The 144,179-nt window shown below is 40.7% G+C and overlaps 6 protein-coding genes, 1 long non-coding RNA gene and 1 pseudogene across 12 annotated transcripts in view; 2 read left to right on the forward strand and 6 right to left on the reverse strand.

Annotated features, from left to right (window-relative positions):
• The window catches only part of LOC103719648 (TPX2 (targeting protein for Xklp2) protein family), a 3,632-nt gene extending 2,432 nt beyond the window's left edge, over nt 1–1,200 (reverse strand). Inside the window, exons 1-3 of one of the 2 annotated variants that reach the window (XM_008808989.6) lie at nt 990–1,200; nt 125–709; nt 1–40 (exon numbers count right to left, since the gene is read on the reverse strand). The exon at nt 1–40 is cut by the window's left edge and continues 341 nt beyond it. In XM_008808989.6, coding sequence (XP_008807211.4) covers nt 1–40; nt 125–709; nt 990–1,058 — 694 coding nt within the window. In that variant the 5' untranslated portion in view covers nt 1,059–1,200. Of the gene's footprint in view, nt 41–124; nt 729–989 lie in introns of both variants that reach the window. The other variant, XM_039133773.3, reaches the window with a different exon arrangement.
• Nucleotides 1,201–25,412: 24,212 nt separating this feature from the next.
• Nucleotides 25,413–79,824, reverse strand: LOC103719647 (Galactose oxidase/kelch repeat superfamily protein). 3 transcript variants are annotated; one of them, XM_039133776.3, is made up of 20 exons: nt 79,578–79,824; nt 79,396–79,482; nt 78,607–78,675; nt 78,063–78,195; nt 77,918–77,964; nt 73,114–73,200; nt 58,764–58,825; nt 55,328–55,370; nt 55,064–55,144; nt 47,750–47,866; nt 46,545–46,650; nt 45,852–45,915; nt 38,586–38,628; nt 37,472–37,738; nt 37,234–37,395; nt 36,608–36,742; nt 33,508–33,660; nt 29,940–30,026; nt 25,822–25,890; nt 25,413–25,726 (listed from the first exon to the last, which is right to left on the reverse strand). In XM_039133776.3, the coding sequence occupies exons 1-20, from the start codon at nt 79,707–79,709 to the stop codon at nt 25,619–25,621; spliced, it is 2,052 nt and encodes a 683-aa protein (XP_038989704.2). In that variant the 5' UTR covers nt 79,710–79,824; the 3' UTR covers nt 25,413–25,618. The 3 variants fall into 3 exon arrangements, with proteins under 3 accessions (XP_038989704.2, XP_088576144.1, XP_088576143.1); XM_088720018.1 differs by having other exon boundaries at nt 79,396–79,477; nt 79,578–79,721; XM_088720017.2 differs by lacking the exon at nt 73,114–73,200 and having other exon boundaries at nt 79,578–79,822.
• LOC148714085 (uncharacterized) lies at nt 42,065–44,960 on the reverse strand. The gene is made up of 2 exons (XR_015977202.1): nt 43,063–44,960; nt 42,065–42,746 (listed from the first exon to the last, which is right to left on the reverse strand). It is a non-coding gene; the product is annotated as an uncharacterized LOC148714085 (long non-coding RNA).
• A 3,874-nt stretch (nt 79,825–83,698) lies between the features above and the next one.
• LOC103719646 (C2H2-like zinc finger protein) lies at nt 83,699–95,083 on the forward strand. 2 transcript variants are annotated; one of them, XR_015977203.1, is made up of 10 exons: nt 83,699–83,899; nt 87,707–87,732; nt 88,154–88,238; nt 88,341–88,550; nt 90,301–90,423; nt 92,413–92,470; nt 92,543–92,616; nt 92,978–93,066; nt 93,139–93,266; nt 94,652–95,083. XR_015977203.1 is itself a non-coding variant. In XM_008808985.5 (10 exons), exons 1-9 carry the CDS (start codon nt 83,819–83,821, stop codon nt 93,206–93,208), a joined length of 816 nt encoding a protein of 271 aa, XP_008807207.3. In that variant the 5' UTR covers nt 83,699–83,818; the 3' UTR covers nt 93,209–93,211; nt 94,652–95,083. The 2 variants fall into 2 exon arrangements, 1 of the variants encoding a protein (XP_008807207.3); XM_008808985.5 differs by having other exon boundaries at nt 93,139–93,211.
• Nucleotides 95,084–95,802: 719 nt separating this feature from the next.
• On the reverse strand, nt 95,803–98,570 carry LOC103719645 (Radical SAM superfamily protein). Of its 2 annotated transcripts, XM_039133777.3 has the most exons (3): nt 98,489–98,570; nt 97,603–98,409; nt 95,803–96,489 (listed from the first exon to the last, which is right to left on the reverse strand). In XM_039133777.3, exons 2-3 carry the CDS (start codon nt 98,388–98,390, stop codon nt 95,865–95,867), a joined length of 1,413 nt encoding a protein of 470 aa, XP_038989705.3. In that variant the 5' UTR covers nt 98,391–98,409; nt 98,489–98,570; the 3' UTR covers nt 95,803–95,864. The 2 variants fall into 2 exon arrangements, with proteins under 2 accessions (XP_038989705.3, XP_008807206.4); XM_008808984.6 differs by having other exon boundaries at nt 97,603–98,551.
• Nucleotides 98,571–102,940: 4,370 nt separating this feature from the next.
• Nucleotides 102,941–116,156, reverse strand: ELO3 (radical SAM domain-containing protein / GCN5-related N-acetyltransferase (GNAT) family protein). The gene is made up of 9 exons (XM_008808983.5): nt 115,569–116,156; nt 114,336–114,405; nt 114,046–114,218; nt 113,648–113,822; nt 111,068–111,234; nt 110,336–110,555; nt 110,135–110,239; nt 103,885–104,037; nt 102,941–103,265 (listed from the first exon to the last, which is right to left on the reverse strand). The coding sequence occupies exons 1-9, from the start codon at nt 116,030–116,032 to the stop codon at nt 103,107–103,109; spliced, it is 1,686 nt and encodes a 561-aa protein (XP_008807205.3). The 5' UTR covers nt 116,033–116,156; the 3' UTR covers nt 102,941–103,106.
• Nucleotides 116,157–128,310: 12,154 nt separating this feature from the next.
• On the forward strand, nt 128,311–133,864 carry LOC103719652 (26S proteasome non-ATPase regulatory subunit 6-like; annotated as a pseudogene).
• A 4,280-nt stretch (nt 133,865–138,144) lies between these two features.
• Nucleotides 138,145–140,851, reverse strand: LOC103719651 (MYB-like transcription factor ODO1). The gene is made up of 3 exons (XM_008808992.6): nt 139,403–140,851; nt 138,947–139,076; nt 138,145–138,802 (listed from the first exon to the last, which is right to left on the reverse strand). Exons 1-3 carry the CDS (start codon nt 139,533–139,535, stop codon nt 138,253–138,255), a joined length of 813 nt encoding a protein of 270 aa, XP_008807214.2. The 5' UTR covers nt 139,536–140,851; the 3' UTR covers nt 138,145–138,252.
• Nucleotides 140,852–144,179: the final 3,328 nt, after the last annotated feature.

Consider the following 144,179-nt stretch of genomic DNA (forward strand, 5'->3'; position numbering starts at 1 on the left):
CAACTGAATCTACACTGTCCTTATTGGTGACAAAACTTTCCTGGAAGAACCAAACTTGTCATGATAGATTTGAAAACCACATCTTTCAAATACAAAATTTTGCATGGCAACAAAAACAAATTACCTTTAGTGGTTGATTCTCAGAAGGACTGCATGTATCAGGCTCGATCACCGAGACCTTGTTCTGGTTTTCAACATCTTCAACAACATCTGAGGATTCAATTTGCGAACAGGATCCCTCAAGGATCTCATCTTCTAATATTGGACCAGCTTTGTCCACCTGTCCTGTTCCTGAAACATGGTTTTCTCCACCTGGGCTAGAACTAGCAGCATCGGCGGCCACCGTCGCAACTCCCGGTGCTTCAATGGTAGTCATGATGTCGCTAACTTCTTTAGATTCGACTTCTGGATCGGAAGAGTCGATGTGGCTGTCATCGTTGCCGAATCTGTCATTGGCTTCTCTTTCAGGAAAAATAGTTGCGATGGCATTGCCATGCTCCAGAACAGAGGCTGGTTTCCGAGCAGCCATGTTCCTGTAATGAGCTTCAAAGTAAGCCTTCTTCTGAGCAACCGAGCCCGGTTTCGAGTACTTCCCAACCTCTTCCAAGTATCTGTTGTGAGGGAAGGATGACCACTTTCCCCAGTCCAACGACTCCGACAAGTACCTCCCGAAAGAGATCGATCCCCCTAGTGCCGAAGCTAAATTCACCTGCGGCACCAGAATTTTCCTACATTATAATCTAATATCAGAAACTCATCATGAAAAACAGCCATTATAAGATGTTCCAAAAATGTAGAAAAGGAGGAAGATCTTTCAAATTTTAAAGCATTCCTCACAGTGGTACTCATGAAAGAAGTGCATCAAGAAACAGTGAGATCATGCATTGAGGTGTGTATCAAATCTCAAACCCATCGACGGAAGTATGAAGAGCCCAAAAAAGAATGATTGGTGAGTTCATGCATTGAACTTGTATTCTTTCTTTCTCTACCTCTCTGTCCTGATTGGAGGCTTCAGGAGCATGACAATAGTCCTGCAAAAGACAAGAAGAGTCTCCCATTTCCTCTCAAAACTTCTCTCCTCTCCTCTGAAATGGCTCCAAGAGATCAGTGGGAGTGGGGAGACTAAAGAAGATTGGAGACTGTATCAAAAGCTTCTTTTTGTGGCCTCCGTTACATCCTTGACTTCGGGTGGGCGTGGCAGTGCCTCTTTTTCCTTTGAAATTTGAATATTTTTAGTATATATTTAGTGCGGGCTCCATGGTTTTAAACGTTCAAATCGCAACGGCTATTTTTCGGGGGGGGGGGGGCCGGTGAGCTTTTTAATTCGGCGTTTGATATAATATGCACTCTTTTTCAATAGATGCACTCCGTTGTGCGGATCCTTTTCCTTTCCACTCCCCCCATCTATGTGAAAAAAGGGAAGCAAGGGGATTGAATTTATCAGCCACAAAAGGAGAGCCTTTGATGACAGAATCCTGTTTCTTTCAGAGACCTGATGGAAAAGTTGGGGAGTGGCAGCATCCCCTTTTCTAACTTTCCAGATGGAGGAGGATTTAAATTTGAAACTGGGAGTGCAGGTGTTGTGATGGTTGCATAGGAAATAGATAGCTGTGGTGATGACTATTAAGTATTTTTTGATAATATATTTCCCATTTAGTTATGTTTCTTTCTTAATCATTGGTTAAGGGTGAGTATGGAAGAGTGTTTTGTTAAAAAAGGAGTATTTGTGCAAGTTTGGCAAGATATTTCCTATCCATCAAATGCTCCAATGGCAGGGTAGTTCGAAGCTTGAAATTTAAATTTTGTTTAATGTTTCTATAGAGGTGCAATTTGAATTTTAATGTTTTAAAGTTTGAGGAATTATGTTGGATGGACCTTCCGACCGTCTCGCAAAAAAAAAAAAAAAAAAAAAAAAAAACATGTTCTCTCCACCTATAAAGAAATAAGACTATATAAGATGAAAGACAGAATTAGTTGAATATTTAGTTTCAAGTAGAAAAATGGTGGGCCAAATTTGAATAAAAAATATTTGCCAAAATTTGTATAGATCCATCAAAATAACTTGGTTCTGAAAATAATACAAAAGTAGGCTAGTGGATCTTTTGGTTCACACTCCTAGCCTTACATGGATAAAAGGCTAGGAATGTATGTAGTATGCTCCGATTCATGCACATTAAACCACTACTACATATATTAAGCTACTATTTTCTGGCCATAGTTATTATATATACTAATGTTTAGCATATGCAATGCATATGCCTTTCTTGGAAAGGAGACTAGGGATGTCTCTATTGTGCACAGATTCATAGATATGCTAAGCTACTATCTTCTAGGCATAGTTGTGATATATGCCATCTTTAGCATCTATAATGCACTTGCTTTTCTCGAAAAGGAGAGAGAAAGACGGGGCGTGGGGTGGGGAAGGAGAGTTGAGGAATCAATCTCCTATTTTTAAAAAGAGAGTATCACACCCCTAGCCTCAGAATTATAATTCGAGAGCATGATAACTGTCGTATACTCATAAGAGTTGGCTCTATAAGCATGCAAGGTATACCACCTGTCAATTAATCCAACATAATTTAGAAATCATATAATTCATATATAGGCAATAATGATTATCAGGATGACCAAACTATCAAACAATATCACATATACTTATGCACACCACCATAAATCATAAATAAGGATCTTCTTCCAAAATTACAACTTAAAATTTTTAGTATTTAAGTTGTTTATACATGATCCCTAAATAACACTTCTAGTTTATACAGACTAACCAAGATTAGATTTACATTAACTACGAAGACACTCTACCTCTAAATACTTTACCTAAAAGTCGGTACAGGCCTAGTCTTTGGTCCTTGAATCTGAAGCCAAAGTGGACCCAAGGGACAAGGGTGGACCTATAAACCCCTCAACCCCTAAGTTCTAATTGTCTATTACATGCTTGAGAGGGAGATCAATGGCCACAAGTAAAACCAAATTAAATGAAGATTTCTAGTGATGGAAAGAAAAACAATTGTCAACAAGCCAAAGGGAAGAGGAATAACTTGTAGATGTTTCAATGGATTTTGTCTTATAATTTAGAGCATAATCCCTATATAGCCCAAAGAATCATTATATGATTATTAACCATAAATAGTTAAAGGTCTACGCTTTAATTATGGTGCAAGTTTGCGATTATCAAGGACAAGACACACAGAGAGAGAGAGAGAACTAATTCATGCATGAGATTATTAGATATGGGGGTTTAGTATTAGTAGAAAATATAGTAAGAATTCCATGAGACTAAAACATCAAGATGTAATGATTAAGTCAAACTTGGGACCTGGCCCTAAATGTCAAATACCCAATAAGGAGTTAAGGATGCTAAATTTCACAACAACACTATTTGATAGTTCTTATTAGACCAAGAGATTGATAAAATAGTGCTTAAGCTCTAGCCTCTAAAATGTTATTATTAACTAATTTTGATTTATTCATCAAGGTTAGACATCTCAAGAGAAAACATCTTGTGGGATAAAAGACAATCACAAGATGTGGAACCATCTAGGGTTATATATTTCTTGCAAAATTCATGTTATAATTGCAATTAAAAATAAAATTATTTCTAGCCTTGAAGGCTTGCTATTTCTGGCCTTTCAAGCTATCTTGAAGTGGCAAGCAAGGGTTAGTATAGGTTGAACACTTTTTTTGAAGAAAATATAAAGAACTTATGGACATTAGATTTGGAAGAAATTCTGTCCTTCTCAAGAAAATTTTATCTTCTACACATATGGTTCCATGAAGCACATTCTGAGATTTTTATTATATCAAATATGATAAGCTTGTGAGAGACTAGCCTAAACAACATGGAGCAAAGAGGCTAAGAAGTGCATAGGGTTACTGATTTAAAGATTTATATTGTTGACTATGCTGTATATCACTAAAAATATTCAAAGATCAAAAATTATGTATTTTGATAGTCTCTAATGTATGCACTATGCAGATGCAAAAATTGATGATTTTCATTATAATAGTTAATAAAATACATGATTGAATATTTAAATATAAAATCAACTTATTGATCATGATCTACACACATGGATATATTAAAATTCATTGATCCTTAGATCATAGTTAACCTGTTTTCATATTTTTGAACCATCCTTTTTTTTAATCCACGTGATACATATGTCAAAGACCACGAAATTACATGAGTTTAGATTTATAAGTATTTTTAGTGATACAGAACATGATCAACAGTGTAAATCTTCAATTAGATGTCCTATCATTTATTTGGAGTTGAGAGAAGTACAAACATTTTTTTAATAGTATTGTCCAATCCTTTTGATTGAGTAAGCCCAATAATAGAGCGGAATTTGGAGATATATAAATTAAATAACTAAAAATTATTGTAATCTATATGAAACTAACAAATCTTTTCAAACTCACAACTTTTCATAGAAATCAAATTTTAATGACCTTAGACTTGTATAAGATGTTTTTTGATATCACACGCTTAACGAAATTCGAATATTTTTTAGAAAAAAAACTAACCAAAAGCTATAGTTATAATTTATTATCCATTTTTTCTGATTTTTAGATTCTTCTAAAATTTAGTTTAGATGGTTAAAATTTTCTAAATTGTATTCAAAATTAATAACTTCTTTTGGAAAAAAACTTTGTTTACACTGTATATAGCCTAAATTTAAAATTTTTAGATATTTTTGTCCTTGTCCTGCATAGATACACTCAAGGGATGCGGTTAAGTCAAGTTGAATGCACCTAAATTTATAACTTGTGCACACAATCCCTATACAAATTAACATATTTTAATACCGAAAGCACATAATATTTGGGTGATGAATGCAAATACTAAATTTGCAATACCAAGGTGGCGAGGCTAATGGCACCAAAATTTCAGATTTGGGCTATTCTTGCTATTTAAAGAAATCTAGATAGGCAAAAATATAGATATGGCAAGATATTCTTATGGAAATCCTAAAATTGATTAAAATAATAAAATAAATAGCCAGTGACAAGTAACCATGAGTCGCGACCCACATAATGCCTCTGCTCGCCCAATAGCTTGATGCTCAGCAAGATGGTGGGACCGCCCATACACAACTAAATGTAAAAGCCCATCCATCCAACAAAATCGAACCAATACTTAGGGCCCCAGTTCTCCAGAGGGAAAAAATTTACATGAGAATTTGTATTTTTTTTGAATAAATATTTCTCAACATTTAGACAGAAAGATAATTTATTCATATTTTTTTATATATCGAAAATTATCCATGCACTTTTGAATTACGATTTTTCCGGATAAGTTGCTAAAATTATCCATATTTCCCACAATACCTTTTATTATATAAATATTATTATATATAATAATATATTACATTGTATATAATATAATATAGATAACATAATATAATAATATAGTATGTTGTGGTAATAATAATATGATATATCATATTGGAATATAATAAATTATTATAAGTTATATTGTAATAATAACATATTATTATATGATAATAATATTATATTGTATTATATTATGTCAGATTATATTAGATTTGATATTATAACTGTTACGGGGGAAATAAGCCGCCATGCCCCACGTGACCGGCACGCGCGCCCAGGAAGACTACGGCTGCCCTTTGATCCAGCAATCCGACCCCGAGTCGGACATCCTCGGCTCCGCAGCCCGACCCCGAGTCGGCTGCCCTTTGATCCAGCAATCCGACCCCGAGTCGGATATCCTCGGCTCCGCAGCCCGACCCCGAGTCGGCTGCCCTTTGATCCAGCAATCCGACCCCGAGTCGGATATCCTCGGCTCCGCAGCCCGACCCCGAGTCGGCTGCCCCTTGATCCAGCGCTCCGACCCCGAGTCGGAGATCTCTTGATAACGACAGGCTATTCCCCAGAGGCACGCCGCGGCCTCCTGCTCCACTACTCCCTGCAACGGCTGTATCCGATGCTGCTCCACGATCTCCTGCATCAGCCGTACAAAGCGGAGCCCCACTATGCCCTGACGTGGCCGTACCCGGTGCTGCTCCACAACGCCCTGTAACGGCCATGTCAGTGGCCACACCATCGTGCCCCACGATAACGAACCCCCCTGAGAGACCCCCCAGCCAGGTATATATGCGGCTGGGGGGAGAAAGGGGGGGGTGAGCAATATCTCCCAGAGCACTCTCTTACTTGCGATTATCACCTCTCCTCCTCCTCCAATCTCCTCTGACTTGACCGTCGGAGGGCCATCACCACCCTGGTGGTGGTGCAAGGCTTGTTTGCAGGTTTCTTGGCGGAAGGTGGAGCGCAACCAACACCAACCAAGACAACTCAGACGGAACCCCGTTCACACCGCAGTGCCAATCGTTCTCGGTTTGGACCACCAGCAACAGTTGGCGCTAGAGGAAGGGACGAATCTTAGAACGATCGTAATGGCACGGCGAGGTGGTCGTGGAGCTTCCAATGCTTCCGGTCGCGGAGCCTCTCGCGCCTCCGGCCGAGAGGCTGCTGCGTCCCCAACGCACTCTCAGCAGCACTCCACCGCCCCTTCTCCCATTCAGACGGTCGAAGCTGCTCAGTTCGACCAGCTAGCCCAGCAGGTTCGCACCCTCGCGGAGGCAGTGCAGAATCTGCAGGGTGTGATCTCTCGGGTGCCGCAACGGGCTCAGGAGCCGCTGCCCCCCGAGCACTCGCCTCTTCCTCACAACCCGCGCTCCTTCCTCTCCCATGGAGAGGAGCGCCGGCGCGAGGAGGATTCTCGAGTGCGGTCCATTCTGCCAGGACCTTCTCATCGGAGCTGTGCGGGGTACGAGAGGCGGACCCGGGCGCGTTCTCAGACACCCCAGTCCTCGAGGGGCCCGCACTCCAGTCGGTCCCCCTCGCGCCGCTCCTTGTCCCCCACCCACCGGTCGCGCTCCCTGGACCGGCGGGTGGACGATCTCCACAGACAACTCCAGGTCCTGAAGGGCCACTCCAAAGATCCCTTCGCTGACTTGGAGATCTCCTCCCAGCCGGCGCTTGCCTCGAGGATCCTGCGGACCCCGAACCCGCCGGGGTTCAAAATGCCGGCGATCGAACCCTACGACGGGGCGGCGGACCCGCGGGACCACGTGGAGAGTTTCAGGACTCTTATGCTCCTCCATGGAGCATCGGATCCGCTCCTCTGCAAGGCCTTCCCGGCGACCCTCCGTGGCCCGGCAAGGGCATGGTTCGCCGGCCTGGAGGCTAACTCCATCCAGTCCTTCGACCAGTTCACCCGCTTCTTCATCAGCCATTTCGCCGTCAGTAGCAGGCGGCGACTGGTCTCCGACTCCCTCTTTGATGTCCGGCAAAACGAGAGAGAAAGCCTGCGGGATTATCTCACCCGCTTCAACAAGGCTACACTGGAGGTCCGGAACCTGAGCCAGGAAGTGGCTCTCTCAGCCCTGAAGCGTGGCTTCCGGAAGGGCAGACTCACCTTCTCCCTGGACAAACGCCTGCCGCGGAGCTTTCCGGAGCTGTTATCTCGGGCAAACCAGTATGCAGACGCCGAGGAGGCAGCCTCCCACCGGAACAAGGAGGCCGCCGAGGCCCCTCTAAAGCCCGGGAAGAAAAGGCGAAAAGAGGCACCCCAGAGGAGGAGCCCGACGCCTCAACGCCGGCGCAGAAGCCCGTCACCAGCAAGGAACCACGGCGCCACACGCCTTCGTTCTCCGCACCGACGCTTCAACCGGTACACCCCACTCCTGGCCCCCCGGGCCCAGATCCTCATGGAGGTCAAGGGGCGGGAGGACCTCCCGGTCCCGAGGCAGATGAAGAAGATCCCTGGGAGGAGGCCTTCTCGGGCGTACTGTGAGTACCACCGAGACCACGGCCACGATACCGAAGACTGCTTCCAGCTTCGGGACGAGATCGAGGCTCTCATTCGCCGAGGGCGTCTCGGTCGATATGTAAACGACCGACGTCCCCCGGCAGACCCGCGTCCGGCCGACCCGGCCCCTCAGGAGCCTCGGGAGCAGAATCGACCCGTTGCGGGAGTGATCCACACCATCACTGGGGGCTGCTCTCGGCCCGTGAGGAACGCAGGGGGCTCGGCGGAAGCATCAGGAGTGGCCGTCGCGAAGAGGCAGCGGGTCGGAAATGTAATCGCTTTTTGTGATGAAAATGTAAAGGGGGTTCAGACTCCCCACGATGACGCCATGGTGATCTCTCTCACTATGGCGAACTATGATGTAAGGCGTGTTCTCGTGGATAGTGGAAGCTCAGCTGATATTTTGTATTACGAGGCCTTCCAAAAGATGAGCTTGTCCCGACAATTGTTGCACAAAACATCCACCCCCCTCATAGGATTCACTGGAGACGCTATCTCGGCCGAAGGTGTCATTGAGCTGCCTGTGACTGCGGGCGTTGCACCCGCAGAAGCCACGGTGCGACTCGGGTTCTTGGTCGTCCGTGTCCCCTCGGCCTACAACGCTATCCTCGGACGACCCGGACTGAACGCCCTTCGCGCGGTGGTTTCTACCTACCATTTGCTCATGCGGTTCCCCACGGCGGCCGGGATTGGAGAGGTCCGAGGTGACCAACCAACCGCACGGCAGTGTTTCCTAGCAACTCTCAAAGGGAAGAAGCCCATGGAGGCCCTAAGCGTCGAGTCCCTTGACGCCAGAGACGAAGTGGCCTTGCGGCACGGGGAGCCGGCCGAGGGCGTAATCGAAGTTCCCCTCGAAGAAGGCCGCCCGGACCGCACGGTCCGGGTCGGTGCCAACCTCGACTTGGAAGCTCGGCTCCGGTTAGTGGAATTCCTCCGAGCCAATGCTGATGTGTTTGCCTGGTCGGCGGCCGATGTACCTGGGATCGACCCGGAGGTCATTTCTCACGCCCTCAACGTCGACCCGACCCACCGACCAGTAAAGCAAAAGAAGAGACACTGTGCCCCGGATCGGATCCGGGTGGTCGACCAGGAGGTAGACAAACTCTTGGAGGCAGGTTTCATAAGGGAAGTGAGCTACCCCGAGTGGCTGGCAAACGTCGTACTTGTCCGGAAGGCGAGCGGGAAGTGGAGGATGTGCGTCGACTACACCGACCTGAACAAGGCGTGCCCCAAGGATAGCTTTCCGCTTCCGCGAATAGACCAACTGGTCGACGCGACTTCCGGATATCAGCTGCTGTCTTTCATGGACGCCTTCTCCGGCTACAACCAAATAATGATGGCTCCACAGGACGAGGAGAAAACGGCCTTCATAACAGACAGGGGGCTGTACTGTTACAAGGTAATGCCCTTCGGTCTGAAGAACGCTGGCGCTACTTACCAGCGCCTCGTCAATAAAATCTTCAAGGAGCAGATCGGCCGGAACATGGAGGTGTACGTGGACGATATGCTGGTAAAGAGCCGCCATGCGGATCAGCACATTGCGGATCTGGAGGAGACCTTCGCCACCTTGCGGAAGTTTCGTATGAAGCTAAACCCAGCGAAGTGCGCCTTTGGTGCTTCGGCCGGGAGGTTCCTCGGCTTCATTGTCAACCAGCGGGGGATCGAGGCCAACCCGGACAAAATCAAGGCCATCCAAGATATGTCCCCTCCGACCAAAGTGAAGGAGGTTCAGGAGCTCGCTGGGAGGGTCGCCGCGCTCGGACGATTTGTGGCAAAATCGGCCGAACGCTGCCAACCGTTCTTCAAGGTGTTGAAGCGCCCGAAAGACTTCCTCTGGACGGCTGAATGTCAAGTGGCGTTCGACCAGCTCAAGGAGTACATGGCGTCTCCTCCCCTGCTGTCCAAGCCGCAAGAGGGGGAGATGCTCTACCTTTACCTGGCGGTCTCCCCAACCGCAGTCAGCGCAGTACTGGTTCGGGAAGAGGCAAAACTTCAGAAGCCCGTGTACTACACCAGCCGAGTCCTCCGGGATGCCGAGACGCGGTACACGAAGGCTGAAAAGATCGCCTTCGCGCTGCTGACTGCGACCAGGAGGCTTCGCCCCTATTTCCAGGCTCATTCTGTCACCCTTTTGACCGATCAACCACTGCGGCAGATCCTCAGCAATCCTGAGAATGCGGGACGGCTGGTGAAGTGGGCAGTAGAACTTGGTGAGTTCGACATCCGCTACCAGCCCCGGCCCTCCATCAAGGCCCAGGTGCTCGCGGACTTTCTCGCAGAGTGCACTGTGCAGGAGGCGGAACCTAGGCCGCCGGAAACACCCAGCCTCGATCTCCCGATCTGGACGCTCCACATTGACGGGTCGTCGAACCCTGAAGGTGGAGGGGCTGGGCTGGTCCTTACCAATCCCGATGGAGTGATAGCCGAGTATGCCTTGAGGTTCGGATTTCCAGTGACCAACAATGAGGCGGAGTACGAGGCCCTAGTCACGGGACTCAAACTCGCCAAGGAGCTCGGCATCCGGCGTCTGAAGGTCTTCACCGACTCCCAGCTGGTGGTCGGGCAGGTTCGAGGGGAGTTCGAGGCACGGAGCCCGACCATGCAGAGCTACGTCCGGAAGGTGCAAGCACTCATTCCCGACCTCGGCAGTATTGACATTCAGCAGGTCCCAAGGAGCGAAAATGCTAGGGCCGACAGGTTGTCCCGCTTGGTGGGCGCTGAGGCACACAACTTGTCAAGGGCGATATACCTGGAGACCCTAGATGCCCCGAGCATCGGCGAGGCTGAAGCGGTAATGGCAATTGATCCGGAACCATCTTGGATGGACCCGCTTGTAGCTTACCTCGCCGAAGGGATCCTCCCCGAAGATGAAGATCAAGCTCGGCGACTTGTTATGAAGTCCGCCCACTACGTACTCTACGAAGGGAGGCTGTATCGGACCTCGTTCACCGCCCCCCTCTTAAGGTGCCTCCGCCCTTCGGAAGCGGCTTACGCCCTCAGCGAAGTCCACGAAGGCATCTGCGGATCGCACCTGGGGGCTAGGTCCCTGGCACATAAGATCATGAGGCAAGGCTACTATTGGCCGACCTTATTGGAAGACTCAAAGGATCACGTACGGAAATGCGACGCCTGCCAGCGCCACGCCAACATCCAGAGAGTCCCCTCTGTTCCCTTGGCGCCAATCACCGCCCCCTGGCCCTTTGCACAGTGGGGAATGGATATCCTCGGACCATTCCCCATCGCTTCGGCCCAGCGGAAATTTTTGATTGTCGCCATCGACTACTTCACCAAGTGGGTGGAGGCAGAGCCACTGGCCACCATCACGGAGGCGCAAGTCCGGAAGTTCGTAAAGAAGAACATCATTGTCCGATTTGGGGTACCTCGGGTCCTCATCTCGGATAACGGTCGACAGTTTGATAACAAGCATTTCCGAGACTTCTGCGAGGAGTTCGGGATCAAACATCGGTTCACGTCCGTGTCGCATCCCCAAACCAACGGCGAGGCCGAGGTCACAAATCGGACAATCCTCCAAGGTATCAAAGCGCGGATCGGACGGACGGGGCAAGCTTGGGTCGAGGAACTCGAGAATGTCCTTTGGCCGTATCGGACCACGCATCGGACTCCTACCGGGGAGACGCCTTTCAGCCTAACCTATGGCACGGAAGCCGTTGTCCCCGTAGAGCTCGGACTTCCCTCACCTCGGGTAGCCGCACACCGACCCGAGGCCAACTCGGAGCAACTCCGAGGGAACCTGGATCTCTTGGAAGAAGCAAGGGAAATGGCGCAGGTTCGGATGGCAATGTATCAGCGGAGGGTGGCCCGATATTACAACTCCAAAGTCCGACCGAAGCTTTTCAGAATTGGAGATCTGGTGCTGAGGCGAGCTAAGGCATCTCAACCTACGGAAGGTGGGAAGCTAGCGCCGAATTGGGAAGGCCCGTATAAAGTTCGTTGGGTAAACCGACCTGGCTCCTACCAGTTGGAAGCCCTAGATGGCCGAGAAATTCCAAGGGGCTGGAATTCCGCTAACCTGCGGATGTATTACCAGTAGAACAACAAGGCCAGAAAGACAATTTGAAAAGGTGCAACACTTTTCATTTCAATAATTTTTGGTTACAATGGCGTGCTCGTGTGAATACAAGGAATTTCCAGAGGGAAATTAGGGAGTAAAGAAAGCAAAGAAGAGGTGGAGAATCCGTGGAGCTGAGGACCGAGGATCCCAAACCCTCAACCCAAAGCAGCTGCAATCCCACCGGAAGTGGGTGCTTCTAACCGGAGGCGCCATCCAGCACCTCACCAAAAAGACGAGGAGCCGCCGCAGAAGAAGCTCCCGCTGCCCCCAGGGGAACGCCGCCTCCAAAGGATATTCTCATCCTCCCCAGTGGTAGGAAAGAGAAGGAATTCGAGGGGGAAGAGCATATGGAGGCGCGGTCCCGAACTGAGCGTCTGGTGCAGAGCTCAATCGGGAGGCTGAACTTCAAGGAGGGGAGATGTGATCCCGGATGAAACGCCTAGAGCGGAGTTCCGCCGGGAAGACCCTCCTTGTTGATCCCAGATGAAACGGCTAGTTGGCTGAAGTCGCAAGGGGAGCGCCTCCCCTTTCCTTCAACAGGAGTCTCTCAGTCATATGCCAAGGAGGAGGTCCGCGATCCATGGCAACCTGAACAGCTCCGGCTTGGCAAACTCCATCGTACCTGCACCTGTATTTATAGCCAAACTGCGGCCCCCTGGTCGTTCCGATGCGGGTGGCTCCAATAAATGCAGGCGCATTGAAACCGGAGCCGTTCCGGCTCCCGAGGCGTATCTCCCCGCGATTTCCTAAGCGTCATTCTCCTTAAACCGCATTCTTTGTGCAGGACAATCCGGGTGTCATGTACCCCTAGGTCCACATATCTCCGCTCGCGCCCAGGCCGTATCCTCCTCGAAGAACCCGCGTATCGCGGCCGCTCAACTAACACTCCTCGCAAGCAGCAGCTGGCGATCCGATTTTCCAGGTAACGCATTAATTAGCGTTTAATGCCCTTCTCGTGTTCCCCCAGGCAACGCTTAGAGAAAAGGAGAAACATGATCGCGGCTGGCCACGGAGAAACCCCGTCGGGCAGCGAGCGACAAGCGCACGACCAGCGAGCGGAATTTCCCGAGGCTCGGCCCTCGGATGCCTGGCTAGCCCGATGATCATCCCGGGAGCAGACTAGCCGGAAGCCCCGACCGGTCGCCTCGGCTTGCGCCAGCCTTGGCCGACCAACGAGTGGAATGTCCCGAGGCTCGGCCCTCGGATGCCAGGCTAACCCGACGATCATCCCGGGAGCAGACTAGCCTGAAGCCCCGACCGGTCGCCTCGGCTTGCGCCAGCCTTGGCCGACCAACGAGCGGAATGTCCCGAGGCTCGGCCCTCGGATGCCAGGCTAACCCGACGATCATCCCGGGAGCAGACTAGCCTGAAGCCCCGACCGGTCGCCTCGGCTTGCGCCAGCCTTGGCCGACCAACGAGCGGAATTTCCTGAGGCTTGACGGCCCTCGGATGCCTGGCTAGCCCGATGATCATCCCGGGAGCAGACTAGCCGGAAGCCCCGACCGGTCGCCTCGGCTTGCGCCAGCCTTGGCCGACCAACGAGTGGAATGTCCCGAGGCTCGACCCTCGGATGCCAGGCTAACCCGACGATCATCCCGGGAGCAGACTAGCCGGAAGCTCCGACCGGTCGCCTCGGCTTGCGCCAGCCTTGGCCGACCAACGAGTGGAAGGTCCCGAGGCTCGGCCCTCGGATGCCAGGCTAACCCGATGACCATCCCGGGAGCAGACTAGCCTGAAGCCCCGACCAGTTGCCTCAGCATGCGCCAGCCTTGGTCGACCAACGAGTGGAATTTCTTGAGGCCTAACCCTCGGATGCCCGGCTTAGCGCCGGAAGAATTTCCTGAGGACTAACCCTCGGATGCCTGGCTTAGCGCCGGAAGAATTTCCTGAGGACTAACCTTCGGATGCCTGGCTTAGCGCCGGAAGAATTTCCTGAGGCCTAACCCTCGGATGCCTGGCTTAGCGCCGGAAGAATTTCCTGAGGCCTAACCCTCGGATGCCTGGCTTAGCGCCGGAAGAGTTTCCTGAGGCCTAACCCTCGGATGCCTGGCTTAGCGCCGGAAGAATTTTCTGAGGCCTAACCCTCGGACGCCTGGCTTAGCGCCGGAAGAATTTCCTGGGGCCTAACCCTCGGATGCCTGGCTTAGCGCCGGAAGAATTTCCTGGGGCCTAACCCTCGGATGCCTGGCTTAGCGCCGGAAGAATTTTCTGAGGCCTAACCCTCGGATGCCTGGCTTAGCGCCGGAAGAATTTCCTGAGGCCTAACCCTCGGATGCCTGGCTTAGCGCCGGAAGAGTTTCCTGAGGCCTAACCCTCGGATGCCTGGCTTAGCGCCGGAAGAATTTCCTGAGGCCTAACCCTCGGACGCCTGGCTTAGCGCCGGAAGAATTTCCTGGGGCCTAACCCTCGGATGCCTGGCTTAGCGCCGGAAGAATTTCCTGAGGCCTAACCCTCGGATGCCTGGCTTAGCGCCGGAAGAATTTCCTGAGGCCTAACCCTCGGATGCCTGGCTTAGCGCCGGAAGAATTTCCTGAGGCCTAACCCTCGGATGCCTGGCTTAGCGCCGGAAGAGTTTCCTGAGGCCTAACCCTCGGATGCCTGGCTTAGCGCCGGAAGAATTTCCTGAGGCCTAACCCTCGGATGCCTGGCTTAGCGCCGGAAGAATTTCCTGGGGCCTAACCCTCGGATGCCTGGCTTAGCGCCGGAAGAATTTCCTGAGGCCTAACCCTCGGATGCCTGGCTTAGCGCCGGAAGAATTTCCTGAGGCCTAACCCTCGGATGCCTGGCTTAGCGCCGGAAGAATTTCTCGAGGCCTAACCCTCGGATGCCTGGCTTAGCGCCGGAAGAATTTCCTGAGGCCCAACCCTCGGATGCCTGGCTTAGCGCCGGAAGAGTTTCCTGAGGCCTAACCCTCGGATGCCTGGCCTAGCGCCGGAAGAATTTCGGGAGCCAGGAGTCAGCAAGACGCTACCGAGAGTTAAAAGAAAAAGAAGGACGAAGGCGAGATGAAGAAACATTCAACTTGCATTAATTTTCATTGTTTCAGGGCCGAGGCCCATACAATTTGGCAAAACGCCGGTATACAAAAAAAAAGAAGACAACGAAAGGTACAAGAGGTCAGCTTGGAGGAACTCCCGGGTCGGGAACGTCGGGCTCGTCCGCAGGAGGTAGGGAAGCAGCAGGAGAACTAACAGGCAATGGCGCCGGAGAGGAGTCGAGAAGGGAGATCTCGCTCAGGTCAACTTCGGGGTACTTAGCCGACACCCTTGCCAGGCCCTCCTCGAAGCCTAAGACAAAGGCTTCGGCCCCCGCGTCCGACGCGTCACGGACAAACTCGTCGGACTGACGATAGGTCTGTACTGCCTCCGACATATCATGAGCGAACTCGGCGGACTGGCGATAAGCCTCTACCGCCTAACGCCCGATTTCCGCACTCCTCTCGGCCAGCGCCGCCTCTGCCCGCTCCATAATCTGGGCTTTCGCCTCCAAGACCTTCGCCACAATCCGGCCTTCCGCCTCGGTGGAGACCCTCAGCAGCTCAGCCCGAGCCTCCTTGTGCTTCGCTTCGGCAGCAATGCGAGCAGCCTCAGCCTCCGTCAGGCGCGAATGAAGCTCCTGATCGCTCGCACGGGACTTCTCCAAGGCCGACTCCAATTCGCCCAGCTTAGCTTCAAGAGACCGGGTTCGGTTGCGGGCGTTGTCGGCTGACCGCTGGGCCTTCTCCCACCTCTCCCGGTAGTCGGCAGCCTTCCGGGACTGCTTCTCGGCCCGCTCATCCGCCTTCTTGACCTCGCCCTCGAGACCCGAGGCAACCTTGAGCTGCTCCTGAGCCTCCAACAGTTGCTTCTCGAGGGCAGCAAAGCCGAGTGCCCGCTCTTCGGCCTCCCGGAGCCTCGCCTCGAAGTCCCCGGTCGTCCTGCCTGCCACAGCCTGGCCTCCCTTTTCCACTGCTTTCAGCCGGTCCTCGGCCTTCGCCAGAAGCCCCGCCTGTTCCTTGTAGCACTCCTCCAGACGGATCATGTACTGGGCGAGCTAAGAAATAGGAAAAATAAGGGAGTCGGGCGGAGAACAACAGAGCCAATAAATGGTGAAAAGCGGCCAGAAGAACACTCACCGACATGAGACAGACACAGCTGGCAGCCCCAACGTCAGAGACCTCCAACTCCCGGACCCGCCGACGGTCCTTCTCCAGCAGCACTGTTTCGATGAGATTTCGGGCGCCATCGGTAGTGAAGGCAGACCCCGATTTCTCCCCAGAGCCGGACGGTGGTTCTGCAGCCTTACCCCTATCCATCGCCTGGGGAAGAGTCCGGCCGATCGCGCTCGGGGCGGGGGTCACCCCAGGAATTGATAGGGTCCCGCTCGGTCGGGGCCTCGGCGCGTCCCTCCTCGAGTCATCAGGAGCCGACCGAGTCGAAGGCCGGGTCGGGGACCGATCACGTCCGACCCGTCCGTCTCGGGCAGGCTCGGATGATACCTCCGGAGTAGCGGCAATCTTACCACCGGAGGGCTGATACAGCGTCAGCTGCCGGTCCGTGCCCACGACGTCTCCCTGATCGGTGGGCCCGGACTCGTCGGTCGGCGTCGGAGGCACCTCCTTACGGGACTTCTTCGCCGGTGGGGCCCCGCTCGGAAGAGCTCGTTTCCTCCTCTGGGCTGCTTCCAGCAGGGACGCCCTACCAACAGCCTTTGTCTTCACCGACCGCATGACGTCGTCGATCTCTGCAAAAAGGACGGGATAGTCGGAGACGGAGAAACCAAAGGAAAGAACGGGACGAAAGAAGGGAAAAAGTCAAGAAAGAATCGGTGGCGGACTCAAGGTCGGTGGGGACCGAGCTCAGACCGACATTCACCAAAGTATCCTCGGAAATAAGGCGGGCCACCGGGGGGAGCTGGCCCTCGGCAACCAACCCCTTCAAGGCGGCCAAGCCATCGGACTCCTCCCTTGACAGTCTCGATAGGCCGATCGGAGACTTCATCGGGGTCTCCCAGGTCGCCCTGATTTCCCAAGAGGGATCTGCATCAACAAAAAAGAAGCGCTCCTTCCATTTGTGAATGGAGGTAGGAGCCTCCTTGACAAGGCCGCATCCTCGCCGCGCTGCGAAGCACCACCACCCTTTGTCCTGGGGGTGGCCGCTCAGGCTGTAGAACTCCCAAAAAACATTCAGGGTGGCGGGGATCTCGTGCATACGGCAGAGAACCTGGAAGACCGTCAGGGCCCGCCACGAGTTCGGCACCAGTTGCGTCGGTGCCACTCTTAAACCCCGTAGCACCTGCATGACCAAGTCCGAAGGGGGAAAGCGGAACCCGGCCTGGAGAATGCCCTCATTGATGGCGATCTTCCCTGGAGGAGGATGGGACATCCTCTCCTCAGGCCCCGGGAGCGTGGCGTTGCAGGCCTCGGGAAGGTGGTACCGAGCCACGAGTCTGTCTAAGTCTGTGGCGACCAGCTCCGACTTAATTTGGTCTGCTCTCACTTCGCCCATTCCTAATGGCCAATAAACCTACGGTCAGGACGGGGACAGGAAGGGGGGAAAGACCGGAGCGACTGGAGTACACTAGTATAAGAGGGGAAAGTATGGAGAGCCCTAAGTAGAAGAATGGGGAAAACTCACCGGAAAAGAGGTAAGAACGGCTCCGAGAGCGCCAAAGGAGAAACAAGTGAACAGTCCGACGGCAGCAACAGCTGCGCAAAAGGGAAACTTGAAAATATCTATAAAGAAGAAGACGGACGGGGAAAGGCCCCCGATTAAATAGGCGGAAAGGCAAGTGACGCCTCGATGACGCCAGAGGACGCCTGGCTGCCGAAGGGTCGCTCGCGCCCCAAAGGCGAATCGACACCATTAAGGAAGGATGTCCGCCGAAATCCTCAGACTGCCAGGTCAGCAATAACCGCCATACGCCATAAAAAGGGCGGGGAGCTCGAAGCGCGCGCGCCTCTCCGAGGAACGGCGGCAATCCCGAAACATCACTCCCTTCACCTGTTCCCCTTCTGGTTCCAGGCTCGAAAGTGGGGGGCTACTGTTACGGGGAAAATAAGCCGCCATGCCCCACGTGACCGGCACGCGCGCCCAGGAAGACTACGGCTGCCCTTTGATCCAGCAATCCGACCCCGAGTCGGACATCCTCGGCTCCGCAGCCCGACCCCGAGTCGGCTGCCCTTTGATCCAGCAATCCGACCCCGAGTCGGATATCCTCGGCTCCGCAGCCCGACCCCGAGTCGGCTGCCCTTTGATCCAGCAATCCGACCCCGAGTCGGATATCCTCGGCTCTGCAGCCCGACCCCGAGTCGGCTGCCCCTTGATCCAGCGCTCCGACCCCGAGTCGGAGATCTCTTGATAACGACAGGCTATTCCCCAGAGGCACGCCGCGGCCTCCTGCTCCACTACTCCCTGCAACGGCTGTATCCGATGCTGCTCCACGATCTCCTGCATCAGCCGTACAAAGCGGAGCCCCACTATGCCCTGACGTGGCCGTACCCGGTGCTGCTCCACAACGCCCTGTAACGGCCATGTCAGTGGCCACACCATCGTGCCCCACGATAACGAACCCCCCTGAGAGACCCCCCAGCCAGGTATATATGCGGCTGGGGGGAGAAAGGGGGGGTGAGCAATATCTCCCAGAGCACTCTCTTACTTGCGATTATCACCTCTCCTCCTCCTCCAATCTCCTCTGACTTGACCGTCGGAGGGCCATCACCACCCTGGTGGTGGTGCAAGGCTTGTTTGCAGGTTTCTTGGCGGAAGGTGGAGCGCAACCAACACCAACCAAGACAACTCAGACGGAACCCCGTTCACACCGCAGTGCCAATCGTTCTCGGTTTGGACCACCAGCAACAATAACATATATATATAGTATAATATATAATGATATATAATATAATCTAGATAATATATATTATATATGATATAATATAGAGGATATTATATATTATATTATATTGTTCTATAATAATAATAATAATAATAATAATATTATTATTATTATAAGGTTAGAGATATTTTAGGAATAAAATAAAAAAATATTTTTTTTGGCTGATGGAAAAATAGCTTACCCACCTCCTCCATGGGAAATCCTTTTTACCATTAGTGCATGGATAAATGTATCCATATAAAAATAATTTATCTATCTAGAAAAGTATGGATAAGTTAATCAATAAAAAAGTTGTTCTGTTATAAAATCTTGACTTTTCATCTTCATCTCTAGATGGATATTCATCTGAATTCATCCATGACTATTCAACTTCTCATAACCCTCCAATTTCATCATTAATGATGAATTAATATATGTATGGCCTTTAATCTTATGGCCTTTGATCTTTCTCCTTTGGCCTATAAATGGGTGATATATAGTCTTGTATCGTGAGGTGAAAAGTAAGAAAGAATAAAAGAGCCATTTATATCTCATGCTTTCTTGTGTTTTTTTCTCTTTATTTTCTATTGCTTTATTACTTTTACTTTTAGTTTCATACCACGTTATCAGCACGAGACTCTAACCAACTAAGGGTCTTCACTTATTTGTGGTAATATATTTTTCTTTCCTTTTATTTCATAATGTCAAATCTCACCAAGCTTGAATTTGTAGCTCTTGACATATCCGGCAAAAATTATTTGTCATGGACTCTTGATGCCGAGATCCATTTGGATGCAATGAATCTTGGAGAAACTATAAAAGAAGGAAATGACGCATCCCTGCAGGATCGCGCCAAAGCAGTGATCTTCCTTCACCACCATCTCCATGAAAGCTTGAAAGCCGAATATCTTATAGTGAAAGATCCATATGTCCTTTGGACAAATTTGAAAGAGAGATATGATCATCAGAAATATACGATCCTTCCAAAAGCCCACTACGAATGGATTCACCTACGACTGCAGGATTTTAAAACTGTAAGCGAGTATAATTCCGCAGTATTCAGAATTACCTCTCAGTTAAAATTATGCGGAGAAAAAATTACTGAACAGGATATGTTAGAAAAAACATATTCCACTTTTCATGCCTCGAATGTGCTCCTGCAGTAGCAGTATCGAGAGCGGGGTTTTAAAAGATATTCTGAGCTGATATCATGCCTACTTGTTGCTGAGCAAAATAATAAACTTTTGATGAAAAATCATCAATCACGACCAACTGGTTCAAATCCATTCCCTAAAGTGAATGCTGCATCATCTGTTCATCATAAACATGACTGTGGTCATAGTCATGGATGTGGCCATGGACGCAGTCGTGGCCGTGGTCGTAATAAGCATTGGTATCGTGGAGGCTACCACGGCATAAACTTTAAGAAATCAGCAAACGAGGAGAAACCACAAAACTCCTCTAAAAATAAAGAAAGTGATTGCTATCGATGTGGCATAAAAGGATATTGGTCACGTACCTGCCGTACGGTCAAACACCTTGTTGACCTTTACCAAGCTTCACTGAAAGGAAAAGGGAATGATGTAGCAACAAATTTTGTTGAAGATCAAGATCCACTGAACATCACCAATTTAGATGTTTCCGATTTTTTTGAGAATGCTGACGGAAGTTTGAACATCTGAGTGCTGATGGAAATGTTCAATATGATTAAATCTTGTTTTACCTTTTAGAAATCTACTTTACTTTGAAACATGTTATATCTTTTGTAATAAAATATATATGGTGCTCCATTTTCTTAATTACTAACTTCTATGTTTTATGCATCTTTAATGCTTATACATACTTTATTTTTATTTTTTGAAGAATATGGATTCATTTGGAATCAATAATAGAGATTTGTGTCTGGCAGACAGTGCAACAATACACACCATTCTCAAAAGTAAAGCATATTTTTTCCAGCTAAAACTAGCTGAAGCAAATATTAATACAATATCTGGTATTTCAAATCTAATTGAAGGCTCCGGAAGAGCCTGTATGGTGTTGCCTGGAGCAACAGTATTATCAATAAGCGATGCCTTGTTTTGTAGTAGATCCCAAAGGAACCTACTAAGTTTTAGAGATATACGTCAAAATGGTTATCATATTGAGACCATAAATGAGAATGATAAAGAATATCTCTATATTACATCGCTTATTTCTGGCAAGAAACATATGGCGGAAAAATTGCCATCATTCTCCTCTGGATTATATTATACTTATATCAATCCAATAGAATCCAATGTTGTGATTAATCAGAAGTTAAGCAATCCAAAAACTTTTGTTCTTTGGCATGATCGCTTAGGTCATCCAGGTGCAATAATGATGAGAAGAATTATTGAAAATTCATATGAACACCCATTAAAGAACCAGAAGATTCTTTTATCAAATGAATTATCATGTGCTACTTGTGCTCAAGAAAAATTGATTGCTAGGCCATCCCCAACTAAAATTGAGATTGAATCTCCTACGTTTTTAGAACGGATTCAAGGGAATATATGTGGGCCTATTATTCCATCATGTGGACCATTTTGATATTTTATGGTATTGATAGATGCCTCAACACGTTGGTCACATGTTAGTCTATTATCCACCTGTAACGTGGCATTTGCGAGACTCCTTGCATAAATAATCCGGTTAAGAGCTCAATTTCCGGATTATACAATCAAGAAAATTCATCTTGATAATGCAGGAGAATTTACATCCCAAGCTTTTAATGATTATTGCATGTCAATTGGGATTAATATTGAGCATCGTGTGGCCCACACGCATACATAAAATGGTCTGGCAGAATCTCTGATTAAACGCCTGCAGCTAATTGCTAGGCCAACTGCTCATCATAAATACTCCCCATTACAGCTTGTTTCTGGCAAAGAACCAGATATATCCCATCTAAGAATCTTTGGTTGTGTAGTATACGTTCCAATTGCTCCACCACATCGCACAAAGATGGGTCCACAAAGGAGAATGAAAATTTATATAGGATTTGAATCTCCGTCAATTATTAAATATCTTGAACCATTGACTGGAGATCTTTTTACAGCACATTTTGCTGATTGTCAATTTGATGAAACAATATTCCCCGGATTAGGGGGAGAAAAACAAAAGCTAGAAAAACAAGTTCTCTCATGGAATGCATCATCAATATCTCATTTTGATCCTCGTACAAATCAGTCTGAACTAGAAGTTCAGAAAATTAGTCATTTGCAAAAGGTTGCAAAACAATTACCAGATGCATTCACTGATGCTAAGAAAGTGACCAAGTCACATATACCAGCTGTAAATGCTCCTGCTCGAATTGAAGTTCCAAAGGAACAAACTACTAACACATTGGCAAATGAGTCTCTTGCACGCCAGAAGCGTGGTAGACCTCTTTGTTCCAAAGATAAAAATCCAAGAAAGAGACGGGAGCAAAATAAACAAGTTAGCACTACTTTAGTTTTTGATCCTTCTAAAGAGGCTATGGCACAAAAGCCAGTAGTAGACATAACTAAAGAAGTAACTTCAGAAGAGTGTCAGGCACCTAAAATGCAGTAGCTACTGATTTAATAAAAGAAAGCAAGGATCTTGAACCGAAGTCCCTTCAAGAATGTCGACATAGAAATGATTGGCCAAAATGGAAAGACGTAATCCAAGCTGAACTAAATTCGCTTGCAAAGCGAAAGGTATTTGGACCTGTAGTCCAAACGCCTGAAAATGTACAACCTGTTGGCTACAAGTGGGTGTTTGTACAGAAAAGGAATAAGAATAATGAGATTGTCAGATACAAAGCACAACTTGTAGCATAAGGTTTCTCACAGAAACTTGGAATTGATTATGAGGAGACATATTCTCATATAATGGATGCAACTATATTTAGGTTTTTAATTAGTCTGGCAATTTCTGAAGGACTTCAAATGCATCTTATGGATATAGTCACAGCTTATTTATATGGATCACTTGATAATGATATTTATATGAAAGTCCCTGAAGGACTAAAAATACCTGAAGCATGTAGTTCAAAACCCCGAAAAATGTATTCAATCAAGATACAAAAATCTTTGTATGGATTAAAGCAATCTGGACGAATGTGGTATAATCGTCTTAGTACATACCTCCTGAAGGAAGGATATGTTAACAAAGCTATTAGCCCATGTGTTTTTATAAAAAAATCAAAATCTGGGTTTGTTATTATTGCAGTGTATGTTGATGATCTCAACATCATCGGGACTCCTAAAGAGCTTGCAGAAGCAGTCATGTACTTAAATAGAGAATTTGAGATGAAAGATCTTGGAAAGACAAAATTTTGTCTCGGCCTGCAGATCGAGCATTTATTAGATGGAATATTTGTTCATCAATCTAATTACATAGAAAAGGTGTTAAAACGTTTTTATATGGATAAAGCTCATCCATTGAGTGCCCCAATGGTTGTTCGATCCTATGATATAAAGAAGGACCCTTTTCGTCCTCGAGAAGATAACGAAGAGATTCTTGGCCCTGAAGTGTCGTATCTCTGTGCAATTGGTGCACTAATATATCTTGCTAACTATACGCGACCGGACATAGCTTTTTCTATTAATTTATTATTAAGATATAGTTCAGCACCAACACGGAGACATTGGAATGGTGTTAAACACATATTTCGTTATCTTCGAGGAATAACTGATTTGGGATTATTATATTCAAAGCAACCAAAACCGGAACTGGTTGGATATGCAGATGCTGGATATTTGTCTGACCCACATAAAGGGCGATCACAAACAGGATATTTATTCACATATGGTGGTACTGCTATATCTTGGCGATCTATAAAGCAAACTATCACTGCCACTTCTTCCAACCATGCCAAAATACTTGCGCTTCATGAAGCAAGTCGAGAATGTGTATGGTTGAGATCTTTGCTTCAACATATCTATGAAGAATGTAATCTTCCAACAATCAGCGAGAAGTCAACTATAATATACGAGGATAATACTGCATGTATTGCTCAAATAGAAAGATGATATATTAAAGGTGATAGAACCAAGCACATCTCACCAAAATTCTTTTTCACACATGAACTCTAGAAGAAAGGTGAAATAGATGTTCGGCAGATTCGCTCAAGTGAAAATCTAGCAGACTTATTCACCAAAGCATTCCTGCAACAACATTTAAGAAACCAGTACAGAAGATTGGTATGTGTCAACTCAGAGCCATTTGTTGACATGCTCATATGAGGAGGAGGCTTATACGCACTGTACTTTTTTTTCCTTCGCCTAGGTTTTGTCCCATTGGGTTTTCCTAGCAAGGTTTTTAATGAGACAGTTTGAGAAGCGTATAATGAGAATATTGTACTCTTTTTTCTTCACTAAGATTTTTGTCCCACAGGGTTTTTTTTCTAATAAGGTTTTAATGAGGCATATTTTTAAGAGATGAATATTCAAGGGGGAGTGTTATAAAATCTTGACTTTTCATCTTCATCTCTAGATGGATATTCGTCTGAATTCATCTATGACTATTCAACTTCTCATAACCCTTCAATTTCATCATTAATGATGAATTAATATATTTATGGCCTTTGATCTTTCTCCTTTGGCCTATAAATGGATGATATGTAGTCTTGTATCGTGAGGTGAAAAGTAAAAAAGAATAAAAGAGCCATTTATATCTCATGCTCTCTTGTGTTTTCTTTCTCTTTATTTTCTACTGCTTTATTACTTTTACTTTTAGTTTCATACCAGTTCAACTTTTATCTGATACTTACCCACCGGGTCTTAGAGAAGACGTGAGTGAGAGAGAGCACCCACCAAACGATGTGATTTTGAATAGTCGGCCAATAGCAAATGCCTTTTGGGCAAAAGTTCGCAATGTTCTTATTGTCTAAGACGATGTGTCAATGCTCTTTTTGAGTTAGCCTACGTTGTTTTATTCAATCTAAAAATTCAGTATCACATTACTCAGAATTTTATTACCAAATATTAACCTCAATTCTAACATTTATGCTTAATTAAGATGAACTTTTGATATTTTAAGTGTTCAGAAACCTTTTCAATAGAGTACGTTTTACAAAAAAAAAATACTCAAATTTGGAAAGATCATTTAACGATTAAATCATTTTCCCCTCATTTAAACATCTGGAAAACTCTTTCTTCCCCCCAATCTTTAGCTTTCTAAGACGTTTTTCAAGCAACCAAATTGCAAGGAGATACGTAGAAATAGGCGAATAAAGAGTGAACTTTTCCATGAAAAAGATTTTTCTCCGCAAAGGATGTAGTTGCGAGTCTTCCAAATTTATCAACCTTCTGTTAAGAGGACACCTAAAAGCTTGTATTTTTTAAGAAAACAAGTTTCTCTACCAATTCCTCTTTGTAATCAGACACCCTTAATTACTCATAGTAGGACAAGAAACGAATCAATGCAACAAACAAGCAGCCTATTATGACGAGTAGGGATCTGGAGAAGTTACCGCCTATAATTGGAGATTGGATCTTCCTGAGCTAGAGAGGACCCAAACTCTATCGACACAGAAATTTTAGATAATTTTACTTAAATATATTAAGATAATAGACAACAACAACTAATTTTTATCTTCAGTTAATTAACCAAAAAACATGGCACTAAATGCCGTAAATGGGGACAATCATCTTAACAAGTGCAAAAATTCATGGATTGTTGTATAAAGAGGGTGTAGAACCTGGCCGGCAAATATAAGAGGTTCGGAGATAAATATGGACATAATGGTTTTTCCATTACCAACAAACTGGCATTCTACTTCTTTCCCTTCTTTCAATACAAAATCACTTGCAACACCAACAAGGTATCTAGATGAAATCAGAGTTCTCAAATGGTGGCTATTTCTGTGGAATTTTCTGCTTGTTTTTCTTGTTGCCCCTCGTCCTCGAACTAGTTTCTGCCCCTTGCTCCTCTTCAGCCTTTTGCTCTGCCTCTAGAATGGCCAACTACAGAAAATAATAAGATATCAGTGAACCAACACTCCTCAAAGCAATGACATTATAAAAGACTGGTGGTTTGCAGAATGGAAACCAAGATGAACCTCATCAAGTATAGGCTTGAGCTCCTTGTACCGAGACTCGGCAAGATCGAAGCCATCTTTGCGAAGCTCCTAAAGTTCAAAAACAAACATGCAAGTTTAGAATAAAGCTTTAAGAGTAAACATGCAAATTTAATGAGAACAAAAAAATATTCAAGAAAATAAGGATATATGCAAATTCCCACTCAATTGGGAATCTGGAATAAAGTAGTCACATGGGAAAGGAACTGGAGAGCACTGTGGGTTACCAAAATGCTCCCAAAACCTAATATTTTTGGATTACTCATTTGGTTAAAAATATGATTTATCCTATCCAAAGTTCGCCATCTCGATACCGGACCCTGTACCGGTGCCATACTAGTACAGTGTCCGTACAGTACAGTACGAAATTTTTTTGGACGTATCAAATGTCGGCACGCCATCTGTACCAGATACCGATACTGAACCGGTATGGTGCAGTACAGTACATCACGTACCGTCCGGATTGGGCCTTTATGGCATACCTTGATCCTATCCCAAAATTTTAGGGATAATAGAGTTCATAACCCTTCCACGTTGCTGAAACTTCTTTAGCTTGCTTCCCCAATATTCTCCAGGAAAACATATCTTATTGCAGGATAAGCTATCCCAGCATCTAATCATGCAGTTGATAGACATGCTGCAGCAACATGCAGCTTACGTACTTTCTTACTTGCATGATGCTATGTCAAAGAACAAAACAATGTTATCAAAAACATTCTAGCTAATCTGAAATCATGTTTAAAAAATCAAAAATAAGAAAAGACCCAAAAGAAAGCCCAAGCCCATTCATCCTCATTTCTGCATCTCACAGGACCTGTCGTCGTGCTAGTAGAGCAAGCAGCGGGCCATGCTGCTTGATAACTGATATCTACCGACACCAATAATTAGAATTTGGTGAAGAGAGATGATAGTAGGTTTATTTTTTAACTGAGAATGGGTAGATTTAAGAAAGAACAAGGTCATTTCCAAAAGTATGTGAATGAAGTCGAACAAAGAAGAACAGAATTAAGTAATTGCAGAATCATGCAATGTAAAAAATTAAAACTTCAAGTTCTGAAAGGGATCTCAAAGAATTAGATATCAGAGTTGCCACAATCTAGTTGGTGTTTGAAAAATTACGTTGAAATAATGATAACTTGGCTAACTAGTGTATATGACAAGAATTTGACTAGCTTGAGAAGAATTAAAAAATAAAATGATGACTGACTGGAGAAGCATGCTGATACACAGTGATAAGAATTCTAGTGATATAATTTAAGAATCCTGCATCAACCGTAATGAAGTAGAAAAATGTGTCATCTTTTAATTTTGTGGGAAAACTTCGTTCAATGTTTTGAAAACGAATACAGAAGAACATGCAACAGCACGGAGTAGCATTCTGAAACCACTGACCCACACCAACCTGAATGATAGATGATTCATGGTTCAATGGTTTGACCACAGGTTAATTACAAGAAGGAGAGCCTTTGATAGTGGACCAAATTATTTTAACCTAATAGCCTTTCCCCAATTGCAAGTCCCACTCTGGGCAGTGCCCTCTTCCCAGCAAATCCTTTTCCATGATGACCATCGGCAAGGTCTGTCTCACATCTTTCCTGATAAGGCATAATACTTTGAGAAACCCTAGGACTAACCTGTTCATGGCTGATAGAGATCCAAACTAGTAGCTGGGTATTGCAAAGAGAGGAAGAATTGGTTTTGGGGCTTTTAAAGATTCCCAGCAACAAATGACCGATGATCCATGATGAATTGTGCCTTAAGCTTCTTCCTCCCCAGCATGGACACTAATGAGGGGCTTTTGTTGCGATAATGCTCGAGACTGAGAGGTAGAGAGAGAGAGAGAGAGAGAGAGAGAGAGAGAGAGGAGTGGAGGTGACGGCATGGTCATGGAGGACTAGAGAGTGAAAGAAATAAACAAGGCAAGAGAACGAAGCAATCAGTTTAAGATTCAGGGGATTGTTTTTCTCTTCTCTGATAATATATACTTGGCCTAGCAATCTTTCAACAAGGGTAATTTGGTTCAAACGGTTAAACCATCTGGCTCAACAGTTCAAAGTGCTTCCTTAAAAAATCAAAGTCCAAGCTGGATATATTCTACTCTTTTGATTTGTTCCATCTACCTAGCTTGCAAGGAGTGAAGGAGTGAGAGAGCTTGTATATACCTCACACTACATATGAAAGAGAGTATTTGGTCCCAAGTCTCAACCTTATCATTTGAAAATTACAACTTTTGCATTTTATAATCAACTAGTGAATTTGCACATGGAGCTAGTAACTAATAGAATGAGAGAACTTAATGGTATGATTTTGTCAAATTTATATATTAAAAAAATAACATTTTGTGATAGAAGACATCTAGTTTAAATTGCATGTGCTGTCAATGTAAGAAAACAAGTTAACTATTTAATATTTTCATTATTTATTGAAAGAGCAAGCCTATCTCATCAAACTCCTAATATGCAAGATCTTTAAAGAGGTCTGGTATCAAGTCCGATAACATGAACACTTGATTGTTCTTGATTTAGCTATAACTCACTCATCAAACTCTTTCCTGTTTAAAGTTAAACTTAATCCAAGAGATCAAACTCTTTCATGCTAAAAAGATTGTAAACTCTTCCCCTTCTGGCTAACGTAAATCAACCAAAAAGTGATTCCTGGAGAGTGTTTTTGTGATATAATGTCTCCATGGTACACCTTGGCTCCCACCAATACATCTAGATGGTTTGGGATGCTATTGTAAGTCCTCTCTTTAGTTTATTAGGATCAGCAAATAATGGGAAAATACTAGGAGGAGAAGAGAGCTGATCTAAGCAAAGGTTTGGGGTGGTGAACAAAGATGGTAGTGTGGTTTAAAATACTTATGTGTAACTGATGGCTAGGGCTCTAAGTAGCTATCTCCTTTGTCCGCTAATCACTATTTACCAGTGATGGTGTCACAAGCATATTTCGAAGCTTAAGTGAGATCATGGAAGTTCATGTGGGTAAAAGGATTAAAGTCCTCTTGGACATGACATATTAGAAAGAGAGATCCTGCCAGTTGAGCTCGAGTGGAATAGTTTAACATGAATAAGTCCTAGATATTCACCTCTTTAAGGGATAAGCTAGTTCAAGTCAAGGAGTTTGGACGTCTAATGGTCACATCCAGTGGTTAAAAGATATATGTTCATACTTCTATATGGTTTAAGGCAAGAGGTCCCTCAAGGTGCAGGTCAAGTTCTCATAAGCAAATGATACATTGATGGTTAATAAGGCTTCAACAAGAAAGTTAAAAGTTTCAATTTTAGTCAGAATAGCATATTGCATAAGGCACAACTTCAATGAGACACATAGAAGTTAGACCTAAGGTAAAAAGATTGTCAATATTGTACAGATAGTGGGATGATTGGGGATGCATCAAATTTGATAGAAATAGGGTGGATTAAGTGGATGTGCACCCTTAGAAAGTCAAAATCAACAAAAAAACAGAACTGGAAAGTAAAACATATTAAAATAAATTAAACACAGCATTTAGAGTATGTAATATGTATTAGAATGTTGGACAACATCAATAGACAAATGTTAAGCTGGATATCTGGAAAAATAATGACAGACATGGTAACAGATAAGACAAAGGCAGCACAGGATAAGCATTGAGGATAAAAGTAAACAATCTGAAAAATCCTGGGCATCCATAATACAGCATGCGAACAAAACGATATGGAGGGTCTAAAATTTCATTATTAGAATTGTACAGAGGAGACTAGATAATATTAATATGGAATTGTGAAAGAAGACTTTATAATGGTTTCCAATGTGGACTTGGACCTGCACAGAAACAAATATTGAAGCAGTCTTTTCCTATACACTGTTCACCTTGTTATTACTCTAAACTATATTCTCTGTAACTAGAAAAAGATTTTTGTCTTTTCTGATATCATGTAAACATTAAGTTGCCTTTCAGTTGTACAACTTTTGATTTTTCTATTAAAATCCCAAAGTGCAGCATTCTTCCAAAAATGTCTAGTGTGAGATTCTGTATCAAGAAGCAAAGGAAAGTTTTTTTACGAGCATCCATGATTACGTGACAATCTGAAGATAGAATACAATAATTTAAAACCGACCTTTCCAGTATGTTGGGTGTGCTCATATGCCGCCATTTGCCAATACATATTTGTCCTTCGGTAAAAATCCTTCAAAGATTCTCCAGGCTTCGTAAAAGTGTGAGAGAAAAAAGGTTAGAGAGCAAGTCCAGGGGGAAAAAAGCATGAACACCAGATACAAAACAGACGGTCTGTGTTGCAGTATCAAGCAAGCAAAGTATAAACATTAAGAATTGTTATCCCACTTGATTGACTAAGAAAAGAAAATAAGAGGATGTTTGCATGCTTAAATTGCCATGATCTGTAGTAAGAAGAATTAAGTGATTTTTGTTCAAAATCAGAATATTGTTTCAACAGAATTGCAGCTCTTTTCCAAACAAGTCAATCTTTACATGCTTCAATGAACTTCCAACAAATTAAGTTGAGAAAACCCAGCAGAAAGAATAGATTCAAACAGAAGGCTACATAACGTCCCTTTTATCCTACAGATGATTGGATGACCCTGCCTTTTAAATAGCTAATTGGACAGCAAAAAGAACTCGGCCGAGCAACAATTCAACTTCTAGAAAGATCTTATATCAATGTCACAAGGCTCCACAATACAATTAAGCGCAAGGTACGCCGTACCAGTCCGAACTAGATAGTACGGGACATACCGTACCATATCGGTTTGGTACCGGTACCACCAGTACCTGGTAAGGGTGGCGTACCGAGTCGGTACACCAAAAAAACTCTGTATCGTACTGTACTAGTATTGCACCGGTACGGGTTCTAGTACCGAGATGACGAGCCTTGATTAAGTGTATCATTAAAGTTATGATTCTTTTCCCTTTCTAATATAATTAAAAAGTTCAAAATAGAAAAAGAAAAAAAAATCAAACTTCATAGATTATATATAGCCAGAAGACCTCAAGAATATCGCTGATGTTTCTCATTCAACACTCAAAAAAATGACTAAATAGCAAACTTCTAAAGTTCTCAAAATCTTTTGAGTCCTGGCACTTGTTTTGTGGAACATTTCATGCAAAAAATTCTAGAATCCACCAAAACAATACAACAAATGTTTCAACTCTATGTTCGTACCTTAGGGCTAATATTACAACTATTCTTCATCTAGAATGTATTCCAAACAACAACAGCCACCATCATATAGTAAGCTAATTTTGCATTAAATTTTGCATAATATACATCCAACAGGGACATCTTACATATTAGAAATGGATTCCAGAATGAATTACCACCAATGAAAATGAAGGTGCAAGTAACAACCCAGGCTCTGTTTGGATGCTGGTTGTGTGATGGTTCGAGGTGGGTTAGCAGTTTAACCAGACAAACAAGATCCCAAAATGGCATGTTAAACTTATTCGGTAAATGACCCAAAAAGCAACCTAACCCGGTTAACTTTATTTCATTGTGGAGGGTGAAATAAGGCTAACTACACATGAAGCATAACATAGAGACAAACACACACACAAATTCCCCATACATATTTACCTTGACAAAATAAATCAGACTCATGGGGACAGGAACACCCAATTATTCCACATTGCTATGGGTAGGTGCTTCCTAGGGCATCTCATTCACTAGATCAGACTAGAAGGAATGCCCTAATCTTTACCAACAAATGCACCAGAACTTGGCATCCATGGGCAGACCATGGCCTCTTCGCTCCTAGTTATCTCTTTCTTCCTTTGTTCCTTCTGTACTCTATTACTCAATATCTCTTCCTTCATTACTTCTTCCATATATAAAATTATCTATTAGACCATACTTCTATACTAATTACTATTAAAAAAGATTTTCAAATTTTCATTCTCATATTTAAGGCTGATTATATGGATCTATTCCAAGGCAAAGGTTCTCAGACTGTTAAATCTAACCATGCAAAGTTCTTCTGGAAACTTACAGATGCCGGCCAACAGTGATTGCAATTTCTATTTGAAGGATGTTTCTTTTTCTAATGCTCCAGAACATTGTTTTTCATTTTTTTTCTTTTTTTTTTTGGTGTTGGGGGGGGGGGGGGTGGGGGGCGGACCTTTTCAGATGGCCCACCTTAGACTTTTCAGGACAATTATGGAGGAACAATTAGAGAACATAATGGGTAAAGCTAGGATTTAATTCCAAAAATTTAGAAAACTAGCCCATCCATTTAAGGGATTACCAATCCATATCAGAGTTTGTACATCAGCTAGGTCAGGGCATGAGGCAAGACTGGTTGGAGATGGATCTTAGAGTCCTTAGTTGGACAACTAAATGTATGGATCCAACTCAGGAAGCCATCCTTCATGGTCCTATATAAGAATTAAATTCAAATTCTTGTTTATATATTGGAGGAGGTTGAGCTGCTGATCTTCTGGCTCAGGCACCTGCAAATCCTATACAAGTTAACACCTGCAACAGGGATTTCTCTTCTTTCCTATTAGCCGAACATCAGTATAATGGAGGGTAAGGGAGACGAACTGTTTTCTATAATCAACCAGCAGACTCTGTTTTATTTCTGCAATATATAATAGTTAACTAAATATTTAAACCTGTTGTCAACTCCTTGGGAAAGAAAAAAAAATCTAATAACCTAAAATGGGAGCTGATGTAGGAGCGAGTTTGATCATGGAAGACTGGAGGCAAGAAAGCGACACTTAAAATTTAGGAACTAGAGATCCTATAGGGCATCTAAAGTGACTAAGTAATGGATATTAACAGAAAATAGCCGTATAATGATTGACTCTCTTAACAAGTGTTTTATAAAGCCATATTTAAAAAAAAAACAAATGGATTTAGAGAACCACCAAATAGTTTAAACCATAAAGAATTACATCAATTGAACTAGCATAGTTCTTTATATAGTTTAGAGCACTATGGGGTGCATGCCTAAAAATTGGACTGGGAGTCAAGAGGTACATGTCAATGCACAGTAAGGCTAAAAGCAATTATTATTCTGCAAGTACAAAAAGAGTACAGAAACCAAGAAATGCATAAAGGCATATAAGGAGACTGCGAGTCAAACATGTCATCAGTTAACATATCGACATCATAGCTAATATAAATTATTTTGACAGCTAATTATCCTCTGGCAAAATGATTTCCATATACTTCTATAGAATTGTTACTCAAACACTTCAAAGTTGCCCTAATCAAAGACTTCAAACCAAGTAACCCAAGCTTGGTAGCCGCTTAAATTTTCACATAGCCAAATGACAATGCCATCATCTTCCTATGCAGATGCTTGAGACTTGAGACTACTAGCAAAAGCTGCTACTTCTAGAAATCTTTCAAGTAATGTTCTTGATAATAGTAGTTTGTTTTGAGGCAGTTGGCACATGCGTTAGGAGCTTATGTCCTTACATAGCCCACCACAGATTTATTGTGCTGAATATTTTAAAAGTTTGTCATGTCTGCTTCATAACATGTTGACAATTGGCTCGTGTAATGTGTCTGACAAATATTCCTTTTCAATAACATAATTTGCTGAAGAATTTTTTTTGAAATGAACATATAATGAAAATCTCTGTGCCTGGAGTATGTGCGTTATGTATACGATTAATGAAGTTAAAGAAATTTCAATCAGTATACAGAAAGAAAAAGAAATTACCATTGGAGTTCTTTGAGAATCTGAAAGGCCAAGACTAACTCTGATCTGCTCTATCCTTGCGCGTTTCTCCTTTCTACGCATATTCTTTTTCTCTCCCCTTAACAGAGAAACAGCATTTCCCATGTCTAGAGTCCTTTCACCACCACCGCCAGACTATCCATCCATTCACACAAACAAATAAATAATAAATGAATGAAATTGATTCTAAAAAGAAGATAAAAAATAACAAAGATTAAATAAATCCACAAAGTGTGATAGAGTAAAACAACTTGAACTGATTAAAATATGTGCATTTTAAGGAGCAAATTGCATACAACAGTTGGTTGAATGTGCCCGAATAAGAGAAAATTAGGTGGTGCTTATCCTTGTGGTTACTGCTGGGATTATATACACAATGATACTATGTGCTAAATTAGTACACATGCATGCTTGCATGTACGTAAGTTATATGTATAATAGCGTGCCCACATTTCTGCATACATTGGTTATTTTGTTCTTCCATCCCTAGGTTCTCCATTTTTTATTAGTTTCACTGTCATAACAAAGAATCATGCGTAGGACATTCACAGAAGAGATTCATGCTTCCTTGGTGGAGATCCACAAGGGTCTTGATATTGTGACCCACATCAGTCATAAACCAAATTGGTATGGTATGGTACTGTATTGTCTTGACACACAATACACATGTCAGTGCCAGTCAAATGCCAGGTTCTCCCCATCTAGGATTTCACAGTGAAAACCTGAATCTGGAGGGGGGAGGCATGAGGGTTTGGGTTCTGCCAGTGGTTGTCATTGGAGACGATGGTGGATGTGGTGGAGATCGTGGCTACCACAATTGTAGATCTAAGCTGCCAGATGGCATCAAGGGCCACGAGGCAATGGTCACCAATCGAGCAGGTACCAAAGCTGGAGGAGATGGTGGAGAGTCCAGAGAGTCTCGGAAGCGAAGCTTGACAAGTCATCCAGCACGGTTGTCCAATTGGGGGGGTGGAGTCTTAATAGGCAGGTCAGTTAGGGCTGAGTGAACTGGTCAGCGCCGCTCAAAGCCAGGTTGAACTAAGGGGTTCTGACCTATAGGAACCATCCCAATTCTGGCTCAATTCAGTTAGAGATGGTTTGGCGAACACTAGTGCTAATAGTCTGACTATTGGATATGACTGGTGCTAACGATGGGATACTAACATGCAAGCACAACATAGCCACAATTCCAAAAGAAGAGATCTATCACACCATTAGAATTAGGCCTAGTCATCCATAAATATTATGTCAAAGGTTTCAGACTAGCAAGTTGTTGGATTCTGTGCCTTGCCCATAAATATATACTAAATGTGTCTTAATACCCTTTTTTTAGGGGAGATGCATTTAGAAACTTGATAAATAACTGTGATAATTTTATGTTGAAAACATGGCACTTCATTTAAAGGATCCATCACTTGAAACAACACTTCCAACTGATATTCCGTGCCATGCAATGTCCGAATGTCCAAAACTGCTGACACTTTCAAAAAAAAAAGTGTCTAACTAATACAGATGTAAAGACATATAAGACTTGTTTTATCAGAACTCTGTTAGTTAATCTAAAAGAAATGGAGTTTCCCAAACAAAATTAAAAACAAACATGTATCAAACGTTGTTAGGTGTTACCTTGTCATGCTAGCTCAAATTTCATCATAAGATGAATACTCAAGCTTGATTCATTGCCAAAATCAGAAACTAGCTCAAATGGTCAATTTTGGCTAGTGGAAAATGTTTTCTCGTGTTGAAACCAAACAAGACACCAGAAGGTTCTCCTGCAAGACTTTTAATCCCTAAATAACCAAAAACTCTTTGAACAACATGCACAGATATACTTAGATATGAACATGCATGGCCAACATGGTGTCTCATACATCTCTATATTGTGCCCATCTATACTTAGATATACTTAGATACGAACCTGCATTAAGGATGGCTGAACCATACCGAACTAGACCAGTCGGGGACCGGCATGGTTCAACCAGTAAATTCAAGACAGTTCAGCCTCTAACATCCGGTTCACACTTATTAAAACCCCTGGTTCAGCCTCTAACAGCACAGTTCACACTTATTAAATCCCATAGTTCATGCTTATTAAACCCCCTCCCCTCCTCCCCGCCCACTCATGATGAGCTCACCCCCTCCGCTCGCGATTTCGAGAGAGCGCCCCCTCCCCACCAATTGCGAACACCACCCCCCCCCCCCCCACCCCCTCCCACCCACGATGGTTCGAGAGCGCCTCTGGTAGGTTCCTTCTCTCTTGTTCCAAGGGCTTGGGTTAGGGTTTGCGTTGGCCCACCCCCTTTGTCCCCCCACCTCAGGGTTAGGGTTTCTCTCGACCCTCCCCCTTCCTCCCTCTCTCTCTCTCTCTTCCTCTCTCCTTCTCTCCCTCTCCCCCTCCCTGTCCCTATTTTCGGTACGCCTCGGAACGGTACGATACAAGCCCATACCGTACCAAACTGGTCGCTAACTGGTACGACCTCTGATACCGGTTTGGCAAACCTACTCCCGCATCATGCACGACATGCAGCCAGAATCGACACAAAGCACAAATCAGCACTTTACAATTTAAACTATAATTCTTACATACTTCTACATAGGTCTTGCAATGCTTTAATATGATGAAGTTAAAATGTCCAGACTCATTAACAACATTTTTAAAGTGCTGTCGAATATATCAGATGAATGTCTTTTTCCATTTTTTCCCTCATTGTTCTGAAGAAATATGGTCAGGGTATCTGCAGAAGTACCATCAGTTTCATTTCAATCCAGACCAAGCCAAGGCTAGGGTGAATCCTCTAACTGTTAAAAGGTCCAGTTGGACAGTTCAAGAAGGACGCTGATGCACCTAGGTGGGTGATGTGTTCTTCAGATAAGCAAATTCTGCTTGATCTATGTGGAATGACCTATAATTAGTTATTGCCTCCTGTCGCCTACTCAAATATTCCGGACTTGAGGAGGTCGTGTGCTAATTGATTTCTTCTCTATTCAGCCATGTATTTACCTTTCAAGAGAAAGACAATGAAGTTGAACAGGAAAACAATATCGTTATCTGCATGGTAAGTGATGAGTGTAGGAAATTTACCCTCATATCATCGTCATCGTCGTCGTCGTCATCTGTACCATCACTATCTCCACTATTGCTTTCTTCATCTTCACTATCATCATTCTCATCATCATCATCCTCCTCAGAAACTTCCAGCCATTCTGATTCAGATGCCTGGACATTTAAAATAGCTAAATCAATTAACAAAAGCTATACTCAAAACAAGAGCTACTTGGCTGACTTAAGTGCATCTATGACGAAGTTTTTTGGAATACTGTCACTCATCAAGAAGTTTATTGTCTAATCTAAAATTTAACAAAAGGAAATGAAGGAACATGATGCTTAAAGGATAAATCAACTATCATTATAGCAGTTCAATATCTGCTCGTAACTATAGGGAATAACTAAGCGTGCATTCTGATATGCCCTAGTTTCTGATGATTTCACTAGCTCTTCACAGAATATGCTGTCTTTTAAAAATGACATAAAAAGGATAAATTGATTATAGACCATGATGCAAAAATAATAGTATTATACACATGACTCGATTTTGTACTCTTTTGACATAAAATGTTTTGATCAACATAAAGAAAAATATAATAAAAAAAGATGGAGTTAATGAAAATCAGACACATCTAAGAATCATGGATTTAAATGGAACTAACCGGTATTATACACTTCCACTCATCTAGTTTGCTGAGGTTAAGTGAATATAGATCATCAAGTGTAATTTCTTGATCTTTCACTTCCATCATTCCTCCATATAAGTAAAGCATATCTTTTCCCACAACCATGCAAGAATTAATACGTCCACAAGGCTTTACTGTCTACAACTCAAAACATGGTCAGTGAACACAAAAATCCAAATGGTACAGGTTTAACTTCAAAGTGTATGCAACCGACCTCTGATAAGCTGCAAGCTTGCAAACCAGAATTACAGCCCAGTCCTTGTACCTTTACATCCGATACCCTGGTTGAGGCAACATCATCCAGGGAAAGAGTTCTGGTCATATGAGAAACATCCTGGGTGCCATATTGCACATCAGATGTCTCCTCATAATACTCCTCCTCGTCCCCATCATTTGCTTCAGACATCTCTATATCATCTCGACTGTCCTTGCTGGAAGAAGCAGAATCTTTTATGGGTTCATTTCTTTTGCACCCTTTTACCTACATGAAAATTACCCAACATACAATAATCAAGTTTAGTATAATATTAACAAAAGAATACCCATTCTTCATAGCGAATGGAAATCAGAAACTACTGAAAATAATAGCCACTATTGACCACTATAGCAGAAAATAAGTCATGGTGTTAAAGAACAATTCTTAAGACTGTTATAATATTTGCAATGTGAGGAAAATGACCAGATCGAAGAAAATAACAAAAGGAATATAAGATAACAGCCTTTATTATCATTATAGTAATCAAAACAAGAAATAATTGCTCTTACAGATTTTTACATGTTTGGCACAAGGATTGGTGTTTTAATAGTCGAACCATGAAATATAACTAATACTTACAGATTCTCACATGTAATTTTAGCATAATGAGAGCCCTGAAACAGTTATAACACCATCATGGCTTTCATCCAGGTAAAAGCATGAAATCATATCAGCCATGACAGTGGTCTAACAAATAGTCATCTCCCTTAAAACTTCAACATTTTTTAACAATTATTGTTGCATCATAGTCATAATTGTAAGCCAATATAATGGCTCATCACAGAAAATAACATAGTGACATATAATAGATATAATATAAAAGTTATAATCAACATTATCATGGCCCAGCTTTCTGCCATGTTATGGAACAAGCAAGCTTCGTGTTATTTTCTTTTGTATTAAAAAAAAAGATTATAACAAAAATCATAACATTCACTGACTTGTGTGTGCTTTTCAAATAAGGATTAAAGTAGTGTTGCAGATCAAAGGCATCAACAAGAGAACTCTAAGACAAACCAATTGCACATACTTTTATTTCGTTATGAACTTTTAGGAGTGATGCTAATTATACCTTGTCTTTAGCAGACTTATCCTTCCGTAGCTCCAGAGGATACCTACAGAATAATGCAAGAAAATGAGCTGAAGCAAAGGAACAAAAAGAAAATTATTGACGAATGCAACCTTATGAACTGTTCTTTACGCTATAGTATTGATGTTAGAAAGCTTCTAGACCATCCACAGAGATATTATTTGGAAACAGATCAACCCATGGAAGTTCTACATTACAGATAACTAAAATGGCAATTTTACTTCTTCAGCCCCATCAAATTCCTCTAGTCATCATACTTCATGTTTGAGTTATTTATGTGTATCACATATTATACTGAGTACACACTTCATAGTTTATAGCCTATGCATGGTATTCATGTAACACACATCAAAGGGAATTAGAACACCTGGGTGTTCACCACGGTTTTGTGGATTACGACACATTGTAACTTTGTCAAATACTTGTTGCTCAAGTTCCATGGTCCAAGGATCCGCCTGAACTTACTGAGGGCGTAAAGAACCTAATGTGGACCAAGCCTGAAAAGAAACTAGTTAGTTTGGTATGGTACATACCAACCTTATACCATCACCAGATGATCTCGATTCCGGGAAATACCGCCTAAACTGCACCCAAACTGGTCAAATTTATCCAGGATCAAGTGGTTAATGGCAGCTTACCCCGCCACTCAGGATGATTAGAGAACCTGTTTTCCTCTTCTTTTCCACCATTTGAAGGTGGGACTGAAGAAAGGGAGAGAGGACTGCAGCCTAAGGAGATTGGCACAAGGGATAGAAACTCATATTTGGATTTTTGATGTTAAAAGATTGTTCTAGCTATTGAACTGATATGCCTCTTTTTTTTCAATTTCATCAAGAAAACAAGTGGAAGTTTACGTTTATTGGACAAATAATAGGGAAATTTTGTCAAATTAGAACTAAATATTGCTTGATCATTTGCTTCATGCCCTCACGTATGAATCCAAGAACAAAGTCAATAATTTTTGGTGTTCTAGTTGAACCCTAAAACATACACCCAGAAATCAAGTAAATCTGAAAATAACCTGCGCAAATAGCATTTATCAAGTGATATTTCAACTATGTCGTCAAGAAGAGGGGTCAATCTGTTTTCTAGAAACTGTTTTCTAGCCATTTAACTATTTAAATTTTAAAATCAATATCCATGTTAATCTTTGAAAATAGTATACAGTTAATTTTGGGGGAAAATGGCAGCATGTTTGCACTAGTGATGTACATATTCTATCAAACTGTGAAAGTTAGAAGGTTGCAATTTCAGCACGCTAAGGGAGTCATCTATTTTAATTTGTTTAATTTGTGACATATATATTTTAAAATAAGGTTCACCATCATGGTACCGGATCCATACCGGTACCATCCTATTACAATATCGATACACCTAGTATAGTACCCGACTCAGTATACCGAGAGTCGATACGCCTCCTGTACAGAAATACCAGTTCGGTATCGATACGATATGGTATGGTCACCAGCACCAACACCGACCAGTACAACAAACCTTGTTTTAAATATAATTTAAAATCCAAATTATGAAATTTTTTGAGAAAAATAGGCATGTTAATGACATCAGCATACAGAAAACCATGACTAGGACACTTAAATCAACACTCTAACGTTAGATCTTGTAAAAACAAAGCATTAACAAAAAAATAATAAAGAGGCAAAACTCAGATTTCAGAGGCCACAACTTTTTTGATTTTTAGTTTAACTTTGAGTCAAGGTTCACCAAACTGCTACCATGACCCCCGTACAGGTTGGCTACCGATACAACACAACTTCGTACCATGTCGTACCAGAGCATACCTGAACAAGGAGATGGAGGGCAGGAAAGAGGTGTAGGACGAAAAGAGAGAGGGAAGGAGGGAGAGAGGGGGGGAGAGGAAGGAGAGGGATGGAGAGGGAGAGAGAAGGAGAGAGGGAAGCCAAGATCTTTGGACTCGCTTGAGAGAGAGAGAGACCAATGCCATCAAGGAGCACGGTGGAGGCAAGGGCGGCAATGCCGTCAACAAGGACAAGGTCGGAGTCGAGGATTGGGGTAGGAGTTGTGCTCGAGCACAAAGATGATTGCAGCCATGGGGTTGAGGAAATAGGCCGACGATGAGCAAGACGTGACAGAGTCACAGAGGAGGGATTGCGAGGTAGATAGAGCGGAGAGAGCCGGAGAGAGCTCTCGAAAACTCTCGAAGAGGCGAGTGATCGGTTTATAAGAGTTTATAAGCCAAATCGACCCACATGGCTGAACCGACCAGCATGGCCAAACTAACGTGCACAGCCAAACCATCCCGTGTCAAAATCAGTTAGGTTTGGTACAGGTCACACTATCCAGTTCGGATCAGTTCGGCATTCCTTGCTTTGGGGCATGGAATCAATTCTTCAATTCAGACTTATTGTCCATTTAGTTGACTGTTGAAAATCCAGCCAAACTGCCCTATTTTCTCTTCGAATGGAATTTGCTCCTCTTTACTTATGATTCAGATTTAAGATTTTGTCTCTTCAGGAGTTTTCCTTACATTGATCGGCTTGCCACTACAGCCCTTCATATTCTCCTGAATTTTCTCTATCAGTTGCCAGTGATTGTGTGCTCTATTACCATTCATTCACCCTCTTTGACTTAAATGACTTTTTTTGGCATCATATCTGCTTTGAAGTCCTTTTATTATTTGACACAGTTATTTTGTGGTCTGCTATCATTCATGTCATATAATGCTTTTTCTTCTTAAAGTAAACCATGTTTTACTTCTATCTTGGGTCTTTAGGTGTAACAGGCCATCATATACTTAAACAAATTTGTATGTATGAATACATGCAAAATTGAAATTTTGGAATATGAACCATTTTATAAAAGTTGAATAGGACTGCAACAGATGAAATACTCAGAGAATAATTTATACGACTTTCTAACTAGACTTTTGGGTTTTAGCAATGTTTGGATATAACAAAGCTTATGAGATTTTAAGATTTAAGAAATAGCTTAGATTTAATGCTTGAAATTGTGACCCAAAGCTGAAATTTGGAATTTGAACAAAACTTGTGTGATCACCTTTTTATTCTTGACGAATTTAAATTTTTAAAATTGTTATTGAATTCAAGTCGGGGGTACTTTCTAGTTTACATATAATATCTCAAGCAAACAGATATACAAATTAAAATAAAAGAAAGAAGAGGATTACATGTACACAAGTCTCTGTCTACCCTTGTCATAGCTTGCCTGAAAACTAAACCAACTTACCAGACCACCTTAACCAACTGAGCTACTTAACCTAAAGGAACCAGCCTACTTAGGCAACTGACCTAGGTAGGTGAATTTACCTAGTGGGCCCACTTGGTTGACCGATCTACCTTGCCTATAAATGGAGGAGGATCAGTCAAAGGAGAAGAAGGGAAAGGGAAACAGCGAAGAAGGGCAAGGAGAAGGAGAACTTGGACAGGGGGCTTAAGAGTCCGTTAGCTTTATCCTGTTTGTAATTTTTCCAAATTCTTTTGAATCTAAGAGATGCTTTGTGAGCCTTGAAGTTCTTTCCAAATTCAGCTGTGTTCCAATGTCAAGCCAAATTTCAGATTTGAGAGTTTTGGTCAATGCAAATCCATCCATCACATAATATATTCAAGTTAGATTTTATTCTTTGGGAACCTTGTTATTAAATTTTTGAGCGTAGATATCCTTTTGAAACCCTAAAATTCAGCAAGCTTTTGAAGCTCTTTGAAACCATAGAAACCAGGTTTTCTTTTGCCTATGAATTTTGGAATGAAATTTGTGCTCCGGACATTTCCAAGATGCAAGATTTTGAAAACACATGAGACTAGTTAGTTCACAAAACTTAGGGCTTCCTTGTTTGTGGAACCTATTGTTCCCAGATTTCAAAGTCGGCTTGCATTTTAAAATTTATAATTCATCAAAAATCCTATTTATTTGCTCTTCGGAAATTGATACTTTAAAACAATGTTCTGGTTTCTAGATAGATATACTGAAGTCAAATCAGTCTCCTCAATGATGATTTTGAACTTACATATATATGCGTATCAACTTGAGAATATCTTTTCAAGAATCTCGTATACATATCTGGCTTTCCTTCGGAGCTTTCTGATAAATCTTCTATATTGCATTCATGAAATTCTTTCAGAATTAAATATAATATGATACTTGCAACTATGGTCTGCCATACCGATCGGTACGGGCCAGTACGTACCGGTACCGGACGGAACCGGTACGGTACAGCTATATTTTTCGGTTCCGACTATTTGCAACCCATACTGGTCGGTACCGGCCCGTACCGACCCGCCCGTACCGACCAGTCCGTACCAATCTCAAATTTTTTTTTGGCTTTTGGTCCGAACCAGCCGATACGGTACCGGTTCGGTATCGTACCGGTACGGTACCGGTTCGGTACCGATACTGGTACCGTACCGATACCGGTGCCCACCGGTACGTCAATACGGTCGATACAGCGGACCTTGCTTGCAACACATACATACATACATACACTTGGACCTCTAGCCAGGTAGTTTTACTTTTGGCCTCATTCAACTTATTAAAGAGAATTTCCGTGGACCTCGAGAATTCATATGGCCTCATCCACTTTACTAATGATAATTTTATCTAGCCACATCTGCAATAGCAAAGAGGATTTACGTCGCCTCTAGGATCAAAACCTTCTATAAATTATACAAATCAACTAAGAACCTTCTATGAATTTTGATCTTTCCATATTACTTAAATCTTTAATTAGAAAGTTTTAGTTTCAATAATTCAATTTATTATGGCCTCACTGAATGTTTGCTTGAACAGTTTCTACAAAACTTTGTATGCGATTAAACACTATTTATTTTTAATCAAGGCTAAAATTCCTTAATACTATTATAAAGATGCTTATTGAGCTATGTAGCTCAATCCCATCTTCGTTATCAAACTTTTCTGAGTAACTAGTGGGAGTTGGACTAGGTTTCAGAATAAAGATGAATAAATTTCTTAGACTATGATAAAGTCGCTTATTTAGCTATGTAGCCTAAGCCCATCATTATTATCAAACTTTTTGGAGTAATTAGTGAGAGTTGGACTAGATTTCAGAAGTAAAGATGAATCAGCAAGGTCTAGCTTTTGGATGTGCATTTTGGGATCTGGGGATTGTTGAGGCAGCACCAATCATATGGTAGATTAGACTAGTGTTGTTTGTGACCTTAAAGGTATAGCGTCATGTGCAATGGATTTTGTTCAAATGTTGTACCTGGATTTCATCTAAGACTTATGGTTTGTATTACAGTTCTTAGTTATGTTCTCTTTTGATCATATGGTTTGCTAAGAAATGCTAAATGTTATTGCAACCTTGCATCCATTTTATTCATTATGATAGTCACAGTTTGGGATTCAAACAAGCTCAAATTTGGGTTGTGACCTTAAGAGTTTGTATCTTTCCAAATTTCAACTTCTTCATACTTAATGTTAGCATATTACTTTAATCAGCCCATGGATGCTCATAGGATACCATACGTCTTGCCATGGAAATAAAGTGTAGCAAGCATAGGCTTTAAAAACTAACATCAGTATTTATGTAAAATATCTTGAATTTGTCATCTATATGCCAGTCACCCTGACTGGTGGTGATATGCATAGTCATACAAGATGAAGAGCCAACTAAATTAATCTACAATTGATCTTTGCTTTAGTGCATCTATTCTCTCCCATTAATGTATTTCAGAAATTGCATCTATTGGCTTATCAATGTCTATTGCAAACTCACTATCTGATTATGGGCATCAACATGCTTACCGTGTGTTTCAAAAGCCAGAATCTTCTGACTAAAGGGTGCTGCACCAACATTGGACTTGAGAATCTGACTCCTACATAAACTTCTTTTATGTAGTTTCTTTCTTTGAGAGCTCGGAATCCCCACTTCTACGCCTGCACTTGCTCCAACACTCATTGCCTCTTTCAGATGACTAAGTAGTTTACCTAGCACATGCTTTTATCACTTCCCTAGTATGCTTCTTATGTTTACAATCAATTTCTTGCTGAAGATTAATGTCAATGACGACTAGGATATGCTTAGAATCAGTCAGTAATAAGAGGAGAATTATTGGAAAGCAGGAAGCTTATGTACCTATGCACGAATGCATGTATCTACAAACTATAAACTCAAAGATGACTATAAATAAATTATTATATGTGAATACATAATTGGAAGGCTTAAAAATTGGTTAACAGCCTTTTATCAACTTTGTCAAAACTCAAGGACATCGGTGAGGCCTGAACTTCCAAGTTAAAGAATGCCTATGGCTTCTACACCAGTGTTGGCTGACATCAAGAAAGAGACTAAAGAAATATGCCAAGGCTGTATGTAGTTGGTTACCAGCTTGATGCATGGTCATTTAAAAGATTTTTTGGATTTTTTTTGTATTTCTGTTCTAGGAACCACAATAATTGCCAAAATTTCTCAAATTTTGCAAACTCCTTACAATATAGATCTCTATATAAGAAAATTACCAATGTGTGCAAACTGTATAATAAAATCAATTACATTCACCTAATGCTTACTTTTTTAGTATTCAATTGCTCATCATGAAGGATACCAAGAAATAGCCTCACAGAAGTAAATGTATACAGTTATATCTCACCAAAAGAATCAAAAAAGAAAGTGATAACAAACTTAATAGTTATACCCAAGGTTTTAAATCCCGTGGGATAGGGGCATCCCGGTTTCTCCATAGAACGGGAAGCCCCACTATCCGGCCGCATCTCGACACCAATCCCAGTCGAGAGTCCTATAGGTACCCTCTGTCTCTCTCCCCTTCTTCTTTCCTTTCCTTTCTTTTTCTTTCACTTTCTTTCTTTCTTTCTTTTTCTCCTTTCCTCTCTTTTTCCTTGCCTTCCTTCCTTTCATTTTTCTTCTTCTTTCTTTTTCTTATCCCTTCCTCTTCTTCTTTCTCTTTCCTTTCTCTTCTTCTTTCTCTTTCCTTTCTTCCTTCTTTCCTTCCTTTCATTCTTTTTCTCTTCTCTTCCTGTCTTTCTTTTCTTTTTCTTCTTGTTTCTTTTCTATTTTCCTTTTCTTCATCTTTCCTTCCTTTCTTTCCTTTTTTTTCTTCTCTTCCCCCGCATGGATGAGTTTCGGAGTCCCTACCCCATCCGGGTCCTGTTTTCTCATAGGAACAGGACGAGACAGCCAGGACGCCCTTCATCCCGTCGGGACTTCAAACCTTGGTTATACCTCAATATCTAAAGGCCAATCACTAAATCAGTAAATATATAAGATGAACATACCACCGATGGCTGTCTAACTGAAAGCCATATAGCTCATTCATAAATAAGCTCATGAGTACATCGCCTACATCAGCAAAGCACAAGGGCAATATCAGTGAAAATTAACAAATTTTCATGAAAAATCAAATGTCCAACACTGAGAAGATGTTAAAGAAGAATAGCGTAGGAATGGAGCAAGCAGCAGCAACAATAGCAAATTTCTATCATACACATACAAAAGACTTGCTTGAGATAAGAAAGAGCGCATTTAATTAAAATAAACATACAATTGAAGAGCTTAATTAAGTAACAGGATAAAGGGGAGGTTCACACCCTGTGGTTTGCTCCTGAAACAACCTACTACTTGGAATGGAAACATTTTAACATTTTCACTTGTAAACAAATATTCTCAAGACAATTTGATTTTGACATAGTCAAACTGCAATTAATTGCCAATAAGCATAATGATAGATGACCAATAGTTGGCTACCACAACATCCAGTGAAACAGCACATTTAAATTTAAGGAAAATCAAATAAACAGATTGACGGCATCATTATTTGCTTTACCTGCTGAAAAACATAAATACTTCTAGCTTAATACTGAACATGTTATCTAAAGTCTAAAGCAAAAAGGATGGACAGTCCAACATTATATAAAAGAAAAATCCATAATAAAAAAAGAAGAGTATATGCAGCATAAAATAAGACTAACCTTTAGCTTCCATATCTACAACACCTCCAAATAGGACAGCCCGCTTCTTGTGGACACACATAGAAAACCCAGCACGGGGCCCAGGAGGCATCCCACTCTTTTTAACCTATAAATACATTAAAATAAGAATCTACCTTTTGGGGAAACAAAGAATAAAGGAAATGACACTAAAAAAAGAAACCTAAATAAATTTTAGGAAAAGAAAATGAGGAAATAACAGGCATGAGGTTAAGTTTCAAACCTTAAGGGTTCAAGATGCAATTTGGATCCATATATTGAAAATATGCATAAAGGCAGTCATTTTATATTATTTTCACATTGTCTACATATGACAGCCAAACTCACCGCTTGATGTCCCTCAGGAATGAAGTAAACATTTGAACTCCAGAGCTCAGCATGATCAAAAAAAAAAGGCAGTCCAGCACCATTTTACTTCTAATGAATCTAGTGCTCTGCAGACAGCCAAAAGTTTCTTACTTTGGAACCTAGCTGGAGTTATAGTCCTTGCTCACCCTCTTGCATAAGTGGAGCCTTTCCTAATTTCAATCCTGTCTCCTATTTCATTTTATTTTCTACCAAAGCTCTTTTACTGTAGGTAAAATCAATCATTTATGGAGATTCAAGCCATTGTTTACAAATTTATTTTACTTCTCAGACAGGGTGTCTTATTAATTATGTCAACTAAGTTATACGACTGAAATATTTGTTGGAAAAAAGAATAAAAAATGCTACATCTCAATTTCAATTATATTTTCTAAAATATGCCTTTTCCAATAAAAACATCTGCTTTATGCTAAAGTTTGCACATATACTTATTCTCACATATACTTCTACGGTTCTACCCATCATCAGCCAGTGGATAGTGCTAACCAACCAAAGGCAGTCATCTCATCATAGCAATATCTAGTAGCAGTTCAAGAGTGCTACCATAGTAAAGCATTATATGGCAAGCAACCAGAGATTAACACCAGTAGGGAAAAGAGTGAAAATTTTCCCTTAGAGGAGTAAAAAGCTACAGAATGATTTTATATCATGGACCAACAAGAGTAGAAATAAGCCACAAATTCCCAAATAAATCATCGATTCAGATTTAATAATATGTAACTATAAAGTAAATGCCCACTTTAAAATTTTGATATCTAGACAATTATAGTGCAAGTGTATGATTAAAATATAATTGGTAAAACCACTAGGCAACGAAGGACCTTGTTCCATTCCCATGTCCGAGGATCAAGAGACCACATGTCTGAATGAACAATCCCTTTCTCTGAGCTATTTTTATCAGATACAACTTCTTTTGAATAGCCACCATACAGAAATATCTGTCAATAGAAACTAATTTCAGTAAGACAGAAGACAATTGATGCTAGAACTGCAACAAAGAAACAAGTGCAAATACAAACTAGAACAAACTTATGCATATCTGGAAAGTAAAACCATAAAAGTCAGATGGAAGAAGAAAATTTGATCTTAAATTTAGGAAAAAAGATTTGGCATATGGTTTTCATAGATAGGTCAAACTAACAACCAAGAATGCTTACTTGATATACCTATTAGGTAGCTTACTGATCACAGTTAACTGAAAAGACAGTTAAAAATTTAAGATAAAAATGCATAGAACAAACACAAGTACTCAAGAATTACTTGATACAAATCAAACTACAAGACATAAGCAAGCAACAATATCACATGAATGTGGCCAAGGTAAATAGATCACAGTAACACTCTTATGCTTGCTAGCCAAGGCTTGCTCTTCTACAAATTACTTCTTGCTACTTCCATCCATGTCTTTTGTGATTTATTTCCTGACATTTTATAACTCCTAAAACCTCCTCCACACCAATTTCATCCTTGGCATAAATTGCACACAACCAAAAATATCCCTGATGGTTTTCCTCACAAAATACCATAACAGTATTCTAGTTCAATTTCCTCTACTTGATTGATTTCCACTCGAGAAAAATGAATATAAAATAATTTTTCAAACAACCACAGATATTTTAATTATATATTGTATGCCTGAAAGTTGAGCGGACGGGAACTCCTCATTGACTTAAACATGGTCAAGAGTGCCCAAAAGGTTTTTTTTTTTGACAAAATATTACATAGTAATGTTAGACAAATAAACCCGGGAAATTGCATCAGTGACATAGTCTCACAATCCAATACCCTTAAAAAAAGTTTGACCACTAATTCAATTTTTTTTCTCAGCATTTCTCATCTTCAAAAGGCAAAAAAAATGAAGATGATATCTAATTTCAATTTCATCATAATTTGATGGCTCATACGCCAAATATCATATAAGTTCATTGACTCCTCTAATATGAATTTCATACAGAGGTGGATGACACAAATTATACTTCATTGTCACTTTGAATAACACCTCTCTCATTATGGCCCATACTATTGTGCCGAAGACGATGCTGATGGGGATAGAGCGGCTTATGCGTAGTTTCTTGTGGAGCTCCTCTGAGAGGGGCCACAGGGTACATTTGGTGGCCTTAGAAAGAGTTTGCCTGCCTCTGAGTGAGGGTGGTTTGGGGGTGCAGTCACTACTGGCGAGGCGTGAGGCACTCCTGGCGCGATGAGCAGTGCAGATTGTTTTGGAACTGCATGGATTTTGGAGTCAGGTCATGATAGTGAGATATGGTCGGGCAGGCTCAGCTGGCCAGGTGGTGGGCGGTCGGAGGATATCTTTCATGTGGCGAGAGGTTGGGAGGTATATGCCTATGGCTCTGGCACATACTAGGTGGTTGATTGGCGACGGACGGAGCATTGATGTGATGGAGGACCCTTGGATGGATGCACTTCCGCTGAGGCTGTGGCCGACGATGATCAGCCGTGAGGGGACTACTGGGCTCCGAGTGCACGACCTCCTCATGCCTGGGGAGGCAGAGTGGGATGACGACAGGCTGGGTCAGTTATTCGAGGAGCACTTAGCAGAGCGGGTACAGGCTCTTTCCGTCCCGGGATCAGCAAATCCAGATGTTAGGGTATGGAGCACCACTTGTAGGGCCAGAGTCAGGGTTGGTGATGTTTCTCGGGTTATTCAGCAGGAGTCGGAGCTGGGTAGGGACTGTGGCTGGGTATGGAGGTTTGGGCTACACCAGAGGGTTGCATTATTCCTCTAGAAGGTAGCCTGGGACCGTCTGCCGATGAGTTTGGCGCTGAGCTGACGTGGAGTTAGCATTCCTCCTTTGTGCCAGTATTGTGAGGTAGACGAGTCAGTGGACCATGCACTATTCTAGTGTATCTGGGCGAGGGGGGCTTGGAGGCTGTCCGGAATTCCGGGGGTAGCTTGGAGCCGGAGGGATTATTTTCTGGAGGAGGTCCGGCGTTGGTCCAGTTCCCCCAGATGAGTTCTGTGGCTATTAGGGCGTCCTGCATAGCTTACTAGGTATGGATGGCCAGGAACGCCCGAGTTTTCGGCAAGCCTAGCTTGTCCCCACGGTTCATGATGGAGCGAGCTCGGGCACAAGCAGCAGAGTTCCTTCATGCAGATCCGGATCATAGACCTTTGACAACTCGGGACACCTGGGGCCCCCATACTGCTTCGGCAGCCTCTCATATGGTGTTTTTCACCTGGGAGCCCCCACCCCCAAGCTTCCTCAAGGTCAATTTTGATGGTTCAGTCTTGGACAGAAGCATGAGGGGAAGAGCAGGTTTTGTTATCAGGGGTCCGAGCTCCAGCATGGTGGCAGCAAGGGTTGTCAGATCTTTGACACCTCGATCCCAGGGGCAGAGCTGTGGGCGGCTTGGAGGGGATTACGGTATGCACGACATGTACTTCAGGCGAGCTCCATCCTCCTGGAGGGTGACTCGGCCACGGTGATCAGCTGGGTCCGGAGGGGCCCTCACAGCAACGGAGGGGTTCATTCTTTGCTCCATGATATATGGTTGATGGTGAGGGAGGGGTTTACTTTTCAGGCTATGCATGTATATCATGAGGCAAACGGGGCAGTGAACTGGGTAGCGGCGTATGTTGCGAGCCACTCATGAGGCATCCTATAGGTTGGTGAGGATGACTTGCCCGGTGCATTCCGGGACCTTTTGTTTGCAGATTCCGCTCGGTGTATTCGTACCCGTGTAGTATGAAATGCCCGTTTTTAGCCAAAAAAAAAAATAACACCTCTCTCCTATAATTCCACTGATCCCTTAATCAAGTCAAAGAAACAATTCATAAACATCAAAACAATACAATCAATTACATAAGACTGATGAGGCAATGAGTTTATGTACGTATGTAGCTATGTATGAGTATGGAAAGAGTTGAACAAGAATCATAATAATACGGCATAAATCCTATCAGTGCAAAAATTACATGATAAACCATACAAATATAATATCACTCTAACGACCATGATAAAATAATCAATATGCCTATAAAGTAACAAATAAAAAAATCAAAGATTTTACAGTTCTCTTACATGTGCATCAAGTATTGATAATACCGAAAGGCCTTGAATGAGATAAAATTATTTAACCATTGTTCGTCAATATTCGAACTTGTTGAAATCTGATTAGAATGTGTGTACTGAGATGTGCAGCTCATCACAAATGGTTTCAATAAAAGTGGCACGTCTCATAATTTTCAGTAATAGAATTTGCATTCCAGTTCTCTATGAAGGATTTATTAAAGTTCTTTCTCTCGTGCATGTATGCACATTCTCTTTACCCACATAGACATGTTTATATTTGAATGACAAGTATGTCCAAATCCAATGAAAGTAATACAGGATGGCAGTTTTGATTGTGGATACAGACTATGAATCAGTACCTCCAAGCTCATAGCATCTAAAATTATTGCAATCAGAGAGAGAGAGAGAGAGAGATGTATTGAGGGTTTCATACCAATAGATTTAACACTCCCACCTAACAATATCAAATAACAAGATATTTGATTAACTTAATCCATTGTTTGGATGTGTGACAACACAAATGTTAGTCCAGATGTGTTTCGGAATGTGCTAACCCTAACCAAAGTGGTGGAAGCTATGTATCTGGGCAGCCTAGCTCTACCAATATCCTCTTTGCTGTCTCCACTTATTTTAATTTCTCATAATGGGATGTTCAAATTGAAGATCTACACCATTGATCACAATCTTCACCATTGAAAATGCTAGAAACCAAAAATCATGTGTTTTGGTTGTCTCTAACCTATGCATCACATGGATAGAAAATGAATTGTTAAAATGATATGACATCATGTTTTGTTATAATCTTAGCATCACTTAGATCTATTGATTTTTGAATCTATATATACTTTAACATGTGTAGATCATGATTAATAAGGTGGATTCTCAATTTAAATGCTTCATCATGTATTTTAGCATACTAGCAAAATAGAAATCTTCCATATTTGTGTCCACATGATATATATGTTAGAGACCACTAAAATATGTGATTTTTGACTTCTAATATTTTTAGTGATATAGATCATAATCTTGGTCTGCCGTACCGGTCCGTACAGGCCGGTACGTACCGGTCCGTACAGGCCGGTACCGGATCAGCGTGGAATCCGGTACCGGTAGTTTATTGTCGAAAAATCGGTACGGAATCAGTACGGAATGGTACGTACCGGGCCGGGCCGCCACCAGTACGCCGGCCGGTACGTACTGGTACGGCGGATCTTGCAGGCCGGTACGTACCGGTCCGGCTTAAGACCGGTACCGGATCAGCGTGGAATCCAATACCGGTAGCTTATCGTTGAAGAACCGGTACGGGACCAGTACGGGCTGCCACCGGTACGCCGACCGGTACCGGTACGACGGACCTATTCATGATCAATGGTATAGAACTTCAATTTGGATGCCTCATTATTAATTTTGGAATTGAGAAGTGTAGTCCATCCCATTTATACTTACATGTATACACACATTACCTTATCTAATTATAAGAGCCAAAAATAAATTCACAAGGTAAATTATATACATCAATTATAAAAAAGGCTTCAAAAATCTATAATAAAAATAATTTATATTTCTTATAAATCTTTATTTATCTTCATATTAAACTTGATAAGGTCATTTATCATTATATGCCAATATGTTGGAAGACAATAAGGTAAAAGTATTTTTGTCAAATGTAACTATTGCAAGAAAAGTCTGCCGAACCGACCCAAACCGAGTAGTTTGGCCCGTAACGAGTTGGACCAACACCAACCTGTAATGGTTCAACTTGTTGGGTCGGTTCGGCCTATTTAATCTCCCAATTGCCCCCTCTTAAAGAGCTTGATACCTCTCTCGAAGGTTCTCCCCAACGAAACCCTAGGCCCTCTCAATCTTTGCCTCTTTAGAACGCTATTGACACCGAAGAAGGTAAGTTCCTCTCTCCCCCTCTCTTGACCGCGTCCGAAAAGTCTCCACCAGAGGTGCTCCGGCATCCCCCTCTCCCGCATCCCCATTCTCTCTCTCGATGGGCTTCAGACTAAGGTGCTCTGGCATCCCTTCTCTCTCCTCCCCCTCCCTCCCTCTCTCTCCTTCTCCCTCTCTGTGTCCCCTTCTCCCTCTCCCTCTTTTTCTATTTTTGAGTTTTGAAATAAAGTCGGCAAACCATATGCCGACTTCAGTTCAAAATTTGAAAATAAAAAAAGATCTGAAACAGACCGAAACGACACGATATCTATACCGTACCGTACCACCGATCAACCAGTATGGGTCCCACTAGTATAACCAACCTTCATTGCAGGCACTATACACAACACTTCAAATATCCTAATAGAAATAGAATATTTGTGCATAAAGTTTTATGGCTAATATCATGTTCATAACTAAGATTGCATTATTTTTGTTCTATACTAGTAGAAGCATAATATAAGAAAGCACCCACTTATTAAGCTCTGTAAAATAGTAAATTTAGCTTGAACACCAAGCAAAATCCAAAAGATTGGGATACTGACATGTAGCAATGAAATTAATCTACAAATTCAAGTACCATGAGAAAAAAGAGAGATGAATTACATTATGAAATTAAAGGTGATGCCAATCAAATAAATTCAAGAAAAAAGGAAAATTATCTTATTCATATTGTAGGATTTATGCCAAGAGGACCTCTCATGAAATGTATCTTCTTGCTTAAGCAATTAATTGAAAGATTCGTAAAAACAATTTGGCTAATTGATGTGAGTATCACGATAGGTAAATGAGTAACCAAATAGACATTGAAAGGAAAAAGGCACAGATAAAGGGTACACTAAACTGGTTCAATATATGTATAATGAGACAATAACAAGCACAAGAATTGGTGGTGAGCCAAGTGAGTTTCTTGTCCCGTCAAGCCTAAACCAAAAAATCAAAACTAAGCCCATATCTCTTTGTACTTGTATAGATGAACTTATAGCCAATATTCAAGATAATATATCATGATGCATGCCATTTGACGATGGTATATGTTGATTAATGAGAAAACGATAGGATTGAAGGCGGAAACGGAAATGCCGCAAAAAGAATATCCTTGGAGAATATGGGTCTAAAATTACTATAACAAAGGTAGTATATGTAGTGTAACTCAAACTTTAAAGGAGATGTACCAAAAAAAAAGGAGATGAAAGTGAAACTTCAATTGATATGTTTAAGAGGTAATACAATGTGATCGGTTTCATGTCCTGCATGTGTTAGTATCAAATAATGAATGCTGGGCAATAAACAAAGTGAGAATCCAAGCATGGATGACCAGTCAAACTTGGAAGGACAAGCTGAGGAATAAGAAAATTAGAGAAGACATAACAGTGCAACACATGATCACAAAGCTAAGGAGAACCAATTAAGATAGGAAAGGCGTGTAGAAAAGATCTGAAGGGCACTATTATATAGAGGTACTTGGACAAGCGATAAATGGGGAGGAAAGAGAAGGGGAAGACCAACGGTAACACAAACAAAAGTTATAAAATGAGATATGAAAAGTTGCAGGGACACTAAATGCAGTCCTAATAAGAATGATATATGAAAGACCTGAGGTCATATGTCCAACGGCTATGGTCGATAAATCATAATTATGGAAAATTCCAAACCACAATAATATTTCCTTACTAGATTTGCAAAAACAACAATTAAAGCCCCAGTCTATCCTGGCAATATTGTACCGAACCAAAGAGAGATCAGGTCCTAGAATGCATCTTCGGACCCCAGGTCTCTATAGACCAGGCCATCCTAGTCCGTCCTGGCTAGGATGGACCATGGCAGTTGCATCACAGTTGCATCACAAGGGTCTTGGTACCTTTGTGACTTAGCAAAGCGACACAATATAAGGGGAAGTTATAGGGTCTTGCCTCACTAATTACCAAATGCCAGAAGCAGTATGAAGCCAGCAATACATACCAGATGAAGACAAGATTAATTTTTTTCAAAAACAAAATTTATGAAGATTAATTAGACAGTATAAACATGAAACACAGCATGATTGCCAAATACAGATGCTCAATATGAATAGATCAGCTAAGCAAGAGGAATGATTGATCCAAAGATCAGCATACAGCAAGAAATGTAGTTTAAGAGAACAAGATAATCTACTAGTCGACTTACTTGATCTTGGAAAACAAAAAGTTGAAAACCACTCCTTGCATTAGGCCACATGCATCCAGGACGGGGTTTTATTTCTTGCCACTACAGTAAGAAATGCATGTATTCATTATATATATAAAACAGATTGAGAAAGGCCTACCACCAACCTAAATACCTAGTGCAAGGTACTAATAAAGCAAATATAGCCCATAAATGAAACAAGCTGAAGAGAAAATATAAAACTATAACCTAATGCATGCGACCAAAAGCTCAAGTAACATTCACCTTGAACTGATCGAGATCAAAAATATGCAAATCATTAAAATACCTGCAAAAACAGAACAAAATCCGATATAATTATATTTTATACTTCTATGCATAATAACAAGTAACTAATAACTTCTTAGAACTTCTAAGAAGAACACTTGGGCATTTATACGCGTGGTAATTTTGGATGATTTCGCAAACCAAAACGCATATAGAAAAAATTCCAAGCACAAAGACGACATTTTTAAGTAAATTTGTGTTTATTTTTACATAATTTTGGAACTGGACAATATTGGCATTTGCTTCTCCATGATTCGCAATGCACATGCATGTAGATATTCTAACTAAATTTTAAAATTTCAAAATCAAGAACTGAATGCATTTTTTGCCTAATGGTTAAAAGCGTCAATTTTTTGCTGCATGAAAGAAAAAGCGAGATGGGCATGTGTAAAGGAGAAATGGGGGAAGAGAGAAGAGAGAGGAAAAGAGAGAGAGAGAGAAGCATTTTGTTCCCAATAATGTTGTTCCCAATAATGTTGATAATTTGGCGAACCTTTGAAAACAAAATATAAAAATAGGAAATATGAATATATATGTGCTTTATTTACAAAACATGTACATCATATATGATGCTCATAAGTATTAATGCACCATGCACAACATGTTAGTGGCATCTAAGTAGAAAAACACCATTCCTGTAACCAAACATCATATATATTGAATACTAAGATATGTAATAGGATTAGAGCAGCTTGGATGAAAGTGTCAAGGAGCTTCTGTGGTATTATTATACGATCAACAAACCTCAAAGACCCCAAGGAAAATTTTATAGAATAACAATAAGGCCAATGTTTTATGGCTCCGAATGTTGGGCAATCTTGAGGATTTTTGAAAAAAAGTGAGAAAAAATGAGAATGTCAAGATGGATTATGGTAAAACTAGATTGATGAATGAGTATAGTAAGGCCTTTTAGTAATGCCATACAGGGCACCCCAGTCACACACGAACAGTACATAGTGCAATACGCCCCTATATCGATGTATGGTTCGTTGAAACACCTTGGTATGGCACATGGCACATACCTCAGTATGCCTAGGTACAATAAATGCACCATACTGCGGTATGGTCGGTTCTTAGTATAGTCCCATTCAGATTTGAATACTATGGTAATCTGCTGGATTTGAACACAGCAGAAGAGAGATTGCTCTGCAGTAGAATAAGGGGGAAACTGAGAAGAATAAGAAGAAAAATAGAAAAAAGAAGAACATAAAAGATGGCCTGCGCCTCTTATTGCTTTCAAAATAACTCACAGACAACTCTAAAAAACCCACCAACAGCTGGTAGCCCCACCTTTTATCAACCTCCTTTTATGCTTAAATATGGACATGAACCTAAAGTAAACAGCCACCCAAAACATTTTTTTTAACTGCTAGCTGGCTCATTATTATACTCACATCAGGACTCCCTACTTTAGACATAACCTGAAACAATAAAGTAACTGAATTATCTAATAAGCCGCAGTTACTCTTCACAACACTGTATCATGAGTAATTCCTAATTATCGTAACCTGCAATAAGCTGACCCTTTAAAGTTTAAACAATAATAACTAATAAAACCACATTGAGAACAACTCCTAATGCATGACTTCTTCGAATCTTGATTAGATGACTTGTTGAAGTTGCACAAATTAAGGGCAAATGATGGAGATTCCATTGAGATGACATGGGCAATGTACAACAACGATCTGAAGGGATTCATAGGAAGATGACCTTTAATTTCTACTGGAGGGTGTAAGAGGGAAGACCTAAAGTGATTTAGATAAAGGTTGCGAGGAAAGAAATGAAAAGGCTAAGAGTTATGTCAAGGGTAGCTCTATATAGGAACTCTTGGGGAATGAGGATCCATGAAGCTATCCCCAAATAGGTGGGATGAGATGGTCATGGTTATGATAGTAAGATATCAGATAAATGATTTAAGAAGCCACATTTCCTAAACGAGAGCGACATTACATCAACAAATTTAGTTTGTTTTAATGGGTGGGATTACATTTTAGTGTTCTCGCAACATGCAAATATGTATCTCATAACATCAACAAAGCAAGTAATCAAATAGATTCCACCATTACGAAATGTTTTTTTTCTTTGAAGGGTGCTATTCCAAATAAAAACAGAATCTTCTGATTTCGAACATGTGACCTAACTATCGACACCTGGAAATGTAGAACCGTTGTTGAGAAATGTTTTTATAAAAATACTTCAAGGTTCTTAAGCTATTAGTTTATGAAAACCAATCATGATATTAAGGAATTTGTTTCCTATGAGTTTTTGTGAGCAACTAGAGGCACATGGCAAGGTCATCAGATAGCAATCTCATTGGCTGAAAAGGTGTAGAAATTTGGCAATTAGGTGATCCTACTTAAGGCTCAGGGAAGGAGTCCCTGCAAGCTCTGTATGTGTGTGTGTGTGCATTAAAAATTTTCTTTCCAGGATCATCTAGGAAACATGGATAGTTCCAATCACATTTCATGTCCAAAATGGATACATATTGGATATTGATACTCATTGAATGCTTCACAAAGCGAGTTTGATAGTTGTGTTAGGTATCCTATTTTTCAAAGTTAATAAAACACTTCGGATACTTCCAGAAATACTCAAGATACTTTCTTGATACCTCCAAAAATGAGGAGAAAAAGCATTTTGTTTCCTTTTTTTATGCTAACCTTTCAAGTATGAATGGTCAATTCTGGAGCCCATAATGTTAATATTAAAATATGAAGTATGGGTAGGGGTCTATGAATTTGAATAATGACTAAGTGATGACCTTGTAAAAGTTGATGTTATTGTACAAGTATGGACTATGTTATTGTACAAGTATGGACTATGTTATTTTAATAGCCAATTATTTATGTACATTCACATACATTTGTACATTATGTCGGTATGCATGTATCTATGTAGAGAATGCACATATATTCATTGATGTATGTCATAATGGCCTATGTATGGAATATCATGTCTATAGCCCATATCCTTGTTGCGCCAGCAAGAAACTCTATGTGCCAATTATGTGCCAAGCATCCACCAGGGTTGGTTGAAACAAGACCCTTGAGTTATTGCTGATATAGTTGGTCAATCAAGTAGATATGAAGAATTTGTATGAATCACTTTCTAAAGTGTACCACCTCCTCAATAAACTGAATGGAAAGACTGCAAGCACAAGCTACACTAATATAATGTCCACAAATGATGAACTATCAATTATATAATGTGCACGGCTGCACGCTACCAATGCATGCAAGCCTTTCACAACTAGCTTTATGTACAACAAGAAAAAGACAAAGAAAACTTAAGAGAGCTGAAAACCAACAGCTTTCAGACTAGCATGGTCATCATGCAAAAATAATTAAAATTAGCAAGACCTGTAAAATCTGTAATGGTTGAACCAAGTAACAACCTCACTTCTCTAAGAGTGTCATAAAAGCCACCAAAAACAATAATCTTGTGCTTGTATAAGACCTGACAAGAAGAAATGGTTTGAGAGTGAGAATTGTTGTACATATAATAGTTACACCCGATGTCATGCATCGTTCTGCTTGCCGGAGCTAACAAAACATATGACAAAAAACATTAATAACACATGTATAATTACTAAGTAGTTAACAGATTGTCATGCATATGCACAAACATGGAACGTGCACAAACAATGTAACAAGCAGACACGTGATGATGCACCTATGTGTAAGGATATGTGCAAGCATGGATATGCATATGTGCAAGCATACATGAGACATGCACACAAAAACAGACAACGACACACTCACGGCACCCAAATGTGTGTTTGCAGAAGCACAAACACATGATGCCACACTCACACTCACCCACCTAGTAGCTACCATGCCTGCCCACCTACCCATGCCATCAATCATACAAGCATGCATGTGCATGCCAAACAGGCATGCACGTGATTGAACACACATCTAATGTGACTATGAATGTATGCACTATGTAAATTTGTGGGTGGAAAGCAATGCTATGCTTGTCATGTACTATCGAATGAATGAAAAATCTTATGCACTTCTCAAGATTCTGAAATCATTATTTAGAGCAAGCCAAGAAAGCAAGTACTCGACTATTGCTTCATTTAGTTATTTTCGCTTCAATTTTCATTTATAAATAAAGTACATACAATAGAAATAGGAAGAAAAGAAATAAGCATTTCCCCACTTCTAAGATTTCTACTAATTAAACGTAGAACCTTATTTTCTCCTCAACCTTCTGTTGGTAAACACTCCAGCTCCTAAAATCCCTCCAAACCCTCCCAAAATCTGTCTCCTCTAATTTACCTGACCCTACCTCCATTCCAAACAGCTAATGCTCTAACTTATAATCTTGCATATAATATTATCTAAGTTACTAAAATTAAGTTATAGACACATTGTAGATTTAATATATATGTATATATATGTGCCATATAATTTACTTCAGATAAACTGTAATTCAAAATAAATGTAATTAATTTAGGGAAAAGAAAATGCATTGTGATACTACTTCAAATACTTTATATTGATAAAACAAGTGACAATATGATCTACCAAATTGCTAATACAATTTTAAATTTAGCAATATCTATTATTGATATAAATTTCAAGTAAAACAAAAAATAAATATGAATCTTCATATTAAATTAATATCTAAAATCCAAATAATCAACTTCACTAGTTTAAAATTGCTAATTCTATTATACATTGTTGACCCATTCTCAATCACCTTAAGCTTTGGGGGTCAATTAGTTAGTTATCATGGTATTAAATATCAGCTTAAGCCTCTTCCATAAAAGAAATTGTATGTTGTAGCAGTGATTAGTGCTTGCATTACCAACCTGTACCAGCCAACATAGGGTTGCACCTTATTGATCTGGTACCTTACTGGTACCACAGAGCTATTGTCTCAACTCCAACAGCATACTATATATTGGTAAGGGGGCATACCATATTGACCCATTTTGGCAAGGAGACATACTATCTATTGCCTACATCAGTATGTTACATATGCGGGGTACAGTACTAAAACAAAGAATATTGGTGGTGATGGATTCATTTTGACTATATTAATTTTAGAATTACAAACTGTTGCTGGAAATTGGACCCGAGGGCGGTCGTCGGTCGAGGAGGGGGAGCGGCAGATGGACACAGGGGAGTGGCGGTCCGTCGGCGGGCGGCGTCCTCCGTCGGGGTGCCTGCAGAAAAGCCGGTGGCCGGGTTTTCCGGCGCCGGCCCTCCGATGCTTAAGTCAGAGGGGGGCAATCTGTGTTTAAAGGAGAAAGAGGAGAACAGTGTCTCTTGAGTTTTCTGTGTCCAACCCCACTTTGAGAAGCAAGGGTTCCCTTTTATAGGAGGGTCGGTTTACCTGCGATGTGATGGGGCGAGACCGTCGTACGGCTCGGCATGTTGCTTGGACTGGCACACTATCAGGTGAATCATTACATTGATGTCGGAGATGAAGCCGTCGTACGACCCGAGCTGGCACGTGATCAGGTGAATCATTGCATTGATGTCGGAGGTAAGGCCGAGATCAGAGACTTATCACGGTTGACTGGACTCCGCTGAGCTGATTTGCCGTGGAGAGCCGTGGGTCCGTAGATAATAGGGGCCATGCGCATTAATTGTTGAGTAGGCCGGAGGTGCGCATTAATTGTTGAGTGGGCCGGAGATTCGCATTAATTGTTGAGTGAACCGGAGGTTTGCAGAGGTCATGCGCAATAAATGCTGGGACAATGGCAGGATATGGCCCTCGGCCGGACCTCGGAGGGGTACGACCGTAGTAGGTAGTCGACAAGGACAGACCTCTGGGATCGGAAATTCTCCAGGTCGGAGGTTCTGAGGTCGGACGCCGACCTCAGTCGTCCAAGGTCGGCGGCTATGCAGCTTCTTAGGGGCGGGGTTACAATATTGCTGGGGGAAAACCGTATTCCCCCAACACTACCCCCCGACTTCCGAGTTCGAGCAACTTGCGAGCTCGGACGCGGGAAGTAGAAATTGTCATTGTGGTTATTGAGGTCGAAGGGGATCACGTCCGCACCCTTACGCGTCTTGGAGCTTTTATAGCGGAGTCTGCGCCCTTTGGCACTTCGAGGTCGCTTTAGACGGCGAACTTATAACGGGGTCTGCATCCTTTGGCACTTCGAGGTCGCTTTAGACGGCGAACTTATAACGGGGTCTGCGTCCTTTGGCACTTCGAGGTCGCTTTAGACGGCGAACTTATAACGGGGTCTGCGTCCTTACGCATCCCGAAGCAGCTACAACGGGGATTGCGCCCTTTGGATCTCCGAGATTGCGTCGTACGGCGTACTCATTATGAGGGTCCCTGGGCCCGATGGGGCGGCGCCTCGATCTCGTGGTCGAGGCCCCCCTTATAAATAGGTATGCCGTTTCGCGCTTCAAAATAAACACGCGGCATGATCCGAGGTCGGATATTTCTGATCTCGTATTGGCAGGATAGGGATCTGGGGAGGCTGAGGTTATACCGGCGTTCCACGTGTCCCTGAGGCTTATTAAATGAAAGGAGCGGGGGTGACGTCCGCTCGTCTTTCAAGGTGGTCCGATTTTGCGGACCCATGATGAGGCCGTGAGATCCGATGGGACGGCGCTTCGATTTTGTACCCGACTTATTGATCTGGAGTGAATGCGGTGCTTCGGCTTCCGAGGCCGACACGTGGCGCCATCCAGACGGGGGGTGGGAACCGAACCCGCCGATCTGGGCCGTTAGGGGGGTCTATATAAACCCCACGAATCTGCCCTAAGAGTTCCATTTGGTTGCCTTTCATTTTGCCATTTCCTCCTTCATCCTACCTTTCGACCAAATCTTGCCGGCGGTGCCCGGAGCGATTTCCGGCGACTTTCCCGTAGGTTTCCACCCTGTGTTAGCTAGGGTTCCTCTTCCTCCTCCTCCGTACTCCCTTTATCTTTAGTTTATTTCATTTCTCTGTAAAATGGGTCTCGGTCCAGAGGAAGTAGGGTCGAGTTTGTCGGGGGAGGAGTTGGAGTTAATCCGCTCCCGGTTCTTCTTTCAGCCCGGATTTCGTCTCGAAACTGCGGGACCGGAGGATAGGGCGACGCGGCCGCCCCCAGGTCGGATCGCGATCCACCGCGAGACGCTCTGGGCCGGCCTGCGGTTCCCTGTTCACGAGTTCGTGAACAATTTGCTGGTAGAGTATCAACTCGTCCCAACACAGCTTGCTCCGAACTCGTGGAGGACCATAATCGGGTTCTTGTCCTTGTGTCTTGCGCACGGGATCCCGACCTCGGTGAGTGTTTTCCGCCGGTGTTTTTTATTAAAGAAAAACCCGGCGGATGCGGGGTGGCTATACTTCGCCTTTCGGGGCGGTATGTCACTCTTACAGGGCGCCCCTTCCTCTATTCATGAGTGGAAGGGAAAATTTTTCTTTCTTGCGTCCGATGTGCCGTGGGGGTTCAACCCGAGGTGGGGGCACCCTCGGTTGAAGGCTCTCAATAGGCTCTCCGAGCCCTCGGGGAGGGAGCTGAGGGTCTTGGACTCCCTACGGGCCCTCGGGAAGGGATTCAACCTAACCGAGCTCCTACGGGAGGACGCCTTGGCGAGCGTGGGCTTGAGTTCGGCGCGCCCCGAGGGTAAGAGTAGTCGCATCGCTTTGTTTTTATCTGTTTTCTCTTCTCACTAACATTGGTCTGACGCTTGAGAAAATTTTTGGTTTCAGACATCCCCCACATGCCGACCAGCAACACGTCCCTCTTCTCTCGATTGAAGAGACGGGAGGCCGAGGCCGGGGGGCTATTCTCCAACCTCGGAAGAAGTCGAGGTCGGCCGGTGCTTCCACATCGGCCGGGACGGGAGGCCCGGAGGCGGGGGCCTCCACAATTGATCAGGGGCGGACACAGGCCGCCGGCGACGCGGGCCCAGCGGCCCCTCCTTGTCCCGCCTCCGTCGCGCAGCGGGAGGGGCCGACCGTAATCCGCTTACGGCGCCCGAGGCCTGAGCCGACCAGAGGCCCCGAAATCCCTAGCTCGGACGAGCCGAGCTCTTCAAGGGTTTTTAGGGAGGAGTCGGCCGAGCCAGGATCCCCACTCCTCGAGGGGAGCTCGGCCATCCACGACGCCGATGTCGCACGCGCCGTATTTCGGCGTGCGATGCTTCCAGCGGACCGGGCCGAGTTCCGGAACTTGCCGCTGGAAGAGGTTGTCGACGGTACTTACCGCAATACCGCTCGGATAAGCTACTTTCCCAATTTTTCTTAGACTACTGGCGAATATGTTATGTTTTCCAACTCGTAATCGCTTTACCCTTTTTCTCTTGCAGCATATCCACGAAGTCGACACCCTGGTATTCATTGCCCAAGGGTGTCAAGAAGAGACTCGGCAAGTCAGCCGGCAATTGGAGCTGGCTAAGAAGAAGATTGCCGAGTTGGGCGCGACGCTGGCCGAGGCCGAGGCGCGGAGGGAGGCCACTGAGGCCGGGCGCCTAGCTATGGTCGAGGTGCTTGAGGAAGAAAGGGCTGCCCACTCCTTGGCCAAGTCAGCTCTGCGCGCCTCGGAGGCGCGCCTAGGGGAGGTCCAATCCGAGGTCGCGGGCCTCAGGTACGAGGGCGGGGTCCTGCGCCTCAAGATCGAGCAACTGGAGGCTCGAGAAAGGAGGGCACTCGAGCGGGCCGAACATGCCGTAGACTCTTTCAAAGAATCGGAGGAGTTTCGCGACATGTTAGAGGAGGAAACCGTCGACGGGTTCCTCCGGGGCTTCGACAACTTCCGAAAGCAGATGGCCCGGATCTGCCCCCAGTTCGATCTTTCGACGATTCGTCCGAGGATGAGGCTGGGTTACAGCTCCGATTCGGACGACGTTCCCGCCGCCCTGGCATCCGAGGCGGAGTCGGCTGAGTTGGACGCAGCCGAGCCTGCGACGGCGGTGGCCGAGTTGGAGGGCGTTCCCGAGGCACCCGCCGAGGCCCCTGCCGCAGACCCCGAGCCCGTGCCCACCGAAGACCCTCCAGTCATCGCCATAGATGACCCCGAGGGTGACGCCGACGCGACCGCCGCCCCTTAGGACTTAGACTTATTTCTTCTTTCCATTGTAATCGAGGTCGGCCTTCAAGTTTTTGAATGGTCGACCTCCAATTCTGTACTTAGCCTTTTGGCATTTCATCAATGAAAAATTCCTTTTGTTACTTCATGTTTATCTCTCTTTGTCTTTCTTTGTTGTAAACGAGGCCGAGATTTTAACTTATTGTTTTACCGAGCTACTTGATAAAGGCATGTTCTTTTTTGGTTATGTTCCGCTTTCCTGAGTTCAGATTACACTAGCCAGAGGGAGCTCTGAGCTTAGATTTTTAGGAAACTTTCCTAAGTCCTGCAGCTCGGACTTAAAGATTACAGAGGTCGCCGTGTTTGGCTTTTGGATTCTTGAGGCACCGAGCTCGGGCCTCAGGCCTCCGAGCGGGGCCGTGCTAGACTTGCATAGGCCGCTATCTGGGGGTCTCGCCGATCTTTCGTGCTCGGCTTTTGGACCATAGGTCTATAGAAGGGTTAGTGATGTCCCCCGAAGAGGAGCCGATAATCAAATCGACGCCAGGGCTTTCATAGTTATCGCCCTCGGACCCAGCCGAGGTTTCGGCGAGCGGAGTCGAAACTTGTAGAGGATACGTCGGTTTTCTTGAGCTCGATCAGTACGCCCGCGGTCGAGGTTATCTTCATAGGTCGATATTGGAGTCTGTGTATGGGGGCCGAATTGGGCCCTTGTTTACGAAGACTTACATAAGTTGTCGTGGAGGTTCAGTAGACGGAGCATGCATAAGGTCAGTGGAAGATTAGTCTTAAACCGACTTGTAGGAGCAATCCGACCTTGGCCAAAATAAGGTCTCGACTTTAATCGAGATTTTGCTGGCAACACGCAGATAAATATAACAAGGCGAGCATCGAGTGGGATGTACCTTTTGCGCTTCCAAAGTTGCGCTCCTCGTAGCGGAGTAGGTTGCCCTATTTCCTCGCCAACTTTTCGGAATCATTCTTTGACTTTCGGAGAACTCGAGCTTCTCATGGGCCCGATGGCGCCCGCCGAGGTTGAAGGGGTTTGGGAATGCTCCATTAATCTGCGACTCTTCCCGAGGTCGAGGGAGTTTGGGACTCTACGGTCGGCCCTCGGGGCATCCCGACCTTAGTCGAGGAATCTTGCGTCAGGTCGATGGGTCTGGGAACGCTCTATCGACCTGCGATACATCCCGAGGTCGAGGGAGTTTGGGACTCTACGGTCGAACCTCGGGGCATCCCAACCTTAGTCGAGGAATCGTACGCTAGGTCGAAGGTTCTGAGAACGCTCTATCGACCTGCGACGCTTCCCGAGGTCGAGGAAATTTGGGACTCTATGGTCGACCCTCGGGGCATCTCGACCTTAGTCGAGGAACCGTACGTCAGGTCGATGGGTCTGGGAACGCTCTATCGACCTGCGACGCTTTCCGAGGTCGAGGGAGTTTGGGACTCTACGGTCGACCCTCGGGGCATCTCGACCTTAGTCGAGGAACCGTACGTCAGGTCGATGGGTCTGGGAACGCTCTATCGACCTACGACGCTTCCCGAGGTCGAGGGAGTTTGGGACTCTACGGTCGACCCTCGGGGCATCTCGACCTTAGTCGAGGAACCGTACATCAGGTCGATGGGTCTGGAAACGCTCTATCGACCTGCGACGCTTTCCGAGGTCGAGGGAGTTTGAGACTCTACGGTCGACCCTTGGGGCATCTCGACCTTAGTCGAGGAATCTTGCGTCAAGTCGATACTTTATCGTCCTGCGATACTTCCCGAAGTCGAGGGAGTTTGGGACTCTACGGTCGAGCCTCGAGGCATCCCGATCTTAATCGAGGAATCTGAGGATCACAAACGACCCGACATTAGAAGAAATAATCATAATTATTGGAATGGACGAATCATTTGTAAAAAGGAGACTGAGTCCATATTCCTGATTGTCTTGAACCCCTAGGGGTTTCATTGGTAGTACATTCGTAGATTCTCGGAGTTCCAGCTTCGCGGAATTGGAGTCCCTTCGAGGGATTTCAACTTGTATGCTCCGGGTCGTTGTACTCGGGCGATTTGATACGGCCCTTCCCAATTTGGGGCGAGCTTTCCCTGCTCAGTTGGCTGAGAAGCCTCGGCTCTCCTGAGGACGAGGTCCCCTACTTTGAAGAGCTTGGGCTTGGCTCTGGAGTTGTAGTATTGGGCTGTTTTCTGTTGGTATCTTGCCATACGGACCCGGGCAACCTCTCGTGTCTCTTCAACGAGATCCAGATTACTCCTGAGTCGGGAAGAGTTGGAGTCGGGGTCGTAGTGCTCCACCCTTGAAGAAGGGAGGCCGATTTCCAGCGGGATGACAGCCTCTGTGCCATACGCTAGGTTGAAGGAGGTCTCTCCTGTGGGCAATCGGAACGTGGTCCGGTATGCCCAGAGGACGTTGTACAAGTCCTCGACCCACTGTCCTTTGGATCGATCAAGCCTGGCCTTGAGTCCCTGCAAAATGGTACGATTAGTTACCTCAGTTTCCCCGTTTGTCTGGGGATGGGCGACCGAGGTGAAGCGGTGGTCGATGCCGAGCTCGGAGCAAAATTCTCTGAAGTGGACGTTGTCGAACTGCCGACCATTGTCAGATATAAGGATTCGGGGGAGTCCGAATCTGCAGATTATGGACTTCCACACGAAGTCCCGCATCTTTTGCTCGGTGATCCGGGCTACAGGTTCAGCTTCAACCCATTTGGTGAAGTAGTCGATGGAGACGACCAGAAATTTTCTTTGCCCGGTGGCCAGAGGAAAGGGCCCCAGAATGTCGATCCCCCACTGGGCAAACGGCCAGGGGGCGATGATTGAAGTTAGCAGGGCCGAAGGTCGGCGTTGGATGTTGGCACCGGTCGCACTTCCGAACGAAGTTCGTCGCATCCTTCTGGAGTGTGGGCCAGTAATATCCTTGCCGCAGGATCTTATAGGCTAACACCCGACCTCCCAGGTGATTTCCGCAAATTCCTTCATGGACTTCTCGGAGGGCATAGTCCGCCTCAGAGGGGCGGAGACATCTGAGAAGAGGAGAAGTGAATGATCAACGATAGAGCTTGTTTTCATATAGGACATACCGGGAAGCTTGGCGCTTGATCCGGCGAGCCTCTGTCTCATCATGAGGAAGGGTTCCGTCCTGGAGATAGCGGACAAACCCGTCGATCCAGCTCGGCTCGAAGTCGATGCACATGGTGGGTTCGGGTTCCTCCGTGCTGGGTGTCTGAAGATACTCGAGCGTTGTCTCCTTGGAAAGCTCGCTCATGCGGGAGGTCGCCAGTTTGGACAACTGGTCTGCCCTGAGATTCTCCGCTCTGGAAATGTGCTGGATGCTGAAAGAGCCCAAGGCAGACATGAGTTTCCGCACTTTTTGGAGATATTTTTGCATTGATGGCTCTTTTGCTTCAAAGTCTCCCTGGATCTGGCTCACTATCAGCTGGAAATCGCTGAAGGCCTTCAAGTCTTCCACTTTCAGTTCCTTCGCCAATTTGAGCCCAGCAATGAGAGCCTCATACTCTGCCTCGTTGTTTGAGGCCGGAAACTCGAGGCGCAAGGCTTGTTCGGCCACCACTCCGTCCGGGCTGGTGAGGATGAGTCCAGCTCCGCTACCCCCCGAAGTTGACGACCCGTCCGAATGTAGGACCCATGGTAGCCTCGGGGTTCCCCCCATGGATGCAGACGGTAGCTCGGGGTCGTCTGGCAAGGTGCATTCCACGAGGAAGTCGGCGAGTATTTGAGCTTTAATGGCCGGCCTGGGTCGATATTCGAAGTCGAATTCTCCGAGCTCGACCGCCCATTTGGCGATCCTCCCCGCACGATCTGACCTTTGCAATATTTGCTTCATAGGCTGGTCGGTCAGTATGACTATTGTATGTGCTTGAAAATAAGGCCGGAGTCTCCGAGCTGAGATGATAAGAGCAAAAATTGTCTTCTCAAGTTTTGAATATCGGTCTCAGCATCCCTGAGGACCCGGCTGATGTAGTAGACCGGTTTTTGGAGCTTGTCCTCTTCCCGGACCAGGACCGAGCTTACTGCGACCGGGGAGACGGCCAGGTATAAGTGAAGAACTTCGTCCCGCTGAGGCTTGGTGAGTAGCGGGGGAGAGGCCAGAAGGCTCCTGAGCTCTTCAAAGGTCTGCTGGCATTCTTCTGACCACAGGAAGTCCTTTGGCTGCTTAAGGATCTTGAAGAATAGGAGGCAGCGCTCAGCCGATCGGGAGACAAATCTCCCCAAGGCGGCCACCCGTCCGGTAAGCCGCTGCACCTCTTTGACTGTCTTCGGAGGCGTCATTTCTTGCAGCGCTCGGATCTTCTCGGGGTTGGCTTCAATTCCGCGCTGGGTCACTATGAAACCCAGGAATTTGCCCGAGGTAACTCCGAACGCGCACTTTGCTGGGTTGAGCTTCATTCGGTATCTCCTGAGCTTGGAGAACGTCTCGTTGAGGTCAGCTACATGGTGCTCCGTCGCTCGGCTCTTCACCAACATGTCATCCACATAAACTTCCATATTTCGGCCGATCTGGTCCTCAAAAATTTGGCTGACCAGCCTCTGATATGTGGCTCCAGCGTTCTTCAGACCGAAAGGCATCACCTTGTAGCAATAGGTGCCCTTGTTGGTGATGAAGGCCGTTTTCTCCTCGTCTTCTGGCGCCATTCGGATTTGATTATATCCCGAGAAGGCGTCCATGAAGGTCAGCAATTGATGTCCTGAGGTGGAATCGACGAGCTGGTCGATGCTTGGAAGGGGGAAACTGTCCTTCGGACAGGCCTTGTTCAGGTCGGTGTAGTCCACACACATGCGCTATTTTCCATTGGCCTTCTTTACGAGGACTACGTTGGCAAGCCAGTCTGGGTAGGAGACCTCCCGGATAAAGCCAGCTTCAAGGAGTTTATCCACTTCCTCGGCAGCAGCTCGTTGTCGTTCCGGGGCAGAGCCCCTTTTTTCTGCTTTACAGGTCTGCTGGTCGGCTTCACCTGGAGTCGATGGACCATGACCTCAGGGTCAATTCCCGGTACGTCCGCGGGCGACCAGGCGAAGACATCAGCATTGTCCCGCAGGAAGCTGACGAGGTGATCCCTCTCGCGGACGCCAAGGCCGGAGCCGACCTGCACAGTTAGCTCGGAAAAATTTTCTCGTAGGGAAACTTGAACAAGAAGCTCACCGGGCTCTACTTGCTTCTTCCAGAGGTTGTCCCTCGCGTCCAGGGTTTCTATGGGTAGCGAGGGGCCCGTTGCCTGAGTCGGCATCTCGGTTGGCAGCTTTACTCTGTGAGCCGCCATGTAGCACTGCTTGGCAACCAGCTGATCTCCTCGGACCTCGCCTACTCCTTGGCCGGTGGGGAATCGCATGAGCAGATGGCGGGTTGAGACCACGGCTCGAAGGGCATTTAGCCCTGGCCGCCCAAGGATGGCGTTGTAGGCTGAGGATAGACGGACCACAAGGAAGTCCGTCCTCACAGTGCTTTCCTGGGGAGCGAGGCCGACCGTAACAAGGAAGCTGATCTCACCCTCGACTGGGACCGAGTCTCCGGTGAACCCGACTAGTGGGGTATTAATTTTCCGGAGATGTCCTTTTCGCAACCCCATTTTTTGGTAGGCATGGTAGTACAAAACGTTGGCTGAACTTCCATTTTCAACTAGGACACGTTTTACATCAAACTTATTTACAATCATGGAGATGACCACAGCGTCATCGTGGGGGGTCTCAACCCCTTCCAAGTCCTCGTCCGAGAACGAAATAACTTCAGCAGTACGCGGGCGCTTCGGGGAGACTCCTTGGGCTGATCCTCCTACCGAGGCTCCTCCGATTACATTGATGGTGCCGGCGATAGGCCTGTTGTCGTCCGAATTTTCGGGCGGTGTGGCGTTTTCCGCTGGCCTCCTTTCCTCACGTCGGTTCCTTACGAACCGATTGAGTACTCCGCGGCGGATAAGCGCCTCTATCTCGTCTCGGAGCTGAAAGCAATCCTCCGTGTCGTGCCAGCGGTCTCGGTGGAAGCGGCAGTACTTTCTGGGATTGCAGGGAACTCCTGTATCCCGCATAGGAGGCGGAGGTCGGAAGAAATCCCGACCTTCGATTTCCATCAAAATCTCGGCCCGGGGAGCATTGACAGGTGTGTAATTCTCGTACCTCCCTAGGTACGTCCGAGGCCGTGGTGGGGACCTTGGTCGAGGTGGGGTCCTCCGTTGAGGTTGTCCCCGCTGCCGAGGCAGGCTCCTCAGTCGGGGGAGGTTCTTCTCTCGACGGGAGGATCGGCTTCTTTCTCGGCCGCGCTCCTCGCGGCGTTTCTTCTGCTTCCTTGAGGCGGGCTCAATCGCACCCCGCATGGAGGCGATTGCCTCCTCGGCCTTTGCATACTTCCGAGCTCGGGCCAGCATCTCGGTGAAGTCGGCCGGGAAGCTCTTCTCGATAGAGAAGAGGAATCGATAAGAGCGAACCCCAGTCTTTAGAGCCGACATGGCTATTGACTGGTCCAGCTCGCGAACTTCCCACGTGGCGACAGTAAAACGGTCTAGATACTCCTTGAGGGATTCCCCCTCCTTCTGCTTGATATCCAAGAGAGAGTCCGACATCCGCCGTTGGCGTCGGCTGGCAGCAAAATTGGTAGCAAACTGCCTGCTGAGTTGCTCGAAGGAAGATACCGTGCTCGGCTTTAGCCCAGAAAACCAAAGCCGAGCTGTCCCTCGAAGAGTCGCCGGGAAGGCCTTACAAAGTACGGCCTCCGAGGATCCTTGTAGGGCCATGAGAGCTCGGTAGCTCTCCAAGTGGTCGAGGGGGTCGGTGATTCCGCTGTAGGGCTCCACTTGAGGCATCTTAAACCTCGCGGGGACCGGCTCATCCTCGATCTGGCGGGAGAAGGGGGACTTGGTGGTGAATTCAAAATCCCCCTCTTGTCTTGCCTTCTTGCTGTGGAGCGCTTCGATCTGTCGCTCCAAGTGTTCGACTTTCCTGTCGAGCTCCCCAACCCGTGGAATCGTCACCGTGGTTTGCTCCGGCTCACGGTGGTCTGGGGCTGATTCGGCTTCAGAGGGTTGGGGTCTTCTGTTGAGACCTTCCCCCGGCAGCTCTCTCTGGAGGGAGGCCCGCCCTTCGTTGTTGGCCCTGGAGGAGCCATGAAGATTCTGGCCTGGGAGAATCGGGCCATTGGGAGGAAACTCCGGCAAGACCTGGGCCTGCGGGGGAAGCGCTGGTAAGGCCTCCTCGCGCCGCAGGCCTTGAACGGCAGCGGCCAGGGCCTGAACTTGCTGCACCAGAGCATTGAATTGCTCCGGCTGGACCTGGGGAACCGGGTCAGCCGGAGTAGGCGAATTCTGGACGGAGTGTCCAGGACTCTGTGGGGGACGCCGGGAGATATTGGAGGCTCCCTTACTTCTCAACTTCATGATCGCGACTCGGTCCCTTCCTCTAGTGCCAACTGTTGCTGGAAATTGGACCCGGGGGCGGTCGTCGGTCGAGGAGGGGGAGTGGCAGGTGGACACAGGGGAGTGGCGGTCCGTCGGCGGGCGGCGTCCTCCGTCGGGGTGCCTGCAGAAAAGCCGGTGGCCGGGTTTTCCGGCGCCGGCCCTCCGATGCTTAAGTCAAAGGGGGGCAATCTGTGTTTAAAGGAGAAAGAGGAGAATAGTGTCTCTTGAGTTTTCTGTGTCCAACCCCCCTTTGAGAAGCAAGGGTTCCCTTTTATAGGGGGGTCGGTTTACCTGCGATGTGATGGAGCGAGACCGTCGTACGGCTCGGCATGTTGCTTGGACTGGCACACGATCAGGTGAATCATTACATTGATGTCGGAGATGAAGCCGTCGTACGACCCGAGCTGGCACGTGATCAGGTGAATCATTGCATTGATGTCGGAGGTAATGCCGAGATCAGAGACTTATCACGGTTGACTGGACTCCGCTGAGCTGATTTGCCGTGGAGAGCCGTGGGTCCGTAGATAATAGGGGCCATGCGCATTAATTGTTGAGTAGGCCGGAGGTGCGCATTAATTGTTGAGTGGGCCGGAGATTCGCATTAATTGTTGAGTGAACCGGGGGTTTGCAGAGGTCATGCGCAATAAATGCTGGGACAGTGGCAGGATATGGCCCTCGGCCGGACCTCGGAGGGGTACGACCGTAGTAGGTGGTCGACAAGGACAGACCTCTGGGGTCGGAAATTCTCCAGGTCGGAGGTTCTGAGGTCGGACGTTCCGAGGTCGGACGCCGACCTCAGTCGTCCAAGGTCGGCGGCTATGCGGCTTCTTAGGGGCGGGGTTACTATATTGCTGGGGGAAAACCGTATTCCCCCAACACAAACCTAAATAGAATAAGTATATACTAAACATGAATAGATGAATTGTTATGCAACATTAATATATACAAAAATTTTATACTTTACATAATCAAAATATATGCTATAGTCAAAAACCATTAAAAAAAAATTATTAGTCAATAGTAATTTGAAATTGTTAGACCTAGAACCCACTTGCTTCCTAAAAAATAAAAGAAAAAATATGAAAGCTTTTTGTAAAACATAGTAGTTAGGTGGATTTGTTCTTCTTGTTGCTTGCTCTAGGCATTTGTTGCCTCTAAACATTTCTCCTTCATGCATGGAACCTTTTCACCTCCATTCACCTATGCAATTTAAATTTTACTAGCATAAAGAAATGCAAAAAATCTTTTTCCTTTCTCCTTTCATTTCTTTTCTTTGGAGGGTGAGGATGCAAAGGATTATTATTTGTTACAAAGTTTACAATAAAAAAATTAGAATTTTGAAGCATACCATGCGATGTCCTGAGCGTGCACTTGGACATCCTTTAATAAGTAGTTGTTCCCATTGATTAGTTTTCAAATCAAACATCCAAAAATCCTGCAGCATGAAGTTCAATCAAGGAGCTAGTTATAATGGTAAAATTATTCCAGGTTTTGTGAATATCAAAAAACAAGAGAGCTTAAATTAAAAGAATTATCATGTATGGGTCTCTATCAAGATATACCCCCACCTAATGTAATTCTGATTTTAGATAATAATATCTAGAGGTACCACCCATATCTCATAATGGATAACATTGATTGCAATTAAGAGAATTGTATCTAACAAACATAAACAATGCAATGATTAGAAAGTATGCAAACAAGATGTGAATAAGAACGGAGCTGAAATGTGTGTGTATGCGCTTGCAAACATTGGTTGCATGGCATATAAAAATTACAAAGTTCTAGGGCAGAGGTCATTACAATATCTAGACAAACAAAGAAGACGTTGTATCAATAGAGTCATAACATGTTGAACATTGACCCATATCAGACATACAACCCTGTTTAGGCCTACAAACTAATGAAATATGCTAACATGTTCAGGAAACAAATCAATTACATATCAAGATAATTATATCTTGACCTATCATCAACACAAACCTAACCTTTTTAAAAGAAAAAAATCATTAAGGATATCTTAACAACTTGATGCAAGGGACCATTGCTTGGTGCAGTAGTAAAGGCTTGGACTGCTAAGTGTGGTGGCATGGCTTCGAGTCCAGGGGCAGCCACCTTTTGTAAAAAATGCCAAAGGTTTGGCATGTCCCTGACTCCCCCTCCCAAGACCCTGGGTTGTTGAGAACATAACTGGGTAATGTGGTAATAGCTTGAGGTAATACACGATTAGAAAACACAAAAACAATATACAATGCTTAAAGTTGATTTGCATAATACATATCCCATGTTATCGGTTGTCCTACATGAAATGGTAATAAGAATAACATTTAGAAGTCAACATGAGTATCTCATTTGCTAGACTTTGACTTTCCACCATGCCAACAAATTTAGTCTAATATATATACCGTTGTTAACTAGGTTGTCCATAAAAAGAGCAAATCATGTCAAGAGTGTTCACAAATTCGCCCAACAACTATATGAGACCACTTCTGAATTTTCTGTATCCAACATAGCAAGCATCAAGACAGACTCCTAAAGACATGATAATGAAAGTTTTGGTTATATATTAGACAATTTCTGAATGGTCGATCGACAATGAGTTTGAGAGGCACCTAAAAGAGATTATTATATAATGTGACAATGTCTTATACATATTTATATTGCACTTGCAAGCTTCAAAAGAAGGGCCAAAGGTTAGTGAGATTGTATATATTATGCTTTTGTCCAATAGAGGATCCCATTCCATATTGACAACAAAACCACGTTTTAAATATATTCCAACTGAATTCAAGCCAGGTTCAAGCATGTATGCATGCATAAACACATACATATATGCACACATGCATGCATAAACACATACATATATGCACACATGCAAAAAGCTGGATGTGTTGTGTATGCTTATCTATGCCTATCTGTGAATGTTTTATATATGATATCAAAAGCCTGTAAGTACATATATATGAATATATAGCCTTTTGTATGCACACATAAATGTATATCTAAATGAATTTATGCATATTTTCAAGCGTATATGATTATAGATATGTGGAACAAGGGTTCAAATCTCATCAATTAGTACTATATCTGTGAGAACCCATGCGGGCGTGTATTTAGTCCCACATCGGTTATTCGCTGGGTAGATCTTGGGTACTTATACAGGATCAAGCAACCCAAATAATAACTTCCGGCTAGCCATTTTGGGTGAGATCCTGAGTTGTTACAAATGGTATCAGAGCGGACCCGGCTCATAACCTATGTGGATTAGGGGACACTGCAGCACGGATCCATTGGGGCTGACCACGGGCCAATCGTGGTATTTGTGATTAGATTTGAACCCTTAACCTGACGAGGACGTCAGGATTTAAACGGGGGGAGTATGTGAGGATCCGTACGGGCGTGTGTTTAGTCCCACATCGGTTGTTCGCTGGGTAGATCTTGGGTACTTATACAGGATCTAGAAACCCAAATAATACCTTCCGGCTAGCCATTTTGGGTGAGAATCTGGATTGTTACAAATGGTATCAGAGCAGACCCGGCCCATAACCTATGTGGACTAGGGGACACTGCAGCACGGATCCATTGGGGCTGACCACGGGCCAATCGTGGTATTTGTGATTAGATTGAATAGATATGAACCCTTAGCCTGACGAGGACGTCAGGGCTTGAACGGGAGGAGTATGTGAGAACCCGTGGGGACGTGTATTTAGTCCCACATCGGTTATTCACTGGGTAGATCTTGGGTACTTATACAGGATCAAGGAACCCAAATAATAACTTCCGGCTAGCTATTTTGGGTGAGATCCTGGGTTGTTACAATATCGCTGGCTGATAAGCAATGCACCATATCACAAGTTGCATCAACAAAGGGCATCGACTGCTATCCTTCAATATGGGTGGTATATCTCTAGCGCAAGCCTATTTTGCTTCTAAAAATATTATGTTGCCTTTTTTGCTTATGTCCTATTGTTTTATTGCTAAGCTTTTGCAGAAATATAGTAACTGTATTAATTTAAATTCCCTAGTCATTATCTGATGTGTGTTGAAGTTTTTCTATGTCTAAGTTAGTACATAACTTGCAATTTAACTACACCAAAAAACTATGCATACATCATAAATAACATGCAACTAGGTTACTAGAAATCAATAAATTAATGAATGATATTGAAGATTTTTTTAAATGCATTCAAGATGAATTTGTCAACTACTAGCACTGTTTGAGTTTTGACAAATGAACAAAGGAAGAGTACATTACCATTTCATTGAACAACAAAGATTGTTTTTGAATTTAGACAGAGAATGTGGTCCTTCACCTCAATGTATATTCACATAATCATGGTCTATTGTACTGCCCTGTATCACCCGATACCGGATATACCATACAGTACCGAAAGAAAACTGGTACAAACTCAACTTTGAGTCGGTAAAAACTCCATACAATCTCGTATCGTAACGTACCGACCTGTATTGAAGCGTACCAAGGTGCATACCAACCATATCGTACTGAACCAATAAGTTACCGATACGGTACCCAGTACTGAGATTACGGACCTTGCACATAATACTTAATTATGAATATTTCTTGAAGCCCAAAGTGTTCTTTATCATCATTTTAGTTGAAATGCTTTGATAACTAAGATCATGACTTTTCTTACTGGACTTCAGATTTTTGCAATGTTTGGAAAAAAAATAGAAATTATAATCCTTTAAGATTTCAGAAATACTTTAGCTTGTAAAGTTAAAAAATCAAGAATTATTCTTGACAAATTTGGATTTTTGAATTTTTCTTATTTAACTCAAATAGGGGTTTATCCTTTATATAATATGTTAAGTAATGGACATTTACTTAAATGATATTATGCAAATAAATTTGTATTTATAGTCTCTATTTGCTTCTCAGTAGGGTGCCTGCCACCTAGTTGTTCCAACATTCAAATGGTGGACAAAAACAAGAACGAACAACAAAAATTAGTTTGGATATATTATGGATCAGTACTGAATGGTTTCAATAAATAATGGACCACTCTAGGCCTCATTGCGCAGATCTACTCTAGTACACCTAAATTCCACTGTTCTAGCCCAATTCAACAAGAAGTGTGGTGTGTTAGTCCCTACCATACCATCTTAAGGCGGATAAAGTACATGTCGACCAGTTCAAGGTTGCTACTACTTATCAGTTGCTACAGTCTAATTTGATCATTTTTTCAATCCTTGATGCATATATACCTAAGCAATGCCCGCAAAAGCGATATCAAGTAGTCTTGTTATATTATCAATTCAATACGAAGCCAACGGTACACATCCCATACCCACATAGGCTCCCAACATTTTTTCTCACTCCTAGACACGATACGCCCGAAATCATATGATATGAAATGGAACCAAGCAGTACGAATGTTCTGCTCGGTTCGGACTGGTATCAACTGTTTTGGCTCATATATTGAACTGAACCTCGACATCATACTAGTATCCTAACGATGCAAGTAGTACAGATGGTACAGCAAAAATGCACCAAAATATATGCATTGATCTATACATAAACATATGAATTTATGCACACGCACATATGGATGGACACGTGTACATAAATAAATAATTATACACATGTATGTATATATATACATATTATGTTATATACCTATACACCTGTAAAGACAAGCAAATTACAATAAGATTTATTGAAACTGACCTCAAATCCCATCATCGGTTTAAAGATGGAGATTCCAAAACAAAGATTGAAACTATTGAATGTGACCTCATGATAGGCCCTCTCTCTCTCTCCTTATACACACACACACACACACAAAGTAAGAGATATGTGCAATCACAATATACAAATACACATATATATACACACACACAAACATACAAACACATAAACATATCTATGCTATATATAAAAGCATGAATAAATTTTGTTTGTACAGTCTAGTGCGACAGCAAGCTATCTACCTCAAAAAAAAAATGATTCCCCAAGGCAAATTTCAAATTTGTAGGTCTATGTCCATATAACGTTGTTCAATGATTAAGTTATATTAGAATGCTTCACTTTCCAAACTGATCTCTACAATAGAAAACAGTAAATGTTGAATGCCAAACAACAGATGATAAAATGGCTATGGCATAAAAGGATACCTAAGACAAAATGGTACCTTATAATGATGGAAACGTTCCTGGTTTGGAGATGTAAATTCACCACCTGAAAAAAAAAATAGATATGTCACATTAAAAACTTGGTTAATAAGATTATTATTGCCAAATTTTAAAAAAAAAATCTGCCAAGCTTAAGTCAGTTACCAAATATGTAAATATTATTTTTCCATGCAACTGCCTGATGAGCACTACGAGGAGGTGGACTATTAGGACTTGATACTAATTTCCATTCATTTTTTTCTACATCATAGCGATAAAGATCACCATAAACAAATGTCTGCAGCAACAAACTAATCAATTAACCTTTGACACAAATATTAATATTTGAAATTCAGGTTATTACCAAAAGATTTTGGACATAAAATAGGAAAATATGAGGAGGCTAAGCAAGAGTCTAATTTCTTCTGTGGTTGAGTACCATCTCAATTATGAGCCATGTGAAGAAGACAGAGGAAAAAAAAAGTGTGCATGTTTTATAAATGCATGAATGAGAAACATTTTACAGGGAAAGTGACAGCATTTTTGTGTAAAAATACTACACTTATCAGGAAAACAAGGAAAACTATTGTCACTTTTTCCTTTCTCTAAGAGAAATGATGTTTGATAAAGCATTTGTACTTCTACCTTTGCTAAGAATACACAACCAAGTAATTTGACCACATCATTTAACTGAATAACAAATTCTCACCTTGTTACCATTGTAAAATTCTCCACCATACAAAATCAACTCTATCTCTTTCAATGGATTAATTGTCAACTACAGGAGGACAACAAAAGCATTAGGTATATCACAAAACACAACTATTATATATAAATATATATATATATATATATATACAAACATACATGCATATATAGAACCACATAAATATCCACTAAACCTTATCCCGACTATTTGGCTTTGGCTTTGCCTATTAAGGAACATCATACATTCAAAAAATCTTACGGAAGGGATATAAAACACACACACACACACATACAAATCCTACGGAAGGGATATAAAACACACACACCCCCCACACCCACCAGTAAACTTTATCCCAACTATTTGGCTTTCGCTTTGCGTGTGCGTGATGTGTGCAAGTTCATTGAACAGCAATTGAGACTGCTGATGTGAGGTATTAACCTCAAGATTCAGAAATAATTACTTTCAACTATAATCTTCCAGAATTATATCAGAAACAACTCGAATTTTCATAAAAAGATCGTTTTTAAGAGTAGGCTGAAGTCAGCCTCACGATTCATAGCTTCACGAATCCTCACAAGTTGACAGATTTTTTGAGTCCAAGACAACAAAGAACAGCAATACACCAAAAAAAAGAGAAGAAAAGGCTTCTTCTTTTTTTTTGCTTTGTAACAAAAGAATTCATTAATAGGGGTCATTCGAGCCAAGAAATACAGAAAAAGCATCTACTGTCGATTCAAAATGAAAACTTTTTCTCTTTTTTAGCATTTTCTCCACCAGAACCCAACTCACCGAACAGTTGGAACGAGGAGAAGGGGCGGGAACGTTCTCCTCCACATGGACTTCCTTCTTCTTGGCCTCTTCCTTCTGTATACTTTTCTACACCAAAACCAAAGGAGAACCACAGACGCGAAAGACTTAGGGTCGGACAAAGGGAAAGAAGCTAGGGTTTAAGGAGGGGTTTGAGAGATTACTAGTATGGCATCGATGTCGTCTTCTGTGGAGACCTTGCGGCTCTCCCGGCGGGCTCTCTTCTCCTCGGATTTGGACGTCTTCCTCTCCGTCTTCTCCTTCCCCCTCCCCGGCTTCTTCGTCTTCTTCCCCATCTCTTCTTCTTCTTCGCCTGCTCGGGAACGCAGATAGGAAGAGAGAGAGAGAGAGAGAGAGAGAGAGAGAGAGAGAGAGGTGTTGCGGCTCGGTTCTGCCGACTCTCCTCTTCGTCGCACAGGTAAAATAACCTAGACCCGGTTCCGTATTAGGTTTGCAGGTGGACCGGCTCGCGTTGGGTCGGCAAGGAGCGCATTTGGACCAAAAAAAATTGCAAGGCAGCGGAAGAGAGTATTTTAATTGGAGAGGGGAAAATTTTGATTCGAAAGAATATATTTTAGTGTTATTTTATTTTTTTTGTTTCCTTGAATAAATTCAGTGCAAGATGAATTAATTGGTTAAATTAAATTATGCATGTTTTAAAAATATTATGTTTGGTTCTAATAGTGAAGGGCTGGGACTATTCATTATATAAGTGGTATATATAACTATTCCTTAAGATTGACGAGGATTTCAGTTATTGAGCACAATTTTTTATCTATTTTAGACGGTGTTTCTTCTTTTTCTAGTCAGTCTTTGCTTCAATTTAGAGATATTTAGACCATATTATGTATTTGAAATATTTTATATATTTGAAGATCTATTTAGACTTGACTTAAACTTTTTTTTAAAGTATTATTCAATTTTTAGGAAAATAGAAATTAGGGTAAAGATGTTCAAAGTTTCTTAATAATATAGTAATCGAGGGTCATACCAAAGATGTTTCCGAAATGCAAAAAATTAGTGATCAAAAGACAAAACCATACCGGATTGATCAAGTCAATAGGCAAATATGCTTAAGTTCGGTGCCTTTCAAGAAAGAACTTAAGTTTACAATGAAAGAAATAAAGAAAAGACTACAAAATATAATGACTCACAAATAATAAGATGAAAAATAATTAAATATAAATGCACATTGTTTGGAACGATTTGAATACATCTTAGTTAATCTCCAAGATGGAATAACCATATCTTCATATTAAAAAATAATATAAGAGCCGTGGATGAAGAATCCTCAGCACATTTATTGCTACAAAAACAGTTGTAGTGGTTGAAAAGTGTGGAAAAGACATTTTTATTATTATCTACACCTTTTGTTTGTATTTTTCCTAATCGCTCAAGGAACCTATTTGAAGGATGTTCAAACCACTCAAAAATGCTTAATCTTGTATTATCCTCTAACTCCTTGGCTATGATAAACTCCTTAAATGACCGAGGTTACATCTTTCTCACTTGATATCCTTTAGCCATGACATTAGATATGTTGTTCCTTTGTCCATGTCATTGGATATGTGGCTTTGTTTATTTTTAGGGTAAACAAAATAAGAAAAATTGAGTTCACCATCTATATCAAGTGTAACAAGGGTGTAGAGTTCTATAAAACTAGAGTGTAAAGTACCATGACCACATGCTTTGAAACCCTCTACCAAATAATTTGGTGAGCTATTATCCATTAAAGATGTCACGTATTGGTATGCTGATCCCCTTTCAATTTTTGCAAATCAACATATTCAAACATGATGGCCTCTAGTAGGACATATGTTCATGCCATCACATATCCAACACTATCTCCTTGGTAGTTTTCCTTATCGGGTAGGTTGGAGCCTCAGGTAGAGTAATTATGGAGCCCCCACCTATTTTTTATTTGGTTGCCTTTTTCTGAATATTCCTCAAATCCCCACACTAGGAAAGATAATAGTGCTAAACATGGAAGACATAAATGTCTAAAAATGACTCATAGCTAGTTCAAGCATGATATACAAGTTTATAGAAAGCATATATGAATGAGCACAACACTCGACACATGTCAAGATAGTGACAATGCTTATAAGGTGGTGCCTCGTACAAGTACAAGGAGTATAACAAACAAAAGTACATCATTGTTATTTTATATATGAACATGTGCAAGTAGTTGTAGTCTTTGCTATACTGATCTCTTTTAGAAATCTTTTTAGCACAATGATCATAAGTAGGAAATACATCACTAGAAACCCATAAGAAATAAAATAAAAAAATTTGGATGAGAAGCATGCAAAAGGGCACGTGGCGGATCAAAAGCTCTCAATATTGGTCATAGGTCAGCCATTAAGTGGCAAGGATGTTTAGTATTTTTCTAGTTAGTGCATGATTCCCTTCAATAAGACTAATTGCGAATGTAGAGCCCCTACCCCCTAGCCATCTCAAGATGAATTTTGACGGAAGCTTGCCAAGTGCGATGATAGAGCTGGAGCTGCTTTTGTGATTGGGGACTAGGACTCCAGGTTGATCGCGGCAGGGGGGTGACATTCCTTCGAGGCATCAGCCATTGGGGCAGAGCTCCGAGCAGCGTGACAGGGTATCTCCTATACGAGACAAGTGTTAGGGGCTGGGAGCATCATCCTTAAGGGGGACTCAACCGTGGTGATTGAGTGAATACTGGATGAGGGGAGGAAAGGATCAGAATATCCGCTCCTACGAGACATATGATAGTTAGCGAGGGAGTGTGATGCCTTCTAAGCAATGCACGTTTACTGAGAAGTGAATAAGGTTGCTAACTAGGTTGCCTCTTACGCTGCGCATCACTCCGGCAAGTTCCTTTGGACTCAGAGTTCTACTGTTCCTTCTCAACTGGGCTATCTTCTTTCTCTTGACACTGCTGGTTGTACTCACGCAAGATTAGTATGAGTAGCCAATGTATCAAAAAAAAAAGAGGAGAGCCCATATGGATGGTTTATATATTTTTTTAATAGAATGGTCCACAGGCAATGGGCTACCCTAATATCTTTAAATATCCAAAATTTGGTAAAGAACCTCATGGAAGTGGAAGACCATACGAATCTTCTATATGAATTCTTTTTTTGTACATTTCTTAATAGGGAGTGGAAGACCACACGAATCTTCTCTATGAATTTCTTTTTTGTACATTTCTTAATAGGGAGAGTTTTTTATCCTTTGGCACCATCTATTTGGAAGTCTTGTGCTCTTAATAAATTCAAGGTATTTGTGAAGTTTAACATAATTCTTTGTTATTATAGGAATAATTCAAAAGACCTTTATGCAATAGATTTTGAGAACTCAAATAACTAAAAATTTCTAAAACTTAGGCCACGACAGGTTTTAATTAGTCAAAAAAATCTAATTAGTGTTCTATTTTTTTCTTTTTTCTTTTTTCTTTTATGGATGACGATGATTACTAGATAGAAACATGATGTTCGCTTTCCCAATTTTAAATCCAACAGAATTAGGTTGGATTTTCTATTGGAAACCTAGATTGGATAACCTATTTAGATATAGCTCTTATAAACACAATACCCCTGCAGCTCGAATTTTATGGGAGGATAAAAGAATCTACACAGGTCTTTTTGGCTTTCATGCAAGCCAAATAGGCCTATAAGCTGACCCTTGCATGAATACCCAAATAGACTTTAGGACTCGTTTGGTTTGCAAAAAAATATCCTCATCAAAATATTTTTCTTAGAAAGCCACTGCTGGGGAAAGTGGATTTTACATATTTGGTTGATAATGAAAAAAATGACATATTTCAAAATAGCTTATGTTTGGTCAGACATCTGCTTTTTTTGGAAAAATTATGTAAAATATCTGTTATGCCCTTGATAAAGGGAAAGACTAAGGCATTTTTGAAAAAAATATATCTTAATTCTTAGTTAGTGGGAATTGAACTTTTTCATGTCCCATATAGATTTTTCTTTTTCATAAAATATGTGAATCTTATTCCTATAAAGCTACTTTTTCATCTCTCTTCTTTGAAAACTCTAACTAATTTCTGTTGACCTTACTTTTCTTCCTTCTTTTTTCGCCAGCCAAATAAGTTCTAAATATTTTACATAAAATATAAATATAAAATTATTTATTTAATACATTTGGTTGGATGATTGGGTTCACTTAGGTTAGGATTAAGCTTAAAGCCCTAAACTCAAACTCCAAGCTCAATGTAGGTTAGAATGCCCGTTTCCGCCAAGACCATACGAATTCTCATAGCCTCAGCCCAAATTGATCCAGCAAATGGACAGTAACAGTAGGTCCGGCACAAGCGAGTCAGTCGGGAAAAGCCTAAAATTGATAGACTGCGAGCACCGTCGAGTCGTCTCGCAAGATATCACAGCGCGGAATTTCTCTCCGTCTCTCGAAGATGGGACGGAGGGTAATCGAGATCGCGCTTCTTCTCCATCTCTTACTCTCGCTCTCGCTCCATGGAGCCCGTGCTCGCCAGGTACCTACCTTTTCCGAGACCAAGCCCTCGGCTTCTTATACTGTTGTGATCACTCGAATAATAGTTTGGTTTGGATTCAGTAAACCAGATTTAGAACTGTTCCTGGATTCTGTTTAGATTGTTAAATTCTTTAGGTTTCATTCTTGGTTTGTGTTAAGATTTATTATATTCTTTAGATGAACTATCGAGATGATGCTGGTCGGGAATGAATAAATTTTGTCGATCTTGTACAAAAACCGTCGGACCTAATTGTCTCTTCGATGGAAAATATGCTTATTTCGTAATTTTGTTAATAATTTGGCAATTTGACAAACCATTTCATGAGTTTAAGATAGTTATGCTAAAAGCAAATGGAATTAAGGAAATGATTATTGGATTAACTAATGTGAATGCGCTTTCTCTCATCGAGCCGGCCGTCGACTGGCTAGTTCATGAGGATGTTGGCGTTTTGCTTTTGTTTCCAATAGTCATCTACTCGTGACTGGCTGTTAAGCATCAGAATTTTTTTAATGTTGTCAATTTGTGGGGGTCATGACTAACAATTTTCCTTCTTGGATTTGACTTTTGAGGTTATTTTTCCTTGCATTGCATACTTTTTATGATACTTCAAATGAAGATGGATTCTTTGGGGATCGTTCCGAAAAATTCTGGGTGCGTAATGACAGCATGAAATTTGTGAAGTGGTGCAGAAATTCAAGAGGGTTATTTATCCTTAATTATTCACAATTGCTAGGACAATTGAATGTGTTTATTGATTGTGACTCCCCAACCCTTATACTCCCTGTCCATCACATGCTAGCTCCCAGGAAATAAGGCCCATTTGTCACATGGAATAACAATAACGGAGTCCTTAGAGTGTTCTTGGCTTAGAAATTCAATTTGGATTTTTTATATGGTGGGGTTGTCGTAATGGCTTAGGATCGCACATGTGCATACACACAAGTGCGCATGCATACACACACACACACACTCACAAAGAGAGAGAGATATATAAAATTCTCTTGGTTGGTGAAGTTAAATCACTAAATTCCTGCACATTGTTCAATGATCACATGTATCCATACCATATCTGTAATTTTTTTTGGGGAGCATTTTGATTAAACATTCTATTTTAATGGAATTAATTTTAAAATAAGTGATTGATACAAAGTTCTTTAAGCTGATTCCTTACTTGTCATGTGAGAACAATTTGATTTTGCCAAAAAATTTGGTCTCCCACTAAAGTATATGGCTTGTTCCCTGAATTGAAGTTGGTTGAAATCAAAAGGAAGCGATTTTGCAGAAATTTGAAAAGTTTGTCCCTTTTTTCTGAGTTCTGACATTGACAAAAGACCTTCACAATAACTTGGAATGAGCTAGTTGCAACACGATAATAAGGATTGAAGTGTCATTGCTATGCTTTTGTTGGCTAGGATTGGCTAAATACAATTCTTGTGTTGTTATGTGTTGACATTTTACACATACTAGCATGGAAATATGTAATTCTATGGAAAGATTCACTGTGAACAAACTAAGATGCTTATATTATTTAATTATTTTAGACTAGACCAATTTTAGCTGCTTTTTAATAATGTTGATGTAGAGACAATTTGGGAAGATTGATTTTACAAAAAAGTTAACATTAGATCTATTTAACTTGTAAAAATATGAAATAAGACTAAGATTTGTGCAATAACTTGCACAAGGTAATTGATTCATGTTCTAGAGCAAGTTCTCGAGTCAAAAGAGAAGAAAAGCGAGCGAGGAAAGGAAAATATGAAGAAGTAAAAGGTTAGAATGCTTCTGAAAGCATTTGGCCCAAGGTTCGCTGTACCGGTCGGTACCGAGCGTACCGTATCCGTACCGATGGATACCGGTATCGGTACACCAATATCGGTGCGGTCGGTACCGAGCGTACCGACACTCGGTACGCCTATACTAGTGCGGCACCGGTACGGGGTTCGGTACCGGTACGGCGAACCTTGATTTGGCCTCAAATGCTTCCCAAGGAAAATCAGTGGTGGATCTCTCAAAATCAAAATCCATATCATTCATCATGGTCTATGTTATATAAAATGCTTAGAAAAAAAATTATGTATTTGCAAGGTATTTTTCTTGTGCATCAAATGGATGCGAATGGATGATTCTAATGGTTCATACTACATTGTGGTTTGATATCCGGTAAAAAGCATCCAAATCAGCTGAAATTTAGTATCTCTATGTTTTAAGAAATATTTAGATCAAGATCAATGGGTTGGATTTGTAAATTATATATCATATAATATATTTTTGCTTATAAGCTATATTCCTACTATTATATTGTTCTAGTCCGATGCATGGGAAAGAGAATGTCAAAACAAATGATTTTCAGACTCAAGGCATCTTATGTAATATAAATCATGATTAATGGTGTGAATTTTGATTTTGATATGTCCATCACTGATTTTCACTAGGAAGCAATTGAGACCATATGCTCTCAGAAGCATTCTAACTCTCTCTCTCTGTCTTTCTTCCACCTCCCAATATATGTGTCGTTGGTAGCATGAACCAGTATGTACATGATGGTGCCTTATCAGTCTGCAGTATGTTGCATTGTCAATTTATGTGCTATAATGTGCAAAGCGCTAGCACAACATAGCACATGGCGCAATGAATACCCTTCCAATGCCAGCAAGGCATGGCACTATTGCTAAACACTTAATCCTTGCATACTCAGACCTAGATCTAATGGATGTAAATGAGGAGCAGAATAGGACCTGTGTATAGAAAGGTAATAGAGAGTGGGGTTCAATTTGCCAAGGCAACTTCCCCTTATTTTGGTTTTCTTTCTTTCTTTATTTTTTCCCCTCTTTTCCTTGTTTTCCTTTTTTTTCTCTCTCTGTTTATACTAGACATCTTTAGCCATGATCTCTTACTCATGCATAGTGAGAGAAAACTACTAATACATTTGTTTTTCTGGTTTTTAAGCCTATTTTAAGTGGTGGGGATTGTAATTGCTAGTGTGGAAACTCAATCTAGATGGCCGATCATGTATTTTGCATCAATTGAGATTTGGGCTAATCACTATAGGTATGACTATTGCATAGCTCCTTCTCATTCTCTCTTTATACCCAAAAAGAGAAAGGTATTAAAAAAATAATGATGCTACCAGAATTTTAACTGCATGGACTACTTTATATACCCACCAGCTATATGAATTGGGATTGGCCTTGTTGAACTAAGTGTCTAGCATCAGTAGTGTGATATTCAAACAAATTTTTCTTTGTTTTTAAGAAATATATTTCTTTCCATAAACACGAGGTCATGGTATGCTGAATCGGCCCGTACCAACCGGTTCAGCCCGTACCAGACTGGTCCGGTGGCTTATCGGTACGGTTTCGCCGTGGAAACTGGTTTGTGCCGGAGTCGGAGAAGAAAAAGAGAAACAACGAATGAGTGGGGGAGGGAGGAGAAGCAGCCCTCACGGCCTCCGCTGCGTCCCCGCGGCCCTCCGCGGGAGTCTGTGGCCTCTCCTTCTCCCCCCCTCCCCCTCTCGCTCGCTATTTTTCTTCTCTTTCTCCGGCTCCGGCTGGGCTCTTCCGGTACGGGCCCGGTACTGAAATAGTACCGAACATGCTGAACTGGTTTGGTCGCCGACCGGTACGGCTTCCGGTATCGGTTCAACATACCTTGCACGAGTACTGTAGCTTTATTTTGTTAATGTTATGCTTGAGGTCATGGTGATCTATCCATTCTGATAGGTTTTTTTCTTGTGCCTATGTTAATATAACAAATTGATATTCCTTAGTCTTTTTGCTGATTCCCTCATTTTTTTCTTCTATGCTCCAGGAGGCTGAAGGGGCTGCTGGAGCAAGGTAATGTGCTTTCCAAAGTCATATAGTTTCTTCTTTTGTATTAATTCACAATAAGTTGTTTTATTAAATGTGTACAGATCTGTACTATTTAGCTGAAACTTTTATTGGTAGTGTATAATTACATACCTGTTTAACACCCCGTCTTTTTTTTTCTGAGACAAAACTTATGCAAGTTTTAGATCTTTTAATGCATTTATTTTAAGAAGATATGCTTATAGTCTTTGACATCATCTAGTTTGGGATGATTGCAATGTTCTCTAGGATCAGTTTGGCTTTTCTAATGAGGAAACCTGAAAAACTGTAACAGTTTAGACAGTTTATCTCAGAATTTTTAGATCATGAAGTTGTTCCAGATGTCCTCCTGGTGTCTATATTTATGCATTATTCAAAAGATTGATGTTTTGCTTGATCTTATGTTCAGATCCCTTTTGCAAGAAGTTGCACACAAACATGAAGTGCATTGTTCTAGAGAAAGAAGTAGAACTGCCTGGAAAATTATTGAGGAGGTATGATTGTGGTAGTGCCGTAGTGGTGCAGTGGGGGCCCTAGCCTACATTATTTGTTTCTTTGGTTGAATATTCATTCTAAGATTTCCATAATTGATGCAGTATCTGATGCCATTTGTGGATCAAGAGCAGTATCAAATTTCAAGCAAGTGTAGACTTCATCCTGAGAATGACATGTTCCGCGAACAGGAGCAGCACAAAATTCATGGGGATTCAAATGAGTGGCGCTGTGGATTTTGTAAAAAAAGCTTCCGTGCAGAGAAATTCCTTGATCAACATTTTGATAACCGACACAATAATCTACTAAACGATGTATGTTTCATTCAGAACATAAATAAATATATGAATAATAATGAAATATTTACATCAATCAGCTTGCTATAACTGTTACTTTCTTTGGATTTTGGATCTATAACCAATGTACACAAGATAGAAGATGAAATGAAAAAGGCAAGACTAAAAAATAATTATCCTATGCCCATTATAAGGTGATGCTGCGTGGCTCTTCATGGATATGTTGCATCTTATGACCAACATATTATCTCCTTGCCCATATCATTCTTTGCAAGCAACTTTATTTTATCAGTTATTTAACTTTGACATCCTTATAAACATCAATAGTACCGCCCTTCAATTCTAAATAACCATCTGTTTATATGTGTATTCCTTGTCACTTATCGGTCATCAGTTAATATATTGATATCATATGCCAGTGTTTCCCGGTTATGAATGCTTGACATTAGCTCCTTTTTTCTGACTTGTAAATATTAAACCATGATAATTAGACCACTACTATATTCATTTCTTAGTGGTATATCATCCTCTTCTCTGAGTACGCAGATTTTATACATGGTACAAGAGCTCTCATGTGGAAGAAAGAATATTAAATATTAAAAGAATATGCATAAATAAAGAAGAAATGGCAGAGAAATGACATGTCTTGTTTCTTATCTGAGGTTGGTGGGGCCACCTCTTTTTTAAGAAAAAATAACCATATTGCTCTCTGGAAGTGGTTGGCCTTCATGTTTTAAGACAACTCATGTGTGGCTTTTAAACATGGCTTAATACGTAATAAACTTGAATGCTAAATACCTTACTCTGTAATCTGCAACACTACCCAAAAGTTGGTTTGGTAGATACTGTAGTGGCTAAACTTAGGAATTAAGATGATGCTTGTCAAAAGAGTTATACGAAGAGCCTTTTGTTAAAAATACCAACAATTCCTTATTTTCTTCCTTATTGACATAATGTATCATGTTATTACTTCTTAGCTTTCAATTCTTATTTGATCATATGATAATACATATCAATATGCTATGTTATTTCATAGTATATAGGTTATTAGTTGTTTGTGCAAAGGTTTGGAAACTTGGTTGCATTTTTGATTAGGTGGACCAAGTTTGGAATTTCAGCAATTATTGCTCAAGTTCCTGCCTTCAGCCAAAATAGTTAAGAGAAATTACGAAATATCAAAAATGTTTTTGGGAGAAATAAAACAGAACAGGGAATAATATATTAGGTAATTTGAAAGCTTATCTTGTTGTTTGCAAACTTTGAATTTATGGTTTTCAACTTTCTGTTTTTGGGATAAAAGTGTGGAAATTGTAAAACATTTGAGAAACCAAGACAGGTCAAAGTGTTATTGTGTAGTCAAAGTTGTTTGAATACAATCTCACTATTGAACACCTAATGATGTAATCATGTTGATATGCCGCTTTCATTTTTCTATATAATACATCTGAAATAATGAAAAATCTCTAGTGTGTCTTGATGCCAAAGTAGGTCTCTTGACTCACGAGGTTGGGCTTTTCGATCATGTTTTCTCAACTTATGTCTTGACTGCTTATGAGTACTCCATAAAAGTGATGATGGCATTTCCCACCCCCTCATATATTGATTTACTAATTGATATTTTTCATCTCTTATAATGTAAATCCTAAGTGTGTTGATTAATTTTAGGATCTTATCAAGTTTTGTAACATGCCACATTTAAATTTGTGCTTCTATTGCTCAAACAAATTTTAACTACACATTGAAGTTTGTGAACTTTTAACTATTCCAGAGTCAAGGACGATGCTTGGCAGATCTATGTGGAGCGCTGCACTGTGACCTGATGGCTGACTCCAAGAAGACCAAGACCAAATGCAATCCTGCAGCTGCTGCTAGAAACCGCCATCTTTGTGAGGTTCTTTCCTACCTCCATTACTTTTGTAGGATCATATTTCATTATCTATAACAGTCTTTTGAAATCTTATTGTTCATGATTCATGCAGTAAAAACGATCAGAGACAGCTAGCTGTACCTTATGCATGAATATTTCGAGATAAGCTATGTTTCCATAGCACATTTCATGCAAATACAGTTAGAGATTGTGGCATTATGAACTCAGTTCAGTTGAAACCTGGAAACAACTATCCTTGAATTCTCAGTCAACCGTTCACGCACACAAGAAAAACAGAAAAAAATGAAAATGATTATAGATAACAAATATAACCATCTTATGAAATAGTATTCTGATTTTTAGTTACATATTGCAGTGAAGCAATGGAAAACCATAACCAAGTAAATAGGTTGTGTTTGCAACGTGCACATGGATACTTTGAATTGTTTTCCCTGTCCGTAACCAATAAGTATTGGGTACTAATAAATGCGTGTTGGATACTTACTCTAAAATCCTATTTTTTAAAATTAAAAAAAATACTATGGATACACTTGAGATACTGTTGGATACATCTGGTGATAAGGAGCCGGATTTTCTTTCTTTCTTCTTTTATGAATGTTGTCCTTTTTAGGAGTTTGTGATATTGATATTCTTTGTGGGGTATAGATTGTGGTCTGCAGAATAGATAATTACTCATTGATGGGTTCAAAAGGTTCAATATTGATATCCTATTTTTCCAAGATTTGCCCTCTAGGCGTATGATATCTTGTTGCATCTGTGTCTAGTATTTGTATGCATGCTTCGTAGTGAAACACCTTGTTCTTGTTAAGATCACATGATGAATTAGATATGAAATATAAAATAATTATACAAATCTGTTTTTTTTAAAATTAATAAAAATTCTAGATTCATTAAAAGATTCAGGTGAAAATTAGTCATTGGCATTTTCCACAAAGTTTTGTTATGCCCATTTAGTAAGTTAGGGCTTGTTAGCAATTGTTTCCTTTTAATATTTTTTGCTTTTTTAAAACAGAAATAGCAGTAGGGACGAGAAAAAATGCTGATACTTAAGTGAGTGTTTTTCCCCCTTAATTACTAAATCTTCAAAGTTTATGGTAATTTTACTTTCAAAACTTTTGGAAATAAAACCAAAACATAAAGCAGCTGCCACTCCCCCACCATTGCTTGCCATCAGTGCTTCTCCACATCACTCCAAAACCATGATCATGACTGAAATTTTCGCTCGTACCACCATCACCTCTCCACTGCTGCTGGAAGTGCTGCAATGGTAGGTTGCAGCCCACCATCACTGCCAACACAAGCACGGTCACCTCCTCTGCTGGCATCCCCACTCCAGTGCCAGACTATTGAATGGTCATCTCCACCATAACTAGTACTTATGTCACTGTCTTTTGTGGCCATCACTAGTGCCACTGCCAGTTACAGTTTTCCTCACCATCACCACCACCAAACATGTTTTAGTGTCTTCTCTTTGAAAATGAAACATTACCTGATGCTTCCTTCTTTAGAATATCAGAAACAAAACCAAAGCATTTGAAGACCAAAGTAGAAAATTGTCAATTGTGCCAAATACAACCATAGTTATCTGAATAAAATATTGAGTATCCCGCTGTCCAGGTTTCAAACTTATGAACAACTTAGTCCAGTTCGTGATGCAATTATGATTAATCTATTTTCCATGAATGCAGATCATGTGATGGATTGATTGTGTGCTGCAATAATGTAAAACTAATTTACTTTCCAATTTATTGTCCCCATTTATGTTTAGTACCATAAAATCAACAGAGTGCCCTATATGAGTATGTAACTTCAATCATGTAAAATGACTGGTTAGAGGACCTCCTTCGTTAGCCATATCCAGCAACCTATGAACCACTGATAACATCATTGATCAGAGTTAGGATCAATTGATTTAGTCTACATTGATATTCAGCTTATTGTATAGCCTATATGAAAATGATTATTGCATTATTAATCTTTTATCTGCTTCAGAGCCTTGCAGATAGCTGTTTTCCCACTAACCAAGGTCGCACGGCAAGCCATCTTCATGGTAATTTAGCTATCTAAACAATTCAATATACATCTTATTATAACATGTTGTTTGATGCAATTGTACTTGCAGAACTTTTCTTACGGCAATTCTGTGATGCTCACACATGTAGTGGAGGGCAAAAACCCTTCTCTAGAGGGGGCAAGGTAACAGCCTTCCTGATTATGCTGTCATATTTTTTTTTCTCCAAAGTTTGGACTGCTGTGTAAGAACAAGCAAATACCATCTATTGCAGTCTCTTGTCATTGTCATGGAGTTCATTTGCAATGCAAAACTATACATGCCAATTTTATTTTTGAAAGGTCACAAGTCCAATATTTTAATTCTTGGCTCATTCTGTTCTAGAACTTCATTTGGCAGTGCAATGTTCTATATTCTTTTTTAGAGATACTCATTTCTGACTGGTACCCACCATTTAATCCAATCGAATAAAAGAAAATCTAAGTGGCTCATTTTGATGTCTTCTCACATTTTTTGTCTCCTCTTCGCTCCCCTTAATCTGTGCAGAAGCAATCAAGCGTATTTTACCTTGCTGTTTGCATATTGACAGTGATGCTGTTACCTCTGTTCTATCTTTTGGTTTATTTGCATCAGAGGTATGGATCTCATCTACATTCTGTTCTTTTGATGGTTCCAAATGATGCTTTGATACCCTCTTGTCTTTGCAGAGAGATGAGGAAGGGCACTCAAGATCTGAAACGTATATCAAAAACAATGCGCAAGTCAAAGCCATCCTAGGTGGTAAGTCTCAACAACATGCAGCAACTTTAAAAGGTCACATGTCACCAACTTCAAGGTATCCTAAGATCACAGCTCATGTGTTACCCATGCAAGCTAGCTTATGCAGATGACAGCTTTGTCCACCAAAACAACATTAGGTCAAGCTCTTCATGACTATTGGATTCAACAAGCTTATTTTCAATGAATAAAGGGGGAAAATGTGCAAATAACATCAGTACGTTAGTTACATTCCAACATCTGAAAATGGAAGACTTGCATGAGTGACTTGATCCCTGGATCAACTTTTATGCAGGCAAATGAACCTTAAGGGCCTAAGGTTGCACAAGTGATGGCCATCCATTTGGTAAAAAACTGCTAAAGTTCTCTCCCATTCCATGTTCTTTACATATAAACAGCCTGTAAGTAAAGAATATATCAAACTATTATATTGTTGGTTTCCCTAAATTTGTCCCACATCATTTAGAACCTGAGAGTTCTCTAATGATCCTTTTTGATACGGTATAGTGAGCTCCACAATGTCCTGCCTTTTGGTTGGTTTTCTTTGGATACCTTATGTCTCTCAGGTGTAATTTCATGCCTATCCATCTGCTCTGCCTGCCTTATTCATGCATGCTGTATTCGAGCAGGCAGTCATTTTTTACATCTGTCACAGTGTCCAAACATTTCATATCCATCCTAGCCTACAGAATTTTCCCCAGACCCCCTTAATGTGTCTGTATATCGTATCAGACAATTCATTATAATTGCCATAAACTCATCTTCTATCTGATAGTGGGTTCATGTAAGGTATTTTTCTAGTGCATGTAGCATTAATGATATTTTTTCTAGGAACTGTATTATATAGTTCCATGTTTTCAGTTGACATTATACTTCTTAGTGCTCTAAGTATTAACACCTGAATAACCACAGCATCTTCTCCCTTGTTCAGAAGTTGCCAGGTTGCATACTCATCAAGTATATTGGTGGCTGTACCACTGACTGGGGATCAAATCCTGCCTTCATCAGGGTAGGGTGGGGTGGGTGGTCAGGAGTATCATTGGAAAATGCCACTTTTTTTCTTGCTTGCTGGAATCTTGAGGTTCCTACCTGCATGATTTGTGCCCTCACTTAAAATCACTTTCCTTTTTAATTACTTTAATTTTATATTATTTGCTCCGGGTGCTTTATGTGCAAGTACATAATATCCACATATGTGAGGCATCAGAAATGGGACCCCACTGCCTAGGAGGCCTTTCTACTGAGATCTGCTGTGTCACCAGTTTTTAGTAGCTACTTAGCAAACTTCCAACGCTGACTGCAATTTGCAATCTTGATTTCATTTATCACTGATTTTTATGGAGAAATGGCAAGGAGAAGTGCTTTGTATAAAGATTTTATAACAATCATAATTTTATTAGTACCTTAATTTTCCTAGCTAATTGCTTATTGTCCATGAAGCAGGCATGTTGTATATTTGAATGCTTATGGGATTGCATGACGTTCATGGGTTGAAGAAGGCATTATGCATCAAAACTTGCAGGCAGGTTAAGCTGGTGCTGAGCTGCTTCACTGAGTCTCCTCCAAACTCCTTGTAAAATTGCTTTGAATTGACAGAGGTTCTGTCCAACCTTTGTGTTATCTGGGTCTTCACCTGTCTACCAAGAATGCAGTAGTGCAGTTCATAAATGAGAGTCCAAATTTGTCATTTCCTTCGTGCAGGCCACTACTTGAGTTTTGTACCATTGATGATATAATCTGAAATGCCTCAACAAAACTTCCTTCCTTCTTTGGAATTGTATGTTCGACAAGAATTGTAAGCATTCGGCATGTACTCGGACAGAAACTGTTTAATTTTAAAGAACCATGAATCACGATATGCTTAATTCTGCCCCAGGTAATGCTCGTTGAAATTCGGAATGCAGAATGTGCTACATACTGAAAATCTGTCACCATTTTCGTCAAACAATTTATCTGATAATATTCAAGTTATACCTTTGTCACCACCTAGTTATTATCTTGCTCTTTCTTTCTTTCTGCTAAGAATTTATGCTCTTGAAATCTAGATAATTGAAGGTCTTACTGTAATTGAATAAATGTCCTCCATAGTAAGTTGAGAAGTTATTTTTTGAATAAATAATTAAAATTTTCTTGAGGTTCATGTTTATTATACTTGCATCCAATTGTTCATAATATGTATATTTACATCCAGTTAATAGTTAAACTGTTTTTCTTATGTGAAAAAGTCAAAATTACTTTTGGATGGAAGAAGGATATACATATTTTTTTTATATTATTGGGCAGCTGATATGTCACTTAAAATTACTTTGGTTATTTTAATTTTTTTTTATAATATAGCATTTAGTTCCATTTAAGGTGAACAATTTGACTAATGCTTTATTAAATTATGAGTTAAAATGTTAAATAAAAATAAACCTCAGGAGAGTAACTATAGATTTTACGAATTATTGGATGTTAGCATAATTTGTCTCTAATCATGCGCTGGGAGAGGAGGGCGTGAGTGGGTTTGTAATTCACTCTTATTTGTATTCTTCTAATGGGTAAAATAGAACTATTGGAAAGGCTCAATCTCATTAGTCTCAAAAGCAGTATACTTGAGAATTATTGAGGAACTTCATAAATAAAAATGATGGTTAAACAAATACTTGCTGTGACTTCATGGAGATATAACCCCAAATGCAATAGAAATCAACTCATTTGATAGGAGGAAGCCATCCGGATCACTCAGCCTAATGAATGCAACTTTGTTCCCTATCTCATAATCATCACTCAACTGCTGCTCAAAATCATGATAACTCAATGATTTTCTATCACCATCCATTGCAACCACATGTCCACTCTCAACAAATGGTCTGAAGGTTCTGCATAGGGAGAATGCCAAACAATTCCCAAAGGATCTTCCAAAACTGCTCATATCTAGACCTCTTGCTGTTCTCAGAGAAAGCATCACAACATCCATGGCCATGTCCTTGCTTCCAACACTAGTAGCATCACGATCTACCATTCCATCTTGCAGTTTCTGCACCCAGTCTACATACTCCTTCAATCTTCTTGGCCTTGAAAACCTAACTCCATTGATGTAGCTCGCGGATCCCAGACCAAATCCGTAGAAAGATCTACTTTGCCAGTATGTAAGATTGTGCTTGCACTCATAGCCATTCTTGCAGTAGCTACTGATCTCATAATGGCTGTAACCTTCCTTGGCAAGCGTCTCCGAAGCCATTTGGTAGAAGTTGGCCGACTGTGCTTCTGTGGGCAGAGGAAACTCCCCAGGAGTGTACCTGCAGTCAGGGTTGGCAATACTAAGCTATGGTGCCAAGTTATAATATTTTGGAATTTTACATTTTCTTTATATTGCAAGTTATGATTTTACAATACCTTTTTTTTTTTTGTCGTTGAGGACAATCCTAGGGGTTTGAATGAGGAATGAAATCACATAAAGTGTTCCTACCGAAAATAAAAAAAAAAGAAAATCACATAAGGTGTTCAACTGCAGATTCTTTTATTTTTTTGGTAGTTGAGCACAATCCTAGCTGTTTGAATGTGGAATGAAATCACATAAAGTGTTCCTACCGAAAATATAAAAAAGAAAATCACATAAGGTGTTCGACTGCAGATTTTTTTTTTTTTTTTTTTTTTTGTGGTTGAGGACAATCCTAGGTGTTTGAATGCAGAATGAAATCACATAAAGTATTTCTACCGAAAATAAACAAAAAGAAAATGACATAAGGTGTTCGACTGCAGATTTTTTTTTTTTTTTTTTTTTTATAATGGTTGAAGACAATCCTAGGTGTTTGAATGTGGAACGAAATCACATAAAGTATTCCTACCGAACATAAAAAAAAGAAAATCACCTAAGGTGTTTGATTGCGGAATGAGATAAAGATAAAACCCTAAAATTATTAAATTGTAACTCTTAAATGAAACAAAATAAAAACCATAAAATTATTACATTTGAATTCTTAATTTGAGTAGAATTTTGCAAATAAACAATTTCTCTCCTTATTGCCTTACATCATACCAATTTTCTATTTTTCCTCTTTCCAATAATTTTAAATACCTGTTAAAATAACTCAACATTTACAATTCAAAATCATGACTTTGAAGTAAGATTCTCCATGCAGAGCTGGTGTTTTAAATTAGAGAAATTTAAGTAGGAAACTCTATCAAGCATTCGAAAACAAAGTCGATGATGTTATTATGAAATAAGAATGCAATCCTATGACCTACTCCTTTTTTCTACAAGATTTTTGCAGAAGATATGGGATTAAAAAGGACTACTTATGGTCTTTTGAGCTATAGAAGATTAGAAATGGAGGTTCCACACATCTAGCATGAGACTCTTCTCTAGTACTTAACTAATGGCGAGCAAGAGTGAGTTCAGCATTGCTTACAGTCGTCCAAAGTTGGTGCCTTGCTCGAGCTGCAGGTCGTAGACAGAGACGTGGGTGGGCCGAGCATCCACCGCTTGGCTCAAGCTCTCCTCCCACATCTCCGGTGTCTGGTGAGGCAAGGAGGAGATGAGGTCCATGCTCCAATTCTCCAGCCCATCGCACCCAGTGACAATCTCTATAGCTTCATAGACCTCCTTCAAGCCATGCGCCCTCCCACAGGCCCTCAGCAGCTCCTCCTGGAATGCCTGGACCCCGAGCGACACCCTGTTCACCCCCAGCTCGAGCAGTTCCTCCATCCTCCCCCTGTCGAAGCTCCCCGGATCCATTTCGATGGAGATCTCCGGGTCGGTGCACGTGCCGAATTTCGATCGGAGTGCATCGAGGACCGAGGCGACGAGAGTCGGCGGCACGAGGGACGGCGTGCCTCCGCCGAAGAAGACGGTCTCGAGAGGTGGCTGGCTGTCGCATGCTGGTCTGGTGGCTTCGATTTCCCGGAGGAGGAGGTGGATGTAATTGGCGATCCTGGGGTCGTCGTCACGGTGATGGGATGACGAAGGAGAGGAGGAGGAGGAGGAGGAGCCGAGGGCGATGATGGGGAAATCGCAGTAGTGGCAGCGCTTGCGGCAGAACGGGAGGTGGACGTAGGCGGAGGTGGGCGGCGGCGGTGTCGGGATATCGGCTGAAGAGGAAAATTTACAAACACTTGGTGTGCGTGGCAGTGCGTTGGGGAAGCCAGGCACAGGTATGAGGTTTCTGGCTTTTTTGAGAAGAGGGGAGTGGAAGAGCATGGGGGGGAACAACGTAGACCTAAGCATTTAAATATCTTATAACTAGAACAAAACAGGTTAATAACAGCGGCAATCTTAGCTTAAATAAAACCCTTTACCTTTTGGCCTCGAGGACTTTGCTTATATTGGTGGAGGACGTGATATCCTCGGAAGTTGCTGTCAGATCCGCAACCCAGACCAGACAACAATATAAGACTTAATGACAAGCAAACCCATATGAGGTCATGAGTTTTGTTAGGTCTGAATTTTAGGCTCCACTTTTTTTATTTTATTTTATTTGGGTCTAGGGTTGGATCTTTTACTATTTGTCCCAAGGCCAAACCAATCCAACCATAAAATGTATGTGGGCTAAAAATTCACTGTCCAATTCAATCCATCTATGGCACTCTTAAAATCAAATGAAGTTTGGTTTGCTTTCGGAAAAGTCTATGGTAGTTTTCAAAAATAACTGAGGTAGTTTGTAAGGACTTCTTCTTTTCTTTTTTCTTTTTTTGGGTAAAACCGGATTTTATTTTAACTAATCTAGGGAAAATATATCTTATGAATTGGAAAATAAAATGTGTGAATAGTCAATAGAAGTTTCGACACGATAGTTTATAACGTATTAGCCGCATAAGTCGCCATTCTCTTAATAGGAATTTCCTATTGAAAAATTGATAGGACTTCTTTCTTTTTTTTGCTTCCCCTTATCCCCCCATAATGAATGATTAATACCTTAACAAATTTCTTTAAGAAACTTACCTAGAGAGAAAGAAATAGAAACCATACAACTCTTTGAAATATTTCCATGTTTTCTTTTCATGCCACATTGTGCCATTAAATTATGATTTTATAGCTATGTAACATGAAATAATCAATAACAAATAAAATTAGAATTGTAGATTATTAATTTTTATATTAAACTTATTATTGTTAAAAAAAAATAAAATAATTTAAAATTATTTTCTAAAATATTCTAATTATTTATGATGCCACGAGGATCCTCATAAAATATAAATAGTCAAACATTAGAATTATCACATTTTAAAGTTTTATTATATTGAATAATGGATATTCAATTGCTTATTTTAATATTTGATGTTAATTACATTATGTTTGTATAAAGATATTTTTACATGCGTTACCAAAGTAAATATAAAGAAATTTTGTATGAATTTATCATGGAGTGATAAAGCTATAATTGAGGGAAAATTGATAGTTTAAAACCCTAGAATTTTATGATGCATCTTCTTATTAAGCTAAAAGAATAAATTACAAAGTCTTCCCTACAAAAGTTGTTAGCATGACTATGCTTTACATCATGTAAGAATTATCACACTCAAGAAGGGCATCATTATTATTGATAAAATAGATTTAAAAGCTATATATTAATATACTATGGTGAATTGAGTTATTATTTTAACAATTTGAGGCCTATTTGCTTGTAGGATATCTCCGAAATAAGGGAGGTTTATTCTAGAGTCCTGACAAATGACTTCACTTTTTGGACAGAGAAGATTATTCTGGTCATTGGTCAATACTATTTATTCCCTTCTATCGGACTAAAGTTCTAAGAAAAGGTGAAATAACTTTCACTCAATACAAACTGGGCGAATTATTTATTCTCTCTCCATTTTTCCTGCTTTCTTTCATTTTTTAGTTAATGATCCACGAGGATCATTGGGCCAATGTGGATACTCTAGCTAGCCTAGAGAGGTCTAGATAAGGTCGAAGAGTGAGATCCACTTACTGGAAAGCTCAATCATAGCTAAATTTTTGATGTCGATCTAAATTTTTTTTTTAATGATTATTCCACTAGTTATATCTATTTTGAAAATGCTACAACATCCTTGACTAGAAAGGCAATCCAATTTGAATTATCTAACGGCGAACTGATAGCATATATAAATGCCTTGTAACTAGTTTTATAATTCCTTAATGAAAGAAAAATGAGATCTAGATTCTACCACCAATTTTTTTATTTTATAATTTTTTCAAAATATTTAAGTTGAGTAGGTTGAAGAATTTCTTCCTTCTTTCCGATTGAATCAGTTAACATATCAATTCCTAACCATACATCAATTTTTCCTTAACCAAAGGATAAAGAAATGTTCGATGGTAGCAAAAGTTAGGAGCAACTAACCTTGGATTTTGCATCCCATGACTAAACATAGTCTAAGTTTACACGTAAGAACACTGAGTAAGAAAAGGTTTCTGAGGATCTACATTACTTTAGATAAATAGTGAAAAAAAAAGGTTCCTTTAACATGCAAAATGGAATTTACATTGAGTCTTGTATCATGCTTTGTCATTGTATAAGATTTTGTTTAGATGCTTAAATTGACGGGTCAAAATTGAAACTTGTTGTGCACCCTAGTGCTTTGGGTTCAGTTAGTAATTCACCTTATTAAATTTGGGCTAGAAGAAATAAGTGCTAGCAGTTATTTCCATTTTCTATTCCAAAAAAAGTTGGTCACTTCTTTCTTTCTCGCTGAGGTACTAAAAGCTTCAAGGCTTTTTGCAACTGTTTTCATAAAGCTTCAAGGCTTTTTACAACTGTTTTCATGGATCAAGGAAAAGTTCTACGTGAGATGCCGTTTTTAAGCTCTTTGCAAAAGTTCTACGTGAGATGTGGTTTTCAAGCTCTTTGCAAATGCATGATGCCAATTGAATTAGTGTTTGCAACATGCTCCATTTTGGCAAGTCAGATTGTTAAGCCTTTGGCCTCTCGTTAGGCTTAAGTTATAGAATATATTTTTTTTTTGTTGGAGGAAAAGTTATAGAATAATTGATAAAAATGCTCAAGCACATCGTCTCTGAATCGCAATGCTCACTAATAAAGACAGTAATATTGATGCTCAGTTATTGTAGGGTTGATGTTTTTAAAGCTCCCTGGCTTAGCTTCGCTCCTTCCTGGCACAGCATAAGTATGCAGAAGGCTTGAGCTTATCAACTCTTTTAACTTCCTAAGATAACCTTTTTGTAAAATATTTAAAGATAGAGAAAAATAGGAAATTGGATTTTTTTGAACTAATAAAAGTATAGGAGAACCTGGATCAGAGCAGTGCCAAGCACTGCTTTAAAAGTATTATTGCCCTTGTAGTCTAGGGTAGATGACTTTAACTTCCATTATCCCCATGAATTAACTAAATTGTACTAGTTTGCACCCTAGGATTCTAGCTTATTTTGATCTACAAATTATTACTCATTTTCTTTGGGACATCTATATATTCTTTTTTTTTCCCCTTTAATTAACTAGTTAGGTTGATCTATATATTTTCTTGGCTTCAATTAATCATAGAGGGTCAACTGTGATTACATTCTCCTTTACAAGTGCTGACCTTATACCTACCTAATTCAAGGGTTAAAAGCCAGATTTTAACTCAACAAACAAAAAAAAATTTAGATCGACATCGTTTTGATTAAGGTTCTACTCTATTTAATCTGCAAACAATTTAATAGGTAACTAGTTAAGATGATCTGGGTCCATACATTTTCCTCAAGAGATTTTTGGCCATACTGACTTGTCATCTCCTGCATTTTGCTGTTACAGAACTTCTACAAGGATAGAAAAGTGAAGCTTTCTTTTTTCCTTTTTTTTTTAACAAATCCAAACCAGACCCAGTCCATTGGCCTACTAGTTGGGTCATGGACTCATGGTCAACCATGACTTGGATCTAACTCAAAATATTTAGATTTTGGATGGGATGGAATAGATCGAGTTAATAGTTACCTAAAAATCTAATAATTGATAATAAATTATAAACTTACTAAAAGTTTTCAGATGAGACTAAAGAATGCCAAATTAAATAAATAATTGATACATTCTTAATATATAACTTTACAAACTCTAATTTTAGTGAATAAATAATTAATAAACAGGAGATCATCCTGAATAAGATTCATCAAAACAACAAATGAATGCTTAAATACAATAAAGCGATATTCCTATATAATACATATATCATAATGACAAATGATGTAGATACTCCCGACCCAAAAAGATGAAAATTGTTACATCTAAATCAAAAGTGGTTGCCATGATTTTGGTCACTGGCAGTTCTTGTTGCAGTTTATGAAGACAATGCAACCGATCCGTCTACAACAGTGCATGCTTATCTAGTAGAAGTTGGGTTTGTATTATCATCATCAGCATTTGAATCTTCAGATTCCATGTTTCTGCATCAGATCTTTACATTCCATCTCATGGGTAGCTGTGAGCCATCCTTTGTGTAGATCCTCCTTTAATGGTGATATTTTCAGTGGCTTTAAAATTTCAATCACTTTTATGATCAAAAAGACATCCTTTGGTGACCATCTCTGAAGAAAGTATGGAAAAAAAAGACCAACAGAAGAGAGTGCGTTGTATTGTTGTTGGTTTATACCAGGAGAAAGACTAGAGGCAAACTTTAAAAGAACAAGAGCATTACTTGGAATCCAGAAAGCAAGAACATTCTCTTTTCCATTTAAATCTTACTTTCTGAAGTTTTCATGTCCTAAGCCCCATCAAAAGGCACAAATTCCACATTTTTGCTGTGTTTGGAATCTCTCCTAGCTGAACTATAACCAGATATGAAACTTCTGATAAAGCATTTAAATTATAACACACTGTGTTCCAAATTTTGGATATGCATACATACAGAATGGCTACCCTAATGGTTTTTACAAAATTGCAGATGATTTGAAGTCTCTCAACCAACATGGACTAGCGAAAGAACACTAAGTTTCCTACTCATGTCACATTAAATATTTCACCATGTACGGTCCTTCAAGTTCATAGCCCAATTTTCTGTAGTAATGACGGGTCCCAACACCTGAAATTACAGCTAATTTTGTAGACCGGTGCTCCCTCCTAGCAATTCTCTCTGCTTCTTCCATCAGAAGTGTGCCATAACCCTGCATGACGAGAAACAAGCAAACTCATTTTGTAAGCAGACATCATAAAGCACGTGCCGTCATGTAAAAGCTTAATTTCTGTCTGTGAGGCGGTTATATACTTCAACTAAATTATAGATATGGTAGTTCAACTCTTGGCACAAAAGATTGCTACTGAAGTGTGATAGAAACCAATGAAAATGGATTGTGGAGGCAAGAAGTTGATTCTGCATGTGGTCAAGGAATGCCTGAATTCACTTCTCGAGGGTCATTCTGATGATATTAGCTATCTTTCTTCTATTAGTCTTTCCTATTTTTACTGCTCAAATAATTTCTCCCCAATGACAGACCAATTAAACCATTGATTATTTGAGTTATTCAAATTAGAATCTTCCATAACTCTATGGAAATATTTCCTCTAAAGATTCTCCTCTCTCACTCTCTACCCCCCCTCCCCACTCTCAAAAATCCATTTAATATAATTCTTATTCAAATACATTATTTTTCTATAATTTGCATGGAATGCAATTTTTTTTTTTTTTTAAATTATAATCATAAAGTCTCCCCTCAAATGCGCATTGCAAGTGCCCGTTTGTTATTAATTCTAGAATATACAGCATGAATCAAACATTGCAGTCACCTGGTGCTGCAGTTTGTCAGCATCACGTCCATGCACAGGAACTGCAGTTCCATATACATGAAGTTCACGAACAATTGAGCACCTCCCCATAAGTTCAGGGCATGTTGTGTTGCGGCCACATTTACGCAAGCGTAGAAGTCCAACAAGAATATCCTGTTACCGATGCAAAGATTTATTAGATACATTGCAGTCCAAACCCATATTTCTCAGAACTTAAGTAACACAACGATAAAAGCAACTAGACCTCAACCATAAATATAAGTAAACATAATTTACCAGCCAGAAAGATATTAGCACGCCTCAGAGTAATGTAACTCCAAGAATGAAAGCCCCCCCCCCACACACAGGTGAAACTTCTCATCAGAAATCTAATACAAATCATTATCCATATGTCTATCATACCCAAGCCTACTAACAATATTGCACTAAGAACAAGATCATATTTAGCTTCAGGCCATAGGATCTGTGTGAACAAAAATTGAGTTTTGATGCCTTCAATATAGAAAAGACAGTGTAAAAGGAGAACATGTAGATAGACAATGAGAAAAAGAAAATCTATCAACTTACAGCTAATTTTCTTAAGTTTTCATATTATCAACTCCATATATTTTGCATAAAAGGATATGGTATTTCAACATAGCCAATCCAGTCTATTTCATTCCTTTCATCACAGCTTATGTTAGTGACCCGATGATTGACAGTCCTTGTAATCCAATGACTTTAATGGATGTGCATGAAGCATGGCCATGTCAGTGTCTAGCATGCTTGGTTAACATGTGTCCATGTCGTATAGCAACGCTATGACACTTAGATACTTATATATATCTATACATACCTAAGTAATCCTACAAGATTTGCTGGACATGCGCTAAACAGTGCCCATGTTGCAGTGTCTTGCACAATTACTTAAAATGTATCCATGTTGCAGTGCCTAGTGTGCCTGTTTAACATGCGTCAATGCCATACAACAACACTACAGCACTAGCATTAGTCTATATCTGTGCATATGGACATATAGACCCTCCCCATGTCACCATATTTGGGGCATGAGCTCAACCTAGATGAACAACTTTTCCTTGTCACAGATGATAGTAGCATATATGTCAACAATATCATTCTCTCCAAAGCATGGTTTAAGTTTCAGACAAATTATTTCTTAATTTCAAAAAGACCAATCGGAAGCAGACACCAGAATAAATGACCTTGTTTTTAATTTTTTAAGTTCATTTTTGTTAGATGTTTATTGTTTCCATAATAAAATAGATCAAAACATGACATTATTTGCCTAAACAGATTCTCAATCCAATCATGATACTTTGGCAAATTGCATAAGATTATGAAATATGCAATTGCTCACTTGCTCCATTTTTTAGATAATCTAAATAAATTTATTATGGTTGTTATTTTTTTGACTTTCATTCATTATTATGATACTTTTTGTCAAGTCACCTAACCCCAAAAACAAGCACACTCTCTCGAAGATCTTTCATATTGCATATTAACGCTTTGATTCTCTAAATTGGTACATGAATCCTAATCCCTGAAATTACATTAGTCTTTGCATATAAGTCCCTCGGGTTTGCTTAGCCAGAGGTGAAAAAAATATTCTATTCATATAACAGTGTTGATTTACCAAAAGTTTCTATTAGCTTGATCATTTTGCCCTTAGTAGGATAGCTCAATAGGTTTTATGCTTTCTGATCTTCATTCTCCCTCACTGGTTGCTGATCTCCCAATTTTGAACCTCCCCCCAATTGTCAAAAATATTACAGTTGGGAGTAATTTCATCTCCCAACCTTCTCCAATGTTCCATCATGTAGTTATTTGAGCAAGTTAAAGGCCAATTTGAGAAGAGCAAGGCCGTCAAATCGCCTTGGCAGTCCTACTTGTTGGCCCTTTTAAAGGATTAGGAGGAATGACTAGGAGGCCAAGCAGGCACTTAAGTTTCAAAAAAAAAAAGGCTAAAAAATTAGCATAAATTGTACGTTTTTGTTCAGAATGGATGCATAGTTCATAGAAAGCACATCAAGGATCATATTATTAAACAGTAACACTGTACACTACTTTATTTATTTAAGAATGATTTGACCTATTTACTCTAGTTTACTTAATAACATTTTGTGAAGTGATTTAAAGTATTTAAACCTTCTTACAAGCACAACATGCTCAAGCATCAATTAGTATCTAACGGACCAGATCATAGACGGAATCGACTTCTCTCCCTTGAACTAAATATTTAAGGAGAAAACTCGTTAAAAAATTTTATGCCTTCAACAAATCAATGAGCCAGGTGCCAGCCTGAGACAAAGGTGGCCCTAGTTGGTGAGGTGCCCCACCAAACAAGGCACTTGGGTGACCATCTTGTTCGAAGGCTTGGAAAGCACCAAAGGCCTAGGCGGTGGCTGTCCAAGCACCCAGGCGGGATCCCTAGGCGGCCACCTGTGACAACCTTGGAGGAGAGAGTGACTTTTATCTCCTTAGGTGAAACCCCCATGTTAGTTCTACCGAGGAGCAGAGAAATTGGTAAACTTTCTCTTGCTTCATAGTTAGTGTTCTTTGGGTTTTCACTTCTTTGAGCTTTGCATTTTTATTTGTGTTTTCCTTCTTTTACGAATTGAATCTTAAAAAACTTGTTTGGATTGAAATCACAACTCTCATGTGAAGTGACAAACATGATGCAGACCTTGGTGGTGCAACCCCTAGAGCCGCACAACTCCAAGCTCAAGGTGGACAACAGGATGGAGAGTAATAGAGCAAATGAGAAGGAGAAGAAGAGACTTTAAAAAACCCTAGATCCCTTATCTCTGATAGCTTTAGCCCACTTAAACGGCGTTTTTGTCTTGCAAAATTTGTAACCCTTTAACGGTTTAACCACACTTTGGCCGACAAAACAAGCATAATGACTTATATGCATAATGGAGCAGATTTCAAGGATTAATATGCAAATTCAGAGAATTGAGGGATTAATATGCAATATTTCAAGAACTAATAGAAAATATAAAATAAAACCCTCGTTTCAGTTGCTGCACCAACCTTAAGCATAACTTTTAGCGCCCACGCCCCTTCCATTATGCGAGAGTGGGGGTGGTTTATGTAACTTGTTTAGCCACATATGTCAACTCTTAAAGATAGATCATGAATCTAAAGCTTGTTAATTCATTTGGACAAGATTAACAGAATCATTGAAAAGAAAGAAGGGGAAAAGAACAAATCAAGGCTCACCTATTTACAATTTTAAAGAGAATTTATTTTTACTACTTTCACATAATGAACATCCAAACTGCCACTGACATTCCCACTAAAGTTAAAGGATTAACTGAAAGACAAGTGTTTATTAAACTACTTAGGCTCGTTATTCTTCTTTTGAGCTACAGAGATTTGCTGAAGACATCTCTAGAATTTATAGAATGGCGTCCGCTACAATTGTAAGAACTCACAACATCCTTGAAGAAGCCAACTCGAACTATCTCAAGCCAACATCTCAAAATTCCATGTGCAACAGGAGGTAAAACTTAATGGCACCAATTGTCGAATAAGGGCCTGTTTCGATATTCCTACAGGGTTGGACTGAAAATCCTGTAGGAATCCGGCTTGCTGGCCCATTTAGCTTTCATTTTCTAAGAACCTGTCTAAACCCAGCCCATATCCTACCATTTAGCATCCATTGTCTCTTTGTCTTTCTAAAGATCACAACTCATCCTTCTAAAGATCACAACTCATCCTTCTCCTCTTCCACTTCTACCATTTATGTTGCCTCTTGAGAAGATAATATTAAGAAATTTAGAAATTATGTGGTAGGTTGCAAAGGAAAAAATTGAATAGCTATAAAAGGAAGTCTCAAAGAAGCTAAAACATCGTACATAAAGGTAGTTCAGTTAATTATTTGATATTCTTTTGCAACTAGGACAGATTTAGGAAAGTTTCCATCAACTTTTGCTGTCTTGAAATTTTACTGTCACATAAAAGCCATCCAATGTAGGAACTTACCATCAGCTTCATCTCATTCCTACTTAGACATCCTAATTTAATTTACATCTAACTAAATCAAATCAGCCACCAACCTGACCTGCCACAACCAAAACCCACCAAACTCAAGGCAAAGTAGATCATGCTCCTCATACCGATAGTCGTCTACCTTTGTTGCTCCGTCTGTGTCTGCAACCCCAGCCTAAAGTCTACCACCACCACTATAGCAGGTTTCTCGGCCAGGGAAAGGAATGGAAGTTGGGAGGGGGGATTTGTGGGATAAGAACGAGGATTCGGATTAAATGACTCCTGCAATTTTTTTTTAGTATTAATCATATTTTAAAATAGTTTATACGACCAAGCATATTTATTTGAACATTTCACCTTGAACATGTCAGTCTTCTAATAAGCTGTCAGCATAAAAAAGCTTTGTGGAGTAGTAGACATGATTTCATACCAAAAAAATGGTGAAGCAATTTATGTTATATAATTTCCTTCTTTCAACCAGGTTGGAGAAATATCAGAACCAAAAAGTATTTTATTCGAAAACTTCAATTAAATGGTCCAGATGCTTGGCATTCAAACACATTCATAAACTCTTTCCACATCCATTAAAGGGCATATAAAGTGCTCATTTCATACAGTTCCTGACACTCTTGCACATGAAACTTTTCTTCAGAATGCTATTTCCATTCATTGTTAGATTCTTATCTTCTTTTTTGTTCAATATATAAAATGCTTCCATACATCACATGATCCTTTGATTGTTTGCTTCATGAGAACTGCTAGTTTAAGCAAAAAAATATTAGCAATTTTATGCTACTTGTAATTGTAGCAGTATGTTAAGCAATTATATTTGCATCATGCAGATAGCGGTTGTTGGCATAGTGATGAGCATAAAGTGTCATATTAGATAACTATATTTTTTAATAACTTCTTCCAGTTAGTAAATCATTAAGGATGCTGAACATGCCATACAGTGATTATTGAAATCCATGGTCTCGCAACTTCAGCTTGTATAACTCCCCTATTTTCTCACCATACACACTTCTATAGTCTGTCAATGTATCATCTTAACAACATATATCTAGCTTTCTACAAACAAACATGCATCTAGTTGCCAAACCTCAAGTTAATAATGATAGTATGATTTCTATTTCAAAACCTAAAGCATGATAAATTACTACTAGTTCCTTCTTGACAAAGTGTTATAATGTCAAAAGCAAGGTCTATGTAACTGACCAGAACTGCTCAATTTGGGACATATCATACCGAATTGGCATGGAATCGGGTCAATTTTGCATGGGCAAATCCAGAACCAGTCAAAAGTGTCGGTCCAAACTGACTGGTTCAACCGCTCAACCAATTTCAGGTAGGGTATTGACCCAATTCGCCTGTGCCTACCTAGTGCCACATCTTAAAACTCCCCTCCCTTCTTTTGTCTTAATCCCAATACCTTAGCCTATCCCATTTCTCTCATCTCTCTCCCCCTCTCCTCGAATTCCCCAAATGCAACTTGAATCCGATAGCTCCACAGCAAGCCTCACCATTGACGAACACCTTGCCTCGATGCCCTTTGACAGCTTAGAACACCAGTAACAACCCCCACTGAACTTGCCTCTGCATCCCTAGTCGCACTCGACGCCCTTGATCTCCTAATCCTAGCAATCAGTAGCATGCCAACCTCATTGCCTCTTTCCCCCTCTCTCTTGGTAAAACCTCTCTCTTAAAATTTGTGTGAAACCCTAGACAGGTGAAGCCAATACCTGACTAACACCTTGTGGCATACCATTGTCAGTACGATACGTTACCCTACCAACCCGATACGTAACATTATCGGTTAGGTACCACAAAAAATAAAAACTATAACCATAAGAATTTGGGAAAAACAATTACCATATATCCAACCATTTCAAAGTACTAAAAACATGATAGACTACATGAAGCATTTTGGAAGGCTTAAGGTTTACTAATGATAGAGATCTAATATTCAAAGGTTCAAGAATCATTTTACAAATAAAATAATTGTACAATGATTAGCACCATGACAAAGCACCATAAAGTTCATATAACCAAATGTCAGTCAAGTAGAAACTCCAGTATATAATATGCTGCAAAAATGCTTGAATTCTCAAAAATAAATAATATAAATTCAAGTTTATGTAGCTAAAATAGAAAAATGCTCCGACTTTTTTTGATATAAACAATGCCTTGGCTTAGTAGTTCATACTTTAAGAGAAATCTACGCAAAAATAAAATTTCATTGTACTATTTAAGCTCCTACCTGACGTGTATCTTCGTATGAGAGAAAGGTCTCCCAACCCTCATTTGCTACATAGTCACGCCGCACTAGCTCTACCTCTTCTGGCTTGATTTTATGGTGAATGTCCTGAAAATAGTTCACAAAGGAAAGAGAAAAAATCAAACGAGGTATAGAGCTCATATCTTCAGCAATAACAGCAAGAGATGATTAACATCTAAAGACCTGAATCCCAGCTTCACGTGTTCTAACATCACGACATTTTAAGCCTAAATCTTCCATGCGAGCCAAAGCAAGCTCACGGAGATTTCCCTTTTCAACTCCTGAAGTAACGAGGGGCATAGGAATATCCCTTTGGACTCTATAAACACGTGTCCATGGTGGTACCATGGAAAGAATCCTGGCAACAATGTCTACCAAGAGCTCTGGTGGGTAATTTCTATACCTGCAACAAATAAGCAAGTATATTAGTCGAATATTATTGCTAGATAGTTTACAAAGTGACTAGTTCAATCAAGGTTTTAAAAATTGTAGGGACAAGAGCTGCCCCTATTTTCCATGGAACTTGGACACCATGCATCCCAACACTCAAGATGGTGGATGTCGCATCCCAACATTCAAGATGGTGGATGTCGCATCCCATCCTGGTCCACTGCTAACTCATCCCATCCCAAAACTCGAGCAGTGCCTAGTCTTGACACTAGGGATGGTGGGATGACAATTACCAAGAATGGACATGCTCCTTGGAAGAAAATTACCTTTTTTCTAATACTAAATAAAAATCACTATCAAAAGTCAAAAGAAAAATAAACCACAAGTCAACATGCAACAATGATCCCTAGTTCAATTTGCGCTCAATTTGCAGGACAAATAACTACAACAGAGAAGACTTGGACAATTTGCATGCATTTCTATGAAAGTATGGAATTTGGCAAGACATTCCAACATAAATTGTACCTGCCAGTTTTCCACAACTCGTAAAGACCAGTTCCACGGATAACGAGTGTTGGGTAGATTTTAAGGCCATCTGCCCTAAAAGCAGGGTTTTCAAAGAATTCTCGAAAACTTTCCAAATCTCTTTCAACTCCAACATTTGGAAGATCAGGCATCATGTGTGCAACAACCTAGAATATGAGCAAGGCAATTAATGAAAAAGGGAAAAAGAATTTAAAAAGCATCATATATTCAGCATGATATTATACAATGACATAAAAACATCTAATTCACAAATTTTAAGTACCAGATATCCATAAAAACAATAGCAATTGATATAGAAGTAATGATTATCTATGTAAAAATAGGTAAAATGAGTTCCCAAAATATATATCAGGCCTATCTTACAGCCAATGCTCACAAATAATACTAAAAATTGCAATTAATATAAAAAAATCTCTCAGTGGTAAGGAATACCTCCTATTTTTCTCCTCAAAATAGCATTCCTATCAAGTGCTTTTGAGGACTCCCAGCTTTTGACCCAACATCTATCCAAAACATACATGTAGTTCGTGTTGCCTTCATCTAACATGCTACTTTTACTACTAGAAAACATGCTCCATGTAGCTTTACTATTCAGCTCACTCATAGACTACCATGTTACTGACACCATATCTCCATGTTTCTTAGTTATCTTGGTCCTGCCTGATGCTCAAGACCTCTAGACATGTTTGGATGTCTACAAACTTCATCACCGACAACTTTCAGACTTGAATTATGGCAACCACTTATCTAATATTTCACATACTACTATTTCAAAAATAATGAACTTGCCTTTTTCCTTAGTTGATGTGTGTATTATATACCTAATAGTCAAAACATCTTTGTCTTCAAAGGAGTATGATCCGTAGTATGATCCAGAGTCTGAAGTAGGAATTAGACAAGGCGTTAAACTTCAAAATTGTAGATTTGTATGAAATGCATTGTATATTTCTAAGAAATATATGTGATGAACAAGCTGTCTCTTATGCTTTTCCATCTTCCCTACAAGTATGGTCATGAGTTCAGTAATAGAGACACAATGTGTACATGCAACAATTATCCTGTTATTTTTCAAACCCAACTTTAGTTTGAGGTCAATGTTAGTCCAAGTGCAATAATCCTCTTTCAAGCAAGCATACGTCTTAAGTGCATGTGCTAGGAAAACTTCATGTAAAATGCGTTTTAACATGTCTCCTTTAATCCTTCTACAAGCATGTACATGCTGACATGAATGATATATGGAAGCATCAATATGGCATCTTTCTTTAGGCAGCGAATCCATATGAGATTTATACTTGGCCCTTGACCATGTAAAATTCATCTAGTCCAACTATACTCCTCAAATTCTAGAATTGAAACGAAAAACAAAGATGGATATGCCATGTGCTCCTATCAAATAAGATCTAGAAAGCCCTAAAAAATGCACCAACAAAAGCTACATGACAAACCAAAATAAATGCATCATTAGTTAGAAGTACTAAACCTTTAGCTGAAGTGTTTTACCCTCCTACTATCATATTGGATGTTATACTTTCTAGAAATTGTCATAAAGTGCTAAGTATCTTCCAATAAAATCTGCTTTTATCTTACAGATTCTCATCAGATAAACACTTCCACAACCAGACTTGTAAGATTTTGTCGTCCTATTTTGATGCTTTGGTAACTATTTTACATGAGCTACTCTCCTTATCACCATTGAATATGCAAATCATTATAGTCTGATATAATAATTTACCAACCTGATTAGTAGAGCCTCCAATCTGATCATGTGATCTAGCTCCGCATTACATATTAGGATATATAGTAGTGCTTCAAATAAGCAGTCAAAAGCAACAGTGCAAAATAGATTCTTACTGGCAGATGTAGGGATTGTTCCCTCTCTTACCATGGAGATGGTGTCTCAACTATCGCACACCTTATGTATGAAATATAAGTATTCTATGTACTTCCTAGCAAGGATACTAATACTTGATATCCCTGGCTATTCAAGGTTTGAGTGTGTCTCTGTGTCTGTGTAATTGGTATGATCTTACAAACAAAAGGGAAAGCCAATGATTGGTTTTAGGTAAAATGTTACATGAGTGTCCTTTCCTTTCTCCTGAAGTGCTTCCTGAAATGAGCATTTCCAGTGAATAGTCATTTGAATTTATTTCTATAATGTTTCTGCTTCCGACATATTATGTCGGATAATTACCAATATAAAATTGACAGTAAACAGAATGATGCAGCAACATGCTTCTGTTAGAGCTTAGGTGGAGCCAGCGAAATGGACACTTAATATACTTTTGACGAAATTATTATTTTTATCCATTCAGTCATCAAAAAACAAATCAACTTTAAGGTCTATCCACGAAAGGCAAGTATAATAATATACAAGATCAAGGTAAAACAGAGTTACTATTTTATTACTTTTGAAAAATAACAGCAGAATATAAAAGCTCAGGTCTATCTCATAGCACTAAACCATCATTGGTTTAAAATAAAATGGTAGCGTAGGATAGTGTATTATTAAAGAACACTTTGCCACAATCCAATTGATATGTAAGATAAAACAGCTTGCACCTTAAAACCAGCATCTTTTGCTAAACAAAAGCAATCAGCTACAGCAGCTACTGTGTGACCTCTGTTTGTGTCACGAGCAACATCTTCATATGTGCTCTGAACTCCTATCTCCAGTCGGGTACAACCATATGACAGCATCTGACGTAAATGAGGCCCTAGACAGTAATCAGGTCTCCTGATTGTCAACAAGCAAACAGTAGCTTTAGCTGATTCACAGAAAGCTTACAAAAACAGCTTGAAATTTTAGCAAGGCTAAATGAAGTCACAAAACAAAGTGATCTTATAGTGGTTCTATTTATTAAAATATTTATAAGAGACATTTCTATTTCATCTTTGAATTTACTTCAGCATTTCTAAAAAGGAATATGCAGAACCTGCAAATTTAGATGGTCACTCACGTTTCAATTGTCATGCCAATACATTTGATTGCACTGTGCTCCGAATAACAGACAGCCTCCTCAACATTTGCAGAAGTGTGTCCTGATAGAGCATCATGAAGATTTCTTATAAAGTAATCTCGATAATCAGCTGGCAAAGACATGAATGTTCCCCCCATTAGGATGAACTCAACCTGCAAAGAGTTTGGAAGTTACAATATGAACATAACTCCTAAAGGATATAGACGATCTCAACAGATCAAGATCAAGAGCCTAATGATATAAATATTGACTGCAATGTAATCGCAAACCTTATCCACACTATGACCTAGCCTTTTCAGTTGATCTATACGGCTTCTAGCTTGGACATATGGGTTATATCTGAAATGATTAAATACATTAAAGAATTAGTACATTAGTGGCAGAATAGATATAGGAAATTCACAAAATTGGGGTAAAGAGAGAACACATGGCATAGTATTCTAAATGCACATGCTCATATATCAAAGAGCCAATTAACTGCAAACATTTCACGAAGCCATAACATTCAAGACATAACAACTGGCTGTATTTTGAGTATGTCAAAACAAATTTCCCTTTTTTTAACCTAAACAGAGATGATAAGGTTCACACGGATATGGATGACAGGCATTCAGACCACAATAGTGGTATTAAAAGATCAGACATGCAATGCCATAGCACATCCCAAACAAATGAAATTCATGGACATTGCTCAATCTTCTAAGATGCACATTCAGGGGCCCTGACTTTGCAAATCCATCGGCTTATTTCATTGCTGGAGTTTTCCAATGATGAGAAGGCATATTTTGTTCATCTTCATTTTGTCCTAAGAAGGTTAAGCTTGCAGAAATCTTATATGGAAAGAAAGAGGTAATCAATGTTTCATAATTAAAGTTACTAAGAGATGGAATCTTGAAGGCATTGCATATTGTATGCATATCAACCTTGATAAATAGCGTTAAGGAGGCAGGAGGGTTACATGCTTATTTTATTAGAAAAAAGTATACTAAAAGAATCAGATTTAGAATTCAGTGATGGTGTATCAGGTAGTTATCTGCAGCTTTTACTAGCTTCAGTGGTATCAGAGATGTATAACTATAGCTAGATATTATAAATGTGTCAATAATGATAATATGGTCGTCACCATAAGGGCAGTTATTAAAGTGTATAAACATATGTTAATGCCTATAATTAAAGGGCAATGACTTTGTTTATAACTATTCTTCATTATGCATAAAATTCAGCAGCTTCACTTCTCAAACTGAACCAAATTTGAGGTCATGTCTCCACAAACTGGCAGCGAACAATTGCACATGTTTAATTTTATTAAAGAGCACATATATCACATGCTTCAAAAATGCCATTTTTGCCCGTAATTCATCAAAAAAAGACTTCATTTTTTCATGAATGAAGGGTTTCCAGCCAACAAACAGTTTCCAAATCAAAAGAAGACAAGAACTAAACTCAAGAACCACAAACAGAAAATTTCTCAAGTAAAAAAAAAAAACGAGCAAAAGAATGACCTAGCTCGGATGGCTCTCATGCTGGTGGGCTCGTAGCCGGTGTACGACTGAGTACTGTACTCGAAATCGGAATCGGGCCCACCAGGGCAATAGACGCAGATGTTCCCGGTGGTGGCGATGTGAGGGCAGCGGTGGGGCTTGGACATGACGGCGACGACGGCGATACCGGAGGCGGTGCGGACGGGCTTGGCGCGGAGCTTGGGGAGGAGAGCGTCGCGGTCGGACTCGGGGACGGCGGCAATCATCTCGACGAGTTTGGGGGCGCGGGAGAGGCCGTACTTGCGGCAGGCGGCGGACTTGAGGGCGTTGAGGTCGACGGTCTCGCCGCGGCGGGAGCGCTCGGCCATGGCGGAGACGATCTCGGCGATGGCGCGGACGCGGGCCTCCTCGTCGGAGAGGCCCGGCGGGATCGCCACCCCACCCCGGCCGGGCGTCGGCTTCTTCCGGGGCTCCGCCGCGGCCATCGGCGGCGGCGAAAGCAAGACGGGGAGAGAGCTGGGTAGAGATTAGAGAATAAAGGAGAGAGGGTTTTCGAGAGCAATTGCAACTTGCAACAGGAACTGGAAACCGAAATTGAAGTTGGCACAGCCAGTGGCATGTATACCGTATCTGGGTTATGACTCAACGACTCACGAGCTGTATCCGGGTTTTGCTTTCGAGTGATTGGCACGTGCGAGACAGAATGCGCGTGGGCTGACCCATGTCATCAGGCCAGTTTTATATATATATATATATATATATATGGATTTTTTTATGTATATCTTTCAAAATATATATAATATTTAAATATTTTGGGTGTACATCCTTCTTTTATTTTTTTTTTATGTACCATTCTATCTAACGTTGTTAAAAAAAATAAACAATTTAAAATTGAAATTACTGAAATATCCTTACAAGTAGATATGTAAAAAAAAAAAAACTTTATATGAATATACATACAAATAACAACTTTGTGAGGGTATTCATATAATTACGCATATTTAAGAGGGTATACACTTAAAAAGAATCCAATAAAAAAGATCAAAATCCAGTAAAGTTAATTTATTAATTAAAAAAGATAATAAAAAATTAAATTATCTCTCATAGAATAAAACATGTTGATTTACGGGAATGGCGATGCGGCTAGTTGGTGGAGTCATTTGCCATAGAGTATCTCAAAGGCGTCAATTGGTGGAGTCCTCGGTGACAATGGAGCCTTGTTAGTAACAAGGCAAGAAGCTACTAGTTATTCCTTTCCTTTCTTTTAATTTATGCATTTAGATCACTTTGCCTTTTAGTTTTTAAATTGATGATTGCTTTCAAAATTCTAAGCTTAGATTTACCTTCTTGCATGGGCTGTTTTAGTTTTACATTAGGTAACTCTGAAGCTCGTCTAGGCTTTGCAGCCTGCTTCAAAGGGTATGGGAGTGATGTTTTTGATGGATTACTTTAGCTATGTTACACCCTTTTGTAACATCCATGAAGCAATCATCAACCTTGCATTCAGTTGGAAAATGAGGAACCAATTTGTCAAGGTTTGATTAATCACATCGTGAGATGAGTTCCAGTTTCAACAATTTCAGAAGTTCTCATTATCTGGTTCTTTGTATTAACCAAAATAAAAGTACTAGAAATGTCAAAAGTAGGTAATATCATACTTAAATGTCTTTTATTGTTTGAACTAGGGGTTTGTTCTTTGATACTTAGAAACTGTCAAATATTTCAACTAAAAAGGAAGAAAAAAAGAAGAAAAAAAAATCTTGTTTCACATGATTTTAGATGCATTTAATTTTGACAATCTAACACATGATGGTAAACATGTCACAAGATTTAAACTTTAGAATAACCAAATATAAATCTAGTTACGATTGCATCTGCTGTGACCTAATTTGCTCATTTTTTACGTCTCATTATCTACGAGGTGGCTAATCATCATTATTTGTACTGCTCTTTGATTGCTCGAGCAAGTGATCTAGGTATTAAGGATTGGTTCTTGGTAGGTCCGGCTCGAGTCTTAGGCGACTGAGGCGGTCGCCTAAGGCTCTGGCTCAAGGAAGGCCCCGTTTTGCCACTTGCACAGCTACAGCTTTCACATTCGAAAGCTAGGAGTAGGAGGATGTCTGTCCCGCCTGGCAATGCCGCTACAGTGGGTTTCCGTCGACGGACAGCGAGACAGGCTACGGCTATAGGTGAGTCAGTGACTGAGGTGAGCTACGAGCCTACAACAAGGACCACCAACGGACATTTCCTCCGCCCTCCTCTTCTCTCCGCCCTCCTCTTCTCTCCTAGTGCTTTTTTTGTTTTCTAAACCTTCTAGGCTTCTTTAGTTTCTCAGAATCTCAGTGACTCAATCCTCTCCTGCTCTCCCCCCACCCCCAGACTCCAGTTCTTCTCCAGTTTCTCGACGACTTGACCGTCGACGGCTTCTTCAGTTCTTGGGCCGCCGGCCGCCCCTGCTCCAGAGTCCGGACCTCCTCTCTAGCTCTTCTCGGCTCCTCTGACCTCTAGCCTCTGCTCTAATCCTCCTCGGCTCCTCGTCGCTGGCCACCCCTGCTCTGGAGTCCAGAGACCGGAGTCTGGACGACTGGACCTCCTCTCCAGACTCCAGCTCTCCTTGGCTCCTCCTCGCCGTCCTCGGCTCCTCGTTGTCCTCGGCTCCTCGCCATCCTCATTAGCGGTGAGCGGTCCACCGTCCACGGTCCACCGACCACCATCCTCTGTCTCCCAAGAGGTAAGAACTTAAGGTTCGTTTGCCAAAGTCCACCGTCCACGGCCCTTACTTTTTAACTAGCTTTAGGAAGATATCAGACATGTTAGCATAATTTTTTTTTTCTTTCAAATAAATTATGTTTTTATTTTTTTTTAAGTAGGTTTTCACTAACGGGTGACAAATCTATGATGTTTTATACGTTCATCTCAATCAATAAGTGGCACATAACATAGTATTCCTGAATAAGATAGTGTTCTGCAGACTGTAGTTATCTTTCATTATTTTTCATCAAATGTACTTCATCAAAAAAGAAAACTATGATTAATGTACTTCATCAAATGGTATATACTGATTAGTGATTACTGAACAAAGAGATTTTTGGTCCAATTGTAGGTTGGTTGTGACTTCGGCGGTTTGGCCTCTTCTTGATAGAATTAAGTTCAGCACTACTAGTCGGGACCTGAGTTTGTTTTTCTTGCAACAATTAAGTTTTATCATTTTTAACTTTTTTATATTTTGATTTGGTGTTTTTTTAAATTGCTTTGTTTGATAATATTATTTTTAGATTAAAATATCCAATAGAAAATATGACTGTGGGCATGAAAAACGCAAAAAGAAAAAAAAATCAAAAAAAAAGAAAAATCGATAAACTCATTCAATCTCAAAAAAAAGCTCTAGCTAGATTTGTTGTCATGAACAAACAAAATACCACATCAAATTTAACTCAGGAATTAACAACAGAACATGCACCCAAAGTAGAGTTAGAAAATGAGATTACTAGTGAAACAATATCTAGTGAAGAGCACAATGAAGAATCATGTGGAGATAGGATAAACAAGAAAAAAGATTGTAAAATTAGTTCTATTCCTACAAATTTATTTGATCATGGTCAATGAAAAAAGATTGATATAAAGTTTAGAGATCTAATAGTGGAAAGAGGTCCAATTAGAGATTATGATTTTCATTTTCCTAAGGATAAAAACAATAGACACTTCTCTACGATATATTATATTCGTAAGTTACCTAATGGTAAAAAACATGATAGAAAATGGTTAGTGTATTCGAAAGATTTGGATAGGGTGTATTATTTTTGTGTAAATTATTTGATTCAAAGTCTAGCAGTCAATGTCACGCCCCGAATCCGGACATTTTTTTTTTTTTTGTTTTGCATCCCAGATCCGGCTCATGACATGGCCGTGCTATTGTAGGTTGCTGCCCACATAACACGCAGCCCATGATAACAATATTATTTTATGGAATAAAACCAAATCCGATCAAGTTTATTGACTAACCATAAAGAAGCAAATACAGTGCATCTAATCAAATACTTGAGTTGCAATATTACAACCCAAACTTATTAACATGATTACTTCTAAGAGTCCCTATAACTATGCTTCCACTCCAATTTTCATTCACTCTCTTCCGCTCCAAATCGTCTTAATTATCTGAAATAAATAAAGAAAACAACAGGGAGGTATGAGCTTGCTACTCAGTAAGTAACCATGTACTATCCCATTAGATCAAGCATAATTTTTCTCATGCCAATGCATCATTTGAAGAACTTAACAGAAAATAAAGCATTTCATAGATAAACTATTCAAACAGGTTTAAAAAGCAAAATATGCTTCAACCATGCAAGTTCATAAACATGATAATGCAAGTCTTATAAAAATGTTGCCATTCATCCATTCTTTATAAATCTTACTCTCAGACGGATGTGCTGCTATGGTCGCTATAATCCCGTGACAGGGTTCGTATTCGTAGTCGACAAGTTTTATAACTTATTCTTATTCGTTACCAACTTTAACCCGTTGGCAGAGGGCCATATTCGTTGGATGCTAGCTCCAGGGGGGGTCGACTGACCTCTATTTCTAGAGGTGGGCATAGCTATCTGAGAGTTCATAAATCATTATTCTTTTTCATTAGTCATACTTTCATACATAGGTTGGAAAATGACAAAAGGCATCGTAATGTATAAAATTCATGATCATGCCACAAATCTCATTTTCATGCGATTTATCATAACCATAATTCATCGTAATGTATAAAATTCATAATCATGCCACAAATCTCATTTTCATGCAATTTATCATAACCATAATTTATACTGAAATATTTATGAAGGATGCAATTTAATCAAACTTATGAATCACATGCAATCATATGCTTGATCCTACTTTTAAGAAAATACATCATAACAAATATATTTTTTTATTATTTTATTCTTACAATTAAACAGTAATTTTTAAATTAATAAGATCAGTGCCAGGGTTACTTACCTTGATTCGCTCACGAATCTCTAGAACCAGATGACAATTTCACTGTACCTATCATCATCATAGAGGACAGATTATTTACTACTCATTCATCATTTTTTTTATTTTTAATTTATTTATTTATTATTATTTCATTTCATTTAAATACATCTATTACCTTAATTCTCTATTTATTTAATTACATATTTATTATTATTATCATTTATTTTATTTTTCCTTTTCTTTTTTTTTTTCTCCCGACGCTTCCCCTCTTCTCGAAGCTTCCCCTCTTCTTCTTCTTCTTCTTCTTCTTCTTCTCTCGCCCCCCCCTTTTTCTCCCGTAAGGGAGGTCGGGCTCGAGAGGGCCGAACGGCAGCCGGCGACGCCCCTTCGGCCGATGCGCCGCCGGTGGCCGTCGCCCACGGTGCCTACGGCGCCCGCAGCTGCGGCCGTGGCCGTGCCCTCGGTCCGCGGCTGCAGCCGTGGCCGAACCCACGGCCTGCGGCTGGCGGTCCCCAGCCTCCGGCGCCCGCAGTCGCAGGTCGTGCCTGCGGTCGGCGGTCCCCGGCCTCCGGCGCCCGCAGTCGCAGGTCGTGCCTACGGCCCGTGGCCGGCGTTCCCCTTCCTCTTTTTTTTTTTTTTCTTTCTTTCTTGCTTCTCACCCAGGGAGACAGGCGTGAGTTGCCCCCTTTGTCCCACCAGAGGGGAGAAGGGAAAGGCTCTGATCCGGCTGCAGTCCCTACCGATGACTGGCGGTGGCTGCGGCCGAAACCAAACGGCACTTATGGCCGGGAGCCGGCGGCGCAGACGACCACAGGTACGCCTTCTTCCCCTCTTCTTCTTTTGTTTTATTTCATTATTATAAGGTAAAAAGGACACAGGGTTAGGGTATACCTTGCTATAAAGAGAAGCTGCGGCTACTCTCTCCGGCGGCACTGGTGCGAGCTCCAAACCCTAGCAGCGGAGGAGAAGAAAGGGGTTAGAGACAGAGTGGGGTGGAGAAGGAGGAGTGCTTGGTGGATCTCAGATGCGGTCAATGGGGAGATTTTACAAACGGCTATGCTCATTCACCGCCGCAATTTCAGCGGCGGTTGCTCGGGTTTATCGGCCATTCAAATGGCCGCCGCGGATCTCGCCCCCGTTATGCTCGAGAAGGCGCAGCCGAGGATTCTGGCATCTCCTCCGGCTTGGGCCTCACATTCTTCCCCCCTTAAATAAAATTTCGTCCTCGAAATTTACATACCTGAGACTCCAAAGAGTTGCGGATGCCTCGCACGCACTTCATCCTCAAGCTCCCAAGTTGCCTCTTTTTCTGAATGGTTGCTCCACTGTACTTTTACATAGGGGATGGTGCGCCGCCTCAAAACTTGCTCCTTGCGATCGATAATACGTAAAGGAAATTCTTCATAAGTCAAATCTTCATCAACTTGCAATGGCTCATATTGTACCACGTGACTGGGATCCGAGATATACTTCCTTAGTAAGGAAACATGAAAAACATTGTGTACTTTAGATAGCCCGGGTGGCAAGGCTAATCTGTAAGCAACCTCTCCAACTCTGTCCAAAATCTCAAAGGGCCCGATGTAGCAAGGACTTAGTTTACTATGTCTCCCAAATCTCATGACACCTTTCGAGGGTGAAATCTTCAAGAAAACACAATCACCTGCTTGAAATTCTACTTCTCTCCGCTTTTTATCTGCCCAACTCTTCTGTCTATCCTGAGCTGCCTTGAGCCTTTCTCTGATCAACAAGATTTTCTCCTTGGCATTTTGCACTAATTCCGGACCCAATAACTTCTTCTCTCCGACATCATCCCAGTGCAGAGGAGACCTGCACTTCCTCCCATAAAGAGCTTCATATGGTGCCATCTTGATGCTAGAATGATAACTATTATTATAAGCAAACTCTACCAAGGCTATATGATTATCCCAGCAACCTCCAAGACCAACCGTACATGTTCTCAACATATCCTCTAAGGTCTGGATCGTCCTTTCTGACTGACCATCGGTCTGAGGATGGTAAGCGGTGCTGAGCCTCAATTCAGTATTCATGGCATCCTGAAAACTTTTCCAGAATCTAGATACAAATCGTGGGTCCCGATCAGACACGATGCTCACCGGTACCCCATGTAGGCGCACGATTTCGTCAATGTACCTCTGCGCCGGCCTATCAAGTGAAGTGCCAACCCTAAAGGGTAAAAAGTGAGCTGACTTTGTGAGGCGATCAACAATTACCCATACTGCATCATTTTTCTTGACTGTCTTGGGAAGCCCGATGATGAAGTCCATGGTGATATGTTCCCATTTCCATTCTGGTATCTCCAATGGTTCCAACAATCCTGCAGGTCTTTGGTGTTCAGCTTTCACTTGTTGGCATACCAAGCACCGAGCTACGAACTCGGCTATCTCCCTTTTCATGCCATTCCACCAAAAATGTTCCCTTAAATCTCTATACATCTTAGTGCTTCCAGGAATAGAGAAATGGGATTGGTGAGCTTCCTCCAAAATCTCTTTCTTCAAGTCAACATCTTTAGGTACACACAGTCTACTCCCAAATCGTAGAGTACCATCTGGGTGAATCCTGAGTTCGGGTCGCAACCCTCTTTCTGCATCTTTGATGAGCTGACACATCTGTGCATCTGTTTGTTGGGCAGCCTTTATTTTCTCTATCAATGTGGGTTGTACCATCAAACTAGCCAGCATGCTCCCAGCATCCTTGGTAATCACCCCAATCTGCATCATGTGGAGATCTTTCAAAATTTGCTTTTGAGTAGTGAGCAAGGCTGTTGTGCCCACTGCTGACTTCCTACTGAGGGCATCTGCCACCACATTAGCCTTCCCCGGATGATACTTAATATTTAAATCATAATCTTTTAGTAATTCAAGCCATCTCCTCTGCCTCATGTTTAACTCTTTCTGGGTAAATATATACTTCAAGCTTTTGTGATCAGTAAATACCTCACATGGCTCCCCATACAGATAGTGTCGCCAAATTTTTAGAGCGAAGACTACCGCTGCCAATTCCAAATCATGTGTCGGATAGTTCTGCTCATAGGGCTTCAACTGTCTAGAGGCGTAAGCCACTACTTTATCATTTTGCATCAGTACACAGCCCAACCCCTTCTTGGAGGCATCACTATAAATGGTGAAACCCCCAGTATTAGACGGCAGAGTGAGAACGGGAGCAGACACTAACCTTCGCTTTAACTCCTGAAAGCTTCGTTCACAATCCTCGCTCCATTCAAACTTTGCTCGTTTCTGGGTTAAACGAGTCAAAGAAGTAGCTATCCGGGAAAACCCTTCCACAAATCTTCTATAGTACCCAGCCAATCCCAAGAAGCTTCTAATCTCAGTCACATTTGTAGGTTGAGGCCAGTCCACCACTGCTTCTATTTTCTTTGGGTCCACTGATACCCCTTCCTTGGAAATCACGTGCCCGAGGAATGCGACGTTGTCCAGCCAAAACTCGCATTTGCTCAATTTGGCATAGAGCTTCTTCTCCCGAAGAGTTTGCAACACCTTTCTCAAGTGATCTTCATGTTCTTCCTTGCTCTTAGAATAGATCAATATGTCATCTATGAAAACAATGACAAAGTGGTCCAAATATTGCTTGAAGGTTCTGTTCATCAAGTCCATAAAGGCAGCAGGTGCATTGGTTAGTCCAAAAGACATAACCAAAAATTCATAATGCCCGTACCTGGTTCGAAATGCAGTCTTAGGCACATCCTCGGCTCTTATTTTTAATTGATGATAACCGGATCGCAAATCTATCTTGGAGAAGATTTGGGCACCTTGCAGCTGATCAAATAAGTCATCAATGCGGGGCAAAGGGTACTTGTTCCTAACTGTCACCTTGTTCAGCTCTCGGTAATCAATACACAGCCGCATACTTCCATCCTTCTTCTTTACAAATAGTACAGGAGCTCCCCATGGAGAAACACTCGGGCGGATGAATTTCTTATCTAGAAGCTCCTGTAGCTGAACTTTCAATTCTCTCAGCTCCGCAGGGGCCATCCGGTAAGGAGCCTTAGAGATTGGTCCAACACCCGGTATGAGATTAATTTCAAAGTCAATTTCTCGATTAGGGGGTAGTCCAGGTAGCTCCTCCGGAAAAACATCTGGATATTCCCTTACAATAGGGATATCATCCAGTCCTGATTCTTTTTGAATGTCCACAACATAAGCTAGATAGGCCTGACATCCCTTTCCTAGCGCTTTCCTTGCACTCATAGCAGAAATAATATGCAAGGAGGGCTTTATGGTGGGTGCATCACCTTGGTAGAAGAATTTTAGATCATCAGGCATCTGGAACACTACCTTCTTGCCATAGCAGTCAATATGAGCATGATATTCAGACAGCCAGTTCATCCCAAGAATCACATCAAAGTCATGTATATCTAATTGTATCAAGTCCGCCATCAGTTCTCTATCTCCTATCTGAATTATGCAGTTCTTAAAAACAAAATCAACTACTACTGTTTTCTTAAGAGGAGTGGCAACATGTAGTGGCTCATCTAGCTTATCAGGTGTGCAATTCAAGGAGGCAGAAAACTTGGAGGATATAAAGGAATGAGTAGAGCCAGAATCAAATAATACATAAGCATCTATAGTATTAATGGGAATCATACCTGCCACCACTTCGTCACTGGCACTAGTGTCCTGCTGTGTTAGTGCAAAAACCCGTGCACCACCCTTCTGTCTTTGATCAGTAGGTCTGGCAGGCCCAGAGTCATTCTCCTTTTTATTCGGACAGTCACGTGCTATGTGCCCCGGCTGCCCACAAATGAAACAGGCTCCTGCTTTCTTTAGACAAGGTCCAGCATGGAATTTATCACAGTAGTAACAAGCTTCAAATCTCTTCTTATTTGGAGGGCCTTCATAGTCCCTTGGCTGTTTGATTTGATTTCCTAATATTCTAGGCTTCTTCTGGCTACCCCTTTCTCTTTCTGATCTAATCAGTTCAGCTTCAACCTTCAGAGCCCTGTCGAGTACATCCCTGTAACTATTAAAAATTAGAACTGACAACCGGGATCGAATTCCGTATCTCAAGCCTTGCTCAAATCTGTTGGCCTTGCTTTGATCATCTTCCATAAGTCGAGGACAGAACCGGCCTAATTCATTAAACTTATTGGCATACTCCAGCACTGTCATATTCTCTGACTGCATTAAAGATAGGAACTCATTCTCCTTTGTCAGCCTTACTGACTTAGGAAAATACTGATCATAGAATTTATCCTTGAATTCATCCCAAGTCAGTTGTTCATCATCACCCTCGAATGTAGCTTTCATGGCCGTCCACCAAAACTTGGCATTCCCTTTAAGCATGGGTATCGCTAGTTTGATGTTGACGTCTTCGGGAAATTGTAGTGCATCAAACATTTCTTCTATTTCCCGAATCCAAGTCTCAGCAGCTAGATAATCAGCTCCACCCTCGAACATAGGAGGATTCAGCCTACGGAACCTCTCATAGCAAGAGTCCATACGCTGTGCAGGTCGGACCATGGCCTGCATCTGTTGTTGCATCTGTTGTTGTATCAGTTGTTGCATCTGCTGTTGCTGTTGAAGGAGCTGAGCCATCACCTGATATACCCCAGCAAAATCTGGTTGGGTAGTGGTCGCAGTAGGAGCTGGCTCAGCTGGTTGGCTGGTAGTTCCTTGAGAGGTTGCTCTTCTCCCTCTCCTTCTAGCTGCAATATTCCTCAAAGCTTGTTCCTCTCTGTTCCTCATTTTTACCTATCAGAAGGCCAACGTTTATCAGTTTCCATTGTTGAGCAACGGTAGGATTATGAAAATCTATCTACTTTTGTTTAACTAGTTAGACCCAACTAAATGAGACCTAACCATCTATTACTAGACTTTGAGTGTGCCTATTACCAAGCTCTAACTTCTATTCATGATCAAACCTATTGCTCTGATACCACTAAATGTCACGCCCCGAATCCGGACATTTTTTTTTTTTTTTTGTTTTGCATCCCAGATCCGGCTCATGACATGGCCGTGCTATTGTAGGTTGCTGCCCACATAACACGCAGCCCATGATAACAATATTATTTTATGGAATAAAACCAAATCCGATCAAGTTTATTGACTAACCATAAAGAAGCAAATACAGTGCATCTAATCAAATACTTGAGTTGCAATATTACAACCCAAACTTATTAACATGATTACTTCTAAGAGTCCCTATAACAATGCTTCCACTCCAATTTTCATTCACTCTCTTCCGCTCCAAATCGTCTTAATTATCTGAAATAAATAAAGAAAACAACAGGGAGGTATGAGCTTGCTACTCAGTAAGTAACCATGTACTATCCCATTAGATCAAGCATAATTTTTCTCATGCCAATGCATCATTTGAAGAACTTAACAGAAAATAAAGCATTTCATAGATAAACTATTCAAACAGGTTTAAAAAGCAAAATATGCTTCAACCATGCAAGTTCATAAACATGATAATGCAAGTCTTATAAAAATGTTGCCATTCATCCATTCTTTATAAATCTTACTCTCAGACGGATGTGCTGCTATGGTCACTATAATCCCGTGACAGGGTTCGTATTCGTAGTCGACAAGTTTTATAACTTATTCTTATTCGTTACCAACTTTAACCCGTTGGCAGAGGGCCATATTCGTTGGATGCTAACTCCAGGGGGGGTCGACTGACCTCTATTTCTAGAGGTGGGCATAGCTATCTGAGAGTTCATAAATCATTATTCTTTTTCATTAGTCATACTTTCATACATAGGTTGGAAAATGACAAAAGGCATCGTAATGTATAAAATTCATGATCATGCCACAAATCTCATTTTCATGCGATTTATCATAACCATAATTCATCGTAATGTATAAAATTCATAATCATGCCACAAATCTCATTTTCATGCAATTTATCATAACCATAATTTATACTGAAATATTTATGAAGGATGCAATTTAATCAAACTTATGAATCACATGCAATCATATGCTTGATCCTACTTTTAAGAAAATACATCATAACAAATATATTTTTTTATTATTTTATTCTTACAATTAAACAGTAATTTTTAAATTAATAAGATCAGTGCCAGGGTTACTTACCTTGATTCGCTCACGAATCTCTAGAACCAGATGACAATTTCACTGTACCTATCATCATCATAGAGGACAGATTATTTACTACTCATTCATCATTTTTTTTATTTTTAATTTATTTATTTATTATTATTTCATTTCATTTAAATACATCTATTACCTTAATTCTCTATTTATTTAATTACATATTTATTATTATTATCATTTATTTTATTTTTCCTTTTCTTTTTTTTTTTCTCCCGACGCTTCCCCTCTTCCCGAAGCTTCCCCTCTTCTTCTTCTTCTTCTTCTTCTTCTTCTCTCGCCCCCCCCCTTTTTCTCCCGTAAGGGAGGTCGGGCTCGAGAGGGCCGAACGGCAGCCGGCGACGCCCCTTCGGCCGATGCGCCGCCGGTGGCCGTCGCCCACGGTGCCTACGGCGCCCGCAGCTGCGGCCGTGGCCGTGCCCTCGGTCCGCGGCTGCAGCCGTGGCCGAACCCACGGCCTGCGGCTGGCGGTCCCCGGCCTCCGGCGCCCGCAGTCGCAGGTCGTGCCTGCGGTCGGCGGTCCCCGGCCTCCGGCGCCCGCAGTCGCAGGTCGTGCCTGCGGCCCGTGGCCGGCATTCCCCTTCCTCTTTTTTTTTTCCTTTCTTTCTTGCTTCTCACCCAGGGAGACAGGCGTGAGTTGCCCCCTTTGTCCCACCAGAGGGGAGAAGGGAAAGGCTCTGATCCGGCTGCAGTCCCTACCGATGACTGGCGGTGGCTGCGGCCGAAACCAAACGGCACTTATGGCCGGGAGCCGGCGGCGCAGACGACCACAGGTACGCCTTCTTCCCCTCTTCTTCTTTTGTTTTATTTCATTATTATAAGGTAAAAAGAACACAGGGTTAGGGTATACCTTGCTATAAAGAGAAGCTGCGGCTACTCTCTCCGGCGGCACTGGTGCGAGCTCCAAACCCTAGCAGCGGAGGAGAAGAAAGGGGTTAGAGACAGAGTGGGGTGGAGAAGGAGGAGTGCTTGGTGGATCTCAGATGCGGTCAATGGGGGGATTTTACAAACGGCTATGCTCATTCACCGCCGCAATTTCAGCGGCGGTTGCTCGGGTTTATCGGCCATTCAAATGGCCGCCGCGGATCTCGCCCCCGTTATGCTCGAGAAGGCGCAGCCGAGGATTCTGGCATCTCCTCCGGCTTGGGCCTCACAGTCAATTAGTCAATAAAGAAAGCAGGGATTGGAAAAATCTAGGTATCAAGCTCAAAAGTCATGAAACAACTAATGAACATATTATGAGCATGAATAGATGGATTGATTTGGAAGTGAGATTGCTAAAAAATAAGACAATTGATAAAAGTCTCCAAGAACAAATAAACCAAGAGAAGGATTATTGAAAAAAAGTTCTATTGAGAATTATTGCTGTCGTAAAAAATCTTGCAAAAAATAATTTAGCATTTCGAGAAAAGAATGAAAAGATCTATTAAAGTAATAACAGAAATTTTTTAAGTTTTATTGAAATGATTGTAGAATTTGGTCCAATAATGTAAGAACATGTTAGATGCATTCAACATGGTGAAATTCACAATCATTATTTAGGTCATAATATTCAAAATGAATTGATTCAAATATTAGCATATGAAATTAATTAAAAAGATTAAAGAAGCAAAATACTTTTCTATAATACTTGATTGCACTCCTGATGCAAGCTATCAGGAACAAATGATCATAGTTTTAAGATGTGTAGATACTTCAACAAGTCCAGTAAAAGTAGAAGAATATTTTTTAGAATATTTATAAGTAGATGATACATCTGGAAAAGGCCTTTTTAGTGAACTTATAAATATAATAGAAAAATATAAACTTGAGATTAACGATATAAGAGGACAAGAGTATGACAACGGATCTAATATGAAAGGAAACATCAAGGTGTACAAAGAAGATTATTAGATATAAATTCTAGAGTGTTTTATACACCATGTGGATGTCATAACTTGAATTTAGTACTATGTGGATGTCATATCTTTTTTTGGAGTGATGCAACAAATCTATACCTTATTTTCTTCTTCTATAAAATGATGAAAATTTTTATAAAATAATATATCCACATTGACTCTTAAACCCTTGTCACAAACACGTTGGAAAGTTGCATTGAAAGTGTCAAAACAATTAAAAACTAAGCTTCTAAATAAGAGATGTCTTAGTTAAATTAGCGAAAACTAGTGAAGATCCTAAAATAAAAAGTGAAGCCACATGCTGAGCTACATATGAGATTGAGAAATTTGAATACTTATTAGGCATGAATATTTGACATGATATATTGTTTGCTGTTAACTCAGTTAGTAAAATTTTACAATCTAAAGACATGCATATTGAAGTTGCTATAGATCAATTAAAAGGTCTTCTTTCTTATTTGAAAAGTTATAGAAAAAATGGATTCATGAATGCTTTGAATTCATCTAAAGAAATTGCAAATGAAATAAAAATAGAACCTATATTTCATGAAAAACATGTGATCCGTAGAAAAAAATATTTTGATGAAAATAGTAATGATGAGACAACAAGATCAGCTGAAGAATCTTTTAGAATTGATTACTTTTTATGAATAGTAGATCGAGCTATTTCTTCAATTCAAAATAAGTTTGAACAATTTGCCATATATGATAATATTTTTGTTTTTTTGTTTAATTTTAAAAAGTTAAAATATTTGAATAAAGATGATTTGAAAAAGTGTTGTTTTAATCTTAAAAACTTTTTAAAGTATGGTGAATATTCTAATATTAATGGTATTAATATGTTTTCAGAGTTAAAAGTTTAAATTTTTTTTTTATAAATAGAAACTAGTACTCCTATTGATATTTTATGTTTTATAAAAAAATAGATTCTTTTCCAAATGCATATATTGCTTATAGGATATTGTTAATAATATCTGTAACAGTTGCTTCTGCTGAAAGAAGTTTTTCAAAATTAAAGTTGATAAAATCTTATTTGCGGTCAACTATGTCACAAGAAAGATTAAATGGATTAGCTATATTATCGATTGAAAATAGTATTTTAATGGATCTTAAGTATAAAAGTTTAATTAGTAATTTAGCTTCTCAAAAAGCTAGACGAATTATTTTTTAATAAAATTTAAAAGTATTTTATACTTATTAAAAAAATTTTATCATTTAAATAATAATTAAAAAAAGCCTCCCCTAGTGAGTTCGCCTTAGGCCCTCAAATGTATTGGGCCGCCCCTGGTTCTTGGATGGTCATAGAGGGAGATCAAAAGCTTGTTTAAGATCATGCTATCTTTAATATGATTTTACCCAATTCCTCCTCCCTTTTCTCACTTTTCATATTTCTTCCAAACTGGTAGTTGGTAGTCTTTCCTTTACAGTTGGTAAGGAGGTCCGGTAACAATTACTACTGCCAACATAAACGAGCGACTAGGAATCCTAACTCGAAAATACCATAAACTTAAATTTCTCATATCCATCTGATGTACAGTCACAGACTTATCCACCTGTTTGGTTATTATAAAAGAAAAGGAAGGGAAACAAAAAGGAAATAGTTCCTTATTTTTTGTCACCGAAAAAAGGTAAAAGATATTGAACAATCTTTAAAACTCCTTTGCTATTATGGCAGAAAGCAGATCCGTTATCTTTTATGCTTGGACAACCATGTAGCCTAGAAAGGGTCCATTTAAAGCCTAAGGCCCATTTCTTGGTTCTCTGGAAGCTGGTTGCATCACCTTTGCATTTGATTTTTCCCCCTAGGTATTAGGATTGGCCTTACATAAGCTTTATCTGTCTTAGAAAGTTTTTTGTGTCAATTGTGGTGAGTTATGGGAAATCTCACTTGGCTACTTGTCAAGTGTGTACTCACTCTCTCATTCACTTCCAGACACACAGAAAATACTGCACACAATTTGACCATAGGATCTAGCTTTACAAATGTCTGCAGAAACATAAGCAATTTGCAAACATTGACAAACACTTCTGGGCCTGTGGCACCAATGAATGTGAAAAACCAAATCAGGGTAATTGCCAAAGACATTTTTCTGGAGTAATCCTACATGCCACCATCCCTGTCTGATATCGAGCCTTCTGTTTTGAGGAATCTTTGCAGAAAGTTTGGTGCAATAGCTTAAGAATACGTAGTGTGATGTTACAAGAGACCATGGTTCATTCTCTATAAGAAACTGACCTTTTGGACATTCGAAAGTGCACACAAAATCTTTAGCTGTCTAATTGCTAGATCTTACAGTGTGTTTTTGATAACCTGGTTCTGCCCAATTATTTTACCTTCCTGAATTAGACCTTGGCATTACTTTATTCATCCACTACGATGTACTGTCAGAAATAACATTATTTTATCTTTGTGAAGGATTGCTGATGCTGAAGAAATTCTAGGAGAAAGTGAAGTTTGTGAAGCTCATTTGGCTAAGTCCTTGTTTTACATTTGGATCGGTGATAAGGTATGTCTGTAGTCCTTGTATCAACTTATACTGTCATATTAGCGAAATTGCTTACATTGAATATTGTTGTTTGCTTACAATCATTTCTCGATGCAGGAGAAAGCATTGGAGCAGCTCAAAATAACTGAAGGGAAAACAGTTGCTGTGGGTCAAAAGATGGACTAGGTGTTCTACACATTAAAGCTCAGAGTCTTTTACATGGACAATGATCTCATTTCCAAATCTATTGACAAGGCTAAGAAGTAAGATTGTAATTTAAAAGTTCTATGCTGAAATCTACTCCGCACCATTTTGTCATTGGTGAAGCATGATTGCAAACCTTTCTTTTGTTGTCTGTATGATGATGGCAGCTTGTTTGAGGAGGGAGGTGAGTGGGAGAGGAAGAACTGTTTAAAAGTGCATGAAGGCCTATATTGCATGAACTTTAAGAAAGCAGCAAATTTTTTTTTGGATTCCATATCAACCTTTACAACTTATGAGCTCCTCTTATGTCCCATTCATCTTCTATACTGTCCTCTCAAGCATTATATCACTGGATAGAGTCTTACGTAAACAAAAGGTATTCTACCACTTTTTTATATGTATTTGGTTCTTTGAAATTTTGAGTTGAAATACATTTCTGACACAAGATATGACAGGTGGTGGATGCACCAGAAATTCTTGCTGTAATCAGCAAAATTCCTTATCTGTCCAAGTTTGTTAACTCCCTTTATAGCTGCCAGTACGAGTCATTTTTCTCAGCATTCTGTAAGTATTGAATGTCACTGTGCATATCTTAATTCTGAACTGCAATCCATTCTATTTGTTGGTATTGGCTTAATGCATAAATAACTGCAGTGGATGTATTACTAGAGGTTGTCATGGATCCTATAGTTTTCCATCATTAACTTCATTTTGGGGCATTTACATCGATTCAACTCTAAGTCATCTTAATTGGTTCTATATCGTTCTATTAGTGATAGCACATGATGAATGCTTCATCTTATTATTCAAGCTTAATCTCTTGGTCCTGCATCAGCTGCTCATTTACCTCAGCATCTTTTTTACTGTAGCATCTACCTCCCATCTTCCGGTATCTTTCTGATTATAAAAATCCAAACAATGATGATAATTCTCAAGAAATTCGCAGTATAGGCCTATCATCTTTTAGTGGTATCATCTATCAAACAGCAACCATTGCACACATCTCCACATAACTCGCCCTGTTCAATTCATTTGTAAATATCTTCATCCTTCAGCCCCTTTCGGGTCTGTTTACTGGAATGATTTGTTTGATGTCTCTGATTTGGTAGAACCAAATTCCCTTGCATATTTCTTGAACAAAATTGCATGAAAATATTCCTAAAATTCTATATAATATGTTGTTATCAGACATGATGCTGACTGTGGTATTTTCCGCAAAATTCTTCTCAGCTAGCTTGACTGAGTAGATAAAATTAGATTGCTATCTACAACCTCACTCTTGGTACTACATGAGGGAAGTTTTCACTGTAGTTTATTCTCAGTTCCTTGAATTGTAAGTGTAACAATGGAAGTAACAGCAATGGCATTTGGAGTAACTGTGGATTTTAGAGATCTGTAAGTATGTTTGCTGGAGACTTGTATGCCAGAAAAGGGACTTTATGTTAAGCCTTTCTAGGCTCTTCATGTTTTTACCCGTTGCTACTATCTGATAATGCTATGAGAACCTAAAAAAAAGGGAAAAAGTTTCATATCGCAGATGTGCATATCCTCTCCATTGGACTTCTCAAGCTCTCTTCCTGCCAGAAAGTTTCTTATCGGGCGGATAATAACTCCTGGCATCCCGGCAGGGCATATGAGGGAATGATTGCAAAGAGTACGATCATCTCGAAACAAATGATGAAGAAGATTTATCATAATTTTTGTTAAATAATGGGTTCCAAAATGCTGTCTAAGAGCGAGTAAGAAGTGGTCTGAATGTCTAGACTTTGTTCATGTTTCTTAACTCCGAAGGTCAAAACTTGATGCAGGTCAACAGAAAAGATCATAGGTTGTGCAGTCAAGTAAATTTTCCATTATGCAGTGGCATCTGAATCAAGAAATGTGGTCAACAGCTCAGATGTGCTCCTCCAAACAGCATTCAGGTTGTAGATTAAACTATCAGGAGTCAATTTGTGGAGATCATGCTTATTAGATTAATGTTTCGAGGATACTCCACGACGAGCAGCTAAATGTCCAAGAGGTTAATGAGATTATCAGTGTTGATTATCTTTAACATTGTACTCTCCCTCCTTTTTTTTTTTGTGGTAGAAAATGGCATTCAAATTGCTCTTACATGAGTACAACCTGCCAAATCAGAAGCAACCACATTGTACACTTCCTTTAAAATAGCCCTCAAGGAGGCAAGAAGAAAGATGCCCCTCAAGAGGGGCAGCCCTCAAAGATTTCAGAGTTTTATATGGAGTCCAGAGAAACTAGTGAGATGCTTCTGTTAACAAACTGTGGACCAATGTGCCAAAAGGGCCAGTACAATAGCAAGAGTATAACTCTTAAGTTGCACATGTTTTAAAGAAGATCCGAGCATTTCTTTTTTTCACAAATGCTCCAAATTGCTAAGGCTAATTGGTTGAAAGTTGGCCAAGAAATTTAGGGTAAAATAGATATTTAGGAAGTTGGTAAAGCTGCTTTTACACTTAATTCAGATTTAACTCTTTGACCATATGAAGTAGATAGTTTACTCCGAACATTAAACCATTTATTCTTGGTCTACTCACCCAACAGCTATTTATTTAGGAATAAAGTCAATGCATTTACTATGGGTCTACTTAGCAACCAAATGCATAGCGTCTATCACAAGGTTCAGACTATAGAGAATTAGTTCAAATAATTTGAGAAAATTCCTCTTTGACTGCATTTTGTTAGAGAAGATGACAAGGCTTTATTGAGAGACAAATATGAATTTTTTCGGAAATGATAGAATGAAAAGTATTTTTGTACACAACAAAAAATTATTCCATGGAGACCTGTATAATTATTGGGTTTATACCAATGAACAAAAAAAATATAACTCAAGCAATGAATTAATAAGTCAAATAAAAGTTCTAGAAAAAGAAAAAAAAGGAAAGAGATTTTTATTATGTTTATGTTGGAGCATGGTGGGGACAAAGGGCTAAATAGTAAATATGCAAGCCATGGCCACAAATTCTAGTTAGGGAAGCTCTTATGAATCTCAAAGATATAATAGTTAGCAAACAGATTGACCACTTAATTTATGTTGCTTCATGGTCCTAAGCCAGATCGAGTTCTATGCATTTGCAGAATCTTAGTGAATCAAATGATTCGGCCTAATTTGACTGATCCATGCATGAAGTATGTGAATTACCCAATCCTTACCAACTCAAAATTGAATTAGCCAATTCACATATATTCATTTAATCACATTAATATAATAAAAATTGTAGGTATACCTTTGCAGATACAAATGAGGTTTAGCAACTACATTACATCGGGCCGATGTCGTATCCATATGCAGTCGAGCCATATAGAGAACAAAAATAATTATTTGGTTTAGTATTGTTGAATTAAAAAAAAGATCATTTGCCCCAATAGGGCTGATTCAAGCATGGTGTAATGTGAGATTCAAGTCGTACTTATTCAAAGTCAAAATAGCATTTCTTATCTTTTATTTGATGGCATAAAATTAACAAAAATTAAGTGCATTATTTTAAAATATGGTCTAGGTGGTCATATGTACCTCAAGATATCTAGATGTGGTCTTCTGATCAAATTGTACTAGGTCTATTCAGTCTCCAAATGCAGCCTAGTCTTGTAGCAGTTTAAAAAATATACGCTTAAATTTTCTTATTTTTATAAATCTTATTTATTTTTATTTTTTACTTATTTTTTTTTTTATGTTTCTTGTATTTTAAAATAAAAATAATATATGTTAATGGCATGTGGAATATGGACCATGCGGTACCCCAAAAACCAGTATGGTATGGCTTCTTTTTAAAAACCTTGTAAGTAGACTAAGTTTGCTGGTCCTTCATTATGTTGCAACAACCTAGCTATAAGGTTTAGAGGTCTGGGATTTCTTAAAATCACTGTGCATTTATTGCTTGGTTGTTCTTTTTTTTTTTTCCATCTTTTTTCTTTATGGAAGACTTGATTCCTAAATGTATGACAAAAAAAATAATAATTTCTCATTTAACAACTGCGCAACTAAACGCATTATAAACTATAAGCAGCCCAGAAGATCGATCTTGATAGGATTCCTTTCCCTTGATTCAATGAAGGAAGGAAAGTTTGCATGTGATTAAACATATGTTAATCCTCTTGCGCGATTCCACTACGAACCCTAGCATTTGCAAGCCCTTAATTTTAGGCTTGAGAGCTCCTTTTAGTTTAGACTTGGCATTGGTATTGCTATTGTTTATGTTATAGTTTATGCATATACCTGGATGTTATAGTTTATGCATGTTCTTTGTTTTTCAAACAATGTGTATTAAAGATGACTTCCAACCAACATGTTAACCACCAATAGTAGAGGCTGAACTATCAAAGTACAGTGAATCCAGCATTAAACAGCAGCACATATCAATGATTGGTGAGAGAAGATAAGTTTATTCAACAAGATGGAGATTGAGGGGAACAGAGAAGAAAAGAAAGGATTGAGCTATGCACCATTTCTCAGAGAAGAACAAGGAATCAGGAAGAGAAAAAGAAAGGAAAGGATTGAGAAATCCACCCTGAAAGTGATAACTATGAAGTCAAGCAGGAAAGATGATCTGAATTCGGTTCAGCGGTCCATTTCTTTCTCTCTTTTTCTTTTTCCTACATGCATAAAAAAATTCAATCCTAAAGATCTCAAATTTATTTTAATTCATTGACCTTGAACAAATTAGATCTAGAATTGCTTAACAAGAAACTTCGAGCTACGTGGTTGATGCTAATAATGAAGAACACTATTAACAACTACAATAACAACATGTGGATTGTGAAAAATATTCTAATTGCAAACTTACACAATATCAGAAGCAACACACCTACTTGAAAAGAAACACCCCAACACCCTTGAAAAAAGTTGGTAAGCTCTATTTTTTGAAATATAAATGGTTAACCGACATCTGACATACAGTGCTTCTCAAAAGGATGCATATATTGTATATGCCCTCTGGAAAGAAAAGGCATGTCAGATCTTGTCATACACATTTATCTGCCCTCTCCTGTCCAATGTTTTTGAAACTTCAAACAGTTATTGAGGAGAACATTAACTCATAAACCATAGCTTTAGAAGTATGTCCTTTTCATTATATTAATATACAAAACTGTAAAATTGAAATTGTTTGGGAAAAGAGAATCTAAAAACATAATTTAAAATGAAAGAAAGGTAAACCACACTCAAACACCTTTTCTTTATAAAATCAGTATTTATATAAATAATATTCAAGATCATTAATTTTGTGATAGTTCATAATATCAAACTCCTATGTAGTACACTCAGAGACCGCGGGGGGGTGGTTAAAACTGTTAAATTATATGCTGTTTTTAGAATATATGCAATCTGGTTCTGCAACATCTTCAGCTACTAACCATTTATATTAATTAGCAAATTTAACCGACAAATTCTTAATGGTTTTCTCCATCACAGTGGCAGATCTACCTAATGCATTGACATCTATGCCATGCATGATTGTGGATGCCATCATCTTATCACAAGTATTTATAGATTAAGACAAATTTGACATTCTGATATTTTTCCATGTGTCTGAACTTGTCGGCACGATGATGTGAGGATGTATCTGTGCTTGGGGTTTAATTCAAATTTCTTTTTCTTCAATTCAAGTGCGATCATGCATATGTCTGGCATGCAACAATGGTGTCATTAAGATTTTAACAAGATATGCCATATTACCAATATGTTAACCACAAAAGCCTTGTAAATGCATAAATACTTCAAAACTATTAAAAGTTTAGATCTTTGATTCATCGTTTTTTGTTTTAATTGCAGCCAAATGTAAAAATTCAGAGAAATCTGTTTTGCAAGAATGCTGAGAGTAATGCAAAAAGGAATTTGGACATTGTGATTATATTGCAGGGCCAGATATTACCAAAAGAAAGGAGCAATTTCACATTGTTGAGACTCCTCATCATACAAGATATAGCAGAATTTCCATTGAAATATGTTTCTGTGTATTATTTCCCTTTTCCTCTTCTTCCCTTTTATTGACTAATTACAAGCCTGACATGGACTCTTACATGGAAAAAATGATGGGAATTATGGGAAATTCCCAAATGGAAAGATATCTTCAAGAGGATACAATGCTTCCCATGAAGGAAAAGAATCAGTAGTATCAAACCAGCATAGGTTGGAGCCCCCAAGACTGGAGTCTCTTTGCACAGAAGAAGGGTGGAGAGTGTCATCCATCGAGAATGAGGCGCCGGAGCTGCTCGAAGGGTCGGGCCGAGGCTTCATCTCTTCAATATCCAAGTTTTCCCATGACATCACATCCCCATGCAAAAGAGCTTCAGTGCCATTGGAGTCAAATTGGACCTCCTTTTGTTTCTCATTTTTCACCAGAAGTTCTTCTTGGCTACCAGAGACCACCAAGTCCATAATCTCTATGCTTTTGCCTTGGACTTGTGGGGGATTAGATTCTGAATCAGAGTCACTCTTTAGGCTGCCACCTTTTGCAGGCTGTTTGAGGGGCATGTGGGTCACAGGATCCAATCCCAGGAGCTTCAATCTCTTCTTGATTCGAGTGTTCCAATGGTTCTTGATTTCATTATCGGTGCGGCCTGGGAAATAAGAAGCTATCTTGGACCACCTGCCATGCATATATAGGAGAAAATCTCAAGTCATGCGGAGAAGATTAATGGCTAACATGCTTCATTCCTTACTTCTATGTTTAATGAAATGATTATTAGCCCCTCAAGGAGATAATATGATGAATGATCTTGAAGGAGGAGACCTGTTACCGAGGCGCGAATGGAGTTGGATGATTTGGTTCTCTTCATCCTCAGAGAGTGCTCCTCTCTTAAGATCAGGCCGAAGGTAATTTGTCCATCGTAGCCTGCAGCTCTTCCCACATCTCATCAAACCTCCGTAGAGTGTAGCAACAACAAAAGCATATCCACATCATCTTGTTAGCTAATTCTGAACCAAACTCAACTCAAAATTAAGCTCAGGCTAGGAGAGGTTTGCACATGTATGAAGAATAGTGATCCTAAATCCTCATTTCAGGCATAAAGATTTTCCCGAAAAGGAGAGCTAATTTTTCGAAACAAAAAGCTCCATTCTTCAGGTTCTATAAGCTATATATCTTCTTCAAAATGGAATTAACAAAAAGCAACATCTCACTCATTTTAGTCTCGTGTGGGCTTGCTTTCATAAAACTTAATCTCTAACAAAAAAGAGAGAGAGATACCAGCAAGCTTTGGAACAAGACGCCAACAAGGTATCCCATTATTGACGATGAAGTTGGTGAGCTTCTGATCTTCCTCCATTGTCCATGGACCTCTCTTCAATCCAATCTTATCGCAGCACGGCTGTCTCCCCATATCCAACAAGAGAGAAGAGAGAGAGACAGAGGGAGAGAGAGAAGAGCAAGTAGAACAAGAAGGACACAAGCTTTGGGTGGAAAGCTAGTGCATGAGGACCACCCTATCGAAGGAGTTATAACCCAAGGCCCAAAGATTCTTGCCAGTTCATGCCCGGCTTAAAGAAATGGTTGTGTTTGAGGGCCACATGATTGAAGAAGGGCAGGCACAAGAAGTCGAGTCAGTCCACAGAACTCGCAGGACAAACAGAAATGGAGGACCGTCCAAATTAACAAAAAGTGGCTCGGAGCAAATCACCTTCGAAAATATCGCTGAAAGATTCTTTTGATGAGCATAAAAAAAAAAAAGAAAAGGAGGTGGTTGACGAGCACGCAGACATGCAGCCAGGTCCATTTAATCCCATACCCTTTCTTTGGAGGAAAAACCCGGACGTGGAGTGGATTCCGTGGTCCCCATGAAGCTTGCCCTGCCTTTTGTCTTCAAGGAGTGGCCTCCCATTTGTGTCCCAAAGTAGGGATGGAGGGAGGGAGGGTTTCCGGAGGCTGTGTCCTCAAAGGACAGCATCCATGATGCTGTTCTTTAGATGCTGCTACCCATTTTGAGATTCCATTTGATTGGGTGAGCCAATTGCCAAATTCTTGGTTTGATTTGGTTTGGGTTGGGTTGGTGGTTCTTGAATCACAAATGCTTGTTTTAATCCCTTTGATGTTCTGAGTGTGAATGCATCTGCTTAATTAAGGTTGGATTGATAGTTTTTCTAATAAGCTAAGATTATGGTATGGATCAACACAAGCAAGTTTATGTCACTCAACTATTAGGCTGTTGGGTGCGATGATACTAGCACTACCGCGTCGGATCCCATCAGAGCTATATGAACTATGTTTGTTTGCCTCTTCCAACCACGTGACATCTTGTTTTGGAATGACATTAGCAGCAGCTGACCTTAGAGATAGGAGCCCCCAAAAGGTTGTGGAGAGGTTCATTTCCTTTAGATTGGCTTGTTCATGCATAGAGATATAATAGTTGATAAACCAATTGGCTTGGACACAGAGAATAACAAACACTGTTATTGCCATCCTCAAACTCAGGCGGGAGTTTAAGGTTTGGCAAGACATTGATTATCAGTTGCAGAAAGGGTGTTCCTCTTCCTCTTGATCGACTCCTCTTCCTCTTTGTCTCGACCGAGTACTCTTACTCTCATGGGAGGAGAAGACTTCGCCACTAGTCTGCAGCGGCCGCCGCCGGCTGCGGCCCGGCCCCCACGGCCCAGCCTCGTTTCAGCGTTGCTAGCCTTGAGGGAGGAGAAGAAAGGAAAAGAAGGGAAGAAGAGAAGAAAAAAGAAAAGAAAAGAAAAAGGAAAAAAAAAAAGAAAAGAAAAGAAAAGGAAGAAAAGAAAGGAAGAAAAGAAAAAAAAGAAAAAAATAAATAAATAAATATACACATATATATATATATATATATATATATATATATGAATGAACAATAAATAAATAAATAAGATAATAATAAAATATATTGTAATGAAATAAAATAATAAATAAATAAATGAATAAATAAATAAAGCCACCGCGGTCACCATGGCCCGGCCCCCTTCTGGTGCCGTTGGCCTCGCGGGAGAAGAAGAAAGAAGAAAGAAAAGAAAAGAAAAGAAAAGAAAAGAAAGAAAAAAAGAAAATAAATAAATAAATAAATGTATATATATATATATATATATATGAATGAATGAATAAATAAATAAATAAGATAATAAATAAATATATTTCAATGAAATAAAATAAGAAATAAATAAATAAACAAAAAAGAAAATAATGAGTGAGTGACAAATAATCTGATCTTAATGATATTGATAGGTATAATAGATTTCTCACTATTGAAATTAGTTAAGTAAGTTTGGAACTCAGTTCATATAGCCTCGAATATAGTTAACTCACCATTGCAATTAGGTTAGTAAGCTTGGTACCCAGGTAATATAATATGGCACATATTTAAGTAAGCTTGGCACACAGTTAATCGATGTTGGAACACTTAATCTAGCCCGGCATCTAGTTAAATCTTCTCGGTACACAATTAAGTAAGCTTGGAACACACTTAATTTAGCATGGCATACAATTAAATCATCTCAGAACACAGTTAAATCTTCTTTACACAATTAAGTTAAGATGGCTCAATATTGCAAAAACTTTGAAATCAGTTAACTCTTTTTTGAATAGTTAACTTTTAACTTAACTGTGTGCAGAGAAGATTTAACTGTATGCAGAGAACATTTAATTGTATACAGAGAAGACTTAACTGTGTGCAGAGAAGAATTAAGTGTGTTTCGGGCTAAATTAAGTGTGTTCCAAGATTTCTTAACTTTGTGCCATTCTAGATTAAGTGTGTTCCAAGCTTACTTAACTGTGTGCCGAGAAGACTTAACTGTGTGCTAGGCTAGATTAAGTGTTCAAACATCGATTAATTGCATGCCAAGCTTACTTAAATGTGTGTCATGCTATATTACCCGTGTACCAAGCTTACTAACATAATTATAGAGAAGACTTAACTATGTACAGAGAAGATTTAAGTGTGTTTCAAGTTAAATTAAGTGTGTTCCAAGATTTTGTGTTATGCTCGATTAAGTGTTTTCCAAGCTTACTTACTGTGTATCTAGAAGACTTAACTGTGTCCCAGGCTAGATTAAGTGTTCAACATTGATTAACTGCATGCCAAGCTTATTTAAATGTGTGCCATGCTATATTACCTGTATACCAACCTTGCTAACCTAATTGCAATGGTGAGTTAACTGTGTTTGAGGCTATATGAACTGAGTTCCAAGCTTACTTAACTAATTGAAATGGTGACAAATCCACTGTACCTATCACTATCATAAAGATCAAATTATTTGCTACTAACTCATTATTTTTCTTTTTATTTATTTATTTATTATTTTATTTCATTGAAATATATTTATTTATGCATTTATTTATTTATTTATTTGTTCATTCATATATATATATATATATATATATATATATATATATATATATATATATATATATATATATATATATATATGCATTTATTTATTTACTTTCTCTTTTCTTTTCTTCTTTTCTTTCTTTTTCCTTCCTTTTCTTCTTTTTTCTTTTCTTTTCTTTTTTTCTTTTTTTATCTCTTCTTTCCTTCTTCTTCTTTCTCCTTTCTTCTCATTCCGCGAGGCTGGCGGCGCTGGAAAGGGGCTGGGCTGTGGCGACGACGGGAGGGGGCTCGGGAGGGGGCCGGGCCGTGGATGGCGGCGGCCGCAGCGGGATAGCGACAGTCGCACTTTCCCTCCTTTCTTCTCTCGCGAGGCCGGCGACGCTAGCGGCAGCCGCGACGGCCGTGAGAGAGGGTCAGGCCATGGTCGGTGGCGCCTGCGGCAACTGCGGTGGAAGCGGCCCAGCCTCCCTTCTTCTTCTCTTCTTCTTTTCTTCCCATTTTCTCTTTCCTTCACCTGCAACTCAAGGGAGAGCTTTCCTCGTCGGAGTGCCCGGTAGGGGGCCGAGCCGTGGCCGGCGGCGACCACAGCCTGGCTGTTGCAACTAACCTCCTTTTTCTTTCTCTTCTTCGGTGGGAATGGGGGGATCAACACCTCCCCATCGTAGGGGCGGGGGCATTTTCGATATTTTTTAAAAAATAAATTGCTCTTGAGGATCGGAAATTAAACTTAGTAAAGTTGTTGGACCGAAGATTTTAGTTATGGTCAATGGAGACTTTTTGTTATACCACGGTCTTTTGGAGGGTGGGAAATTAATTACCCATATATATTATGCCCGCATGTGTTTATGTATGAGAAAATCAAAATAGAGATATAGTACTATATTAGTTTGCTAAGAACCTAGCTAAACTATCTAGCAAGAGATTTGCAAGGAACCTAGTCCATAATTCATGTTAAAGGATGGAATTGAGACCTATTAGTTAGTCATCCGTCATGGTAGCCCAACGTAATTGAGTGGAGATCCCATGAGATAAGACTCAATGTGGATAGTAAATTGATACAGAAAAATCCTTCTTCTATACCTTTTTAGAATATAAATGCCCAATTACAACAATTAGATGAGAAGCATTTATTTTGAATATGTTCAAGTTTTAAAGGCTAGGGCTTATGCTGCTAACACCCTTGGAGAGCATAATTATATTAGCATGGTTATGGAATAGCAATATATGAGAACTAAGGCTTTCTCTAGTCTATTTATGAAATCTAGAATATTAGTGCATGACCATAATGTGTCATCGAGACAAACCTGACTTTAAAACACTGGTACTTTGCACAAGGTTCTAAGTTTAACATTTCATTTACTTTTCAGATGAACATGCGTTGAAGCTTGCTTGTGCTGGATGATTATTCAAGCCCAAAGGACATTTTTCAATACCAAAAGACATATTTCATTGAAAAACACAGTATATAATATTACCTAGTTTTCTATTCTCTAAAATTCTAAAAGCATGGGGCATTGTTAGAAATCCTTCACATTTTTAGTGATTTTATGCAATGTTTTATTAGATATTTCTTTCATGTGTTGTTGAATTATTTGTGTTATTAGGTTAGGTTAGAGACGTAGTGGATATATCTATGATTTGGCATGGCACAAGTGGGCATGTACTCTTTTTATGATATGAAACATATTA

The sequence above is a fragment of the Phoenix dactylifera genome, chromosome 4 (genome assembly GCF_051530095.1).
Source record: "Phoenix dactylifera cultivar Ajwa chromosome 4, Ajwa_hap1_PhDact_Kaust_v1.1, whole genome shotgun sequence".
In the NCBI taxonomy this organism is placed as follows: domain Eukaryota; kingdom Viridiplantae; phylum Streptophyta; class Magnoliopsida; order Arecales; family Arecaceae; genus Phoenix; species Phoenix dactylifera.

Coding starts and splice junctions, on each gene's coding strand:
- ELO3 (XM_008808983.5), bottom strand. CDS start 116,032: ATGGCCGCGGCGGAGCCCCGGAAGAAGCCGACGCCCGGCCGGGGTGGG. Junction 114,219..114,335: donor TAGGTCATAGTGTGGATAAG/GTTTGCGATTAC, acceptor AACTCTTTGCAG/GTTGAGTTCATCCTAATGGG. Junction 110,556..111,067: donor GAGTTGTGGAAAACTGGCAG/GTACAATTTATG, acceptor TATTTGTTGCAG/GTATAGAAATTACCCACCAG.
- LOC103719646 (XM_008808985.5), top strand. CDS start 83,819: ATGGGACGGAGGGTAATCGAGATCGCGCTTCTTCTCCATCTCTTACTC. Junction 87,733..88,153: donor GAAGGGGCTGCTGGAGCAAG/GTAATGTGCTTT, acceptor TCTTATGTTCAG/ATCCCTTTTGCAAGAAGTTG. Junction 90,424..92,412: donor GAAACCGCCATCTTTGTGAG/GTTCTTTCCTAC, acceptor TATCTGCTTCAG/AGCCTTGCAGATAGCTGTTT.
- LOC103719645 (XM_008808984.6), bottom strand. CDS start 98,417: ATGCTTAGGTCTACGTTGTTCCCCCCCATGCTCTTCCACTCCCCTCTT. Junction 96,490..97,602: donor GGCACCAACTTTGGACGACT/GTAAGCAATGCT, acceptor CCCTGACTGCAG/GTACACTCCTGGGGAGTTTC.
- LOC103719651 (XM_008808992.6), bottom strand. CDS start 139,535: ATGGGGAGACAGCCGTGCTGCGATAAGATTGGATTGAAGAGAGGTCCA. Junction 139,077..139,402: donor TCTTGTTCCAAAGCTTGCTG/GTATCTCTCTCT, acceptor CACTCTACGGAG/GTTTGATGAGATGTGGGAAG. Junction 138,803..138,946: donor CATTCGCGCCTCGGTAACAG/GTCTCCTCCTTC, acceptor TATGCATGGCAG/GTGGTCCAAGATAGCTTCTT.
- LOC103719647 (XM_039133776.3), bottom strand. CDS start 79,709: ATGGGGAAGAAGACGAAGAAGCCGGGGAGGGGGAAGGAGAAGACGGAG. Junction 77,965..78,062: donor AAATAATATTTACATATTTG/GTAACTGACTTA, acceptor TTTTTTTTTCAG/GTGGTGAATTTACATCTCCA. Junction 55,371..58,763: donor GACACTCTTAGAGAAGTGAG/GTTGTTACTTGG, acceptor CTGTTTTTGCAG/GTATTTTAATGATTTGCATA.